Consider the following 112,891-nt stretch of genomic DNA (forward strand, 5'->3'; position numbering starts at 1 on the left):
TAGAGAGTGTAAATTATCCATTATATGGATTTCTTTGTACCCCCTTGATCATCCTTGATCATCTTTATGTTTCTCGGGTATAAGTTTTCTAACTTTTGTACCCTTGTCATCAGACAAAAAAGGAAAAATTGTGACTCTTGTGGTGTTTTTTTTTTGTTTTTTTTTTTTGAAAAATAATAGCATCTTGTTTCATTACATTCATGCATTTATATGGATTTTTTGTACCCCTTGATCATCCTTGATCATCTTTATGTTTCTCGGGTTAAGCTTTCTAACTTCTTGTACCCTTTGTCAATCATGACAAAAAGGGGGAGAGAAATTGTGACTTTGTGGTTTCTTTTTTAAGATTCTACAAGTTAGGGGAGAAATACATTCCTTTGTAAGGGGGAGATGTGTTTCATCTTGTTAGGGGAGTGCTTACTTCCTTCTCTTGTACCTTGGGTCTTGTGACCATATTTACATACATTGTGTTTATCTTCTTTATATGCTGATGTATGTTTCTTTCACCTACCTTACATGTGTTGTTTCTTTTCTTTCTTCATACACATGTTTCTTATACTTTATGCAATCTATTTATTTCTGTTTCACACAAGATGCCTTGATGAGTTTTGTTTAAAGTGTTTCAGAAATACAGGTTGTCAAAGTCTACTTGCCATAAACTCTCTTCTTGCAAAGTTTTTCAAGAGTTTGTGTTAGGATAGATTTTATTGTATTCAACAAGTGAATATGAGTTGAGTGATTTATGACTTCTCTCATATGCTCATTTGTTTGTTGTGGTTTTGTCACGGATTGCCAAAGGGGGAGATTGTTAGGACATATATGTTTTAACCTGTTTAAGAACATATGTCACTTAGTTATGTAAATTGGCTAATCCTTTGACAAAACGCACTTTGCTTGTAATTGGGTAGTTTAGGTGTTTTTAATACTTCAAGAAACAATGTTTCAAGGTCAAGTGTTGAAGTCATCAAGTCTGTCCAAGAGAAAGCAAGTTGAAGTGCAGAATTTTTAAAGCTCGACACCTCTCGATAGCTACCTCGAACCTGGCTATCTGTCGAGATCTTCAGCTGATTCTTATCGCAATCTCGATAGCTTCTCGATAGCTGGTCAATCGATCGAGAAAGTTTCTGTCTCCTCGACACCTTCTCGACACCTCCTCGATAGCTGCTATCTGTTGAAATTCATTAAACCTCGACACCTCTGACACCTCTCGATCGATCGAGATTACGGAAAATCAGAATTTTAGCTTTTTGATTTTTGGGCCAGGCTTATGTATTTGAGTAGGGTTTCTTTTCTCACAACCCTAGACTTATATAAGGCTTATTTTAAAGGCCGTCACATGAGAGAATACAAGGAGAACATATGTAAAAAGGTGATAGATGCCTTATTCTCTCTGAAAGAAGCTACTGGTCTTTGCGCCTTAGGGTTTTGTAACCAAGTCTTCTTGATCTTCATTGTTGATGAAGTGAAGAACTTTGCAGCCAACATTCTTCTTCCTTAAGTTGGTGAGTGAGTCACGTACTAGGATTCGTGCAAAGGAGTTAGTCACGTACTGGGATCCGTGCAAAAACCCAAATTTTTTTTTGTTTTTTTTTTGTTTTTAAAAAAACCTATAGCCGCGTTTTTAAAACGCGGCTATAGGTCCGAACCCTAAGCCGCGGTTAAAACGCAGCTCCAAGCTGGCCTATAGCCGCGGTTAAAAACGTGGCTATAGGCCTGTTGCTGCGGTGTTTAGGCTGTGTTTGCAAACGCGGCTCTAATCCTATAGCCGCGTTTTTGGGGTCTATAGCCGCATTTCTGAAACGCGGCTAGAAACCCATTTTTTTGTAGTGAATACTGATTCCCAAAGCCATAGAGCCTTCAAATTGTGAAACTCAAAATACTGGTTCCCAGCTCCGTGGAACCCTTCTACATGTTTTGCTAAATCCTTTTCCTGTACTACTGCAAATCTATATATTGACATTAAAGCACAAACATTCTCAAGTAAATGTTAATTCCCCAGTTTTGAACACACACACAAACACTTCATAAAGTAGGCCCCAAGGTCTTTGGTCCAAAATCACTTAATGCTTTTATACAAGACTTATGAGATTTGGAACTCAAATCCGAGTGGTTTTGCTTGGACATCTTTTTCCAAGATATTCAAGTGAGGAAGGTTTTGTGGGAGAGAGAAAATTCCTATTGATGCATGCCAAATACTCTATAAGATACTTTTTTTCTTCTCTTTTTCTGTACTTTATCTTTCTTTTACTTTTCTAGGTTTTAGCTTTTTTTGGTTTGTTCTTCCCATGGTTGTATTGTTTTCCCTCTCCTCCTTTGTTGTTGTGTGAATAGGTTTTGCCCCTTTAATAGTTGGATTTGGATTAAGGTTTTTCCCTTTTAATTTGCCCTTCTTTTTCTGGTTCCTCGGTTTTTACTCTAATAATCCAGCCTCCTAACATGTCTTATCACAGCAAACCTGCTTTCTTTATCTTGGGCTTTGTAACCATAAAGTTTTTCTTTAGATTTACTGTATATATCATAGACGGATGGCCATTGGGTGGGTTTTTGATTTTTTTAGAGAGAGTTTCAATTTATAGCGTTTGCTTTTGATGGTAGTTTTATATCATCAAACTAAGACACCAATCAATTTTTGGTGTAGGCAAAAATTGAACCCCAAATCTCTTGGTCTCAAGAAAAGTATTGTATCTTCTTCTTTTGACATACATGTTGAGATATCCATCACTTTCACCCTTTTAGTATGGGCACCTTTCCTAGTAAAAGCATCCTCTAAAGGGCTGTGGTGGATTACCTCAAATAGGAATCTTCCTCCCCTTTCGGTCCAAACCAACACTCCTTGATTCTCACAAAAATGGGTCTCCCCTGTATGTTTGGGATACATATGTATGGTAGAACTCATTTACTTACTCTATTTTATACATTAGTTTGTTTGAGGATTACTTTATGCACGCTTTCTTTTCTCTTCTTTATTCTTGTTCTTTTTACACTGAGTATGACCTAGTTCCTCAGGACGGTTATGCCTTCAGTTTGCGGGGTAAATCATGGCTTCTAGCCATGAATCTGAATGTTCATATTGATTTCCCTAGTGTTAGCCAAAGTTCTCTTCTCAAGGCTAGAAAAGTTAAACTTCAGAGGCTTTTTCAACTTGATAATGACTCCACATAATGGATCCCTTTTTTTTGAAGTCAATGCTCCTTTGAAGTCGATGAACTCCTAAAGTCTCCAAGCATCTTTTTTCTCTTATTATTTCTTTCTGGTCGCGGTGCCTCGAAACGTCATACGTCCCTTTCATGCTCTCCTAATAAAGGAACTTAGTCCTTAGTGCTTGTTTCCTTGGTTGACCCATTGGTCTTGCTCCCTTTTTTGCTAGGCTTTCTGGGGATCCCCTTCGAGGACCATTTTCTTGGGTCATTTATACCTTATTCAAGGTCATTTTTCCTATTTATTTAATGAGATACTTTTACCTAATTTTTCATGGTTCTTCAGCCTCTTTTACAAAAGTGTATTCATAGAACCATGGGTCCTTTGTATTCACATAAGGCCGTTCCTCAAGCTGGGTTTGTTATTGTAACTTTTTGGGTATCAACCGAACTTAGAAGTTAAAGTAATTTATTAGAGTATATGAGAAACTATGAACAAAAATAGTGTAAATGAACTTGGCTTCTTGTTGTTAGAAGGAAGGTATTTTATTCTTGAACGTGATGAATATGTAATCTAAATAATCCTACTAACCTATTACTGATTATTCCAACAATTTAAGTTATTAAGAAATGGTAGATTAAATTATTTATTCTAACCCTCTTCCTTACGTGAGGGCTTGAATATGCCCTTATTAAGTTTGTCCTTATTAAGTTTGACCTTATAATACGTGGAATTTTTTTTTTAAAAAAAGGTAGATTTAATTTCTACACATTGAAGCAGAATTATAAACAACATAAAACAGTGTAATTTATCAAACAATTGGTTATATAGGCAACATAAGCAGAATTCCTATCAAAAACATATTCTTTGTGTTTAGATTATAAAGGTACAATATTGTGCTACAAAAACTAACTTTTTGAAAACCACGACACATAATATGAATGATCATTAAGAGTCTTATTGCACAATGTTGAGGTACAAATTTTCGAGCCTTGATTTTATTAGCCCACTCACAAAAATACTCGCATGATCCCACGCATTATTCCAAACCCACATAAATATTCTCATATACATATTACCAAAATATTCTCTATGCTATTGGGCCTTCACATACCCAACTTAGATTTTTTACAAATAATACTCACCATATTGCTACCAAAATTGGGCCATAAAACTACACCATCTCCACAAAAGCCCAACACCATTCATTAAGCTTGTTGCTACGCGGCACCTCTAAAGTCCTGTACGATCCGGCATCTCTAAAGCCCAGTACGATCCGGCACCTCTAAAGCCTGTTACTACGTGGCACCTCTAAAGTTCGGTACGATCTGACATCTCAAAGCTCGTTGCTACCTCTAAAGCCCAATACGATCTAGCACCTCTAAAGCCCATTGCTGCACGACACCTCTAAAGTCTGGTACGATCCGGCATCTTTAAAGCCCGGTACGATCTAGCACATTTAAAGCCCGTTGCTACACGGCACCTCTAAAGCCCGGTACGATCCGGCACCTCTAAAGTTCGGTACAATCTGGCATTTCTAAAGTCCGGTACGATCCGACACCTCTAAAACTCGGTACGATCCGGCATCTCTAAAACCCGGTACAATTCGGCAGCTCTAAAGCTCGGTACAATTCGGCATTTCTAAAGCTCGGTACCTGACACCTCTAAAGTTCGATACGACTTGACACCTCTAAAGTTCGGTACGATTTAGTACCTCTAAAGTCCGGTACGATCTGGCATTTCTAAAACTCAGTACGATCCGACATCTCTAAAGACCAGTACGATCTGGCATCTCTAAAACCCGGTACGATTCGGCATCTCTAAAGTCCGGTACGACATGGCAATATCTTTTACAAAATCTCAAACCATTTTTACAAAGCCCAAATAATAATTTGGCACTATTTTCACAAAGCCCAAATATTATTTTGGCAACTATCTTATAAAGCCCAAAAATGCTATTTTGGCAAAAACAATTACTTCATGCTCGAAAGCCCAAATACTAATTTGGCATTTATTTTCCAAGAGAAAACATTATGTCCGAAGCTGGCAAAAAATGGGTTATTTACGCCACCAATTAGGAGCTACCATGTCATATATTCAATGAGGCCTCAGTACACTCTATCACACAGGATTGTAGCTCAAATAAAACCAAAATCATCAAACACTTTCTATTCAGAAGCCCTTACTTGGAGAAACAACACCAGCACCAACGCCTCCTCTGCTCTGACCAACGGAGCTCCTCCCCGCTACTAGAGCAACCGTGGCGTCATTCTGAGCCGGTGCCCACGCATTATTTTCAGATGTTAGATTTTGCTATTTTTGTGGGTTGTAGCTAACAACCTCCTTCCTCGCCCAAACAAAAAACCAAAAAAAATAAAAGAACACAAGCACAAATTTAAGAAAAGATAGACAACAATTTTGTTTCATAAGTAGAATTACATATTTACACCAAAAAAAAAAAAGGACACTGGACATCAAATTAAAAGTAAAAACCCCCCATTAAGTAGAATTACATATTTACACCAAAAAAAAAAAAGGACACTGGACATCAAATTAAAAGTAAAAACCCCCCAAAAAAATCCAAAAAGAAAAAACAGAATTTGGAAATGATTGGATTTTAATAATTCTTATGATCTAAGAACAAGCACAAGGGTTATCAACGACAAGCATGGCAACATCCTCATCTCCACTCCTGAAAACCAAGTAACCAACTGTGAGACCAAGCATAATAGCCACGAATAGGGGGCTCTGGCGGACCACTTGGATTCGGTGGCCTTTTCGTTGCCTTGCTACAGCAAAGGGTCCTCAATCTGGGGTTTAGGAGGATTGTAGGCTTTGGCGGTGGAGACGAGCTTGAGTAAAAGGCAGAGACAAGGAAACAAGCAAGAAGGAGTAACTAATCCAAGAACTGGTTGTCCAACTGTCGAACATGATTGTCACCTAGTTGTCCACGCAGTATTTAGGTGTGTGGGCGCTGGCTCATAATGACGCCGCGGCAGCTCCAGCAGCAGGGAGGAGCTCTGTTGGTCAGAGGAAAGGAGGCATTGGTGCTGGTGCTGTTTCTCTAGGTAAGGGCTTTTAAACAGAAAGTGTTTGATGATTTTGGTTTTATTTGAACTAAATCTTGTATGATAGAGTGTACTAAGGTAGCATTGAATATATGACGTGGCAGCTCCTGATTGGTGGCGTAAATAATCCCTTTTTTGCCAGCTCCGGACAAAATGTTTTCTCATTTTCCAAAGCCCAAAATGCTATTTTGGCAAACACGATTACTTTATGCTCAAAGCCCAAATGCTAATTTGGCACCTATTTTCCAAAGCCCAAGATGCTATTTTGGCAAAAACAATTACTTTATGCTCAAAGCCTAAATATTAATATTTGGCACCATTATTAATTTTACAACTATTTCATAAAGCCCAAATACTATTTTGGCATATATTTACAAAGTCAAAGTATTATTTTGACACCTATTTTACATATGCTAAAATCCCACTCATTGGAAATATAAATTACTCATCCCTCAAAAAATATTGTTTTCACAAAATTTATGGGAATTATGTCTATTCTTTCCATAATCAATTAACTACAAAGCCCATGAATATCACCCATGGAAAAACTACTCACTTTGTAGGGTTAACCAAGCCCAAGCAAGCTTATCTCCAAAGCCCGACTGGGTCAGGTCAGCCTACACACAAATCTCAGCAAATGGAAAACACGTGAACTGGTCAACCAAATTTCAGCAACAATTGAACAGCTAGAGCTCCTTCCCATTAGGTCCCAACTTGTCCAATCAGAATAGAAAAGGGACACATGTCCACCAGGGGATGAATCCTTTCTCTACAAGCTGAAATCCCATCATTCCTCAAGTGACATAAAGCTGAAGGTGATGTGATAGAAAGCTGGGAAAGCTTCAGCCAGCTGTCACCTCCTTCTCCTTCAACTCATTCAGTCAAAAACCCAAAGCTGTCATGCCCAAGCCAGTGAAGCTCCTGAAACGACATAAAATCAGCTCATTTTCATACCAAAAATATGTATTCTTTAGTTCATGAACCAAGCACATGAACCCCAAATGGGGAAACTTAGGGAAATGTGATTTGGAGGGCACCAAGGGGATCCTAGCAAGGGCTCCAAGGTTAACACTTGGCTTGGGGTGGTCCAATCTGCCCTAGGGAACTCTGATTCTAGTTATAGCGTAACCAACATCATTAGCCTCAAGCATGCTCTAATCCCATCAGCCAAAGCTAATCAGCATTCAATGCTAAGCCAGAAACCCATTTGTTATTGCCCAAAACAACAAGAACCTTCTAAAAGTTGAGCTTACTACTCTTAGCTAAAAATCCTAAGAACAATTTCCTAAAAATTTTCTAAAGATTGGGAAATATTTAGCAAAGATTATTTACTAATCACCCCCTAAAAATCCAGATATAAATGGAACTCTCCATTCATGTTTCACCAACACACAACCAACTCACTAAGCTACACACCAAGATTTTTTCCTTAACTTCTCTGCAAAAAGTCTTCTTTAAGCTCGAAAAAGTCACTGAGTTCTCAGTCTTAAGCTTAGAAACTGAGTTCCCCAACTCTTAGCTCACAAACACTTCTCATAGCTCTACTCATAAACACTTATTTACCCCAGTAGAAAGCTCCATCAGCTTTACTATACACTCTCACTCATTACTTATACTACTTACTCATTACTTATACTACTCACTACACTCACTCACTCATTACTCATGCTACTTACTATACTCTCTCACTCGTTACTCATACTACTCACAAATGATTATCTCTACTTGCTACATATATTATAACTCATGAGCATGCCATGGCACTATAATGATATTGCTGCGCTAGCTGAGATCTCTCTCTCTCTCCTTTCATTTCATACTAAGTTTTCTCCATTATTTGTTATTATGGAACCCATGATATTTGCTTATTCATTTATTATTAATAGTTATGATGTAATTGTCACTATGAATTTTTCCCTCATATTGTTGTATTAGAAGACCCTTCTTCAGAGCTAACGGATGATGAGTTTGAAAACATAGACATTTCCCTTAATTTGTGAAGTAGCTAACAGTTGGAAGTTTATTCTATTTGTATTACTTTACTGCTGGACCGTTTTCTGCAGAAACACTTTACCGCTAGGCTATCTTCAGTAGAAACATTTTACTGCTGGGCCATATCTTACAGTATGCTTTTTAATCTTGCTGATGTGTCTGCTGAAAGGATTGTTTATGGGCTACTCTTGCCAGTTCTAATCTAGGCCCAAGGCATAAAATATAGTGGATTCCTTGGATCTTCACCGATAGCCTTTGGGCTGCGCATCAAGCCCATCGTTGAGTTTCGGTTTAGACCTCCAACCCATTATAAATCTTATTTGTCGGAAGGAAAACTTTTTCGCCCCCGACACACAACACTGAAAAAACGTGAGAAAAGAAACAGTATAAAGATACCAAAAACTAAACTGGACTGAAGAGATTGAGAGAGATCTTGATAATAACCTTTGCCGCCTCACTAATCACTATCTCCTAATTCAATTCTAATAAGAAAACCTGACGCGATGACTATCTATTTCTTGAACCTCACGTCGTCAAAATTCTTATTAAAGTAGGATATATGTTGATTTAGGAGACTTTCGCAAGTTCACATGGTTTAACATTTAAACTTTAAAATACCACAATCCTTAGTATAGCGTGTTCTAATTTTTTTTTTTTAGCGTGTTTTAAAATAGAAAAATAATAAAGAAAATGATTGATGATGTGGCGAGCTAATCTTAAATTTATTAAGAAAGTACAGCATTGCATGATTTGCTCTTGCAAATTTGGACTTGAGTTTGAGTTTAAGTTAGATTTGTTAAAGAAATAGAGTTTCACTCCTTGTTAAGTTTGGATCAAACAAAAATAATTTTGTTAAAAAGTAATGATGAGTTTGAGTTTAAGTTGGACTTGTTAGAGAGATAGAGTTTCACTTCTTATTAAGTTTGAACTAAACAAAAATAATTTTATTTAAATAAAATAATAATTTTATTTAAATATTATGTTGATGTGGAAAATTGTGAAAGTTTCAGGTTTCGGTTATATATATATATATATATATATAGATTATTAATTGTAGTTAATAGAAGGATTAACATTTTTCATTTTTAAAACTTAAGAGACTAATAGCGCACATTTAAAATTTACGGGACCAATTGTACTCACAGGGCCGGTAAACTTTAGAGACCAATAATATAGTTTTGCCTTAATTAATCATATAACCACCACATGGTTACTAAACAATATCAAAATATTTTGATATTGTTTTCCTAACTTCTACAACGAAAATAATCTAGGAAGTAACAATTTCATTATTCATGTAGAATTGAAAAGAATATTTAGGAACCAAAATTTCATTATTTAAGATATTAATAACTTGTTACAATTTTTGCAGAAAGCAAGTTGGTGTCAAGATTCTTTATCTTAGTGACCTCTTCAAAAGGCATTCTAAGTTAGACCCTGGTATGAATTCTAAAATCTTTCCACAATAATGAAACTATTTGAATAGGAATATTTGAAGCCATATTACAAGTCTCTGCAAGTCAATCCAGTGGTGAAGAAGGAAAAACTCTTCTTGTTGTCACAAATCAGCATGCCTGATCAGTCTTCCAATGAATAGAAAGCAAGTTAGTGTCAAGATTCTTATCTTGATGGCCTCTTCAAATGCCATTCTAAATTAGAACCTAATATGAATTCTAAAATCTTTCCACAACGATCAAACAATTTGAATTGGAATATTTGAAGCCATTTTACGGGGCTATGCAAGTCAATAGAGCGGTGAAGAAGGAATAGGAATATTTTGAACAAGTGACCATGCCTGATCAGTCTTCCAATGAATAGGAATATTTTGAATATACAGAGAGGGCTTTTCACTATCCAATACGTTATAAGTTGAGAAATTAAACTAAATTACTAAACAAAACATAAAAACATTTTAAAAATGTCAAGAACAGAAAAGAAGAAGAAACCCCCACACCTTACAAGCCAGAGCCAACAAAGAGGACGAAATCATAGAAAAATTGAGAGTCAAAAGTTACCCCACAATTTGGCATACTTTCAAATAATGTACAGAAACCAAGTGAAAGTCTGGTTTGCCTTATTGTTTTTTAAAGAAAGAAAGATAAAAGTGCTTGAAGCCTTGTTTTTCACAGTGCTTTTTCGGATCTTCATAATAACTGCTTGTTTTCATTTGTTACTTTTCCTAGTTGTGCATGGCCAGGAATGGTAAGGCACAACTAGTAGAAGGTGTTTGACAAACCACAAAATTGTTTTAGTCCTAATATAATCTGAACCAAAAATAAAATCAATTCAAAATTGATCTAGCTTTATGCATATTTGTTAAAGTTATGTGATTGTGTGTAATGATTTCATGATGAGCAAAAGCATGAAAGAGAAAACACATACAAAGATTTATATAATTCAGCCTAATAGCCTATGTCCACAATAGGAAAGCCCTTAATGACTACATATTAATATTAAGCATTTATGTTACAGTGAACCCAATGTAAGGTTTATATACTAGAGATTATTTGATTAACCCTAAACTAACCATAGACTAACCTTAGGATTTGCTCTACAAACACCGGCCCCACCATCATCATGTCCACTGTGGCCATCAACCTAGTCTCAAACTCATATCAAAGCTACAATCACACAAAACTCACAACCTTCTTATAGCCACCTACTTCTACCACCATTAACAAACCCAAAAAGATGCCATATGGTATTACTAGATGCTGCCACATTAGCCCCAGTTACATAGCTTGTCTTGTCAGTGGCATAATCCTAAGCAAGTTATTGCCATAGGATCCTATCTGTCTTAGCTGTTGTTATGTCATGCCAACTAGATGTCAACTTCGTCATCAGTGTCATGTCAATGACACAAGATCTTGTCATGTTAGTCGAGTAGCATAGGTGCCACACCAAGCTATACATTAAAAACATTCCAAACTCAAGTTTTCACCTTTAGTTTAAGGAGGGGTGTTAGATATATTATGGTCGAATTGGCCCAAACTAGTTGTAGACTCATGTATTTGTAGAACAAGCATATTAAAATTAGGTTAGTCAAATACTCTCTAATGTATAAACTGTACAATTGGTTTGGACCATAATATATTTAACAATTTTAAATTGGTCCCCGGCTAGCATCATCTTTTTACAAAAAGGTGTTTGACATTTGTTGGCTTGGGTTATATTAATGAAGTATAATAGACCTTGTGTTTTTGTTTATTTATTTATATACTATGTGTTAGAGATATATTAGTCCAATAATATAAGCTCATGCTTAATACTATTTGGTGTGTAAGCCAAGTCTTATACTTGTACAACAAATCTATTAACCATAGTTAGTGTATGGTCAGTTTAGGGTTATCCTATTATATATACCCATATTGGACTCATTATAACATAAGATTTGTATTACACTCATATAATAAAAATGTAGTCACGTAGCACTTAAGGGTTTCCTTTGTGGATGTATGCTGTTTAGATTGAACTACGTAACCCTTATATTTTTGTGTTACTCTATTTTATACTTCTGCTTCTATATATATTTTAGCATACTTAACACTAGGTAGTGGGAATTGGGAGCATAGGGTTTGAACCATAGACATAGAGCACTATAAAAGAAACTATTTCTACTATGCTATGATCAGTTGAACCTTGAAAGATTTGATAGCACATACTCAAGTTATTTAAACCCCAATTTTTTATGGCTAATGTTGGTCTTAAGCTAATTGAACAATTTAAAACACAATTGTTTAAGTGATCAACCAATTGATATTAGCATGCATGGATAAACAAATACCAAAGTACAACCTTAGAAACCCACAACACACCAAAATATTTATGAAGAGGAAAACCTAAGTACTAGGTGGAAAATCCTCGTCATGGTGTCTCACCACCAAAAAGATCCACTTTAGAAAATAGTTGCAGTACATTGTATATACTGTTTGTTTTTAGACCCCATAAAACACAACCAGATTAACCTAATAAATTAACCAAGTTATTACTTAGTCCAAATTCCAGATCTAGGTTATCACAATCAAACAATCATATCATGTATAGCAGCGGAAAAATAAATAACACAAAGATATGATCACCCCGAAAAACTAAACCGGTAGAAAACTTGGGGAGGATTTAACTTAGCTATCCTCAAGGTAAACTTGAATCCACTATAGAAATAATTGAATTTTTACAGTAGAATTTAGATCACTAACATTCTATTGTTATCCACCAATAGAAACTTACTGACACGACCACATGCAAGCTCCGAGACCACAGACTCCTTCTTTCTTGGATTCTCCAGCAAGTACAAGCACCCTCACTTGTGTATCTTTAAGCTCTTATGGTAGCAATTGAATAATCATCAAGTTCTTGAAGAAATCTCCTCTTGATAATCCTAAGCCTATGTGAAGGAAAACTCCTCACAGATCTCATAAGAGATTCACATAAACAGTAATATGAGCAACCTTTAAAACGTGACTAGGGTTTGCCTTATATACCTAGGGCAAAAACATAAAACCCTAAACGTTTTAGGAGTTAGGGCTAAGTTGGAATTATGTAGTAAAAACGCATTCTGCCCGAGATTTGATTGATCAAGCCTAAGCTTCGGTCAATCGAGCCAGGCTGAGATGCACAATAACTTCTGCATCTACTCGATTCCAACTTTACATAAAAGAACTAACTTTGAGCAAGTCTATACAAGACTAACCAACTTGTTTTGATCATGGTTTGCCAACAATACACATTAGAGTTCTAAATACATGAAATCCTAAGTTTTTAGAACCTAACAAACTCCCGTTTTGGCAATCTGTGACAAAACACAACTAAAAGCTCAAAGTTTACAAAATAAAGCCCTTTACAAAACAAATCCAATCTTAACTACTATCCATCAGTTGCAAGTGTAGACAGCAGCTCAATTGAATCAACTTGTATTTCCTGAAATACTTAACAAACGCATAAATGCATGTGTGACAGAAAAATAGTAAATCAACAAATATGCAAACTAACTCTCCCCCTAAGTTAGATACATAAAAAACAATGTTAACTCCCCCTAAATAGAACATTCTTGTATTTTCCACACATTCCCATATTTCATCTAAATCTCCTCCTTTTTGTCATGTATTAACAAAGATAACTCAAACAAGAAGTAATAGAGAATAAGAGGAAATAGAGAATGAAGAGAACACAAAACAATCCAAATCTATAGAAAATAGAGATAACTCCCCCTATGAACGACAAAGGTTAAAAACAAGCTTCTCCCCCTATAAAAATAGGAAAAACAAAATAAGTTTTGGGAAAAAAAAATTGGGGAAACTTAGGAGGTGGGGAAAATAAAGACACACAAACCAAAGTTAAAAACTAAGGTGAGGATACACATGGAGAAAAATATTCTCTCTTTCAATAAATTCAAACATGAAACTATGTGACCCATAAATAGTTGCATGAGTTGAGAAAATATGTATGTGAATTCTAAACATACATGATGCATAAAAAAATATGTCATGATGCATGCTCTAATGCAGTGAAACTAAGTTCAATATAAGTTCAAATTCACAAAATTAGCTTGAGCATAGAGTTTCTAACAAAAACCCCAAAGTTTGAAAAACCACTTATTCGTTTTTATAAAAAATTGACCAATTGATCATCACACAAGATACAAGACAGATAATAATGATCAATTACATCAAATCAACAAGCCAATTTATCAATTAAACCCAATTTGAACAAAGTCCCCAATTTGGGTACATTCAAGCTTTAGAATTTCCAATTTCTCAAACTTTGAACACATTTTTTATTAAGATCAAGGAACTTTTAATCTTGGGTGGCCACAACAAGATTACACACAATAAAATGTCCCAAGTTTAGAAAAGAGTAACTTGTGTAGTGTATGCAACTAGCAAAAACTTGAGATACATGTGAGGTGATATGTGAATAGAAATCAAACACAAAGTCTACAAAATTCATCACATAAATTTGAAAGAGACTGTCACTTAAAAAGTTACATCATATAACTCTCACGTCTCCTAGAATAAAAGCTTTCAATCATGTAAGTTTCTTGATTTGCCTCATAATGTACATACCAATTTTAGTTATTTAGAAACTTATTAAAATAGCCGGGATAATGTACACATCAATTTTAATTATTTGATTTAGCTTTAAGTCCAATAATGTACACACCAATTTTAAGCATTTAAACCGAGGCTACACCTTATGTTTTTTTTGTGCATGTGCTATACTTTCTCGAGCACAAAATCTTATGATATGCACTAAGGTGTTCATGATTGACTAGAGAACAGTGATGAGATGGTTATTTATGCATTTCTCAAAAGGTTCAAGTCCGACAGTCAAAGGCGTGACTTCAAAATCAAGACAAAGTGATCAAAAACCATAAACAACTTTCCCATACAACATGCACTACAAAGCTTCAACTAGTAAAGTACAATAAATAAGATTATCCAAGCTAAACAAGGTACAATGACATGTTGTGTGAAAATAAATTAACCAACCTTGTTTTCAAAAACCAAGAAAATAAATACAAAACAAATAAAAGTCTTTTTGATTTAAAACAAATTTATGACCAAAAACAAAAAGCACACACTAAGCTAAATGAACAATGCAAAGCAATGCATGATAGTTCTTGACTAAGCTATAGATGGTACACAAACAAGAAATATCAATTTCTTAATTAATCCTTGAGTACATGTACAAACTAGTACATACTTACACAAAATCAAAAATAGCTTAGTACTTATATAACACATACTATTCAAGTTTCTCTACAATATCAAGCATGTTCTAAATTAAGAGAAATATATCATAATTCATGTAATTCTCAAAATAAAACTAGACACAAAATAAAACATTTTTGTCTTTTTGAAAATATTTCAAAAACAACCAAAAACAGAAACAAAACATGTCCACTAACAATTGAAAGAATTAAATAAGGAACAAGTAAACAACACTCACCTTAGAGAACCTTTTCTCACCCACATAGCACGAGCCTTCGGCTTTGTAGGTGAAAATCCATGAGAAGCAGAGTGTATTTGAGGGATTACACCAATCTTCTAAGAAAGACTAAAATCTTGCAAATTCCTTTCACAAGCCAACAAGTTTAAATTTTTCAAAAGCATATGAAACAATTTATTTGGACTTATGGCAAGAGAAATATCATCACATATCCTAGATTGACATATAGATTGCTTAAATTTCAATTTATGACAATTAAGACAAATGTGACTGGAGACACCACAAAAGTGACAAACATGAACAAATTTAGGAACATTAGTATTCCTGACAGTAAATCTAGTCTCAGATTTTGGTTTTTGCCTCAACAAAGAATAATTTAGTCTAATATGACTAACAACACCACAAAGGTGACAGGTAGACACAAAAACAGATTTATTATGCTCTATAACAGTAGGTTTAGACTTAGATTTAGTCTTAGGTTTAAAAACTTCAACGTCTACATTAGAACTTTTACCTTTGTCTAACCTAGCAAAATAAGTATTTTCTTTATTATTCCTCTTAAAATGAGGGATATAAACTTTCTCAGTTTTAGGCTTAAGAGAAACAGAAACACTTTTGTTATCAACAGCAGGCTTGGTACTAGTCAAATTTTTAATTTTAGCTTTAAATTCAACTAACTCTTGTTCCAAGCTTTTCATCTTCTCATCTTGAAAGGAAATTTGATTTCTCAAAAATTCATTGTTTTTATTAGATTCATCTAATCTAACAACCAATTCCTCTTTTTCAAGATTAGCCAATTTTAACTCTTTCTTGAATTTCTTAGAAATTTTCATAGATTTCAATAATTCCTTACGGAGAGTTTCACAAGCATCAATAAGATCAACTGAAACAACAACATCTTCTTTATTCAAATTATCACAAACATGAGTAAAAAGACACTTCAAATTATCCATGACAACAGGAGTCAAAGATTAACTCTTAGATCAAAAGGTCTAAAACAAAAGAGCTACCTGCTTTAATACCACTTGTTTGTTTTTAGACCCCTTAAAATACAACCAGATTAATCTAGTAAATTAACTAAGTTATTACTTAGTCCAAATTCCAGATCTAGGTTATCACAATCAAACAATCATATCATGTATAGCAGCGGAAAAATAAATAACACAAAGATATGATCATCCAGGAAAACCAAACCGGTAAAAAATCTGAGAAGGATTTAACCAAGTTATCCTCAAGGTAAACTTGAATCCACTATAGAAAGAATTGAAGTTTTACAATAGAATTTAGACCACTAATATTCTATTGCTACCCACTAGTAGAAACTTACTAACACGATCACGTGCTAGCTTCGAGACCACGGACTCCTTCTTTCTTGGATTCTCTAGCAAGTACAAGCAACCTCGCTTATGTATCTTTAAGCTCTTATGGTAGCAATTGAATGATCATCAAGTTCTTGAAGAAATCTCATCTTGATAATCCTAAGCTTGTGTGAAGGAAAGCTTCTCATAGATCTCACAAGAGATTCACACAAACAGCAATATGAGCAACCTCTAAAACGTGGCTAGGGTTGCCTTATATACCTAGGGTAAAAACATAAAACCCTAAAAGTTTTAGGAGTTAAAGCTGAGTTGGAATTATGCAACAAAAACGCATTCTGCCCGAGATTAGATTGATCGAGCCTAAGCTTCGATCAATTGAGCTAGGCCAAGATGCACAATAACTTCTGCATCAGCTCGATTCCAACTTTACATAAAAGAACCAACTTTGAGCAAGTCTATACAAGATTGACCAGCTTGTTTTGATCATGGTTTGCCAACAATACACATTAGAGTTTTAAATACATGAAATCCTAAGTCTTTAGAACCTAACATATACAAACCCCTCCAAGCAATGAAGTAAAAACATACTCAATTTGCAATTGAGCCCCCCCAAGCTCTTGCTCGTAATAGACTCATTGAGTCATTTCTCTTCTCTAGTCACTGGATCCGCAATTGAGCTCCAATTGTAATCTCCAAGTCTCCTTAATAATTCTGACCTGCCCCAATAGTTCCAAGCTCCAATCAACATACAAAACTGTGATGAGTGTGATGGTCTTATCACCTCTCATGATAATTTACCAATTAGAGAGGGAGAAGGTAGAGGGGTTGATGAGGATTTAGGCTCAAGAGTTTATGGGTTTTCTTCTCTTCAGATGAGAATTGGGTGTAGAAATTCATGGGAAATGGGATCATATATATTAAGGCAAAAGATAGGTGTAGACGTATAGTAGAGAATTTTGTAACTAAATTCTCTCGAGTTGTTCCTCAAAAAAAAAAAAAAAAAAAAAAAAAAAATCTCTCGAGTTAAGTGAACTTTCTCCTCCTTGATGCGGAAGTCTTTTCCTTATAGGACTCTTCCCATGGAGTCCAAAACGTGATGAACAAGTCTCCTCCTTACGCGGAAGATTTTTACCAAGTATACCAGATCTCCGAAGTCCTACTAGCGCAAGGACTCTATTTGGGCTCTTACGAGAATGGGCCAAAATATCCCTCCTTAGGGGCTCAACAGGCCCATGGATAATCTAGCCCAGCATAATTCAGCCCGTCCGTGTCCGGCCCGTTCACATCAGGTCCGTCCATATAGGGCCGTGCAAATGGTGGATCCGTCTATTCGGTCTTAAGAGATTTTTTTCCCTTTTCAGGTAGTGTCTCATGTAATGCTGCATTTGAAGACGTTAACCAATAGAGGATTCTTGCTTGAACTTTCTTTCATTTTAGATAGTTGTTGTGTCAAATATAAGGGCTGGATTGTGTACTCATTTGATCATGTATCGTAAACTGTTTTGCACTGAACTTCAAAATGCTACATTATTCAGTTGATTAGCTTTGTGTTTTTCCAAGTTTCCATATACTTTAGTTATATATGATAGAATATCCGTTGGTCACAACATAAAATGACGAATGACAACTCACAAATCAACTTTATTTCACTTTGTGGACAAGCCTGTAATCTTTTATATTTCTATGCTTTGAATTAACAACTATTATACTACTGGCGCATGTTAAGAGTTTCTAATTTCTTCTTTCTTAAAAATATTGTGGTTTCTGGTAGCGATTTGAGCTTTATGGAATATGGTCACAAAATTAAGTCGGACACCTTATTGGTCCCTTAAAAACCGCTCTGATATTTTTCCAAGATGCAAAGCTTATGTGACTGCATTTAGAGCACTATTTCAAGGGTGTCAAATTTTCCTAGGACGGTTGAAACTTGGAAGTGCCATGCTTTTTCGAAGATAGAGGGCTCTGACTTCTGAGTAACTCTTACGATGGAGAAGATAGAATTTGGTAACTCTTTTAAAGATGAGAAAATCAATGTTCTGAGTGCTGTGGGTTTGTGGATTCGTGGGTATGTTTAGTAGTCAATAGATTTGCACACATATGAGGTGTAATTAACAAAATCGTCAATCAACATCACTAAAATGTAATTAATCCACTAAAGGTTCTGATCAAATCCATAAAATTGGTGAGATAATATCCCCAAACTAATTATGTCAAACGGTAAGTGTCAGCTAAGATACAAAAGAACATAAAACCTCAGGAGCACTTTTTGTATTCGATGTATAGAATCGTGGCACTTATTTGATACATTTCCAAATCCCAACGGAACCCAAGCCTGTTCCTAAAATGTTACCTAGAAAAGACACAATTTTGACAACCATAACTTATCAAATTCTGCCTTTTTCTGAAGTAAAAGAAACCAAGCAAACATGTATAGAGATGCAATCAAACATTTTTTTTTGATACACTACCAATTTCCACAAATAATGTTAGCAATTGTCATTAAATCCAACAGTTTGGGGCTCAAGCAGATAATATGATGCTACAGGGAGACCAAAATATAAGATCCGATTGCATCCATATATACATCTGAATAACTAGGTTTCTTTGTCAATTGAAACCTCAATCATTCAAGACAGATAATGCAAATCCTTATACCACCAAACATTTGCTCAAAAAAATCCATCATAACAGAGAAAACATATTAAAATTTTAAAACCGCACAAGGAAAAAGAAAAAAGAAAACACACAGTTTCTGTTTCCTTTAAAGTCTGAAACTGAAATTCTCAGTCTCTCAGAACCCTTCGAGCCCCAATTTTTCTCTCAGAACCAATCACAGATTTCCCGTAAGTCGTAGCCAGAGGGGGTTTCTTATTCTCCTTGCTCATGCTTCTCAGCATATACCTCGGAGTCGGAGCCACAGTCTCGCTCTTCTCCACCGAGTAAGCCGCGGAAACCGATCTCCTCAGACTCTGAATCTTCTTAGAAGTGCTACCCCTTTTGGCAGATTCAACATTGACACCCAGATTGTAAAAACTCCTCCTCTCATCCCTTGCCTCACTCTTCTTCCTCCTCAGCCTCTCATTCCTTCTAGCAGAATACTCCTCGTAAAACCGACCCCTCTCAAACAAAGTGCTTGAATCTGGACACACAGAATTGGACACCCCACCATTAGTGTTGTCCGAATCTCCTTTGCCAAATTCATCGCTGACCATCCTTGCCAAAGCACGTAACTCGCACGAAATGGAACGGTACTCGGGTCGAAGTTCCGATTCCTCCATGTCCCATCTGCGGCTCGGTTTCTCAGATTTTGTCAAAGAGCCTGTAACAATGAATAGAAATAATACATAGCAAAGTTATAAGAGAGAGAGAGACAGAGATTTTGATTCGTGTTTGTACAGACAGACCCACCTGGAGGAGTTTGCATAGGCACAGGGGTTGAGTTCGAGCGAAGAGCACGGCGAGGTCGAAGCCGGGTTGGGGATTTAGCAAGCGGAGGCTTGCGATCGAACTTCATTTTCGATACAGAATACATAGATCAATGGAGTTTTAAAAAGCAAACTGCAAACACAAACAGAGAGAGAGAGATGAAAGGAAATGATGACAGAGAGACTGCTTTCTTTAGCTTTTGACTTGGGAGCGTGTTTTTCTGTTTTTATTGGGAGACAGATCTTGTTGAATTTGCGCCGATTAAAGAGGAGCTATCTACAACGGTCATATTCTTGATCCGACGGTCTGAAATTGTTTTGAAATTTAAATAGTAGGTTGGATTGGATTCCTCTAACGTGTATATTCCATTTATTGCTGGATTTTCTCCTGAGGTGTTCAGCGTATCTGGTTCTTACATGTACGACCGTACCTACCATTTACAATTTTTTTTTAATACTTATTATTATCAACTTTTTCTTCCTTTTGAAATGGAACTTATTTAAATAAGAAAAAAAAAAAGATGAAATTAAATACCATTGATTGAATGATTTAAAATAAAGAAATGAAAAATGAATGAAATTTAATTAATATTATTGGGAAGTAATATAGAGGGAATGAAATGAAATTATTTTATAACAATATTTTTATTAAACCTATATTTTAAAATAAATTACTATTAGAACCATATTCTAAAGTAAATTGTTGAATATATAGGAGTATTTTGAGAATTTTAGTAAAAAAGTTATTAAATTTAATTTCATTCCCTCTCAATCCTCTCAATTTCAGGAGATTAAAATTTTAAAATTTTAAGGGAATAGAGAAGAATGAATATTCTTTCTTATTTATTTTATTCTCTTCCACTTAAACTCTTAAACAAGAAAAAGAACTTTTCATTTATTCCATTAAAACTCCCAAACAAGGAAATAAAATAATATTATAAAATTATTTTTTTCATTAATTTCCATTCCATTCTCTCCTCTCAAACGAAGGCTAAGATTACTAGTCTCTAAAGGTTAATAATTTGCATTTATTATAATTTGAAAATATGTTTTTTTATTTTTCAAAAAAAATAAAATTATAAACTTTAGTGATAAACAGTAACTGTAATTTCTTTTTTAAATATGTGTTTGAAAGTGGTATAATAATATAGAGAAGAGTTTGGGTAGGAAAAACAAGATGAAGGTGAAGGGAAAGAATGCTAAATTTTAGGTGTTCTCTTAGCTTTTTATTTTTTTAAATTGGGGGTGTTTTACTTTTATTCGAATGAAAATGAATTTAAAAAAAAAATGCTAAATTATTTAGGGAATAAAAAGATGAACACAAAGGGGAAAAAAAAATCCAAAATTTTAGGAGTTTTCTTTTTTAGTTCCAAATGAAATTTGTTATTTGACATTTATGACTCTATTTCTAAGAGAAATTACCCTTCATTAATGAGGGTATTTTTGAACCTCATGAATGTCCAATTCAAAGGGGAATTCTTTTATAGATAGTATAGATACTAGTATTAGAATAATATGTCCACAACTTTTTTACAACAAATTCTAAGTGGCAGGATATTACTGATTATTATTGTTAGGCCAAAAAAGTAATCTTAATGTTAGGTTCAAATTTGAACCAATAACAACTAATCACCTATGATTTGTTGTAAAAATATTGTGAATGTAGCACTTCTCTTAATATTAACTTTTTTTTTTTATTGAAAAAAAAGAAAGGAAAAAAAAAAAAAAAACATTGTTTGCTAGAAAACCTTGTGAGAAAATGGCTTTTTGCGTTTTCAAGTATTTGGTAATATAAAAAAAAAAATTATTAAAGAAAAACTATTTTTGATTAACAGAAAAAATATGACTTATTTTTAGAGTTTTTTTTTTTTTTTGGTGAAAAACACCTCTATCTTACAGCAGGCTAAATAAGGGAAGTTAAAAGATTATTTGTCAACTCATTTATGGTTGCTACTAGATAAAGAAAACTAAAATAGTTTTATTAAAAATACTTTTTGGGAAAATAACTCATTTTCCATAAAACATTAGTGCCAAAACAAATAAAACGTACTGCTCATATGTCAACTATGATTTCAGCACTTTCACAGGTATCCAACACATGTACTTTAAGATGTTGAAATCCAATCAGGTGTTACCATAAGTAATGTGTGGATTTGGGTGTAGAAATAGGTGTGTAATCAAGGATTTGGATCCATTACAATTATTACACCATGCAATTCTTGTATTGGTGTGAAATGTAAAAGTTGAAAAGATTACCCAAAAAATTGTTAAAAAATTTTCTAATCCAAAGAGAATGCAATTAAAAAATTAATTTTTTTAACTTTTAATCTCAGCCATTAATTATTCTCTCTCTCTCTCTCTCTCTCTCTCTCTCCTATGTGGTATATCCTTAAAAGTTAAAACATAAAACTAACATGTAGTTTATTTTGCAACACTTCCCTCATTTTTTTTTTTTGAAGTAAACAGTAATACTTATTATAACATATATGAAAATAGTAATANTTGGGTTATGTATACTTATAAGGTGTAAGCTTTAGGCAGAACAATATTTTTCTTTAATTCTTTTCGAATGGTGTTTTCGATTGCCACATCATCAAATTTCATTAAAATTAGTGGAAATTTCATAAAACAAAATAATTCTAAATAGTTAGAGCAATTAGAAATAATAGATAAATATTAATAATAATTTCTTTTTTTTCGGTCATTTTTAGTTATGTTATACAGGTTTGCCTTTAGGAAATGAAAAAAGTAAAGGCTACAAATAAAAAAAAAAATGCGAAGAGAACCATAATCAAATCGTAAATGAAAGATTTTTCTGTTTTCGTTTGGAAAAAAAAAAAAAAAATCGATTGTTCAAAAGTATCTTAAATTACTCGATAAAAATGATAAAAGAAAGGAGGTAAATGTTTCATAAAATAAGCTACAAAGTAGGTAAGTGTTACAATTAAAATACTTGGTATTTCAATATTTTAAGAATACGTGAGTAATATATAGAATTTACTATTAAAAAAGAGTCATTTTTTCTCTAAGAAAGTTTCAAAGACGTTAATAAAGCATTACCATCGTCTTAACTTAATCCCTTAAAGCACTTATTCACAAAATCCTTAAAACATCTTATGAACAAACAATTCATCTTAACTTGACCTTGATAACTATACTGCCGCCACTATCATTTTCCATTAAGCCCTTATTAGGCCCAACACAAAATGGAATCAAGGATAAAGTAATAAACACAATGAAGAGGAATCAGGCTGGACAAGTTCAAATGCTTTAGCCTACTATCAAACATAGGGGGCTGCAATAGGCCCATGGCCTAGGGAACTTAAACCCACAATTGGCCCGAGTCTAGTGGCTTATCACATATAGTTCTAACTCACTGGGATTTCAGAAATCTCAGCATGAAGCGCAATGAATATTCAATGGGCTGAAATCCAAATACATAGACATGGTAGGAAATCAAAGAGGGGGAGAGAGTGAGAGTCACAGTAATCACCTTTGTTGTTGGGGACATGCAAAACACGGAATGAATAGGAGAGAAGTGCAGATGAAGCAAAAGCAAATTTATAGAAAAGAAGACGGGAAAATATGAGTTAAAAATAAAAGATGAAAATGATTAGTTGGAGAAAGAGTAATGGTAAGGAATAATAAAGAGAAAAAGAGTAAAAAAATGGGAGAGGAAGTGTAACAGTATGACGAGGAGGGATGAAGAATAGGATGATATATATATATATATATATTGCAAGGAAACATGTTGCCATTTGCTTTCAATTATTATATATGGCAAGATATTTTGTAACATTTTATAACATAGTGAAATATGCATCAAAACCCAACACAATAAAAAAAAATTGGAGAATGTATACTTTTGATTAGAACATGAAAATGAATCTTGGTTATTTCATATGGAAGCTAACATTATTTTTCATTTTTTGAGATTTTTTTTTTTTGAGGTGGAATTTTTTGAGAAGTTAATGAGCAATTTATACAAACTTTGTTTATTAAACCAAGCTATAACAATTTATATTTTGATATTCACTAAACTCATATATGAAAATCAACTATATTGGGTCCGTTTGGATTGGACTTATTGTTGCTGAAACTGAAAACTGAAAACTGAAAACACTGTAGCAAATAAGTTGTAAAAACGTGGGTGATTAATTCGGCTGAAAGCACTGTAGCTCAGCTGAAACTACTGTAGCATATAAATACTAAAATTTTACACGCTGACCTCTTTTTTTCCACTCCTCACCCTAGCTAAGCCTGTGCCTTCGGAGAGCTCCACGCCCACCAGAGATTGATGAAGGAAGACCTACATCGGTCCGACGCCGGCGAAGAGCCCAGGTGAGAAATCCATCTTTTCGAAGCCAACCCCAGTCCGATGCCGGTGCATTCTCTTCCTTCCAGAAACCCATTTCACCCTCTTCCCCACCGTCCCTCAAGCTTCGACCCATGACTCCTCTCTTCCCATAAATATATGGGAATGTAAATTGATCGATTTTTCTAGTGCTAGTGCTATCTGCAAATGGATGTCATATTACCCAGTAGTCAAGGTATTTTTTCCCCCTTTCCAATCGATTTAATTCCATGAATGTTGCTCGGTTTTTTGTTTTTGTTTTTTTTTTTTTTTTTTTTAATTTGTTTTTTCCCAGTGATAATAAATCCATTGGTTTTGTTTTTTGCAGTGCCCACATTTTTCCAAGTTTCAGTTAGCCATTGAAAGTGTTCACAGGGCTGACAATGGTTGCTCAGAAAATGTAATGTTTCTTTGAATCTCCCTGTTTCCTTTGACAAAAATTATGCATCTTGTAGTTTCAGTTATCCATTTGTCTCACCACTCTCCTACACATGACAAGAGGGATTAGTGTGTACTTGTTAATGATTCGTTGGTGCATAAACACGTCTGAGTTAATATTTTGCTAATATGGGGGGAGTTTTTGTCTTAAGTTGTCCTTGTTTTAGGTGTTTCTTTTAATTTTATTTTTTACATATACTACTGTGATCCCAAATATTCTCAACAAAGATGTTAGAATTGTGAATGCCCTCTCTTTATCTGATTTTCAATTGTGGTGTTCTTCATTCTGTGCTTCAAATGAAGAAGAGTTTTGCACTTTGATAAAAATGCACTTTCCAAGTAACAGAGTATTGCCCAACTTTGTTAAGTGACTTGGCAATGGAAACTGTCATTTTTTATTCCAGTCCTTGAACTACAATGATTTATGTAGTTTCATTGCTTTCTGTCCATGTGTCATTTTCAGGCAGTGATCTCTATTATTGCTGTAATAAGTCAGTTGACTCCTTTAGCGTAGAGATAACCAATTGAACCATTTGTGTTATTTCCTGTGATCCTAGCGTAGAGATAACCAATTGATTTCTTGTTTTTGTCCTGAAATTTGTAGTAGCTGACATTAGTTTCTTTGTGAAGGTTGGACACTATTGGTTCATATATATCTATAGATATGTTCAGGAGATCCTCAGAGAAGGTGGTGTCAACTTTTGGATGTTATATAAGACTAATTGTGCTACTACTGACAGTAATGATATTAAAGTGTTTTATAAATGAAAAGAAAATCAAAAGACTAGAAAGGGGATTTTTCAAATATTGTTTGGGATCTATGTGGGGAAAATAAATAGAAACATTTATGTAATCTATAAATCTTTGTGGTAATCTGTCAAAGTTTCTCATTGTATGCAAATATCCTTAGATTGCCTTGTTTTCAAGGTCTTGTATGGATGCCAGAGAATAATCATATTCCTGTGGTGGGGAATGTGTCCATGACAGAAAATGGTGGCCATCATCGATATCGATGATAGAAAATTAAAGTGGCATCATTTGATCCTGAAAGCATTTTCAATCCTTTTATTATGAGTTCTATTTTTTTGTGATTTATTGCTTTTTATTTATTGGGGGATCTGGATGTGTATAGTAGTGTATACGCTTTTTTTTTAAAGAAGATCATAACTGTTTTTGCATACCTTTGTCCTATGTAAAATTCCAAACATGCCCACTATATGAAATTGTCAATTAAGGGACTCTAATACCTGTTGTTTTTGTAACTTATGTCATGTCTTGTTGCATTTATTCAGTAATTAAATGGTATTCTCTTCATTTTTGGCTGATGAAGTGTATTTTAAATGGGGTCCTTCAGCAGAATGACACCGTGTGCATGAGCCTATTCAAGCGTGCATACCCCAAGTGGCCAAACCATCGCTCTCCGATTCTTGATGCCTGATCAACTGTGGTTGGTGACCAATCCTGTACAGTTGAGTCTGGAATTTGGAAGAAAGCCACGCTAGTGCTGGGAATGAAGCTTCTGTGGTTCAGAATGTTGGTTCCAATTTCATGTTTGCTGGTAACCTTGCGTGCAGTTGGAGTGACATGGGGTTCGTTGCACTTTCTTTATTTTAACTTCAATATTGGTTTCTCTTTAACATCTATTCTTTGAAATGTAGAACTTAAAATTTATAGCAATTAGCAAAAGGCAAGAGAGACTAAGAGATAGGGAATTTCCATGTCTTTTTTGTTAGTGCGTATAGTTGCAAAAACGTTTGTTACCGTAATAGAACGTTCATGCAGCATGTCATTCCTTAAAATGTTCAAGAGAGTGCGAAGTAGCAAGTATGCGTTTTTGCGGATGATTCATACATGCCCCTATATTCTGTTGTGTCATTTACTAATTCCTAAAGGGTGTGACACGTGATGGTTGTGGATATTCATTGATATTGGGAAATCTGCTGTGGCATCGAAATGCGTTTAAAGATTTGAGTTTTAGTTTTTGGTTAGGAATAGTTGCCTTGATACCCCATCTCTTAATTGCTTGCTTTTCATGTAAACCATTGTTCTTTCAGACTGATCTGTTGTCTATAATTGAGGACCTTCACTGTTTCTTTTATCAATTAATACTTGCAATATTACAATCATTCAAGCACCACATGCATTTTAATCATTGATACGAGATCTACTCTACTTAGTCCATGATTATTCGCAGGATGCAAATGCTACAAATGGTGACAAACCTTTAATACTTTAATGCGTTCCTAGTCTATGCCTGCTTAATTGTACCTAACATTGAGTTCTTTTGCACTGTTATATCAGGGCGTGTGGATAATGTGTATGGTGACTGCAACCAACAAGCACAGCAGCAGCCACTGCCTAGTCTCCTCATCATGCAACCTTGTCTGCACCCTTCTCCCAGCATCACATGTTGAACAAGCCCAGCAGCAGCCACTGCCTAGTCTCCTCATCATGCAACCTTGTCTGCACCCTTCTCCCAGCATCACATGTTGAACAAGCATAGCAGCAGCCACTGCCTAGTCTCCTCATCATGCTTCTTGCTGCAAGGTTTCTCTATGAAACCGTTCACATCTCTCTCTCATTGTATATAAATATTTCATTGATTAAGTCTTTCACAGCTGGTGACATTCATTTTCCTAATACCATATTGATAATGATTAGCTGTTTTAATAACAATTGTTGCTGATTGCAACCCAAAATGTTGTAATTATAATTTACTTCATTCTCCCTCCTCTTTTGGGTCTTCGCCAATATTAAACAGAAGCTAAATGCTCAACCTATGTGGGAAAATTTTATATTACTAAAATTATGTAGGGAGTGTCTCTCTCTTCAATTACCACATTACCCCATGCATATTTGAGTCAAACTTCTTCATATTTTAAAATGATCCTTATCTTTTGATATGTTTTATTTTGGTACTTTTAAAGTTATGTCAAAATTCATTCATGAAAAATTAAAAATAAATAAATAAGTTTTGTGTCAAAATTGCAGGTCATTAATTGCTATTTTCATTTTCTCAAACTTTACACATAAATAAAAGAAGTGTGTGTATATATATATACTTGAATATCCAATCTCTTTCCTTCTTTTATTTTTTTTTTAATTTTATTTTTAAAATTTGTTTATTTGTTTTTTTTTCATTTACTTACTTTTTTCTATAAATTTAAAAAAAAAAAAAATGAGGAGGATGCAGGGCAAAGCTTATTAAGGTACAGACTGGAAAATCCAAAACAAAAGACCTCCTCCAAAAAAAAGGAGTGAAAGTATTGTAAATAACAAAGTCCAAAACTTGAATAGCACCAACTTTAGTTAAAGCATTAGCACATCTATTAACTTCCTTATAGCAATGAGTTATCTTCAGGTGGGGAATCTAGATAGCCAACAACCTCTACAATCATCAAGGAGGGAATTAGGAGGACCATTAATGTTCTTCATATTGGAGAAAATATCAATAACAAATTTAGCATCCAATTCAACTTCAATTGAAGAGAGTTAGAGATTTTTATAAAGGAGTAAACCATTCCTTAGAGCCTACAACTCAGCCCAAAAATTGGAAGTAACACCTATATTTCTAGAAAAACCTTCAACCGAATTACTCAACACATCTCTAATTACACCACCACAACCAGCTTGGGTAATGACTTTGCTTAGCATAGGATTAGATTGTTCCTGTGGAGCCAAATACTCCAAACTACAAATAAAAGCAAAAGGTCCCAATTAATTATTAGTAGCCCTTAACCACTCCAAGCTAAGACTTCGTTTATAAAGAAAAAAAAAAAAAAAAACCAACATGTCACTAGTGGGAGAGGGTAACTTGAATCTAAAAATTAATTGTAGGAACTCTTTTTTTACACAAGCTTAAAACATAAGGATTAAAATAAAACATTTTTAAGGATTTTGGAACATTTTGAAATATGGGATAATAGTTGAGGACATAAATAACTCCAAAAAAACTATTTTAAAAAATTATTCGCTTTCGTGGACAAGCATGTTGTAAGAGAAGAAGGCAATACGCTCAACCTATACACAAAAATCAGTCATCAGTGTGAATTTGCTCGATATATGCAATGCTTTTAGCTCTAAAATCTCAAGGGTGAACCAGGGCCATCTCTTGCTTCAGTGTGTGCTGCACAATTTGGATTCCAGCTCTTGAAAGCAGTTTATCAAGGCTCGATCTTCACTTGATGCATGGAGACAGCATATTAGTTCAAAGAATCCTAGAGTTGAAAACTGTTCCACCTATTCATTACTAGCTTGTGGAATCAGTGTCTCACCCCAAGGTTAAGAACTCAGCCAAAGGGAAGGTTTTAATGCGTGCTATGTATGGGGTTAAGGTGGAGACACTATTTATCTGCAGTGTCTTTGCTTCAGCCTTCTCTAATTTTGCTGTGAAGTTGTTTGATTTGAATGTTGATGACAAATATTTATGGGCACAAGCTTTGACCAATTTGCAAACTAGCATTAATAGCGAAATTCGAAATTTATATTCAACTGGAATATTTACAGTTTCGAAAGAGCTCGAGGCAATTGATACAAGTGTAAAGAAATTGTATCCCATGATCCAAGATGGTGTGGACCCTATTGAAGTGTTTGAAAGAGCTCGAGGCAGTTGATACAAGTGTAAAGAAATTGTATCCCATGATCCAAGATGGTGTGGACCCTATTCAAGTGGAAGCATTCTAGTATTCCGTTTCAAATTCGGCAAGGAGAGCATAGGGACTTTCAGAGGGACTAGATCTTCTTACAAACCAATATGATGACTTTTTTGATGTAGTTTTAACTGGGCGTGATGCTTTGCTCTGTAATGTTAGAGAGAGTGGTACTATCTCTGACCCAAAACTAGGTTGCAAAGTAGTAGAAAGAGTACAATCTTAATTATTGGGGGTAGCTAAATTTTTTTCAAGCCTTTGATGTAGATTCTTTTGTATTTGATATTATTCTGTTGATTCTTGTCTATTTGATATTATTCTGGCTTCTCGATCTTCACTTGATGCATGGAGACAGCATATTAGTTCAAAGAACCCTAGAGTTGAAAACCGTTCCACCCATTTCGAACAAGCTTGTGGAATCACTGTCTCACCCCAAGGTTAAGAACTCAGCCAAAGGGAAGGTTTTAATGCGTGCTATGTATGGGGTTAAGGTGGAGACAGTATTTATCTGCAGTGTCTTTGCTTCAGCCTTCTCCGATTTTGCTGTGAAGTTGTTTGATTTGAATGTTGATGACAAATATTTGTGGGCACAAGCTTTGACCGGTTTGCAAACTAGCATTAATAGCAAAATTAGAAATTTATATTCAACTGGAATATTTACAGTTCGAAAGAGCTCGAGGCAGTTGATACAAGTGTAAAGAAATTGTATCCCATGATCCAAGATGGTGTGGACCCTATTGAAGTGGAAGCATTCTAGAATTCCGTTTCAAATTTGGCAAGGAGAGCATAGGGACTTTCAGGGGGACTAGATCTTCTTACAAACCAATATGATGACTTTTTTGATGTAGTTTTAATTGGGCGTGATGCTTTGCTCTGTAATGTTAGAGAGAGTGGTACTATCTCTGACCCAAAGCTAGGTTGCAAAGTAGTAGAAAGAGTACAATCTTAATTATTGGGGGTAGCTAAAATTTGTTTAGGGTTTGATGTAGATTCTTTTGTATTTGATATTATTCTATTGATTCTTTTCTATTTGATATTATTCTGGCTAAATGGCACTTAAATAAATCACATTTGTTAATTATGTCATTTATTTGGATTATTTTACAATCTATTTGGAGACAAACTATTTGTTTTTGCCTTTATTATGCAAATTTATTTTACAAGTCATTGGAAATTTGTTTTGAGTGTTCAATAAATCTCTTAACACTAACGTATCATAAATTTGAGATGCGAGAAGTGTAGTACAAAAGTGATAATTGGCCTTAATTCTACTTGTGAAAATAAACACTCTATGCCAACAACAAAACACTCTTTTGTGTGAATTTGGATAAACAATCAAGTGTCCTGAAAGTTTCTAAGATACATATTTAACACTTCTTATGCTTCACAACAAAATAAATCCACGAAGTTTGTGAACGATCAGTTATGGTCCCCACAAAAATCAGTCATCGTCCGCACATATCGATGTTGTGATATCAATACGAACTTGTTTCATCTCAGGTTCGTCCAAGACTGAGACTGCTTCTGCCAAGGCATCGTAATGACCTCTGTCACTATCAAATGATGTGCCCCCTGTAGATCCTAAACATGAAGATTCATTGTTTATCTCATGTGCTCTAACGATATTGTGAAGAACCATTGTCGCAACAATGATCAAGTTTTGCGTGTGTATCTTAAAGCCTGGAATATGTCTCAAAATTTTCCACTTACTTTTCCAAACTCCAAACGTTCGTTCTATGACCGAACGGAGTGATGAATGGAGATAATTAAACCTCTCTTTTGGATGATGCAGCACTTCAGAAGGCCAAAATTCCCCAATGTGGTACCTTTCACCCTTATATGGTGCCAGGAACCCTCTCCTCATAGGGTATCCTGAATCAACCAGATAATACTTTCCTGCATGTGAACACGTTTATTACATTAACATTTTCACTACATTAATACATACTTTATTATTGTAATTAAACTGCATATTTACAAACCAGGTGGAGCTGTTGGGAAGTTGTAACTCTCATTATTGAGGCAGCTAAAAAAAATCCTCGTGTCATGCGCTGACCCTTCCCATCCAACACATGCGAATGTGAACTTCATGTCAAAGTCACATGCGCACATGCAATTTGTTGTGGTGGTTCCCTTCCTGCCATAGTATGGGAGCTGCTCATCCTCACCAATGACCACCCCCACGTGGACCCCATCAATCGCACCAATGCAACCCTAACAATTGCCACAAAAATACCATGTGAAATAAAATACGTGGTATGACCATAAAGATAATTTAACTTAACTCAAGTCATCATGTCAAATTCACAAAGTACCTCAAAATGTGGCCAATATCGATCTGAATGTTGAATATTTTTTGGCACATCCTGAAATGTACGATTAGCAGGTTGGATAATGTCCGGTGCCATAACGGTGGCTAACAATGTAACTACATTGGCCACATGTCGATGCACTATCTCACCTAAGTGCTGAAATCTTTCCTGCACCATTCTGTTGCCATGAGCATGACCAAGTACCATCAATGTCATTGCCAGAGACTCTTTCATGCAAACACTTCTGGTACCATAATATCCATACTGGCGCAGTGTATTACATAATTGTCTAAACACATAGCTTGACATTCTAAAATTTCTTCGACATTTCTTCTCATGTCCAGTTAAAATATACTATACCCATTCTAAGCCGGTTTGTGTATTCGTATGCAATGGTACTTTGGTCATATAGGTATCCACGTAAGCTAGACATGCACACCCGGCTAGATACGCTGCGAGTAGAAGGTCATCGCTCAGGTCGAAGTTTGCGTCCCTGCATATGTTACCAACTTTAATTGCATGTACATTTATTCATGTGATACTATAATATGTAGTCTAAAAAGAAGTTGTTAAACTGGAACTCAAACTGGTACTAGGCTCAAACTATGGTCGTACCAATAAATAAACAATCCTAAGCATATGCTTTCACGATTTCATCCAATATTTCACAAAATTGTAGATTCACATGTAGAGGGGAAAGTACAGAAACTCACTGGTGTTGGGAATCAGATGAGTTGTTTAACGAATCCATCCTTATGTATTCCTTGAGACTGCTTTATAGCTATTGAACAATGATCTAAAAGATATCGAGCTTAAAATTCGAAGCCTTGAAATGTGGACGATATCTAATGCACACAACCAAGAAAAAATAAAAATCAGAAAATAGTATAAGCAATAACAATTCTGTATTTACATCAAATTAGTCTTAATTTAATTAGTATTATATAATTTTATTTAATTAATGTATACATATAAAAAGGCCCCATATAAAATTTTTGCCTTTGGCCCCAAACTTTGTTGGCCCAGCCCTCTGCTTCTCTTCTCTATTTGCTTTCCCTTCTTTCCTTGGCTAATTGAAACAATAATGTATAATTACTCACAAATAGATGCTGGGTATTGGAGATTTAAATTATGGTGGGCATTCCAATTTCCTATGTATTAGCAAATTTCAATTATGGTGGACCATGCATTCCACTGTCTAGGAGAACTTTACAGGGAGTCCATAAAAGAAAGAACCCACATGCCTCTTTCTAAAACTACTAGTAGTGGAACTGAGCTTCCATATCCATATATACAAATTCAACATAAAAAAAATATTCAGCTCAACCAGTTGAATCTACAGCACCAACAAAAGTGATTACACAACCAGCCAATTAAAGGGCTTGCGTGGTTTAGGAACCACATTTTCAAAATCAGGATTTGTAGAATCCAAAACAATGCAACCAACATGACAGAAAGAACCAAGGCACATAGAAGACCAAGAAATGTTAACATGAAGACTCTTTTGACATTATTGTAATCCAACTTTATATATATAAGCAAACCCTTATCATGTATAACAATGGGTCGAAGTTCAACCGTTTAATCCACAGTGTAGGTAAAGTTACAATTAACTATAAAAGAAGTATGTAGGGGCCTTTGTTTGGATCTGCCTATGGTTAACATGAGCTGCACTATTTACAGATCATAACAAAAGGCTTAATCACCCAATCAAGGGCTGCAGGTTTTAAAACAATGACAAGCAAGGGTGGTTTGAGCAGGCAGGCAGCTTCAGGTTTTGAAAAAAAAAAAAAAAGATGCAGGCAGCTTCGGGTTTTTAAAAGTTTTTTTTTTTTTTTTTTTTTTTTTTTTTTTTGTTATAGTTGCTTCATAATAAAGACTTTTTTGAACGTTATCTGCAGTGTCTTCAGTTCGCTATGCTGTGAAGAAGCTGGCTGCCATCAAAAAAAGTATTATCAAAATTCAAAGATTCTTGCATGTTTGAATTAGCTAACTAGTAAAGTCTATCATCTCAAAGAAAAACTAAAAAAATCTCTGGTCGTCAAACAAGTGACTTGGGTGGTTGGGTTCAAATTCCAACAACACCAAAAACAAAATCAGTCTCTTACTCTAATAATAATGAGCAATCATTATATGATTGCCTAATTAGCAGTCTAATTTGTTATAATACGTTTAATAGCGTTAGCATAGGCCACAAGGATAAACTTATCAACTTATGCCTAACCTATACTTGTCAATCTGTAAAAGTAATTAGTGCAGCAAAACATTTTTTTTTTCCTTGAGCTGCATAGAGAATTTCATTGTGACAATTTAACTATGACAAGATCAGTTTAGCTTCTTTCCTTTAACTATGAAAATTTAAGTATGGAAACACTTTTACAGATCGGTTTTTTAACTATGAAAACACTTTTACAGATCACTTTTACAGGTCAGTGCAGCAAAGTTCTGTGTAGTTTTCCTTTTAGCTTCTTTATTCCCTTCCTCGGCACAGGATCAATTTCAGACTTGTGGCACTTCTTAAGGGCTACCTTAACTGCCTTATGGTTAACATGAGCTACACTATTTACAGATCATAACAAAAGGCTTAATCACCCAATCAAGGGCTGCAGGTTTTAAAACAATGACAAGCAAGGGTGGTTTGAGCAGGCAGGCAGCTTCAGGTTTTGAAAAAAAAAAAAAAAGATGCAGGCAGCTTCGGGTTTTTAAAAGTTGAAGCTTGTTTGAAAAGACCCCACAAACAAAGCTTAAAGGGTCACTACATCACCTGCCAATTCTTGCAATCCAAGAAAATGGACTTCATGAAGTCTTTTTGTAGTATCTCATGTTTGTGGTTTGTCCCACCTCCTCTTTTCCTATCATACCTATCTTAAAATAATAATTTGAAAGTATTAGGTTTAAAGAGAAAACATTTTAAAGTATAATGATGATTTGAAGCAAAAATCAAAGGTTTATGATCGAATATGCAATTTAACCTTAATGCATTTGGCTCCATATTACTATAGCTCGAAGAGTGCTTTAGTGTTTTTTGCATCTTCATGGTTAGGTAGAAATGTAGAATGAAGTAGAAGTTTTAAATTGTTGCATTGCATAGAATAAAAAGAATATTTAAATGGAAATGAAGAATGATAAAGGCTGATGGAGATCAATGTAAAAAGTGTGGCTGAAATAGAAAAATTGGGCTTTTATCTCTGACTTAGCTAAACAATTTATTGGACCAATGAGAATGGTCTAATAGAAAACCACATATCAAAATCAAATTGAATGATTTATAGCATATACATAAAGTCATTTGGAATATCCCTCTAACTGAGAGTGTTTTGTTTCTTTGTATTTGTGCAGGCCAGGTGATCAACTAAAATACTAAACACCGTCAATATTAGTAATTTTATTATATTTATAGTGTGCAGTAAGAAAATTAGTAAAAAATAATGTATCCACTTGGCATTCTCTATTGAGTACAACTCATTTAAATTGTTTTATTATTTTGATAAATACTCAAAAGTCTTAGACGATTTGCATATATTATGAGACTTAACTCTTAAGCTGAATTTTTTTCCTTTTTTTGTTTTTGATAGGAATTTTCCCCTCTCATTTTTGAGTCCATTCTGTTGTTGTTCAATTGTAGTGATAAAATTTATATTTTACTTTTTATTAATTTGTCCATCTCATTATCCTATTATTAATAGGATTTAAAATTTAAAGTAGCCATGGTGTGGCAGGGCTTTTACTCTACCTCGTAAAAATCATAAAACTCATGACCCATGAATTTAGCAGTACATGAGTATGTCAAATGTCAGAAATATAGAGCAAAAAGAAAAAGAGTTGAAAAAAAGAAGTATTATAATAAATTTTCACAAAATAATTTAAGAAGAATATACGTAATTCCAATTACCTCTCTTCTTCATCTTGGAAGGCACTGCTTCAGCTGTTTTATTCCCACCCACAGCCTTGGCTACATTCTGCCACCGGTCAGGGGTCTCCTTATCATACAATGCTAGTGCTTTTTCAAGCCTTTTGTTCTGCTCTAGTGTCGAAGAGGAGCTGGAGTTGAGTGTCAGGGCAGATGGCCCCTCCTTATCAGCTGGAGTTGAGGGTCAGGTCAGGGGTCTCCTTATGAGCTTCTTTTTTTTTTTTTTTTTTTTTTTTTTTTGTTATAGTTGCTTCATAATAAAGACTTTTTTGAACGTTATCTGCAGTGTCTTCAGTTCGCTATGATGTGAAGAAGCTGGCTGCCATCAAAAAGAGTATTATCAAAATTCAAAGATTCTTGCATGTTTGAATTAGCTAACTAGTAAAGTCTATCATCTCAAAGAAAAACTAAAAAATTCTCTGGTCGTCAAACAAGTGACTTGGGTGGTTGGGTTCAAATTCCAACAACACCAAAAACAAAATCAGTCTCTTACTCTAATAATAATGAGCAATCATTATATGATTGCCTAATTAGCAGTCTAATTTGTTATAATACGTTTAATAGCTTTAGCATAGGCCACAAGGATAAACTTATCAACTTATGCCTAATCTATTCTTGTCAATCTGTAAAAGTAATTAGTGCAGCAAAACATTTTTTTTCCTTGAGCTGCATAGAGAATGTCATTGTGAAAATTTAACTATGACAAGATCAGTTTAGCTTCTTTCCTTTAACTATGAAAATTTAAGTATGAAAACACTTTTACAGATCAGTTTTTTAACTATTATGAAAACACTTTTACAGATCACTTTTACAGATCAGTGCAGCAAAGTTCTATGTAGTTTTCCTTTTAGCATCTTTATTCCCTTCCTCGGCACAGGATCAGTTTCAGACTTGTGGCACTTCTTAAGGGCTACCTTAACTGCCTTAGCAGAATAAGAACAATCCTCATCAGCTCATTGTAAGCCATTTGAGGATCCTTATCTGTTCTCCATAATTCCCACCAACAACTTTAGCTATAGCAAACATGTAGCAAATACCAGGGCAGATTGGGATAACCTTAATGAATGTGCACATGCGTTTGGCATGTGTGTATGAGATGGATATACGAAAGGGGAATAGCAATTAAAATTATTGCAGATCGAAATGATTGTTTTGGTCTAGTGAAAGATAACCCTAAAAGTCTTAAAAGTGAAAGCCCTAGAGGCTCACATGCTACTGAACCTTAAAAAAAATTTCTTTCTTTATGGAAGATTACGTAGTTTAAGGTTGCAAAGCTCTTGTGTGCAGCATACAACCTTTTATGCTAGATTAAGCAGACCTTGTCTGCCAAAATATCAGGGCAGATTGGGATTGAGAAAAACTGAAACTCTTTTTTAACCAAACCATGGGAGCTAAACAGTTTTGGCACCTACAACACATACCAAATTCATTACTAGCTAGCAGTGACCCTCATTGTTCAATTGTAAGTTTGTAACTTTGTAAGGTAGCAACCAATGCAACATGGGCTGGAGAAGTATTATGGCATGTATATATATATATATATTTTTTTGGAAACAGTAAATATGGCAAGTATATGATCTGTATTAACATATTCAACTTGGTTAGTTGGAATGGTTCATCAATCCCTCTCAGCCATGATCATTGCAACTTAAACTGGAAATTAAAATATGCCTTTCAAGGTTAGAAGACCAGGTTCTAATGCAACTTGCCCCTTCCATTCCAGGGCAGAGCAATTTTAAAAAGTACCTTCATATTCCAGGGCAGAGCAATTTAACTAGTTAAGAAGACTAGTTACATAACTACAACAATTTAAAAATATAGGAAGATAGTACCTTGATATTAGGCTTCACAGCAACAATGATCCCATCCTTCACATAAACATCATCAACCTCCTCTCTATGAGCATTGACAACAATTCCCCCTTTGATCAATATCTTCAACGATGAAGACGAAACCCCACATGATGATTCACCATACTCAATCCCAGCAGTACAGAACTGAAACTGTTTTCTTTAAATAATAAAAATTACATAAGAAGATAATACTCTAGCTTGGTTAACAAATAAAAACCCAGAAAAAAAAAATTATAAAAAAGTCAAATAAACAACCATCATAACAGTGCATAACCATAAAAAATACAAAAAACTCAGATAAAAGAAGCATTGGACAAACATATATAAATATAGCTCAATCACATAGGAGTGATGAGCATTGTCTTACATACACACCCATAACAACATTAGTTTCTACCAATAAAAAAAGAAAAAGAAAAACAATAGTGCAATAGGTACAACATTGACAGTTTGATTACTACACCAAGGCTACACAACCCTATCGAGACAATCTATTGTTCCTTCACTACATCATTGATATTCAGGGTGCCTATGGTACTCTTTTTCTAGCCACTTCAGCTGGACATCCTTGTCTTCGAGAAGTGCTTCAAACGTGTGCCTAGCCTGCTCTTTTTCCATGAAATAGGTGGCACTGAACATATGAAGGTAATGACCTGAGTACATCCCGGAAAGACTCAACACCATGTCCAGAATTGCTTTAACTTGAGCAGTTGCTGTGGGAGCAGATGGTGTACGGGCACTTAGACTAGATTTTTCAACAATAACATTTGAGATGCTCTTCAAAGAGTCGGACATCTCTTGCGCAACTGAACGTTTTTTTTTTTGGTTTCTTGGAAATTGGCTTGAAAATGTGGACACTGGTTGCCAAGCCTTTCCCCTTATTCACTGCCGGTCCTGCCCTTGACGATGATGGACTTTCAACCTCCATTTCGTCAACATTCACAACGGGTTCACATTGGGGGTCAACAAATTCTGGGTCATCAGCAGAGTCCCCAGACCCTTCGGTGGTTTCCGTTGGTATTGGACCACTCGTGCAGAATGCTTTGTTTCCCGTTGCAACCATGCCTCCGAACATGATGTTCAGGAGCTCTCGATTTGGCAAACCATTCGTTTTAAAGGTTTTTGCATTGAGACATGCCTACATGTGGACAACCAGTAGTTAGAACATAAGAATATAGTGGTAGACAGTAAAGTTGTTGACAATTATGTATTGATCAAAACTAACCGCAATCTTTCGGTTCCACCACTCCTCAGGCGCGTCAAACATCCCAGTTACAGGATCATAACCCAACCCAGTCTCCTTCTCCAAACACTTGTTATAATTCTTCCACCTTTTTCTTAGATGATCCCATTTGTTTTTTACCTGCAGCCAAGTCACTACTTTGTCCATCTCACCCAACTGCCGAATCACTTCAGCAACCCCAATTTTGGACAAAAATCCAGTTTTTACCCTCTGGCCATCCATGACTTGAATAGCACAGAACCGACAAAAGGCTTCTAGTTCCTTAGGGTCTTTCCAGTCAGCTCTCTCATTGTTACTACCACCGTCCAACGATTTCTTTTGCTTAACCATTTTTGCTACAACTTCCGTCTATAAAGTGAAGGCATTTAAACAAACAGTTCGGGTGCATTTTACAATCAGTTAGGCATGCCACATGAAAAATATTAAGTAAACTCACAAATATCCAAATTCAACAGAGGTAGTAAGAGAAACAATGGTATTACACGAAGGCTCAATAAACCCCTATACTAGTGTCATGGAAAACACAACAGAGAGAACCACACTCAGACGTTGAATACAAAAATCACACACAAACAGTAAAACACAAAAAACCACAGATTGATGAAGCTTCATGGAAAACAACTTACCCGTGAATGCAGAGAGCCACAGTGGTAGCAACGATGACCCAAGCAGAGAGAAGGTGAGCTGGAGCGTTTGTTGAACAGAGGGGATCTTTTCTTTTGGTTCTGCGTACTGGGTTTGCGTTCATCAACTAGCCTAATTTGTTTTGATAGCTTTGTGGTTGGTGGGTAGGTGAAAGAAATTGAAGATGATTCGGACACAGCATTGAAGGAGATTGAAAGCATTCTGCCACTGGTAGTTGAGAGAAAAATCTGAAATGGGAAGAGAATGAAAATAGCCGTTTGGATTGAACGCAACGCCCCGTTTTGATGGTCCGTCCCAGTCCAAGCTGCTTCTGCGGTGAACAGCAAGTGCAAGCATTTTAGCAGGAGTTGAGCGCACCGTTTAGCACACAGCTGGAGCTATGAATAGTACGCGCAAGAGCAGTTTAATTCACATGAAACGATGCGTAGAGATAAATGAAACGGTGCGTTTAGATTAAAGGAAGCTATCCATGAACAGTGAAACTACCCTTAAATGAAACGGTGTGTGTAAAGGAGAAAACTTGCGTTTCAGCAAGCCTTGTGTTTCCTGTGCGCGTGCGCGTGGGCCTCTCCTAAACGTGAACGCAGACACTAAACGTGGGAAAACGTTGAATCCAAACGCCCTCTATGAAACAAGGAGAATGGAATTTGAGGCTAGTGGCAGAAAGGGAGTAAACGAGAAGATGACTGATCAAAAAGCGCCACAAACAGCTGTGAAAGGTGGTGCTCACGGTAGTGGAGGGGAGGAGTTTCAATTTCAAAACAACACACCTAATGAAGGAGCTGTTACGGGCGTTACTGAAGTTAATGCAGATAAGACCAATTTGGAAGGACAATCATTCATAGGAGGAATTGCAAATCAAGGAGAGTATTTTGCGGAGAGAATAAATGAGATAGATAAGGAATTAAAGAAGTTTGATTTGGAGAAAGGTAATCAAGGGGAACACGTTATTGAGGAAACGCATACAATCTCGGATTGCCTATTGAATGAGGCAGTGGAAGTATCTGGAATATCACAGAACCTAGGGGATACACGTGAGCTACTAAGTGAGCCCTCTCCTTACGTGCCTCTATTAAGTGAAAACCCTAAAGAAGCTACCCCTCACGAGCCACTTAATCAAGCAAAACCTATTGCAAAATCCTGGTTGCAAGATACGTATGTTACTCCAACATGGAAAAGATCTCTTAGTCATGTTCTTAGCCGAAACACGGCTTGATAAAGCTAGGCTAGAAACAATCAAGGCTCGATATAAATTTGGTGGTTTGGTTGAGATATCCAGAGAAAATAGAGGAGGTGGAGTGGCTATCTTGTGGAAAAAGGAGTGTGATTTTACAGTGAATTCATATTCCCATAATCACATAGACGCCATTGTGAATAAGGGAAAAGATGAGAAATGAAGATTTACAGGATTTTATGGCAAACCAGACACGAATATTCGTCATGAATCATGGGCTAAGCTAAAGACGATTGAAGAATAAGCATTCAGAATAAAACTTTTGGGGTCTAGTAGGAGGAGGTAATATTAACGGTTTAGATGTAGTAGTAAAGGAAATTATATATGGTTAATGGTTAGGATTAGGATAATCTAAACAAATTAATTTTTAAATGGTATGGTCATATAATCATATTGGACACATTAGATACTAGCCTTCCTAAATGCCTTTGGCACCACAATCCACCGATGTTCAAAACAAAATCATGTGTCCTATATTATTAATTAATTATCCATTACATGAACTTCTGTTTGATGAAAACTTGTTTAGATTAGGACACATGAATAAAATAATAAAATTACACAACATGTTTTGAGAGCAACTACACCATATTCGATATATCCGATTGGAAAGCTATCATCACAAAGATATGGTGTTGAGGAAATAAATACTTAAAAAAACAAACTAAGTGAATGGATAGTCAGTAATATTTGTCAACTAATTTAATCAATGCTTAAATCATGTTTAAAGCTTTTCTTACTTTGAGTTTTTTTTTTTTAATAAATAAATAAATAAATTGAGTGTGTATTCGTGTTTCCATGTTGCATGTGAGAGAGAGAATTTTTGTGTTGATAGTAAGGTAACTGCAATTAAATTTTTTTTTTTTCAAAAACTAATTTTAATGTTAGGATTTAGACATAATTGGAAAGACATTACCTGGAGCAACGTAGCCAATAGATCCCTTTATCCCAATTGTACTAGTTTGCTTATGAGAAGACTCATAAGTAGTTGGGAAGAGTCTTGCGAAGCCAAAGTTGCTTACACGAGCAATATTATCATTATCAAGGAGAATATTGCTCGGCTTTAAATCACAATGAATAATTGGTTGTGCCGAATGATTGTGAACATAATCTATTGCAGAATCCACATCAATGGCAACATTAAGTCTTTGAAGAAGGCTTAAGTTCCTTGACTGTTTTTCGTTGTCTATCACCGGATGCAGCCAAATATCTAAGCTCCCATTTGTCATGAATTCATAGACTAGAGCTTTGAATTGATTCCCACTATAGTCCATGTTAGAGCAACATGTTAATATCTTAACAAGATTCCGTTGCCGGATGTTTTGTAAGGCATTGCATTCAGTCATGAAACTTTTGGAAGCTCCCTTGTGTTGAAGGTTAAGGACCTTTATAGCAACTAGTCTTTCTTCTTGATCAAGGGCTCCTTTATATACAAACCCAAAACTGCCAAATCCAATTAAATTATTAGGAGAGAATCCACAAGTTGCATGATAGAGTTCTTTGATTAATCATAATTAATCAAATTCCAATAAAGCAATTTTACTTACTTATCATCATCATCAGTATAAAGTGTTTTTATTTCAACAAAGCAATTCTACTTATAACCATATATATATATATATATATATTCAATGTAAAACTCAATTCGTAGAAAATCGAGTATAGACGATCAAACTTTAAAAAAAAAAAAAAAAAAAAAAATTTGTGGAACTCAAGTTCCATTAAAGGAACTCGAGTTACATGAAATCGAGTTCCTTGAATGGAACTCGAGCTCCATGAACTCTCATTTGGCATAACTTGATTTTAAACCAATCGAGTTTTACATTGAAACTCGATTTTAAGAAAATCGAGTTTCAAAACAGAGAAACGATCCTAAATAGTTTCAAAACAGGGATATATTGCTAGATTTAAAAAAAAAAATAAGGGCAAAAGCCTAGAATTCCATTTAGGAGAAAATATATATATATATATATATCAAATTCCAAAAATGTTTGACATATTAAAACACAACACTAAATAATAAACCCAAAAATATCCATTGGCTACAAGATAGGACAAGGTAACAAAAAGATACTCTAGACCAAAACTAAAGTTGCCAAACACAACAGAAACAGAGAATTAGTAGAGGAATGCTTGCTGTTGAAACCTAGCTCAAGTTACTCTGCTCTACTTTGGGGTAAAAAAAATTTCGACTAAACGAGGGAATGATAGGAATATGATACCTATCACAACCTCCAATCCATGTGGTTGGAAGCTAACATCCGCATTTAGACTTAAAAGTATGCTACTTCCACTTTTTATTTACTTGTATACAGTTTTCATTTATGTATATTTCTATATGTATGTATTGATGTATGCAAATACAGATATACACAAAGTTGCTATAGAATTTAGATGAATGAGGCGGTGGCAGAAGCTTAATGTTGATGGCAGCAAGAACCTAGTCATAGTCAGAATAACTAAACTTGTAGGTAGGTGGCCACCCCTGCTCCCATTCCAACCTTATGTTATTCAAAATTACATAGGGAAAATGCTTTTTCTGACTCCACCAATTTTAGGGGTTCCAATATCACCTAAAATTTCTACCAGTTGCATGTTGTACTTCTAATCATAGCGATCAAATTAATTTATTAAAAATTATTTCTTTTTATATTCCACATTAATATTGATCATGAATCCTTGAAGCCCAAGTGATCAAGTTGAAGGGATAATAAATCCTTACCCTGAAACATGTTATCTTGAGTACAGAGGTCACATGAATGCTATTATGTCCAATTCCACTGAAGCGACAAGAGAGTGGATTGCTTAAAGCCTGCTACTCATATTTTTCATTCGGGATACTAGACAAAAGCATCATTGGATGTGGGTATCTAGGAGGTTGAAATTGGTAGCTGTCTAAACTCTAAAGAGTCCAGGAGGTTGGTGAAGTAGCTCAATGTGCGGCATAGAATCTTCTGCATGAGCTTCCAATCTTAGCTGTCTCTGTGTAAGGCTGATTACATACATTTGTAGTTCCTTTTCTGGGTTACTTTAAAAAATAAAAGGAAAAAAATGAAGATGAAATTTGCTTTGCCTATCAGTTTAAATCAACTAGTGAGAGTTTAGTAGGGGACAAGAGTTATTTTGAACACTGATGATTCACGTTAGTATGATATATCTATTATTTTCAATATCCTATATTAAATGATTTTTTTTCCTGAGCTCTACACAATATATTTCATGTGCTTAGGCAACAAGATGTCTGTTTCAAGCTGGCTTCAAGATGATAAGCATGGAGGAATCATGTTAAGGCACAATGTTGGTAAAAGCGTGATGCACACTTAAGTACAAAGGCCTCCTAGAGCCTAAACACAAAGTGCAAGCGCGCACAATAATAGACAATCAAGCGATCAACTAATCATATAAAATTTTATATAATTCTCTTGTGCTTTACAAAATATACACTATGATATTTGATATCTATGACCAAGATGAAGACAACATGTACATGGTTGAATCAGTATACACCCAAAAGCAAAGGCTAAAAGGCACTACAATGTTAAGTAACGATTTCTATGCCTAACAAAGGCCATGCAATGCAATGCAATACTAAAGTATATAATCATCATCCTCATTAAGAATAGGGCCATTATAATTGTCATCACAATATTTGTAACCCTCATCGTCTTCCTTATCTACTTCATGTAAATTAATAGTCTCCCTCTCATGAGGTTCTAAGTGTAAATTTGATTGTGCAGTGAGGTTCTGTGTTTACTGTTTAGTGACTAATGATTAATTACCATACACCAATTTGTCCCTATTTAGAAAGTTTACTGTAAATTCAAGATCTGAGAAGTGATCATTGATTCATTACCAACCAGAGAGAAACAGAGAAAGTATTCTTACAATTACAATTACAAAGAGCCACCAAACGAAACGATCCGCATAGATATACAAACAAAATATCCGAAAATAAAAAGTACAAAGAAACCGAGCTCACCAATTATCATCATCATCGCTTGCTATCGTAATCGACGATCTCGGAGTCGGTGACTGATCTAGAGTGCTGCACTATGGACCGTCCGATGGAGTTGATCCAATCCTCCTTCTCCTTCTCGGAATCGGCGATGAAGTACATGGTATCGGATCGGGTGGAGAGTTCGAAAGCGTACTGTCTGTTGAGGATGTCTTCGGCGCCCTTGACTGTGAGGCAAGTGGCCACGGGGATGACGCCACGTGGCTTAGAGACGCGGGTGACAGTTGAGTCTTTAAACCAGAACAGCTTGCCTTGCTTCAACACGAACCAGCGGCGACGCCAGGTTTTGATGTACTCGCCTTGCTTGGTTAGCCACCCGGTGCGCTCCGGGTTGGCCCAGTACTCCACGCCGCCGTAGTTGTTGGGCTGCTCCGCCTGGCCCGTCGCGGCCCGCCACAGGCTCGCCATCGGAACTTCTTCTTTTTTGGAGAGCGTTGAGTGGTCGGTGGTGAGAGTGAAACTGAAAGAATATTTTAGGATTTTTTTTTTGGGTCGTCCTTTTATTTTCTTTTGTTGGGAGAATTTGTAAATGTGGCCGTTAAATTTTGTTTATTTATGAACTAACCCAATGATTTCATGATATTTTAATAGACTAATGGATCATGGATTTGTTTGTTTGTTTTTGTTTTTTTGTTTTTTGTTTTTTGTTTTGGGTGCTAAGTAAAATAGGAATGACACATGAGAAATGAGAAGATAAAGTTTTCCTCTCAATCGGTTTAAATGAATCTACTTTTTTAACTTCTTAATGATAATTGATAACTTATAAAACTATTCACTTGCAATTTTTTTAACAACTTGCATAACTTATCAAATAGATTACGTGACTAAAAGTATATAGTGATGACTATAAATCGAGAATCATTCACTTATTCCAAACTTAGAAAACATGTTTCTCTTTATTAACCTTTTCACTTTGTTCTCCACCTTCCATCTTGTTCAAATGCCTTATTAATAATAATGCTCAAATATTCATAGAAAAAAGAACGGAAATTACATGAACCTTCTTGGCAATAAAGAAACTACAATAACCAATAATTTTTTGTAGAAATGACAATATCCTCCTTGAGTTTTGTGATAAATGTTAGATATATGATGAAATCCAATGCTGCTCGAGTTATCATATTTTTGTAGACTAACATATATTGGGTTCAGCAAAATGTTCCTAATTTATTTGTTAGCTTATTGATGAAATCTTCATTTTTCCCTTTACTTTTCCAATTTATATTGTTGTTGTTGAAATAGTTATAATATGCAGCTAATCTTGCAATTCAAATTCTTTACCCTTTAAGTAATTTGAGGGCAAATAAGAGATTTAATAGTATATGTTATTCTTCTCATAAAGTTTAAGGGAGATTATGATTCCCAACAAAGGACCCCTCCCAAAAAAAAAAAAAAAAAAAAAAAAAATCATGATATTTTCATAGAGTAATGGATCATGGATTTGTTTTTTTTTTTTTTTTTTTCGGTGCTAATTAAAATAGGACTGACACATGAAAAATGAGAAGATAAAGTTTTCCTCTAAATCAGTTTAAAGGAATCTACTTTTTTTACTTCTTAATGATAACTTATAAAACTATTTACTTGCATTTTTTTTTACAAGTTGCATAACTTATTAAATAGATTACATGAGTAAAAGTACATAGTGATGATTATAAGTCCAGAGTCTTTCACTTATTCCAAACTTAGAAATCATGATTCTCTTTATTAACCTTTTTACTTTGTTCTTCTCCTTCCATCTTGTTCAAATGCCTTATTAATAATAATGCTCAGATATTCATAGAAAAAAGAATGGAAATTACATGAACCTCCTTGGCAATAAAGAAACTACAATAACCAATAATATTTTGTGGAAATGACAATATCCACCTTGAGTTTTGTGATAAATGTTAGATATATGCAGAAATCCAATGTTGCTTGAGTTATCATATTTTTGTAGACTAACATTTATTGGGTTTAGCAAAATGTTCCTAATTTGTTTGTTAGCTTATTCATGAAATCTTCATTTTTCCCTTTACTTTTCCAATTTATATGATTTAATTTACCCAACAAATTTTTTTGTTGTTGAAATAGTTATAACATGCAGCTAATCTTGTAATTCAAATTCTTTACCCTTTAAGTAATTTAAGGGCAAATAAGAGATTTAATATTATATGTTATTCTTCTCATAAAGTTTAAGGGAGATTATGATTCCCGATAAGGGACCCCTCCAAAAAAAAAAAAAAAAAAAACCCTTATGTTAAGAACTAAGAACCAAAGAAGTCATACATTGATCCTTCAAACAAATGAGATTAAACAAGAATGCCACATACAAATGCCAAATCTTTGCTCAACAAGGGTAGCATGTAGATTCCACTGATCTCTTCAAGTAGCTTATTGCACCTAGAATTTAAGTAAAAAATTAGTTATGTTCTATGATTGTAAATAAATATCATGATACCAAAAACAATAACATGTTTTGCATTTGCTCATTAAAAAATAAAAGAAAATTAAAGTACCCTTATCCATTAAGGTTCTTGGTTTAAATAGTCAAAAATTTCAATGAGAACAACGAAATCAATTAAACAATCATGATTATCAAACAAAAAAGAATTTTTTTTAAATAAAAAAAATATACGCTTGTGTTTATGGAAAATTAATTGGAACAAGGAAAGAAATCATATGTCTAAAAAAACACATAATGGCTTCTAATTATTTTACGAGATAATTGTCATGCGATATTCTACTTAAACAAATTCAAAATTGAAATATAGCATTACCTCAACTTGGATTCTACTAGATAAGTCCACCTCTACGGATCTTGGAACCAAGAAAGGCATTTTTAATTAAATGCATTTCTCTAGTAACTTCCTCCATATTCATTCTTTCTTTTGGCGACTCCATTGAACAGGCAAGTCCAATTTCAAGGACCGAGACTAAGCACTTATTCAAATTGGCATCAATGTGGCAGAGGTTCACAATATCAAGAGTTTCTTCATCTGTTTGAATTTCATTTTCGTTGTTATATTCTCTAGCCAATGTTGTTGTTTGTGTTTCTTCAACTTCTCTTGGTAGAAGGATTGGGTCTACAATTTGAACAAGCCTTTTTGGCAATGCCATTTTAGCAAAATTATGGAGATTGAGACCATCTTTAAACATTTCGTCAGTGGGTCTTTTCCTCAAGAACATCTCCAGTAGAAATATACCATAGCTATACACGTCCCCTTCTGTTGAAGCCTCACCGCCCATGCCATACTCTACACATTATGTTATGTAAGGAGATTTTGCAGTTCTTGTTTATAATGAGATTTGGGATTTAAGGAGAGTGCAAATTCATTTGATTCATATAAAAAAAATGAAGGTAGAAACAAATTGAACCTAAGGAAAAACATGATGATAGATACCATGATTACAAAATTTCAAGTTAAGAAAATGGTAATATGTCCATCAAAATAAAACTTTTGGGGTCTAGTAGAAGGAGGTAATATTAATGGTTTAGATGTAGTAGTAAAGGAAATATGGTTAATGATTAGGATTAGGATAATCTAATCAAGTTAATTTTTAAATGGTATGGTCATACAATCATGTTGGACACATTAGATACTGGCCTTCCTAAATGCCTTGGGCCTTTAGCTCCATGGTCCACCCATATATGTTCAAAAAAAAAAAAAAAAAATCATATGTCCTATATTACTATCCATTACTTGAACATTTGTTCGTTGAAAACTTGTTTATATGAATAAAATACGCAAAATTGTAGCACAGATCTGTTTTGAGGGCAACTACACCATATTTGATATAGCCGATTGGCGAGCTATTATCACAAAGACGTAGTGTTGAGGAAATAAATGCTTAATAAAACAAAGTAAGTGAATGGATAGTCAATGACATTTGTCAATCAATTTAATTCATGTTTAAAGCTTTTCATTCTTTGAGTTTATTTAAAAAATAAATTCAGTGTGTGTATTCATGTTTCCATGTTGCATTTGAGAGAGAGAATCTTGTGTTGATAGTAAGGTAATTGTAAAAGTAAAAATAAAAAATTAATATTTTTCAAACAGTTAATTTAACTATGTCTATTAAGATATTTTAGAATTTACACAAAATTGGAAAGACATTACCTGGAGCAGCATAGCCAATAGATCCCTTTATTCCAATTGTACTAGATTGCTTTTGAGAACAATCATCAGTGGCTGGGAGGAGTCTTGCTAAGCCAAAATCGCTTACATGAGCAACCATATCATTATCAAGAAGATTATTACTTGGCTTTAAATCACAATGAATGATTGGTTGTGCTGAATGATTATGAAGATAATCTATTGCAGAAGCCACATCAATTGCAATATTTAGTCTTTGAAGAAGGCTTAAGTTACTTGATTGATTTTTGTTGTCTCTCTCTGGATGTAGCCAAATATCTAAGCTTCCATTTGTCATGAATTCGAAGACTAGAGCTTTGAATTGATTCCCATTGTAATCCATGCTAGAGCAACATGTTAATATCTTAACAAGATTCCGATGCCGAATGTTTCGTAATGCATTGCATTCAGCCATGAAACTTTTGGAAGCTCTTTTGTGTTGAAGGTTAAGGACCTTGATAGCAACTAGTCTTTCTTCTTGACCAAGAGCTCCTTTATAAACAGCACCAAAACTGCCATATCCAATTAAATTACTTGGAGAGAACCTACTAGTTGCCTGATAAAGTTCTTTGTATGAAACATTCGGAAGGAGGCCTATTGTTGAAACCATAGAAGGCAATTTCTTTTTTGATCTTTTCATCCAAAAAAGAACAAGAAAGGATGAAAACAAAAAGAAAAATATAACAATGGAAACAACTACTACTAGTTTGAAGCCAATGGATTTTCGTGGTTTCATGATGCTTAAAGGGCATTTTGGCAACTGCAATTTTGATATACCACCACAAAGTTTAGTATTTCCAATCAATGATATGATACTTGTATTTTTAAAAACCCCTTCGGTTGGTACCTCACCCTCAAAATTATTGAACGAAATATTCAAATATTCAAGAAAAGGAAGCTTCTCTATACCCTTTGGAATGGATCCTGATAGGTTATTTTGTGAAACATCTAGCTCTTGGAGGCCTTTCAAAGAAGCAATAGATGATGGTAGTGATCCTTCAAAAGAATTCCCTTGCAAGTAAAGGGTTTCCAAGATCAAACAATTTCCTATAGATGTAGGAATTTCACCAGATAAATTATTGTTAGAGACATCCAGTCCGTAAACATTTTTCAGACTACCTACTTTGAATGGTAATTTGCCCGTAAAAGAGTTGTGTGACAAATCGAGGAATATTAGTTGAAGGGAAGAAGGACCAAAAAGCTGTTGGGGTATGGATCCATTTAGGTTATTTTGTGAAATGTTTAAGTATTGCAGATTTTGACAGTTTACAATTGTTGGAGGTATGGTTCCTTCGAATTTGTTTTCACCTAATTCAAGTGCGAACAATTGAGTAAGGTTGCCTATGGAGGCTGGTATTTCTCCTGATAGTTTGTTTCCACCTAAACCCAATACTTGGATCTTTTGAAACTTCCCGAAAGTAGTAGGAATGATGCCCATGAAGTGATTAGAATATAAGCTCAAGACAATTAAGTTGACAAGATTCTCTAATGATGCAGGAATAGTTCCAGATAGTTCATTATCTGTAAAATACAATCCTGTGAGTTGAGTGGACAAGTTAGATATAGAATTAGGCAAAACACCCTCAAATTGGTTTGTATGTAAACCCAATATTTCAAGTCTACTACAGTTTGTTAAAGATGTTAAGAAATGGAGGTCCCTTCCTAGGTAATTACTACTCAACCGTAGCTGGTAAAGAGCCAACAGATTTCCCAAATCAGTTGGAACTGATCCTATAAAATTGTTTTCACCTAAATCAATGATTTGAAGTTGAGTTGCATTGCATAATGAAGCAGGGATTGGCCCAAAGAAATTATTAAAAGCAGCTTCAAGAAGTTGGAGATTAGGAAGATTGAGACCTATGTTAAGTGGAAGTGTGCCATTAAGTTGGTTCTCTGGAACTGACAATATATGGAGAGATGACACATTGTAAAGAGAGGAAGGAATTGTACCTGACAATTTATTGGTCCCAATTACGAATCGTCTTAAGCCTTTTAATTGGCCTATGGCATCTGGAATATTTCCCACCAAATTATTGTACGATGCACTGAAATTTTGGAGTGACGAAATATTTCCAAAAGATGGTGGAATACCTCATGTTAGATTGTTTCCAGAAAGAGAAAGTCTTTCAAGCTTCATCAAAGAGCCTAGCTCAGCTGGAATCTTCCCTTTAAGGTTATTCACAATAAGATTTATGAACATGAGATTAGAGCAGTTGGACAAGCTGGATGGAATTTCCCCTTCCAACGTGTTATTGTTGAGATTGAGCTGTTGTAGTCGATATAAATGGCCGACTTCTTGTGGTATTTCGCCATAGAAGCTATTATTTTGGAGGTTGATCAACCTAAGAAAGGTGAGGTTTCCAATATCAGGGGATATGGATCCACGTAACTTATAGTCCTCTAGGTTCAAGGCCGTGACTCTTTGGTGCCAACGGCTGCATGTGATTCCATGCCAGTTGCAGAAGTTCATAGAATCATTCCATGAACTCAATATGTTAAAGGGATCATGAGGTACAAATTTTTTGAATTTGAGCAAAGCCAAACGATCAGTCTCGTTTGTTGGAGCAATGGTTGTAATGGCAGTCTGCAAGCAGAGTAGGCATGTGGAGAAGAGAAGAATTACATGAAGGTATAGAGAACTTGATGATGCACGCAAATTGGTTTGCTGAAGCGTCATTTGGTATGGAGGAGAAGGAAGCTGGTGACTATGTGAAATGGAGGCTGATGAATCCATTGGGGCTAAGGGCGGAACATGCACTTATATTGAAATTGTACTCCACTAAATACGTTAGCCTATAGTCTCGTACTAAAAAAAAATTTGTATTTGCGGGTCCCGTGAATAGTGCACGGAACCCACAGAAAAAATACAGACACGCATTTAGATTCATTTTCAATGCAATCCAAACTCAACCTATGTGTACTGCTCCTTTTTTTTTTTTTTTTTTTTTTGAGAAGGATGTGTACCGCTCTTGAATTGAAAAAAATAGAGTTGTTTAATACTAACACGACGAAGATTGGAAGAATCATATTATTTTCACATTGGATATTCCACAATTTTCCAATGGGAATGGTTTAATAGTTTCACATGGGTTGCTTGGACGATGTTTAACATTGTCATAAAGTCATTGTCACTCACTGCGGATTCTGATGGAGGCGACCATAATATGGCTTCACACTTGACGTTTGAATCATGATTTTCCACCGTGTTTGACACTTCGCATGGTATTAAATTTGTCCTTGCTGCCTTGCGAAAAACGATGCGAGTAATTTCAAAAAGTCTCAACTTTGAAGTCATGTTTTAATAGATTTGGGTCTAATCAAATAGTGGTACTAGGCGTTTCTTTCAATATAAAGAGAGCCAATGGTAGCTTTTGATTTGGCGCAGATTCTTCTACATTGTCAAGATACCAGATACACGAACCATGTTTGGAGTCTGTTCTTGCTGTAGTGACCACCTAATTTTCATGTCTAGTGTTGGTAGTAAGATATAATTAGCCAACTGAGGCAAGAATCTAGGTATATATTGTGCTCTTCACTTAATCATTCAATCATTGGCAGCCAATGGTACATACATTAAGCTTTTCCATATAGAAAATTTTAAAATCTAGCTAATTAATTTGAGATTTTAGGTTCATATATAAGTTCCTTGCATTCAAACAAGTTTAGGATTTTGTCAAGTGGAAAAGTAAATTGTTATTGTGATAACTGCATTTGGAATGCTTTACAATAGACTTTTTCCCATTTTTCATTTTCAAAATGCTTAAGTCGGTCTGTTCTTCAATTTGGGTTTAATTTTTGAAGAACTTGAGGCTTAATACTTTTTTTTTTTTGGAGAGAAGAGGCTTAATACTTAATCCACTTATATTGAAAAAAAAAATCCCTTATCCCGCTAAGAGTGTTCAACGTTTATGTCAAAATCACTTGTGGCAAATATCAAACATTTATTTAGATAGAATGGAAGTATATGAGGAGACTTGACCTTTAAATCATGGACTAGGAAGCACAGACACGAGTACAAGTACGGGTAAGGATATTAAACATTGATAAAAATTATAACATGACAAACCAAGTATGACATAGGTATGACACAAATACAACATGAGTATGGCGGCCCAAAATGAAGTATTCATGCTTCATAGATTAGGGATATCTTCATTAAAAATACCAAGTGGTACCAAACTACCAACTAATTGAACTACAAAGCCATTGAAGTATTTTAAACATTCAACTCTTGTGTAAATTGGATAACTATATGGCAAAATACGGATTTCAACAATAAGTTAACAAGCAAATTAAGAGCTTTGTGACTTAACCCATGACATGTTAAATTATATATATATATATATATTACATATAGGTAGGTCGGGTCTGGTTTAGTGGATTTGTGAATCTTATGATCTGAACCTAACCCGAACCACAATAAAAAAAATTTCATAACCTAACCAAACCCACTAAAAATTGACCCAACCTAGCGGTTTGTGTTGGATCAGGTCGGTTTTGCAGGTTGCTGCATACCCCTGCCAAGAATTTTTTTTTTTTTTTTTTTTTTAAATGTACACTCCCATTAATATAAGTATAATATCTATATTATTGAAACATGATTTTTAAGATAATCTTTAAAATATTTATCATTTTTTTTTTTTTTTTAGGGTCTATATCTCTAACTTCTAATGCCCATTTTATTTGTATTTTTTAGTCTAAAACTAAAGAGTTTGAACCAAATAAAATAAAATTTCATACCTTTTAACCCAAAAATTAAGGGAAAAAAAAAAAAAAAGAAATTTTGAGGCCAAAAGTCCAAAATGGACCGAAATTGATAGAAAGGACAAAAGTGGACTGAATAAATCATATGGACCGAAGTGGACCAAAGCTGACCGAATGGACCAAATTGGACCGAAGGAGGCCAAATTGGACCAAATGGGCCGAAGTGGTGCTACGCTTTTTTTTTTTTAATCTTTTTTTCCTGTGATAGAATTCTACTTTAGTCTAATTTATGTACATATGTGTAAAACTCACTCTTAGATACTTGAACTCTGAACTCTTACCCCCCAAAGTTGCGCGGTGGTAATACTATGCTAATATGGCTCAAAAAGAACATATTAACAATAATTGTTATGTTTTAACTTTTAAATATTACATAGATAGATTTATAAGATTTATATGTAGTAAATTTACATAATCAAATGGCAATCAACACTATATCGCTAATCATATCAGCATGACAAGTTGGATGGTGGGGTGGGTTTGTTTCCATTTTCTTAGGCTAACATGTCAATATGAAAATATGGATAGTGGGTTGGTGGTCCTCTCTATTTTCTTTTTTTGTGGAGTGGTTTTACTTTCATTTTTACTCGTAAGTTTCCATTTTCTTAGGCTAACATGTCAACATCAAAATATGGAAAGTGGGTTGGTGGTCCTCTCTTTTTTCTTTTTTGTGGAGTGGTTTTACTTTCATTTTTATTCGTAAGTTTCCATTTTCTTAGGCTAACATGTCAACATTAAAATATGGATAGTGGGTTGGTGGTTCTCTCTTTTTTCTTTTTTGTGGACTGGTTTTTCTTCCATTTTTATTTTCTTAGGCTAACATGTCAACATTAAAATATGGAAAGTGGGTTTGGTGGTCCTCTCTTTTTTCTTTTTTGTGGAGTGGTTTTACTTTCATTTTCATTCGTAAGTTTCCATTTTCTTAGGCTAACATGTCAACATTAAAATATGGATAGTGGGTTGGTTGTCCTCTCTTTTTTTCTTTTTTGTGGAGAGGTTTTACTTTCATTTTATATTCATAACTAGTTGCAGACTTATACGAAGTATGAGATTACATAATTATTTTGAGGTATGGTATAATATATAATTTATTATCTAAATTTTATTGATTGTAGATAATCTATTTTCTCTAAAAATTAAACAATTTCTAAAATCAATTTCCATCACTCTTTTTTTACAAGTATAGTATAATTTTATCATTTTTGGTATTTTTGATTGATATAATTCTTTTTTGAAATGATCCATATTTTTCTAACTATTTTTATTATGCATTATATTTTCCTAATCTCTTTTGGTACAACTAAAATTTTTAAGTTTTAAATTTATTATTCAAATTCTCATACTCTTAAGGAGATTATTATTGTGCGCAGCGTAAGCGAGACCACTAGGCTGTGGCTCACTTGGGCTCACAACTTATTTGTTTGGTGGGCTTGAGTTTTCTACTCTGGGTCGTTCTTAGCACAGAGACTCAATGAGATCACTTTTCTCTTCCCCACTACCTAAACCACCTCTTTCTCTTTACCAGCTCTTCCTATCTCCCTCTTTTTCCTTTCTCCCTATTTCTGGTGAACCTTTTTCCCCCCTCCTTTTTTGCTCCAACTCCTCATATTTATAGCTCAAGGCCAGTGAAGAGACCATGATTACTCCCATGGTTAGTGCAATGGGAGGTCCAGTATCATTGATCATAAGTGGGTGGTTAGGTGGGAGTGGGAAGCGGTGAGTGTGGCTTTGGAACTTGATTCCCACTCCAGAAATCATGCCCGGTGGTGGTGCTTCCGGGTGCTTCCAGATATGCAAATGACCATATGTTCGGATGTTATTCCTGTTTCACTGCTCGGCAAAGGTCCCTGAGTAAGGATCAGGTGAAAATGCCAGAACCCGCAGTTCATGTGGGCCTAGACCGAGGTTGTGGGCCGCCCTGTTGTGCCAGAACTTTAGGCCCAAATGTGCTTGGGCTCTACAGGACCGTACCTTACCCCTTTGATTCATGCTCGGCTACTCTGGTGGCTCTTGAGCCTGGCTCTTGAGCCTAGCTCCTAACGAGGGAGTCAGCAACCATGGGCCTATTTGCGTAGTTTGGGCCCAATGTCCAGAGGGGCCTAGGGGGGGCACACCGTACATTAGCCCCCCCTTGATTCGTGCACGGCGACCGAGGACGAATCAAGGAGCCTTGGGCACATTTTCCATCTGGTAAAACCGATCAGCACGCATTGGGAGGTTAAGAGACCAATTAATGCGCCCTTAAAAGACGTGTTGTGCCTGACGGTTGGTTCTATCGTCATTATTTCCTGACAGTTTGCGAACCAAGGCGACGCGCGTGCGACGGTTGTGATGAGATTCATAAGGTTTCCTGCACGATCGGAAGATATTTCGTAAATGTCCACACTAATATGTCCATTAAGTGACACATAAATTTGTCATATATACATGTTGGACTAATCAAATCTTGACACGTTAATCAAACTTTTTTTAAACAATTAATTAAACATGTCAAGGCAAAAAAAATTTCATTAAAAAAAACCTCCAAAAAAAAAATTCTTTAATTTTTTTTTAAAATTAACCTTTATTATAATTAAAAAAAAAAATCATATTTCTCTCTCATCTCTTCATATCTGTTCCTCTCACTCATTTGGGTATAACCATGACATATATAATGGATTTTATAAAGTCTCAATTTCCATAGGTCATGATGACCCAAATATGATCTTAATGGATAATAATATGAACTCTTGGTATTATCGACTGACTGTCAATTTGTGTTTTGAGAGCATCCGCAGCCGGATTCTAAATCCTATCTTATTTTACCATCTTAAAAATCTACTTTATCAATTATACCATATCATTTACAATATACTCAACATCCCAAAATTCTATTTTCCTATTCTACTCATTAAAATAATATATTTACGTAATAAAATATATTTTTTATTTTTTTGTTTTTTCTCAATTTTCTCCCCCACGGGCGTCATCCTCCATTCCTTTCCTTTTCACCTTCTTCCAGCCTCCTTCTCCAAATCCATCATCCATATCAACCCAACTCCTCCACACAACTCCTCAATCATTAACCAGCAAAACAACCCAACTCCTCAACAACCCAGATCGGCGAAACAGAAAAGAAAAGAAAAAAAAAAACCATTAACCAGCAAACCCAAAAATTTATATACCAGAAACCCACAAACCGTTCCACGCCACAAACCCAGAAACCCAGAAAAACCATCCACCGATCTCCGCCACGCCACAGCCACCGCAACGCCGATACCAGCAAACCCACAGAAAAAAAAAAATAAAAAAAAAAAAAAAAAAAAAAAAAAACACACCGGATCACAACGCCACAGCCACTACAGCTCCACCGATCTCGCCACCCACCAATCTCCGCCACGCCACAGCCACCACAACGCTGATACCAGCCACCACAACGCCGATCACATATACCAGCAAACCCACCAATCTCCGATCACATATACCAGCCACCACAACGCCGATCACATATACTGCCACCCACCAATCTCCGCCGTGCCAATCTTGCCACCCACCGATCTCCGCCGTGCCAATCTTGCCACCCAACGATCTCCACTTCGCCGATCTCCACCGCAGGGTGTTGGGTCTGAAGAGAGTAGATGAGAAAGAAAGAAGGAAGAGAGAGAAACGAAAGAAAAAAAAATGAGGGAGGAGAGAGAAATGGCTGAGTTAAAAGGAGAGAGGAGAGAGAAATGACAGCATTAATTTTTTTTTTTTTTTACAATTCAGCTACAGTACCATCTTACATTTGAGATGGTACTGTAGCAATATCTCAAATTTTTTTAGCATTTTAGCATATGCCTTTCCAGTTGCTGGCCTTTTTTTGGGCTTGTATGCCAAATTTGCTTTGCATTTGGCATATAGCCATCCAAATGTGGATGCTCTGAGTGGCAAAGCTTTAGGTCCAACTTGAAAAGAAACTCAACAAATAAAAGTAATTCCACAGCGCAACTCTCTTACACTAACCTTATTTTGAGAAGGAAAAGACATTAAAAACAGCGCCCACACGTTCTATAGAATGACAACTGTAATCTCACCAAAATTTTCTTTTCTTTTTCCTACAAATGTTGATACCAGGTATTATGAAAACGATGTTAGTGGTGGGGTTATAAACAAATAGGAGTGAAGTAAGAGAATGAGAGTGGGAGGCAACAAAGAGTGAAATAAAATTGTTAGGGTTTGCGAGGTAAGGTAAGTTTTGGTAGGTTGGTGGGTTGGCTTCTGTTGAGGACAAATTTTTCATACCACATGGCTTCATTTCATTGGCGACCCGCACCACGTCAACACTATCATAGATTTTGAGAAAATCTCTTCTAAAAGCCCAAAAGAGCTCATATTTACACAAAAAATGCGTCAAAACCCATGGTTCAAGCTTATAGCACTTCATCTCATTTTTTACTAATGATCCAAGCTCATGAGTCTCATCGGGTGAATTTTGGGAGTCGTGGTTTGGAGGGTCAAAAAGTATGTTCAGTAACATGTTGCTTGGCTTATCTTCCCCAATTCCCTGAACTCTGACGCGTCAGTGTGCAATAGGTAACGTTTGGTAAGCCTCTCATATTACATAATACTTAAAATGATAAAACTCCCCATGCTCTTTACATAAAAATTAATGTCCATCATATAATATAAGTTTTAAAATATAATTATATCATATTATTATTTTCATATAAATCAATTCCAAGCACATGGCTAAATATATATATTAGTATCTCATATCTAGCATTAAATGCTCTCTTTACTCTCCAAGATTTGGTTAAAATACAAAAAGACCATAATTACATCTCTAAAACTTCATCAAATACCAACCAACTAGTCTATTACTTACCAAAATTATATATGGACTAAACATATAATTTTTCCAAGAGAGGAAACTTAGCCGAAAATACCAAAAAAGGCTCTAGCGGAAGTTGCAACAGCTTTTGCACAAGCTGTAACAACTCCAGCAGATTGACACATGTCCTAAAATGATGTCATTTGCCCATTAATGCCCAATCTCAGCAGCTTGCTGTCATACCCAAAGAAACAAGAGGATCCCATAAAGATTATCTTGCCATTTTTAGCCAAATCATGAATTTAATGCCAAATATTTTTTCCTCCAAGCAAGATGTCATTTGGATGATATCATTCAGCTGTGACAGCTGTGATTGACAGCTGTTATAGCTATAACATCAGCCTTGAAGTCTCTAGCTTTCTTCTTTTGGCTAAAAAACAAAATCCCATTAATAAAACCACTTACCTTGTCAAAGACTTTTCTTTATTTGCTATTTTTCCCTCCAACTAAGTTTTGATCTAGTTACATAGCTTGGTTCTATATAAAGAGGACCAAGCTACATACTAAAGGGGACCGATCCATCCCTCTCTCACCCCCTTATTCTGAAACTTCATTTGGCTGCCACATACACATTTTCATACTTCTGCATCTCTCTTACAAAATCCCTCCTCATAAATAACAACACAACACACATATTACAACATCATTATCCATTACCCATCTTTCCCACACTCCATCATTCTGAAATATCATAATTTTACTGCTCATAAACACATCTCCATTTCTTTCTCTATTTCCCTTGCAATACCTCACTTCTTAGAAAGCAATATAACCAATGTCATAACACAAAAAACAACTCCAATAGCAGCTTTTGCTACATTTAACCCTCATATTATTTATCTCACACTTCCATATATTTTACAAACACATTCCCCACAAAATACCCATACATACTTCTTATACATCTTTAAATTCCATGTCTCACAAAGTATACATATACAAAATCCATGTCCAACAAAGTATCTACATATAATTTCTATACATATTACAAACATCATATCTCACAAAATATACATATTTCTTACCATCTCCATACATCTTAAAATATATCAAACACCCTTCCAAGAACTTATTACTAAAAGCCATTTTCTCATGGAATACATATATTCATAATGCTAAAAGCCCTTCTTATGAAAGGCAAAAATTTATAATACTAAAAGTCATTCTCATGAAAGGCAACATCACTCATATTTGACTAAAAACTAAAAGAGCATTACATGGGAAAGTCATTTAAGTGCATGATGAAAGAGGATAAACTTAACCAACCTATGCACATGGCTGGACATACTCTTTCTCCCTCCAGTTGCACCCATTTTTCCCTTTCAATCCTGAAGTCACCATAGAAGGACTCATAATATCATATTGTACCGCTGGACTTATTTTATCACGCTGCTGAAATGTCATAAGTCCACTGTTATTCTACGGCTGGAGCCACAAACTATGAAGGCTGCTGAAATGTCTAAGTCCACTACTGCCCTACGGCTGGAGTCCAAACTATGAAGATAAGTCATTATATTTTACTTTCAAACTTATATGATTAAGTATATTTTATTCGTTATCATTATCCCACTTAACTAATGTCATTATATTGCTGGAATGTTATTAGCTCATTAACGCTATAAAGCAAGAGCCACAAACTATGAAGCTCACTAATGTCATACGGCTGGAACCACAAATCACATAAAGAACAAAGTGATGTTGTACAGCTGGAGTCAAAAACATAAAAGATAAGTCAATGTTTTTCTCCATCTTTGAAATTACATTATTAAGTATATGTTAGCTCATTATCGTTTTACCATTATCTCACAATTTAATGAAATATGATCACACTAATACTTTATTAATAGACATGTATATTAATAAATTGATCTACCACAGTTGGATATATTATTTGGATGTATACCTCCCAATGGACATATATTACTTGGACATAAACCATTGTTGGATATATATTATTTGGACATAAACTACCCTTGGACACATATTTTTGGAATGAATTGCCATTGGACATATATCATTTGAACATGGACCATTGCTAGACATACCTTATTATGTTGAACATGAACCATGAACCGCAACTAGACATGGACTATTGGACTCATCCCATTGTTAAACATTTAACACCTAATTAATTATTTTCTAACATTTGGCATCACTTAATATACATAATAATAATGTATCAACTCACCATCTAATCAAAGTTATCATGCTAAGCATATTATTTATATATTAAACCATTATCATAATTCTAAGACTTTGGGCTTTATCTATTTTATAGGCTTAAAAATACATTGGAAGACATTGGTCTATACGGCCCAATGTCGAGTTCCAGGTTGAACTCCCCAAAACAAATTCAAGTTTAGCAAAGTCACACCTCTAGTGAAAGACACGTGGGTATGCACAAAAAACCTCCCCCGACAGCTTCACACCCCTATTCATCCATTCTTTACCATCAGATCAATTCAAACTTCAAAGTTTTGCTCTCTTCTTATTTTCTAGTTTTCTTTTCTTTCCTTTCCTCCACAGTCCACATGGTAAGCTGTAAGAGACATCCTCTCTCTCTCTCTCTCTCTCTCTCTCTCTAAACAAGCTCTTCACTTCTTCCTCAACATCTAATCCCAAGTCAAAGGTTCAATGCTTTTTTTTTCTTCTTTCTTATTCAATTACTAGAACCGGTTTAACCATACCAGTTTTCGATTTTACCAGTTAAATCGGTGGTTTCCGATTATTGTTACTTTGTATTTAATTTCTGGTTTTTTATGATAACCAAACCGGAATAAGGTCCAGTTCACAGTTGAACCAGCTAGTTTGGTCTAGTTTTTAAAATCATTCTATTCCATCTTAGCCAAAAATATTGGCATATGCAGTTTATACCAGCCGTTCCTGTAGAGTTTCGAAATTGTAGTCCAACTATGCATTTCAGACCGAAATTGATTTTGTGGCTTTCTTATGATTTTGCTACGGTCTTAGGACCTACACCCATATGAAAATCAATTTAAATAAACAAAACGAAATACTCCTTCACGAGCAACTTTCTTTTATTTTTGGTTGTGAACCATGCAAATGACAATTAAATGGGCTTGTGGCCATTGTTTTTGAAGAAAGTTATATAGGGTCTCTTTTATGGAAAATGATTCAACAGGCTGAGCCCAGTGAGAGAGGATGGGCTATTTCCTTTTTTGTAAAAAACATGGGCTTTAATTTTATTAGATAGAGCAAATGGGCTTTAACTAAACTAGGCCAGTTCGCGTAGTTGGGTTCTCTCTCTTTTAACAAAGACTCATACTAGCCGTCAAATCCGAGTCACCAAACCTCAATTTTGAGATTGCCGTTAGTAATAACCATTCTTGGCTTTTGTAAATTTAATGTTCGATCGGAATTGTATAAAACCCATCTCATGTTAGGGGTTTTTGAAGGTTTCATAGTTAGAGATGATCACAAAACCTGCAACGGAGTCCGTCACAGAACCAGCAGAGGCCATTTCGAAGTCCTTGTAAAAATGCTAATCCTCAAACTACTTTCACTTCTTTCAAATTAAATTAAAAAGCTAGATCTCATTTGCTGTCATATTGTTTTGTTCTAGAATTATGTTTTCGACATGAACATGAATGAAAACAGTTTCGAAAGATTTAATAGGAGTATTCAACTCTTTATTTTGGTCATATCTCCATGTCACTATCATTCTATGATGTGTAATGATTTTGAGCCCATAGGCTCTCTCTATCATATTCAGACTTTTTTTTTTTACTATTGTCTTTTCAATTTTTGTGTTTTTTGTTTGTCTTTCTAGATACGAGTTGAGAATACAACAACCATCCGATTAATCATCAGATTCATCTTCAACCTCAATAAATTGGAACAGAGGAGGTGTGATATAAGTTTGAGCCAACTGAACTTTAATGATATTTGTCCTAACCCAAATCATCCTTTCTGGATAAATAAATTTGATAATTACATTTGATCTGTGTTTGCAGTGCTTAGAAAGGTTATTCTCTGTTATCCTGAGTGGACCTCCAAAAGAATTTTTATGGGAGATATTCAGCGTAGTGGGCTTGATCTAGTAAAGGTTGCTCGGGATTTTGATAATCTGACTCTACCAGAGCCTTCTACAAACATTGTTTTGAGATTTACCTATTATGATATGAGTTCACCATTTCCCAGTACAATTTTTATATTAATTGTTTGTTCAAAAATATTATATTGCGCTGTTCTTGGCCTTGATGATATAATTCCTTGGTTGATATTTACCTATTAAGAAAAAATGTGTTGCCTAGTATATCAACCCCCTCCGTCCTTTCTTTTATCATTGGCCTCTTTCCTTTTTGAATATAAATGATAGTATTTAGAAAATTAATCTGATTATTCCTGCAATGGATATTGTTGTGTGGTTGATTGACTTGAGTCATTCATTTATTTAAATTTTTGTTTGTACTGGAAATGTACTACAGTGCTAGAAATTAAGAACCCAGATTAGGTTGAAACTTTTCCTATTTTGTTCTTGTGTTTCATGGACCATCTTTGTTCCATATCTATCAAATTTCAAATTTGTACTTCTTCTTTTAGATTGTTAACCTTTAATTATGTTGTCATTTCTTTTCATGGAAGGTAAGAGAAATAAGTGTGTTCAATATGCTTTTGCTTGCTCAAGTCCTTTTAAGATTCTACTCCCATAATATGATGAAATCTAACTGGGCTTTTTTTTTTAGTGGGCTCCAGGATAAAAGTTATGACTTTGCTTGGAAAGAAAAAATCACCGGTATTACTTTTAAGATTTGTGGTTTTTTTTTCCCTACTTTTTTAAGTGTCATTATTTTAACTTCAACTTAAACTGGTTTCCCTTATGATGGTATCATTGCCCTTTCCTACCCTTCTCTTCTTACCCATAGAAAAGTATCGTATGATACTTGACTCTTGTACTTGTGTATATGTTTTCTGCATTGTGTTTTAGGGAGTATTTATTAATCTCACAATAATGGTTACACTCTAAAAAAAAAAACTCAGAATATTGGTTATATATTACTCTTTGAGGGTTTTAATTATTGCCAATATAATTGTGATTATTCTTGACTCTGATGTGCGTTGGATAAATTGTAGATGCGATGAAAGCTAACCCTAAGAATCAGCTTTGGCTGCAAAACGAGTCAAATTGAGAAGATTTAGATTACATACCTGTACCATGCGTAAGATCTACTTATAAATGGCATTGAACAATGCTACTGGTATAGAGTTTTAAGGAGAGTCTTTTACGATAGTGATGAAGATGATGTTGAAGATGTCAAAGAAGATGCTATTGAAGATGTCAATGAAGATGTTGATTAGGAAATGGACTATGAAGATGAAGATGAAGATGAAGATGAAGATGAAGCTGAAGATGAATATGACAAGTTACATGATCCTCACTTTTTTTAGCATTTTAGACGGTGTTGAAGGTTGACTATGTTAGAGTTTCAGCTAGAGTTAAATGTGTCAATGAAGTTTCTGTTGATGATGAAATGAATTGTTAATATGAAAAATGAAGTGGACAATGGTGAGTATGATGCAGATGGGAACTAGAAGTTGCTTAAGATGTATACTTGTCTATTACTTTTTAGGTTGTGTGTTGAAGCCAATTATGCCAGTTAAAGATATTTAACTCAAACCTCTTTAAGTTACTCTTTTGGTTATGTGGTGAAGCCAATTATGCGTATGTAAGAAAATTAACACAAACCACTCTTAAGGGCATATGTTTGATGCATTGTGATAGACACTGTAATGAAATAGTTCTTCCTAAAGAATACTTATTCCGTTGTTTGGTTGTTATTATTATATGGAACAACTATTTCTTATGAATAGTTATTCTTAAAAACGACTATCTTAATGTTTATTCTTTAGCCTAGTAATAACTTTTTTGGAAAAAAAATCCCACACCCGTCCCTTCCCACCTAACTAATTGCCACTTCCACCCCCCCCCCCCCCCCCTCCCCCAAGGACTTTTTTTTGGGGGCCTCTCTCTCTCTCTCTCCCTCTCTCCTATTTTTGCTGCTGCTTAGACCAACAAATAATGGATTGTGAAAGCAAGTATTATGATTAGGTCAGCGCACAAAGACAAGAGTAATAGCAAAAAACGCGAGATATTACTAGCATTTGATAGGCTTCTTTGTCTTTATAATATTTTGATTTATTGCTAATTTTGAACAAAGAATAGTAATCAATTATATATTATTCATTTTATTTATAATAAAAAGTTAATTTAGACCCTTAAAATGTGTAAAAATAATTTTATAAATAAGGGTAAGTTTTGAAATTTTGATCTAAATATCATTTCATTGCACCTTTTTGCACCAAATTGTGGTATCATGTTTCTAGTCTAATGTTATCACTAAATAAATGGAAAGTAATAATTACTCGACTCCCTCTTGTATTCTTTGTAATAATGATTCTTATTCCCATGTATTCACTCTTACAAACTCTTACAATGTACCAAAAGTGTTTTAAGTATTATATGATGATGATGTAATTTATGGTAATGTATGAAATTCATAAAGCCTAATTCATTATGTTTAAAATTCCTACTTAATACGTACATATATTTTAATCAAAAGGATTGCTTGGATAAAAAATCTCAAGAACTGAGAGCCACCTAATCCCTGTACAACTTGAGGGAGTTTGCTTACGGAAATAGTATAGGTTGGTCAAACAAAAACAACGTATTATGAGCTCTCTGCTCCTAGTTATTGAGGGTCTGTTTGGTTGGAGGGATGGAAAAGTTGGAGAATAGAAAAGAGGGAGAGGGTGAAAAATAAGGAGGATAAAAGATATTTTAAATTCTCCTGCTTGGGTTTGGTTGGGAGATGGAAAAGTACCAGGATGGAAAATGTAGTTTCCATAAATTTACTTTCATGCTCCTATTAGAAAAAAAAAAAATTATAATTTTATCTAAAAATTGTGTATGAATGGATACTTCATTAAAAAAAAAAAAAGTATAAGAATCCAAAACAGATGAATGAAAAAAAAGTAAAAACCCCATTTAAAATTGAGGGAAACAAGAAACAAATCAAATAAAATGGATGGAAAAAAGAAAAAGAAAAAAAAAAAAGAGATATCAAAGGTGAATGCTGGTTGGGGAATTATAAGAAAATCAAAGAAGAAAAGGGCAAAAACTTGTATGAAAAAAATGTATAAATATGAGAATGATACAACTGTTCAAGTGAAGTTAGTGAACTTTGCACAGAAAAGAAAACAAAGAAGAAAAAGTGAAAAAAAGAAAAAGAAAAGAAGAATGTTGCAGTACGGGACATTTTTGTCCAAATCATCAGCCCAGTTCTCTGTTTAGTTTTCTCCCCATTTTTGGGAAATTACATTTTGTTGGGCCCAGGGAGAAAAAGTTTGGGCCCACCAAAAATTTTTAACCTTTATCTCCTTACCAAACAACACCAAATCCTATTTTCTCTCATTTCTTTTTTATCCTCCTTTTCCACCTCCAACCAAATGCAGCCTAAAGTAGTGTCAGGATATAAGGGGAGGCGCGTAAAAAGAGACCTTAAGCAAATGGTATTAAAGCCACAGTCTTACTTGTTGCAAGAAAAGGTTGTTAAGTGTGTTGTGTTAGGTGAAAAGAATATAGCATGTAGAAGTTTAAGAGCACTAGCATTAGTCATGCTAAATGCAAAAATTTTAGCATTTAGCATACCAAACATCAAAAATTAGGGGTGAGCAGACTGATATCGAAGCCAACCCAACCGACCGGCGCCGACTCAACCGTACCGCCTCTAGCACCGATTGACTGAGCCGATGCCCGCGATCGGATGGAGAATCCTACTCCGACACTGGTGCGGTGCTGCCATCGGAACTGCAACTCCAAACCGAGTTGATTACCGAACCGATCCGATATTAGTTGTTTCCTTCTGTTTTAATTTTTGTTGAAAAAAACGATTCGTTTCACTTAGTAACTTAAAAAATATATATCAAAACGACATCATTTTTTGAGCTAGGGTTGCTGATTTGAGTGGTTGCTGCCTTAGTATAAATACCCACTTAACTCTCTCAGCTCTCTTAGACGCTCTATCTCAGTATCTTTCTCACAACTGTGTGCTTCAACAGCTCGGTAGCTCCGCAAGCTCACCATTCACGACCAAGCCAGCTACTGCCTAGTCGCCTACCGCCGGTAACTCATTCCCCTCTCTCTCTCTATTTGCGACACAGCAAAGTTAGAACATATGAAACCCAGTTCTTTAATAATGCCTAGGTTTTCTCTTTCTTTCACTCTCAAAGCTAAAATATTTTTGGAGTTGTATCAATACTGGCTAAGATTAGCTACTGCCTAACTACCTAAGTGACTATTGGATATTTGGCTTTTTTCGTTTTGTTTTGTTTTAGTAGTAGCCTAGTGGGTTTTGCGTTGGAGTATGAATTATATGTTGAGGAATTTAAAATTTTAAATAAACCAAGTTATTCTTTGAGGTAGTATAAATTCATTGTAAAGCATTTACTGGGTAAAAAAATTTGTCATGTTATTGTTACTGATTGTCCGATTGAGGAATGTCTAAATAGAAAAACATTTTTAATATTTAAATAGATTAAACCGATAAAACTGACCGCAAAAAACCGCACCGCAATAGGTCGGAAAACCGACCCTAAGCGATGTGCATCGGTTCCAATTATGAAAAAACCGACCTCTATCGGTTCAGTAATAAATTTGAAAAAAAACCGCCCCTATCGAACCGCGCACACCCCTGTCAAAAATACCCCTACAATTGTTTTCTTTTTCATATTAAGAGAACCATGGTATAGTGTCATTCATGAGTTTTTTGGCTAAATATTGGTAAAAATTAAGTTTAGAGCATTTACAGTAAATGTGTTAAAATAGCTAAAAAACTATTTTAACCCCTCAAACACCAAAAAACACCCTTTAATCAATGGTGTTAAAGCTAAAAATTTTTTAGCAACTTGCTACAATGAGTAGTAGCAGGTTCTTGTAGCAAGTTGTGAACTGCCAAGGACGTCATGGCCATCATGGCACCAAGTCCATCTCTCTTCTCTTTGCTATGACAATCAGGATTAAGATCAAAATTTGGGTATATGTTGGTTGTGATTGAGTTTTTGTTTTATGTGTATTCATATGGGTTTTGTGGTGGTGGTGGTTAATTTTGGTAGTGGGTTTCGTGGGTTTAGCTATGACGGTGAGTTGTTGTGGCTAGTGGTAGCAGTGGCTAGTGATGGAGGTGGCTATAGCTGGTTGCTAAAGGTGTTTGTGGTGTGGTTGTTTTTTATTATTTAATGAGTTGTTTATATTATTTTAAATGAAGTGATAAAAAAATTGAGTATTTGATGTTGGTTGTATTGTTTAAGTGAGATGTTAAAATAGATAAAGTACTTTTTTGAGTTGTTAAAAACTAAAATTTTTAGAAGCTTTGATGTGAATGCTCTTGCAGTTGATATGTGAACTATGGAAAGTTATTTTGGAAATTGAGGAGAAAGAAAATTTCTGCAATGTTAGTACCGAATTTACATAGCAATTTGGGGGAAAATGAGGAGAGAGAAATACAAAATTACAAGAAAGAAGGGAGATTTTACATCAATTTTGGTGTTAGAGTTGCCGAATTTCAACTCCCAAAGTGCCACATAAGCTGCCCAAACCTCTGCCCACACTGATATGGGCATTAGTTTTTTCGATTAGGTTCCATTTGGTTGAAGGGGTAGAAAATTGGGAGGATAAAAAATGAAGAAGAGATAGAATGGTGGGAGGATAGAAAAGATTTAGTTTTCTCTCATATGTGTTTGGTTGGGAGGATAGAAAAGTAGAGAGATAGAAAACTCACTTGTTTGGTTGAAAGGAAAAATAAGGAGACGGAAAATAAAGTTGGTATAAATTTACAATTATGTCCATATAAAATAAAACAAAACAAAATGTAACACTTTTTTTACTAAAAAATTGTGTATGGACACTTCAATTTATTCATTTTTAAAAATTTTAAAGTAGCACAAGCCAAAGGATCCAAAACAAATGAGCACAAAAAAAAACTTACCGATAACCACAGAAAAAGACAAAAACCAAAGAATAAAACTTAACAAAGAAAAAAAGAAAATGACAAGACATGTGCTTTGCACATGGGGTTTTTTTTTTGGTCCACCTTTTTCTCTCCAGATTTCTCCCTGATTTGGGAAGAAAATATTTGGTGGGTTAGGGGAGAAAATATCTGTGTCTCAACAATTTTCTTTTCAATCAAACACCCACAAAACCCATTTTCTCTCACATCTTTTCCATCCTAAAATCTCCCCAACCAAATAGACACTTAACAACCAACCACCAGACTGCTCCATTGATTGTTGTTAATTTTGGAAACTAAAATTATTTATTCCTAAAATGATTAGATATTTCAAAACAAAAATGATATGTTTTATTTTATTTTATTAAAATAGATAAATCCAAGGTTTTGAGTCAAATTAAACCTCAACCAAGATGATATCATAATTAATTTAATATTAACTAAATGGAATAATTTTTTTAAAAGTTTATAACCTTGATTAATAAATAGTTAAAGCTAAAATTATTTATCCCTAAAATGATTAGATATTTCAAAACAAAAAGTATTAGTTTTTTGTTTATTTTAGTATAAGAACTTAGACTGTGTTTGTTTCGTGTAAAACGTTTTCCGGAAAATACATATTTTCCGGAAATGTTATTTTCCGGAAAAGGAAAATATTTTTAAGTGTTTGGTTGAATTATGAAAATTGTTGTGGAAAATATTTTCATGTATTTGGTTCTATTAGGAAAATGCTATTTTCCGGCAACAAATTCCGGCAACAACACAACAACAACAACAATAACAACAACAACAAATTCTGGCAACAACAACCACAACAACAATCAGTTCATAAAAAAAAAAACAACAACAACAATCAAATTTAAAAAAAAAAAAAAAAACTGAGAGATCGAGGAAGAGAGAGCTCGAGGTACAACCACAACAACAATCAGTTCATAAAAAAAAAAACAACAACAACAATCAAATTTAAAAAAAAAAAAAAAAACTGAGAGATCGAGGAAGAGAGAGCTCGAGGTGCGATGGCGCGATCAAGGGTCTGGGTCTGGGTTGAGCGGCGTTGGAGCGATGGCGCGATCGAGGAGGCGATGGGTCTGGGTCGACGACAAGGTGCGATGGCGCGATCGAGGAGGCGATGGGTCTGGGTCGAGCGGCGATGGAGCGATCGGCGTGATGCTGCGATTTCCCTTTGATTGATCGGTGCGATGCGACGGCGAGGTGCGAGACCAGTGCGATGGCGAGGTACGATGGGCGCTGGGCTTGGCTCGACGATGGCGCCGTTTCGTGCGTTCGTGCTCTCTGTTTCGTGGGTTCGTGCGACTGGGCTTGGTTCGTGGGTTTGTGCTCTCCGTTTCTCAATTTTCCGGAAAATGCCATTTGAAGTGAAAATAAAAGGTGAAATGCATTTCCGCCTGGGGAGGGGTTATTTTCGGTCAAAGGGGAAATTATTTTCCGTTGACCCAATTTTCCTAAGCAGCCAAACACCCAAATTTTACGGAAATTGATTTCCTGAAATCGTTTTCACCCAATTCAAACGCAGCCTTAATTTTTCTACTTTACATACTTTTTTTTTTTTTTTTTTTTAAACTACTCACGTTAGATTATCTATTTCATGCTACATTTCATTAAAATATCAAATTTTCTTAATTTTTTAATTGTTTTTCTTTCTTCACACACAACAATTACCATCTATTCTCTTTTTTCAATCTAGAGATATGTAGAGAAAAAAAAATAAAAAGTTAAATGCAAAATGAATAGTGCTAATGTAAATTTACACAGTTATTGTAACAACCATGTATTTGTATACGACTTTATATGACCTGATGGGAGAATTTTGAGCTTGGTTGACTAAAATGCCGTACTTTATACCCTTGGACTTTTATTTTAGCTAATTTACTTCATAAACTTCAAATATTTTCCAAATTGATACTTCATTATAGTTCATAATAGTTCTCACATGACATGCACTCTCAGTTTTTTTTAGAGAAATATCAAGATTCCTTTTTTCTTTTTTGCCAAGGCCATGTGGCTATAGTTTACAAAATTTTTTTTTGAGAGATAATTACAACATGCCCCTTAGACCCCTAAGCACTTTGTGCATGAGGAGGTATCAATTCAACTACAAGGCCTTTGGCTTACAATTTTTTGAAAATACGCAGTCTTTTTTTTTTTTTTTTTTGAGAATACTAAATATTTTTAAATACACACACATGGAGAGACGGGAGAAAGTCTTAAAGAAACTTACAGTGGTGTATATCCAAAAGGGCCTAACTCTTGAATATACAGCACAAACTTTAAACCCTTTTAACTCACACTCATTTTCCAATGTGGGATTAACCCACTGTTTTTTCTTTTGAGAGTACTAAATATTTTTAACACACACACACACGGGGAGAGGGGAGAGAAAGTACGTAGTCATGATTTCATTTATTTATCTATTTTGCCTTTTTAAAATTAGATATATAATAATACTACAAGACTTGTGTGACCATTGTGTATCTCGATTGGATAACTTTTAAACTGAAAAGCTTTAGTTTTTGTTATCTCCATTATAGATACTAGTATATAACTCGAGTATATGCACTATACAACTAAAATAATTACAATTATATACATATATGGATTCATATTATACTTTCTATTTTTCTCTCTTATTTTTTTTAATTTCTTTTTGATATACACATGAGTTTACACTTTTTTTTATTTATTGAGTTCTTGATGATTAATTTATATTAGACTATTCGTCTTTTGCACCTCATTAACTCACCTACAACAAAATTTTTTTTTAAAAAAACTTAAATAGGACACGTGGCACAAAATTAGACAACAATTGGAATCCAATTTAGAACCTGTTGAGGAAAGATTTTTCACACCATGGTTTCATTTCATTGGCGACCCACACCACGTCAACACTATCATGGATTTTGGGAAAATCTCTTCTAAAGCCCAAAAGAGCCCATATTTACACAAAAATGCGTCAAAGCCCATGGTTCAAGCTCATAGTACATCATCTCATTTTTTGGCTCATGATCCAAGCTCATGAGTCTCATTTGGGGAATTTTGGGAGTCGTGGTTTGGAGGGCCAAGAAGTATGTTCAGTAAAGCTCCAGTGGTTCAAAGTTGATAAAGGTAACATTTGGTAAGTCTCTCATATCACATAACACTTAAAATGATAAAACTCCCTATGCTCTTTACATAAAAATTAATGTTCAACATATAATATAAGTTTTCCAAACAAATTTTCAATTTGTTTTGATTTATCCACGTCATCAAGAATTAAAAGAATTCTTTTAGTTTGAAGCCTTTCCCTTATCATATTGGTTCCATGGGCTACACTTTCTACCTTCAAATATTTGCCCCTTAAGATATTAAAAAGGAGATTCTCTTGTAGTATCATTATGCCATTATTTGTTCCAAAATTTTCTCTAACATTCTCTAGAAAGCAACTTCCTTCAAAATGCTCAGCAATTCTATTATAAACATCTTTTGCAATAGTTGTCTTACCTATTCCCCCAAGACGAAGAATCCCAACCATTCGAACATCACTTACCTTAATATCTAAAAGCGATCCAATGTCCTTGGCACGAGAATTTACTCCAATAGGGTATTTAGTAACAAATAACTGTTTGCCACTTAATTTGGTAGACAATATCTGTTCAATAATTTGTTCGATGAATTTATATTCAAGGCTGCTGCCAATCACAAAGCATATGAGACATTAAATGAGTTGGACTAGTTGAAATTATGAATATGAAAATATAAGAATCAAGATGTCTAGTTTTATGCATAAAAAACCTACACTTGACACATTATCAATTAAATTAAAGGGTATAATTCAAGAATTTGAAAAGCATCATTAATATTAGTTTTTTTGAGGAAAAAGATTGTGGATTAACATACTTGACCAAAATAATCAAAAAAATTTGGAATTGTAAAAAATTTAGCGGGATAAACTATAATATTAACAAGTCTTCAAAAGGTATATATATATATATATATATTGTGTTTCTTTGCCAAATTGAAATGACATTCTTTATTTTATTCAAAACTTTGATTTTGATTCACTCTCTTTCTTTTTCCCCCTTAATAAAAAATTGATTTAGGCTTTTAGGAAGCAATTACATGGAAACTTCACCTAAAGTGAGGTAACAAGCCTATTGAAAACACATTTATAATATTTTAAACGAAATAATTAGGAAAATTGGAGAAATGTTTTTGAAAGGATTATGTCGATGAGCCTTGATTCAAACAACACTTCCTCTTCTCACAAGTGTGGGTAAAAGATGAGGTCACAAGATTAAAGCTCATTGAATGCATTTGCAACTTACGAAGAGAGGGAGAAAAACTCACAAATATGTTAGCCTAACTGCCTTAGTAATTGAAGAGATAATCATAATAGATTTTTTTTTTTTTTTTTTTTTTTTTCATATTTGGCATTTGTGGTTGTTTAAGATTTTTTTTTTTTTTTTTTTTTTTTTTAACTACTCATATTAGATTATCTATTTTATGCTACATTTCATTAAAATATCAAATTTTCTTGATTTTTTAAGTGTTTTTCTTTCTTCACACACAACAATTACCATCTATTCTCTTTTTTCATTCTCGAGATATGTAGAGAAAAAATAAAAAGTTAAATGCAAAATGAATAGTGCTAATGTAAATTTACACAGTTATTGTAACAACCATGTATTTGTATATGACTTTATATGACCTGATGGGAGAATTTTGAGCTTGGTTGACTAAAATGCTGTACTTTACACCCCTGGACTTTTATTTTAGCTAATTTACTTCATAAACTTCACATATTTGCCAAATTGATACTTCTGTTAGACTATTGTTAATAGTTCTCACATGACACGCACTCTCAGTTTTTTTTAAAGAAATATCAAGATTCCTTTTTTCTTTTTTGCCAAGGCCATGTGGCTGTAGTTTACAATTTTTTTTTTAGAGATAATTACAACATGTTGTTAACCCGCAGCTCGAACCCTTTTCCTCTTAGACCCCCAAGCACTTTGTGCACAAGGAGGTGTCAATTCAGCTACAAGGCCTTTGGCTTACAATTTTTTGAAAGTACGCGGTCATGATTTCATTTATTTATCTATTTTGCCTTTTAAAATTAGATATATGATAATACTACAAGACTTGTGTGACCATTGTGTATCTTGATTGGATAACTTTTAAACTAAAAAGCTTTAGTTTTTGTTATCTCCATTATAGATACTAGTATATAACTCGAGTATATGCACTATACAACTGAAAAAATTACAATTACATACATATATGGATTCAAATTATACTCTCTATTTTTCTCTCTTATTTTTTTTTTTTAATTTCTTTTGGATATACACATGAGTTTACTTTTTTTTTTTAATTGAGTTTTTGATGATTAATTTATATTAGACTATTCGTCTTTTGCACCTCATTAACTCACCTACAACAAAAATTTAAAAAAAAAAAAAAAACTTAAATAGGACACGTGGCACAAAATTAGACAACAATTGGAATCCAATTTAGAACCTGTTGAGGACAAATTTTTCACACCATGGCTTCATTTCATTGGCAACCCGCACCACGTCAACACTATTATGGATTTTGGAAAAATCTCTTCTAAAGCCCAAAAGAGCCCATATTTACACAAAAAGGCGTCAAAGCCTATGGTTCAAGCTCATGAGTATCATCAGGGGAATTTTGGGAGTCGTGGTTTGGAGGGCCAAGAAGTATGCTCAGTAAAGCTCTAGTGGTTCTAAGTTGATAAAGGAAAGCATGTTGCTCGGCATGTCTTCCCCAATTCCCTGAACTCTGACGGGTTAGTGTGCAATAGGTAACATTTGGTAAGTCTCTCATATCACATAACACTTAAAATGATAAAACTACCCATGCTTTTTACATAAAAATTAATGTTCATCATATAATATAAGTTTAAAAATGTAATTATAGTATTTCATATAAATTATATCATTATTATCTAAATCAATTCCAAGCACATGGCTAAATATATATTAATATCTCATATCTAGCATTAAATGCTCTCCTTACTCTCCAAAATTTGGTTAAAATACAAAAAAAAACCATAATTACATCTCTAAAACTTCATCAAATATCAACCAACTAGTCTATTACTTACCAAAATTATATATGGACTAAGCATATAATTTTCCAAAAGAGAAAACTTAGCTGAAAATACCAACAGCAGTTCTAGCAGAAGCTACAAAACAGCTCTAGTAGAAGCAGAAACAGCTTCTGCAGAAGCTGCCACAGCTCCAGCACATTCTGCAGTGGCTCCAGCTGTGGTACCAGAAATAGAAGGATCTCATAAAGATTATCTTACCATCTTTGACTAAATCATGAATTTAATGCCAAGTATTGTCCTCCAAGCAAAAGATGTCATCAGCCAGCTGTGACAGTTATGATTGACAGCTGTAACAGCAGCTCCAGTACCATTGAGTCTCTAATTTTCTTTTTTTGACTAAAAAACAAAAACCCACTAATGAGACCACTTACTTTGTCAAAGATTTTTCCTTATTTGCTAAGTTTCCCTTCAACTAGTTCTAATCTAGTTACATGCTTGGCTCTATATAAAGAGGACCAAGCCACACACCAAAGGGGGATCCCTCTCTCTGAACCCCTTGTTCTGAAACTTCATTTGGCTGCTACATACACATTCTCATACTTTTCCATCTCTCTTACAAAATCCCTCTTCATAGATAACAACACCACACACATATTACAACACCATTACCCATTACCCATCTTTCCCACACTCCATTATTTTGAAGTATCATCATTTTGCTGCCCAAAAACACATCTCCATCTCATTCTTTATTTCTCATACAAAATCTCCCTTCTTAGAAAGCAACATAACCAATGTCATAACACAAAAAACAACTCCAGCAACAACTTTTACTACATATTATCTATCTCATACTTCCATATATTTTACAAATACATTCCTCACAAAATATCCATACATACTTCTCATATATCTTTAAACTCCATGTCTCACAAAGTATACATATACAAGATTCATGTCCAACAAAGTATCTACATATAATTCCTATACATATTACAAACACCATATATCACAATATATATATATATATATATATATATGTATATGTATATGTATATTTCTTACCATCTCCACACATCTTAAAACATATCAAACACTCTTCTAAGAACTTATTGCTAAAAGCCCTTTCTCATGGAAGACATACGTTTATAATGTTAAAAACCCTTCTTATGAAAGACAAAAATTTATAATACTAACAGTCATTCTCATGGAAGGTAGCATCACTCATATTTGACTAAAAAACTAAAAGAGCATCACATGGGGAAAGTCATTTAAGTGCATGATGAAAGAGGATAAACTTAACCAATCTATGCACACGGCTGGACATATTCTTTCTCCCTCCAATTGCACCCATTTTTTCCCTTCAATCATGAAGTCACTATAGAAGGACTCATATATCATATTGTACCGTTGGACTCGTTTTATCGCGCTGCTGAAATGTCATAAATCCACTGCTGTTCTATGGTTAGAGCTCCAAACTGTCAAGATAAGTCAATCTTTCTCTATTTTCAAGATTACATTATTAAGTACATATTAATTCATTATTATTTTACTGCTGGATGCAAGTTATTTTAATATCATCTCACTATTTAACAAATATGATCTCACTAATACTTCATTAATGAATGTACATATTAATAAATCGATCTACCACCATCGCACATATATTATTTGGACATGAACCACCATTGGACACATATTTTTGGAAATGAACTACCATTGCTGGACATACCCTATTATGTTGAACATGAACCATGAACTGCAATTAGACATGGACTATTGGACTCATCCCATTGTTGGACATTTGACACCTAATTAATTATTTTCTAACATTGGACATCACGTAATATACATAATAATAATGTATCAACTCACCATCTAATCAAAGCTATCATGCTAAGCATATCATTTATTTATTTCAACCATTACCATGATTCTAAGACTTTGGGCTTCATCTATTTTGTAGGCTTAAAAATAAACCGGAAGCCATTGGTCTATGCGGCCTGATGTCGAGTTCCGGGTTGAACTCCCTAAAACAAATCCGGGCTTAGCAAAGTCACACTTCCAGTAGGAGATACGTGGCTACGCGCAAAGAAAATCTCCCCCGACAGAACCTAATTGGATTTTCTCATAGCATGGTTAATACCATGGGCAGTGAGATCCACAGTCAGGGACGGACCCAGGTGGGGGCCTGGGTCCCCCTGGCCCATTTTATTAATATTTTAATTTTTTTTTATGCTTATGATATATATATTTTTTTAATTGTATGTAGCTGACCCTCTCCTCCCCAATCAGTGTAGCCAACGTAGTACAACTAGCTATTATCCAACCCAAAAACTTAACCCAAAAAAAAAAAAAAGTATTCACAATGATAATTGTATTTTAGCAACAAAAAAAAAAAAAACTATTTTACCACCAAAGAACCAAAAAAACGATGTGTTATTGGAGAAGTTAAAACTAAATTTTTAGCAACTACAGTAAACTGGTATAAATATCAATTGACTATGGCAAGTTGTCAAAAAAAAATTTATTAAGATTATCTATCTTCCTTCAATTAAAAAACTCAAATTATCTCTCTTCCTTATTATTTTAATGAGTTGTTTATATTATTTTAAATGAAGTAGTAAAAAAAAAATAGAACTTTTGATGTTGGGTGTATTGTAAAGTGAGGAAGTAAAAATAGATAAAACATCTTTTTGAGGTGTTAAAAGCAATTTTTTAGCACCACTATTGTTTTTAGCACCACTATTGTGAATGTTCTAACTTCAAAAAAAAAAAAAAATTTTTTTTTTTTGCTTATACTCTGGCCCCCTCTAACTTAGATTCCTAGGTCTGTCCCTGTCCACAGTGGTTCCATTGAGTGAGATGCTCTCTCTCTCTCTCCATGGTATCTCTCCTCAAAAAAATTAAGACCCAACATTTTTTTTTTCTAATTTTTTGTTTTTGTTTTAAAATATGAACATGACTGGGAGTAAATTTTAACAGTAGACTAACAAAAGTAACAATTTGGCAAACATGTGAAGTTTATAGAGTAAATTGACTTAACTAAAATAAAATTTTAAGAGGTGTAATGGCCACTACCCTAAAATATAGCAAATGTCATGGCGTTTTTTCCCGAATACTTAGAGGTAAGACTTTTATTTAAGAACAAACCACTTGACTACCCCATATTCTGTTGTCCAATGTTGAAAACTTAAATATTTATTAGTATAGATATTGCAACAAATAAAGTATGATTCATTTTAAAAAAATCAATAGATATAACAATTGGGATGGTAGATTTGAATCTTGGCCATCTATGCTTGAAACATCAACAAAGTATCAATTAGCATACAACAATAAAATATATAAAGTTTCATTTTAATTTTTATCATAATTATATATATATATATATAATTTTTCATCGTATGATTTTATTGTAATTATTTTTCACTCAAAATAAATATATATTTTGTTTGAAAAATTTGAAATTATTTTTTTATTCATGCAATCATATCATTTACTTGAAGGATTAACTATAACTTTTACCTCATATTTTGATCGGAAATTCATAGATGATCAAAACATTTTTCAATGGCTTATTCGAGAACAAGATAACGTTTGCCTCATATTTGACACAATTTTAATCATTTGCCAAACATGGCCCAAGTGTTTTGGTGCTAAATCTTTTTGCTCGAAATCTTAATGTTTCATTGATGAAAGTAGTACCTTATAGCTTGTTTGGATGGATGTAGAGTCGAGGCGAGTAGAGTAGAGGGAAGGAGAGTAAGTTAAATTACATTGTTTGGATTTTTTTAAGGGAGGAGGCGAAGGGATTTGGAGGGGTTTGGAGGGGTTCTAACTACTTCTAATCCCTCACTTTTAATTCCCCCAAATTGGAGAGATTTGAGGGAGAGTAGTGCATAGAAATGTTTGACCAAATGAATTACCAAATTTACCAAATTACAAACTATGAAAAGGCTAAATATTTGCCTCCCCCTTACTTAATTTTAAAAACATCCAAATAAGGTGAAGGATAACCATTCCCCTCTACTCTCCTCCTCTCCACTCCCCTCTACTCTCCAATCCCTCCAAACTTCCAAACATAGCATTAGAGTCTTTTAAATCTAAACATCCATATGCAGTTGCCAATGAGCTCTCAAGTGACATCTCCTTCCATTGCAAGAGCAAGATGGAAGGTGAGGTCATGAAATCAAGAACTGGTGGGTGCATGTGTAACATACCATTAGAAAAGAATCCCATTTGTTGTTCATATATTATTTAATTAAATTTGGCTATTATATAATATTCTATTGTAGCTGTAGAGTGTTGAAGACGATGAAGATGTTGGTGATGATGAAATGGACTATGAAGATGAAGATTACAATGGTATAGCATTTTAGGTGGTCTTGAAGGCAAGTATGGTCGATTTTAACAATATTTAAAGAAGTTTGAAGATGTTACTGATGAAATTAATTTTTTTTTTCTTGATACCAAATAAGGATAGTTGATTACATAGATAATGGTTTATATATTTTATTGTGTAGATTTATTATTTTTATGTGTTGTATAGGAATATAAAAGTTGGGATGTTGAGTGTGTTGTAAAATGATATGGTATAATAGATAAAATAGCTTTTGAGATGGTAAAATAGAATAGTTTGAAGATACCGGATACTAATGCTCTAACAGGTGCCTTTAGAGCAATTATTAATAAACCATAATAGAAAAATTTTAACACCCCTTTTATGGAAAATATAAAAAGCTCTTATATTATTTAATTGAGTAGTTTATCTCTATCTCTTATTTCTATATATTAAAAAGATTCAGAAAGTTAATCATGATTTCAAAAAATGTCAAAAATATACCCTTAATATAATTAGATAATTATTATTCTTAAAAAATAAAAAAATGGGATTAAAATTGTAATTCAACAAAATTAAAAAAAAAATACTAAGAGAAACTTTTTCCTAAAAATTAGCACACTCTCTTAAATATAGAGAAGTGCTTACGTCCACAATATTTTATAAACAAATCATAGGTGGTAAGTTTTTTTTTTGTTCTAATTTGAATCTACAATTTAAATTATTTTTTGCCCACCCATAACAACCAATAACTACCTATTACTTAAAATTTGTTGTGAAATGTTGTAAACATAATATTTCTCTTAAATATATCTCTTGCACATTTGATATATAGCACATTCTAAACCCTAACAATATAAATTTTAGTTTTTTAAAATTCTTCGTGTGTAACTTCACTAACAATAAATAATTCAAATTGAAAAATTACATTAAACTCAAAATTAAAAAAAAAAAAAAAAGCTTCATCGCACGTGAGAGCGTGTATGATGAGACTAGTATTATTTTAATGAGTCACGTGTTATAATAAAAACTAGGGGAAATTACAATTTACCCACTTGTGATTTTACCGTTTTAATAGTGCCCACCGTGATTTGAAATTTGTCACTTAACCCACCTGAGGTGGCTTCCGTTAGACCCCTGTTACCCACCTCTCTCTTTTCATCGTTAAAAATAAGGGTAAATGTGTCTTTTTCATTATATTCTATGTCTCTCTCCTCTTTTCTCCCCTTCTTATTCTTCTTCACATAAAACATAAAAAAAAAACCAATACACCTACAGTCACAAACAAAGCCACAAATCCATGTGAACATACACCCACAGATTCACTAGCCTTCCACTGCAAAAATCCAAAAATTGACTACATAATTCTTCATAGAACAATCACAAAATAAAACTCTAACCCTTTTTCTTTTGCTGAGTTCTCTAAAAAAACATCCAGATTTGCAAGTAAAAAAAAAAGATCTGCAAAAAAAAAAAAAAAAAAACCCAGCAATCTGTCTCTTTCAGTTACATCAATTTTTTTCTTTTCCTTTTCTTCAGTTTCTCAGCAAACAAACAGAGAATGAAGAAATAGAATTTCAATAATCTCTTTGAAATTAACTGAAGCAAGTAAACTAATCACATTTAAATTTCACTGACACAGTAACCTTTTATTCATTTTCCTTCATTTTCTCAGGAAACAAACATTTACCACGGTGACTTTGCAAGTAAAAAAAAAAATCTCCAAAAAATGAAGGAGAAGGAATAAAAGGTTACTGTGTTAGTGAAATTTAAAAATTTTAGTTTCTTAAAAATTCCTTCGTGTATAACTTCACTAACAATAAATAAATTCAAATTGAAAAATTATATTAAACTCAAAATTATAAAATAAAAAAATAAAAAATAAAAAAGCCTCATCAGTACACGTGTAGAGGTGTATGATGAGACTAGGATTATTTTAATGAGTCACATGTTATAATAAAAACTAATTGAATCACGTGAATGCATTGAGGAGGCCACTATTATATTGATATCAAATGGCCTCTTTTTTTAAAAAAAAAAAAAAAAATTAACGGACACCTTACGGTATACATCCTAGCTGTCTACTCCAGACGAGAAAACACAACTTGTGGCCCTATTTACCATTAGATTCCATTGATTGAAATAAATTTTATTCGTCCAATCCTCAAGACGCGCACACAAAATCTATATGATTTTAACAACACTTTTCCACAACACTTAAACAGAACAACATTACTAAGGTTACTAGGTGTCATAGGGTCCTCCTAACAGTAGGGGCCGTTTGTTACCATTGTTTTTTTTTGAAAGCGTTTGTTACCATTGTTTAAATAATAGTTTTCAGTATTTAAACAACGTTACACGTATTACACATTTTTTCATTCATGCATATTTTAAAAAGAGAAATGATATGTCTATAACATTTTTACAATATTTTTACAACAAATCCTAAATGGCGGTTGTTACTAATTGTTATTGTTGGGGCAAAAAAGTAATCTTAGTGTTAGTTTCAAATTTGAACCAATAACAACTAACCACATGTGATTTATTGTAAAAATGTTGTAGACTGTAACAATGTTGTAGACGTAGCATCTCTTAAAAAAAAATACAAACCTCAACTTTGTTTTGCTGAGAGAGAGAGACACACACAGAGGCGATGAGAGAGAGAGAGAAAGTGGCGAATGGAGGTAATAATGATTTGTTGCTTTTAGGGCAAAGTACGCTGGTTCGCTGTTATAATTTTCGTATTTTGTTTATATATATATATATAAAAAATGTATTTTGTGGTGTTAGGGTTTTGAAATTTGATGGCTTTAATTGATCTGTTAGGGTTGGTGTGAATGTTTTGTTCTAGGCTTTTAAAACCACGCTAATTTGTTTATTATCCTCTGCAACAACAAATTATTCGATTAATTTTTGAAGTTGGCGTTAGTAATAGCCACTTGCTTTAGTTTAATCCGATATTGGATCGGATTTGTGCAATCCATGTCATATTAGGGTTGTTGATGGTTTCGTAATTAGATATGATCAAGTCCTTACTTTCTTGTAATTAGTGACATAATAATACTTTTTTTTTTTTTTGCATGCCTGATAATTATTGATTTTTCTGACTTTGTGGTACATTAAAGCAGGGATGAAGGTAGAGGATGAAGAAACCATGGAGTTGGAGGTCCAACTTCACAAGCGATTCAAGCACGACCCATCTCTACTGGCAGCAATGGAATCCAGCACAGAGCCTGTCACAGAGTCTGCAATGGAGGCCGTCACAAAACCACCAATTACCATTTGGAAGTCCATGTAAAAATTGCTAATCCTTAAACTACTTTCACTTCCTTTTTAATTTTTAAATTTAGGTCTCATCTCACTGTAACGTTAAATCACCACTTATTTTGGGTTTGTTTGTTTTTTAATTTTTGCAAGACGTGACCGGGTATTGCGAAAATCAGATTTACCACTTGCTTCAGAGGAAGGTGTGAAGCCAAGTTAGCCAACTGAAATTGGATCATATTTATCTCTATCTCATCATCCTTTATTCAATTTTTTCAGGGTATGACAATGTACATATCTTTTATCCTGCCTGGACCAATAGTGACCGTCTTCTAATAAAAATTGGTCAGTCTGGACTTGATCTAAATGAGGTTGATAGGGAGTTTGCTAAACTGGTGCCACCATCACCACCAGAGGAGAAAACCAACCTTGTTCTTAGGATTTGCTTTTTTGACAAACGCCCGGTACGTACTATTTTCCACTTTGTCACATCGCCACTTTCCTTTTTATGAATACATTCAGGAAAGTTAATTTGATTATTCCTGCATTTTGGACATTAATTCTTGTGTATTGACATAGAGGCATTCATTTACATTATTGCTTTGCACAATTCTTCTAAAGATTTTAATGCCATAACATGATGATATCTAACTTCTTTTTTTCTTTTTTTCCATAGGAAAAAGGCTATACCTTTGTCACCACCAGAGGAGAAAACCAACCTTGTTCTTAGGATTTGCTTTTTTGACAAACGCCCGGTACGTACTATTTTCCACTTTGTCACATCGCCACTTTCCTTTTTATGAATACATTCAGGAAAGTTAATTTGATTATTCCTGCATTTTGGACATTAATTCTTGTGTATTGACATAGAGGCATTCATTTACATTATTGCTTTGCACAATTCTTCTAAAGATTTTAATGCCATAACATGATGATATCTAACTTCTTTTTTTCTTTTTTTCCATAGGAAAAAGGCTATACCTTTGCTTGGGTTAGAGATTTCTCAAGTATGATTTAAATATGACTTGTTGGTTTTCCTCACTTTTTAATTATTGTTACCGTAATTTCTAACTTAGCTCATATATTTTTGTTTCTTTGGTTGCCCCTCATTGAATATTTTTACCCTTTAGATTTTGATCTCTTGCATGATGATTATACTCTTCTTGACTTTGACGTGTGTTGGGTTTATTGTAGGTCGTTGGAATGCTGGAGAAGAAAGTTATGATTCTGGTGATGATGATTTGATTGATGATGAGGTTGAGGTTGATAAGGGTGAGGTTGATGAGGTTGATAAGGTTGAGGTTTATGAGGTTGAGGTTGATGAGTTTGATGAGATTGAGGTTGATGAGGATGAGGATGATGATTTTCTATATGCACTTAAATCTGATAGGGATGTTTTTGAGAGGGAAGATTATACTGTTGACAGATATTGCAACTTTCTCCGCACTTATGAGGGACGTTTAGCATTTCGCATCAGAAAAGAGATGTCGATGCGGACAGAGTGTAGGTACGTTTAGCAGAAAAAGTCCAGGAAGCATTAGTGGAGGGCTCTTTTGAAGGCTAAATTGCTAGGTTTACGACGGACAGATCATTGTCTTAGCTAACAGGAGGAGTTTGGAGATTTTATGTATTAAATGGTAGCAGTGCGGATGTTTAATATCTGAACTTGAACATAATCTATGTCTCCCTAAATTTGTTTGCTTTTGTGTTTTGGACTGGGTATCTTTAGCCTCAAAATTTCTGGGTATATACCTTCTCCTGCTTGAACGGTGGCTCTTTCTAGTTTAGTACGTGATAAATTATGAATAGTTTTCTTATCTGTTGTGAACGATGAATTGAGTTCTTTTATTAAGAGGCCATTACTGCCAAATGCATTCTGATTGAGAATATTATAAGGATTGCAACCTTTGTAACCCCACGGAGACAGACATAAGAAACACACACATAGATTATAGCAAATTGGTTTATTCTACTATTGTGGTACTAAAGCAATAATTGAGGGAGAAAGAAACAGTCCCAGAGGACTTGCTTTGAACTTTTTTACACAGTTCTTGCGGCATCTGTAACATGTCATTATGACACTTTAAAAGAGGGGTAAATACGCTGCTTATTGCACACAAAGTTTGTGTATTCGTTTGTCTGCAATAAGCAATATCGTGATTATTGAGTTTACTCAAAACTATAGCGATGATGCCAATTACCACAAATGAAAATTCAAAAAGAAACTTAGTTGAACCTACCGTGGCAGAGATGCGGATTAAGTGGGCATTAGAATGAACTTTTTGTTGATTTGCTAAAAGTCGAAAAAAGTACAATCATGCCTAGAACCAGTAAAGCTTTAAAAAAATAAAAATAAAAAATCACAAAAAATCACCCCAAAAAAAAATCTGAAATAAAATAGTTAATCCAAACACATCGTATAATATGAATTTAAAAGGTACGTACCCATCTCCATATGCATGGAGTCTAGTGTGTTTTTGGCCAAAGGGGAATTTACCTGATTAATGTACCAAAATTCTCAAATGCTTGATCAGGCAACAATACTTTTACAGCTTTTGGGATTTATTTACTAAACAATGCAGTACACATATAATGTCAAACACAAACTTTTTACCTTCTAAACCAGTCTAATTGATAAATGGAAGCTGGCAAAGATCAGAAGACCCTCTTAAAAGAACCATAGATGGTACATCAGCTCCCACTGTTCAGGAGATTTGTAACAAGATCAGGACCTTAGAAATTCTAAACCAAATATATGACACAGAAGGTTAAAATGACCTCATACTATGGTCAATACTACAAAGGGTACGTATGAACTACATGAATTCTTTGATGTCATTGCAAACAATATAACAATTATGAACAGTGTGCCAACAAATGCCTCCATTGCAATTCTGTTTTCCATTGCTGATCTTGAAGCCAGCACGATTGGCATTGGAATGAAGTATGACTAGCACGTGGATTTGAAGAGGAACAAATATATGAATGAAAGAAATGGCTGCAGAAAGAACAAGAAGATGTTAGAAACAGAGGCTTTGTAGCGAAATATAAACAATCGGTTTTTCGGCATACCTCTCTTGACCTAAGCCATCCATTTTCAATTATGTGGTAACATTGATTAATCACTAACGAATTAGTATAGTACCTAAGGAACTATACCTAGGTTTTTCTTTTCTGTTATATCCATTTTGCCCAATAATTCTCCAATATGTGTGGTGCTTAGCTGTGTGGACATCTATGAGCCTTGGTGAGTTTTGTTATCATTCATTAGTCATTGAGGCTGCCTAGACTAGTCCCTTGGGATTATTTGTTTGCTACAGGAAAATATTTTTGGTCACAAGCTATAGAAAAATGGACTGTAGCTATCAGATTCTTCCATAGTCCTCAACTTGCTTGTAATAAAAGTCAGAAATTTACGAGAACTTGTTCATTGTATTTTGTGCTTTTCATAGTTTTTTCTAAACTGGGGTACCATTTCTAGTTCATTGTATTTTGTGCTTTTCATAGTTTTTTGAGTATAAGATACGCATTTGTAGCTCATCTTAAGCCATGACTATTGTGATCGCAGTCGCAGAAACTGCTTGAATTGACAATAGGCTGCCTGGATCTGCGGCTCAAGATACTCTATCCAAAATCTCTGAACAAACATCTTTCTTTGCCACCGATTTGATGTCATTCAAGTAGTACTACACTGCATGTGCAACTGCATCGTTTGTGTAATCTCTTGTTCTACAACGTGCACAGAAATAAATGTGAGGCAAAAAGAAAAAAAAAAATTCATTCATTAGTCATTGAGGCTGCCTAGACTAGTCCCTTGGGATTATTTGTTTGCTACAGGAAAATATTTTTGGTCACAAGCTATAGAAAAATGGACTGTAGCTATCAGATTCTTCCATAGTCCTCAACTTGCTTGTAATAAAAGTCAGAAATTTACGAGAACTTGTTCATTGTATTTTGTGCTTTTCATAGTTTTTTCTAAACTGGGGTACCATTTCTAGTTCATTGTATTTTGTGCTTTTCATAGTTTTTTGAGTATAAGATACGCATTTGTAGCTCATCTTAAGCCATGACTATTGTGATCGCAGTCGCAGAAACTGCTTGAATTGACAATAGGCTGCCTGGATCTGCGGCTCAAGATACTCTATCCAAAATCTCTGAACAAACATCTTTCTTTGCCACCGATTTGATGTCATTCAAGTAGTACTACACTGCATGTGCAACTGCATCGTTTGTGTAATCTCTTGTTCTACAACGTGCACAGAAATAAATGTGAGGCAAAAAGAAAAAAAAAAAGAAAAAAAAAGAGAGGCAGTTCTTGGCTAATTTAGTGATCTAAAATGCTATTAACCAAGACCATCCATAACCATTGGCCATAACTACATGAACTTGAACGGTAATTTGCAAATTCTATATATTAAACTTTGTGCCTCAAGACTTTTCTTAGCATAATTTGCTTAGACAATCTTTTATTAATCAAAAGACAATAAAAAGAAACCAAAAGAACATAACAACTAACAGCAAGCATATATTGCTCACAATTTTTATATGCTCAAGATTTTAAAACTCTGCAATACTTTAAAAAATGACCGCAACTAACAGACCACCCCTTTCTTTGTGTATGTTTGGATTGCGTTTAAGTCTGCATTTGTGCGTTTTGCTGAAAAAATGTGGGTCCCACAGCACTGTTTACGGACCCACAAAAGTCATCCAAACACAAATTTCAATAGAAATTTAGGTCCCACAGCACTATTAACACATTTAAAATTATTTTGCTACAATGTTTTCAGTTTTCAGTTTTCAGCAAATAAACAGTATCCAAATACGCCCTTTCTCTCACACACATTCATTTGGGCTGAATTCATGATGAGACAGCTTGAATGTACAAATACAAGTTCTGTTCAACATGTTTTGGTTTTTGGAACTCAAATAGATAATGTAGGATTAAACAACAACAGAGTTACAAACACCCCTCTCTAAACCTTAATACATCTGTACTAATTGGAGTAAAGATAGAGAAGGGAAAAAACCAAAAAAACCAAAAGAATTACATCGAAGAGATCATTCACGTAGAAGGTGAGCTGCAGTGTTTACTTCCCCATTAGTCCAACATAAGGAAACCTTCTCAAACTTCTTACTTAGTTGCTAGACATTTCTTATTGAGGTCTCGAGCTCCCAAAGCAAGCTTGTTGATCTTCTTATTTCGAGGGACTCTATACACTCTTTAGAGTTAAAACTCCACAATGATCCTTTGGAGTTGATGTTCTGCTAACTCTAGAGCCCACCTGATAGCTATGGCTTTATCAACAGCAGGGGAGCATAAAGGATTTTTTTAGAAGCAGCTTTACAAGGTCTTTCTTCCCAATTTCAAATAACTACCACCACCACAGTGTTGTTATGTTCAACTGCCGCATCACAAATAATCATATTGAGTCCTGGTGGTCTTAACCATAGTAATGGTTGCTTGCTTCACTCCAAGGACAATTGGATCCATATCCCACCTCAGTATGAAGAACATTAAATAGATTGATTTCTAACTATCATCTTTGTTACATTTACTTTCCCTTTTGAAAATAGCACTTTGTTTCTCAACTCCCACATTGATCTCAAATCTATCAGTCATAAGGGAGAATTGATCTTTAGGAATGCTTTCGTCCAACATACCTAGAGGTGCAGTAAAAATCCCTCTAAATAACATGGCAATTGGCAAAATAGCCACATAATTTTGGGAGAAGGGATGCCTCCGCACAAAGGAGTCACAATGACTAGGCTCGGGCAACTGTAATCATCAAAAAGGTTTTAAAAGAATACAATATTAATTCCATATGAGAATCAAAGTGAAAGTCATTCATAGGAAGGCCCCAATCTAAACCAAACAAAACTGCTTCAGCCATAGGACACTAGCGGAACAAGTGCAGAACACATTTCCTCCCTGCACCATGAAAAGGACAGTGGAGAACAAAATCAATACCTCCCTCCTTCAAGTAAGCTCTGGTTGGCAAAATATTCATTACAAATCTCCACAAAAAAAAATTTAAGCCGTTTGTGTAACTTTGATTTCAAAAAGAGTTTCCATACCTGCATATTATTGTAATTGAACCTGTGGCTTTGACTGGCCCCATAAGCTGATTTAACTGAAAAAGGCTCCTTTCTTATTCAGCACCCAAATTAACTTATCTTCCTAGTGGCTCATAGGAAGAGGTATCCTTCTAGTTTGCACAGATTCCAATTCAAAAATTTCATTGAGTTTTTGCACACCCCACTCAGGTGTTTATGGGATAATAAGACTTGCGGTAATAAAAAAAAAAACCCTACTATGAGAAACTTTTTCCTAAAAATTAGCACACTCTCTTAAATATAGAGAATGTTATGTACACAACATTTTCATAACAAATCATAGGTGGTAAGTTTTTATTGGTTTTAATTTGAATCTATAATTTAAATTATTTTTTTGCTCACCCATAACAACCAATAACTACTTATTACTTAAAATTTGTTGTGAAAATGTCGTAAACATAACATTTCTCTTAAATATATCTCTTGCACATTTGATATATAGCACATTCTAAACCCTAACAATAAATAAATTCAAATTGAAAAATTACATTAAACTCAAAATTATAAATAAATAAATAAGCCTCATCACACGTGTAGAGCGTGTATGATGAGACTAGTATTATTTTAATGAGTCACGTGTTATAATAAAAACTAATTGAATCATGTGAATGCATTGAGGAGGCCACTATTATATTGATATCATATGACCTCTTTTTAAAAAAAAAAAAAATTAACGGACACCTTACAGTATACATCCTTGCCGTCTACTCCAGTTGAGAAAACACAACTTGTGACCCTATTTACCGTTAGATTTCGTTGATTGAAATAAATTTTATCCGTCCGATCCTCAAGATGCGCACACAAAATCTATATGATTTTAACAACACTTTTCCACAACACCAGCATTACTAAGGTTACTAGGGGCCGTTTGTTACCGTTGTTTAAATAACAGTTTTCAGTATTTAAACAACATTATACGTATTTTTACACACTTTTTAACCTACACATATTTCCAAAAAATACAAACCTCAACTTTGTTTTCCTGAAAGGGAGAAAGGCAGGAGGTGAAAGAGAGAGAGAAAGTGGCGAATGGAGGTAATGATGATTTGTTGCTTTTAGGGCAAAGTACGCTGGTTCGCTGTTATAATTTTCATATTTTGTTTATATAAATATTAAAAAAATTCGTATTTTGTGGTGTTAGGGTTTTGAAATTTGATGGCTTTAATTGATCCGTTACTGTTAGTGTGATTGTTTTGTTCTAGGCTTTTAAAACCACGCTAATTTGTTTATTATCCTCTGCAACAACAAATTATTCGATTAATTTTTGAAGTTGGCGTTAGTAATAGCCACTTGCTTTAGTTTAATCCGATATTGGATCGGATTTGTGCAAATCCATGTCATATTAGGGTTTGTTGATGGTTTCGTAATTAGATATGATCAAGTCCTTACTTTCTCGTAATTAGTGACATAATAATACTTTTTCTTTTTCTTTTTTGTTTTGTTTTGCATGCCTGATAATTATTGATTTTTCTGACTTTGTGGTACATTAAAGCAGGGATGAAGGTAGAGGATGAAGAAACCACGGAGTTGGAGGTCCAACTTCACAAGCGATTCAAGCACAACCCATCTCTACTGGCAGCAATGGAATCCAGCACAGAGCCTGTCACAGAGTCTGCAATGGAGGCCGTCACAAAATCACCAATGACCATTTGGAAGTCCATGTAAAAATTGCTAATCCTTAAACTACTTTCACTTCCTTTTTAATTTTTAATTTTTGGTCTCATCTCACTGTAACGTTAAATCACCCCTTATTTTTGGTTTGTTTGTTTTTTATTTTTGCAGACGTGACCGGGTATTGCGAAAATCAGATTTACCACTTGCTTCAGAGGAAGGTGTGAAGCCAAGTTAGCCAACTGAAATTGGATCATATTTGTCTATCTCTATCTCAGCATCCCTTATTTAATTTTTTCAGGGTATGACAATGTACATATCTTTTATCCTGCCTGGACCAACAGTGATCGTCTTCTTATAAAAATTGGTCAGACTGGACTTGATCTAAATGAGGTTGATAGGGAGTTTGCTAAACTGGTGCCACCACCACCACCAGAGGAGAAAACCAACCTTGTTCTTAGGATTTGCTTTTTTGACAAACGCCCGGTACGTACTATTTTCCACTTTGTCACATCGCCACTTTCCTTTTTATGAATACATTCAGGAAAGTTAATTTGATTATTCCTGCATTTTGGACATTAATTCTTGTGTATTGACATAGAGGCATTCATTTACATTATTGCTTTGCACAATTCTTCTAAAGATTTTAATGCCATAACATGATGATATCTAACTTCTTTTTTTCTTTTTTTCCATAGGAAAAAGGCTATACCTTTGCTTGGGTTAGAGATTTCTCAAGTATGATTTAAATATCACCACCAGAGGAGAAAACCAACCTTGTTCTTAGGATTTGCTTTTTTGACAAACGCCCGGTACGTACTATTTTCCACTTTGTCACATCGCCACTTTCCTTTTTATGAATACATTCAGGAAAGTTAATTTGATTATTCCTGCATTTTGGACATTAATTCTTGTGTATTGACATAGAGGCATTCATTTACATTATTGCTTTGCACAATTCTTCTAAAGATTTTAATGCCATAACATGATGATATCTAACTTCTTTTTTTCTTTTTTTCCATAGGAAAAAGGCTATACCTTTGCTTGGGTTAGAGATTTCTCAAGTATGATTTAAATAAGACTTGTTGGTTTTCCTCACTTTTTAATTATTGTTACCGTAATTTCTAACTTAGCTCATATATTTTTGTTTCTTTGGTTGCCCCTCATTGAATATTTTTACCCTTTAGATTTTGATCTCTTGCATGATGATTATACTCTTCTTGACTTTGACGTGTGTTGGGTTTATTGTAGGTCGTTGGAATGCTGGAGAAGAAAGTTATGATTCTGGTGATGATGATTTGATTGATGATGAGGTTGAGGTTGATAAGGGTGAGGTTGATGAGGTTGATAAGGTTGAGGTTTATGAGGTTGAGGTTGATGAGTTTGATGAGATTGAGGTTGATGAGGATGAGGATGATGATTTTCTATATGCACTTAAATCTGATAGGGATGTTTTTGAGAGGGAAGATTATACTGTTGACAGATATTGCAACTTTCTCCGCACTTATGAGGGACGTTTAGCATTTCGCATCAGAAAAGAGATGTCGATGCGGACAGAGTGTAGGTACGTTTAGCAGAAAAAGTCCAGGAAGCATTAGTGGAGGGCTCTTTTGAAGGCTAAATTGCTAGGTTTACGACGGACAGATCATTGTCTTAGCTAACAGGAGGAGTTTGGAGATTTTATGTATTAAATGGTAGCAGTGCGGATGTTTAATATCTGAACTTGAACATAATCTATGTCTCCCTAAATTTGTTTGCTTTTGTGTTTTGGACTGGGTATCTTTAGCCTCAAAATTTCTGGGTATATACCTTCTCCTGCTTGAACGGTGGCTCTTTCTAGTTTAGTACGTGATAAATTATGAATAGTTTTCTTATCTGTTGTGAACGATGAATTGAGTTCTTTTATTAAGAGGCCATTACTGCCAAATGCATTCTGATTGAGAATATTATAAGGATTGCAACCTTTGTAACCCCACGGAGACAGACATAAGAAACACACACATAGATTATAGCAAATTGGTTTATTCTACTATTGTGGTACTAAAGCAATAATTGAGGGAGAAAGAAACAGTCCCAGAGGACTTGCTTTGAACTTTTTTACACAGTTCTTGCGGCATCTGTAACATGTCATTATGACACTTTAAAAGAGGGGTAAATATGCTGCTTATTGCACACAAAGTTTGTGTATTCGTTTGTCTGCAATAAGCAATATCGTGATTATTGAGTTTACTCAAAACTATAGCGATGATGCCAATTACCACAAATGAAAATTCAAAAAGAAACTTAGTTGAACCTACCGTGGCAGAGATGCGGATTAAGTGGGCATTAGAATGAACTTTTTGTTGATTTGCTAAAAGTCGAAAAAAGTACAATCATGCCTAGAACCAGTAAAGCTTTAAAAAAATAAAAATAAAAAATCACAAAAAATCACCCCAAAAAAAAATCTGAAATAAAATAGTTAATCCAAACACATCGTATAATATGAATTTAAAAGGTACGTACCCATCTCCATATGCATGGAGTCTAGTGTGTTTTTGGCCAAAGGGGAATTTACCTGATTAATGTACCAAAATTCTCAAATGCTTGATCAGGCAACAATACTTTTACAGCTTTTGGGATTTATTTACTAAACAATGCAGTACACATATAATGTCAAACACAAACTTTTTACCTTCTAAACCAGTCTAATTGATAAATGGAAGCTGGCAAAGATCAGAAGACCCTCTTAAAAGAACCATAGATGGTACATCAGCTCCCACTGTTCAGGAGATTTGTAACAAGATCAGGACCTTAGAAATTCTAAACCAAATATATGACACAGAAGGTTAAAATGACCTCATACTATGGTCAATACTACAAAGGGTACGTATGAACTACATGAATTCTTTGATGTCATTGCAAACAATATAACAATTATGAACAGTGTGCCAACAAATGCCTCCATTGCAATTCTGTTTTCCATTGCTGATCTTGAAGCCAGCACGATTGGCATTGGAATGAAGTATGACTAGCACGTGGATTTGAAGAGGAACAAATATATGAATGAAAGAAATGGCTGCAGAAAGAACAAGAAGATGTTAGAAACAGAGGCTTTGTAGCGAAATATAAACAATCGGTTTTTCGGCATACCTCTCTTGACCTAAGCCATCCATTTTCAATTATGTGGTAACATTGATTAATCACTAACGAATTAGTATAGTACCTAAGGAACTATACCTAGGTTTTTCTTTTCTGTTATATCCATTTTGCCCAATAATTCTCCAATATGTGTGGTGCTTAGCTGTGTGGACATCTATGAGCCTTGGTGAGTTTTGTTATCATTCATTAGTCATTGAGGCTGCCTAGACTAGTCCCTTGGGATTATTTGTTTGCTACAGGAAAATATTTTTGGTCACAAGCTATAGAAAAATGGACTGTAGCTATCAGATTCTTCCATAGTCCTCAACTTGCTTGTAATAAAAGTCAGAAATTTACGAGAACTTGTTCATTGTATTTTGTGCTTTTCATAGTTTTTTCTAAACTGGGGTACCATTTCTAGTTCATTGTATTTTGTGCTTTTCATAGTTTTTTCTAAACTGGGGTACCATTTCTAGTTCATTGTATTTTGTGCCTTTCATAGTTTTTTGAGTATAAGATACGCATTTGTAGCTCATCTTAAGCCATGACTATTGTGATCGCAGTCGCAGAAACTGCTTGAATTGACAATAGGCTGCCTGGATCTGCGGCTCAAGATACTCTATCCAAAATCTCTGAACAAACATCTTTCTTTGCCACCGATTTGATGTCATTCAAGTAGTACTACACTGCATGTGCAACTGCATCGTTTGTGTAATCTCTTGTTCTACAACGTGCACAGAAATAAATGTGAGGCAAAAAGAAAAAAAAAAAGAAAAAAAAAGAGAGGCAGTTCTTGGCTAATTTAGTGATCTAAAATGCTATTAACCAAGACCATCCATAACCATTGGCCATAACTACATGAACTTGAACGGTAATTTGCAAATTCTATATATTAAACTTTGTGCCTCAAGACTTTTCTTAGCATAATTTGCTTAGACAATCTTTTATTAATCAAAAGACAATAAAAAGAAACCAAAAGAACATAACAACTAACAGCAAGCATATATTGCTCACAATTTTTATATGCTCAAGATTTTAAAACTCTGCAATACTTTAAAAAATGACCGCAACTAACAGACCACCCCTTTCTTTGTGTATGTTTGGATTGCGTTTAAGTCTGCATTTGTGCGTTTTGCTGAAAAAATGTGGGTCCCACAGCACTGTTTACGGACCCACAAAAGTCATCCAAACACAAATTTCAATAGAAATTTAGGTCCCACAGCACTATTAACACATTTAAAATTATTTTGCTACAATGTTTTCAGTTTTCAGTTTTCAGCAAATAAACAGTATCCAAATACGCCCTTTCTCTCACACACATTCATTTGGGCTGAATTCATGATGAGACAGCTTGAATGTACAAATACAAGTTCTGTTCAACATGTTTTGGTTTTTGGAACTCAAATAGATAATGTAGGATTAAACAACAACAGAGTTACAAACACCCCTCTCTAAACCTTAATACATCTGTACTAATTGGAGTAAAGATAGAGAAGGGAAAAAACCAAAAAAACCAAAAGAATTACATCGAAGAGATCATTCACGTAGAAGGTGAGCTGCAGTGTTTACTTCCCCATTAGTCCAACATAAGGAAACCTTCTCAAACTTCTTACTTAGTTGCTAGACATTTCTTATTGAGGTCTCGAGCTCCCAAAGCAAGCTTGTTGATCTTCTTATTTCGAGGGACTCTATACACTCTTTAGAGTTAAAACTCCACAATGATCCTTTGGAGTTGTTGATGTTCTGCTAACTCTAGAGCCCACCTGATAGCTATGGCTTTATCAACAGCAGGGGAGCATAAAGGATTTTTTTAGAAGCAGCTTTACAAGGTCTTTCTTCCCAATTTCAAATAACTACCACCACCACAGTGTTGTTATGTTCAACTGCCGCATCACAAATAATCATATTGAGTCCTGGTGGTCTTAACCATAGTAATGGTTGCTTGCTTCACTCCAAGGACAATTGGATCCATATCCCACCTCAGTATGAAGAACATTAAATAGATTGATTTCTAACTATCATCTTTGTTACATTTACTTTCCCTTTTGAAAATAGCACTTTGTTTCTCAACTCCCACATTGATCTCAAATCTATCAGTCATAAGGGAGAATTGATCTTTAGGAATGCTTTCGTCCAACATACCTAGAGGTGCAGTAAAAATCCCTCTAAATAACATGGCAATTGGCAAAATAGCCACATAATTTTGGGAGAAGGGATGCCTCCGCACAAAGGAGTCACAATGACTAGGCTCGGGCAACTGTAATCATCAAAAAGGTTTTAAAAGAATACAATATTAATTCCATATGAGAATCAAAGTGAAAGTCATTCATAGGAAGGCCCCAATCTAAACCAAACAAAACTGCTTCAGCCATAGGACACTAGCGGAACAAGTGCAGAACACATTTCCTCCCTGCGCCATGAAAAGGACAGTGGAGAACAAAATCAATACCTCCCTCCTTCAAGTAAGCTCTGGTTGGCAAAATATTCATTACAAATCTCCACAAAAAAAAAAATTTAAGCCGTTTGTGTAACTTTGATTTCAAAAAGAGTTTCCATACCTGCATATTATTGTAATTGAACCTGTGGCTTTGACTGGCCCCATAAGCTGATTTAACTGAAAAAGGCTCCTTTCTTATTCAGCACCCAAATTAACTTATCTTCCTAGTGGCTCATAGGAAGAGGTATCCTTCTAGTTTGCACAGATTCCAATTCAAAAATTTCATTGAGTTTTTGCACACCCCACTCAGGTGTTTATGGGATAATAAGACTTGCGGTAAGCTATGGATACAAGTTATATCAACAAAGGCCTAGTTGACTTCACACCATACCTCGCAGTCATCCTAATCATTTAACCTAAATTGGGTCACTCAAATCATGATAGAATTGCCAGTGATTACGGGGGAAAAAGTCTCTGTAATTGAAAGATGTGGTTGCATAACTCTAAATTACATTTATAATGGCACAAAGGTAGCTAACATTGTTTACTTTTACAAAGAAGAGAAAATATGGTGATTACACTTTACAAAAACCTATACGCCAAATCTATATATCTATCTATATATTACTAAAAGCTGAAGCGTAGCGTTTAATGTTGCTACGCTACAGTTAAGCCACGTCAGCACCATGTCATCATTTATTTTATTTTCTTTTATTATTTTATTCTTTGTTTTATCGATTGCCATTTATTGAGTCTCTTTTTAAATTCAGGTGTTACTTTATCTTCATATCTATCGTGTGTCTCTCCATTAACCCATAACCCATACTCTTGAGATGTTGCTATTATATGGAATTCTTATAGTCGCCAATACTTTATCTCCATATCTACCGTGTGTCTCTTCATTAACCCAGACTCTTGAAATGCCATTGTTATATGGAATTCTTATAGTCACTAATACTTTATCTCCACATCTATCATCTTTCCATTAACCCAGACTCTTGAGATGCCGCTATTATATGGAATTTTTATAGTCACCGATAGATTGCAACCTCCTCACCTCTCATTTTTTTTCTATAAATTTTCAATTGTTCTCTGTTTACAAATTGATCGGTATGGCCTTCAATGCGATAGTTTCTTGAGTGTTTTTTCCGTTCTTTTGGTCATGGCTCAAGTTCGTCTACCAAAACCCAATCAAGTGAGTGCAAGAGATAGATAATGACTCTAGAGCTTGCAAACGAAACTAAAGCAGATGAGAGGTGAACATTGGTAGCCCAAGTCCAAAGGGTATAAACTGAAAATAAGTTCTGCTATTTGTATTTTTCTTTTTTTATTCCCATCTCATTATTAGGGAAAAAAAAAAAGGGAGTTCAATTTTGAGTTTTCATTATGAACGAGATTGAGTTTTCATGGTCTTAAAACTATTAAAATATATATATATATATATATATATTTTTAAAAAAATTTTTTTTTTTTTTTTTTTTTTTTTTTTTTTTTCTATAATTGTTTTTAACATTTATTTTTTTTAATATTTACACTTCTCCAACCTTTCTCTCTCCCTTACCATTTCATCTTCCCACTACTACTTCAATCTTTCTCTCCCCCTTACCTTTTCACCTCCCCACTACCTTCTACATTAATATCATTCTTCTTCTTTCACTTTATCTTCTTTTATTTTTGTTTCTTCTTATTCACACCCTCTTACTATAAATTTGTCACTATCTCTTCTATTCTATGCATAGTTTTCCCTCACAAAAAAATGGTTTTCTCTCTTTCCCTTTCTCTCTCTCTCTCTCTCTAAATTTTTTGGTGGATTTTTTTTTCTTGCATCTCTACTTTAGGTTGATAATTTTTTATATTCTTTAAAACTCTATTTTGGGTTAATGTGATTTAGTTTTATTTTTTAAATTGTTGTTGTTGTTTTTATTTTTATTTTTTATTCTCTTTGATTGTTAAATGTTATCATATTGTGTTCTATAAAGAATTAAATATAGCATATAAAAATATAATATTATTCTATTACATAGCATGATTTGAATAATTTGGTATTTATTCTGTTACATAGCATGATTTTTTATAGATGATAAACTATGAGACTTTACTAATTTTTGTTTATTTTCTAATCCTTTGTGGTGGACAAAGTACTCTTAATAGTTGTATTAGAAGTACTTTATAATGCCATTCATTTAAAGAAAAGCAAAGGTTAGCCAAACGAAAATAATCGGTGACAAGTTTTAACTTTTGCAATTTTATTTTTATTATTATTATTTTATAACAATACATGTATAGAAATTTAATTCTTAGATTTTACTAATAATTGTTTACTTGATAATATGTTTTGAGTGGCCGAAATTATAATTTCTACAAAGAAAATAGCCTTAATAGATTATCAAATACAAAATTTTATCCTAATATTGGTTCAATTAATCATTGTTAAGTTTTATTAATTTTTTTTAGTTTACATTTTTTTGGTGTTTTGGATTGTTCCTATATTACATTATGATTGTTCCTATAATAAATAGAAATATAATTACGAAATACATTACTCATTATTAGATTAGTTTAAATTGTAAAAAAAAATTTAATAAAACTATCATAAAAATAATTATCACGCGCAACGCGCGGGTTTGCAGCTAGTATATTATAACAATGGATGAGTTTTATTTACCAACATATATGCATAACATATCTTGAAACAGATAAATTTTCTCTTTCGCAAGACCTAGTGTACATAAAAAATCAAGCACTTGCCTTGGTAAATAACATGCAGAATCTTCAAATACAAGACACAGGGTGACACTTGGAAACCTACGCTTAGTTGTGGCTGTGAAGTCTCACTACTAGCATGTCGATGTTGAGGACATATACATAATCCTAAAATGATGGAAAACCTTGTAACTACTAACAGTTTTTGAGAAAGTTCAGCTAGCACTCTATCAATTGAGTCACCCATTGCCTATGCAATAGTTTTTTCAAAAAAGTATAGCTTAGTTATAATTTGATCAATCCACATGCCTGTCAATTTGGTGATGTTCTGGCTTTCAAGTCAAATGCAAGTAGACAAAGACCTGATATTCTCAGGTTTGATATTTGATGTAATACTGTCAACATAGCACATAAAATTAATTTATCTCCATTTCTAATTCTGTCCCATATCAGACTGTGTTGTCCTGGTTTTCTTCATTAGGAATGCGATAGTCTAGCGCTGCCACACAAGATCACCTTTTAGCAAAGCTTAAAAAGTCTCATCCAAAATCATATGGAATCCCATTCAGCAAGCTGATCCCAGGATTTTTTAATAACCCCTTCATCTTCAGACTCAATCTCAATGATTCAGCTTCCTGAAACCTACCCACTGATGCATGCACATCTGAAAGAAGCACAACTTGGTCAGATCCTTCTGGATTTTGCTCAAATATACTGCTTGCTGCAAGTTCTGCAAGCCCTACATTGCCATGAAGAACAAATCCACTAAGCAAAGCTCTCCAAACATCTGGACCTGTTCCTTCCAAAAATTTTCTGGCAAACACAATTGCATCAGGCAAGCAGCCTGCTCTTGAAAGCAAGTCAACTACACACCCATAATGCTCTCGGCTTGGCCTTATTCTATTCTCTTCCCCCATTTGATTGAATATCAGTAAACCATTGTCCACTAAACCTGCATGACTGCAAGCACTCAAAATGCTCTGGTAGGTTGCACTATCAGGACCTTCTCCACAACTCCTCATCTCATAGTAGAGAGCAATTGCAGTATCTCCATCACCATTGATCCCATACCCATTTATAATTGCATTCCCAGAGATCTCGAAGATAACCCATCTCCTTAAAAACAGTGTGAGCAAGTTCCACAGTCCCACACTTTGAGTATGTTGATATGAGACTGTTCTGAACCGGTCTATGCGAGGAGAAACCAAGTGGTTATCATGAATCTCGTTTCAGCCTGTGCAATCATCAGGGATTTGAAGAGAGGCAGAAAAGTCCATGCTCAAGCTGTTGTTTGTGGATTTGGTTCTGAGCTCACTCTTGTGAGCTCTCTAATTGCAATGTATTCCAGTGTGGTGACTTGAATTCTTCTAGAACTGTTTTGATCAAACATCTCAGAAGAGTTTAGTTTCATGACGAGCAATGATTGATTGGGCTATGCACAGAATGGACACCACAAGAGAGGCTTTGAATCTCTTAGTTGAAGTAAGACTAGAGGAAAACTTTCTTCCTTCATCCAACAATGTTGGTTAGTGCTTTAACTGCTTCTGGTGGACTTGCTGCTTTAGGAATCCAGCAGCTCCACTGTTTTGGCTTTGTGAGTNAAGCCATGAACACATTCACAAAGCCTTTGTGACTCCAAACCAATGCAACCCCTCATAAGAGTTAACATCGAAGCGCATTAGGTACCAAACCAAACTTCCGGAACTGGTTAAAAACTACAAGGCCCTCTTCAAAGAGTCCATTACGTACAAACCCGGCTACCACTGCATTGCAGGAAATCAAGCCCGGGTTCTTCATTCCCTCAAATACTTTATATGAATTAATCATACTTCCACACTTAGCATACATATCTAACATAGCTGTACCTACAATCATATCAGACTCTAACCCAGTTTTAACAACCAGTCCATGAATGGATTGTCCAAGCACCAAGCTTTGCAAGCCTTCAGTGCCAACAAGCACACCAACAATGGTGAAAGAATTCGGAGCCAAACCCGAAATTCGCATATGGGAATATAAATCCATGGATTTTTTGTGCAACCCATTTTTATCATAGCCATAAATCATTATAGAATATGAGACAACATCTCTGTCAGGCATATTGTCGAACAGGTTCTCTGCATCTGTAATCCTTCCGAATTTCAGGTAGCTGCTTAAGAGTTTGGAAGAGTCACGTGGGTCAATGCTTGGACAATATCGTTGTGATGTAATGGAAAAGTTTTTGAATTGCAGAATAGCAACTGGGATTCTCGTAATCTGCTTTAAGATCATGAATCACGTAGAGTTGCTTTTGATTTTTAGCATGTTATAAAGAACTGGATGTTAATGTTGCTAATAAAATATAAGTTCAGGCAATGGGCTTATTTGAGACTTCGGCCTAGCCTAGTATTTTGTCCGACATGTGGGGTTGGACCAATTAAGGGCCTCGGTCAGTCCAAATCTCTAAGCCCATTATTATGTAGACTTGAAGTGAATGCTGTATCCCTCGGCCCAATGGAAAAAAAAAATTAGAAAAGGTAGATTAATGGAGCCATAGAAAGAAGGGTTTGAATTTAGTAAAAATGGAGGGTAAAATCTCTGTTTTGCACATCCAATAATAGACACGTCAACATTTTACTTAATGAGAAATACATTCTATCACATCTAATAATATCTCAATTAATACTAGGGATAATACGCAAAGTAATAATGAAAAACAAAATTAAGATCAAAGACAAAACAGAAATAAATAATTTAGAGGTACAAAATTGTTATCCTCCGACAATATTTGTCTCCACACTCTCGTGGCTAGAGTTACTACAAACTTTTTCCCTGGATACAACCAAGTTGTTGGGTTTTATAGATAACAATTCTGGAAAATGATTTCTTGTGTTTCTTTGGAAGAAAAATGATATGTTTCAAGTGAACATAAGCCTCTATTTATACCCATAGGGTCATATTTCACCAAAAGACATGTATGGAGAGTTAAAATGTTTCATAAAACCGTTCACAAAGTTTGAAACTTTTTCAAACGTTCAAAATAATTACAATAAAATTATGCAGAAAATTCAATTTCACGAATCTCAATTGATTGAGAGGAATCGAGCATCGATTGAAAGCTCTTTTTGATAGATTGAATAGGAATTGAGTATCGATCGAACTATACAGTGACTCTAGGATTATTTTCTTCATCACTTCGATCGATCGAGCAAAAGTTTTGACCAATCAAAAATACTAAATTTCGAATTTCACTTAGAAAATTTCAGAACTTAAATTTTCACTTTATGAAACAATATTCTCTAAACTCAAATATGATTATTACAAGTTTACAACCTATCCATGTATATACCTATATATACAACAATTAACTCCCACTTTCATCAACATCTTTAATTTCATAAAAAACTTAGACTCAAATCTCATCCTTTCCAATCCCAAAAAAAAAAAAAAAAATGAAATCTCATCGTTCAGGTTTGCTCAAGTTTTATTCAATGAGACTTCAATGTAAAGGTTCCATGATCCTGCAAAAATAGTAGTTAGTTATGTTTTCCATGTTGAGACAATAAGAATATTTCATGATACAAGAAACTAAAACAACATTAGTACAAAAAAATCCTAAGTCGCTTAGACTTGGTTTAATCTTTCTATCCTAATAAAAGCACCAAAAAATCTACTTGTACTAGCAGATCATAAAAAAAAAAAAAAAAATGAAATCTCATCGTTCAGGTTTGCTCAAGTTTTATTCAATGAGACTTCAATGTAAAGGTTCCATGATCCTGCAAAAATAGTAGTTAGTTATGTTTTCCATGTTGAGACAATAAGAATATTTCATGATACAAGAAACTAAAACAACATTAGTACAAAAAAATCCTAAGTCGCTTAGACTTGGTTTAATCTTTCTATCCTAATAAAAGCACCAAAAAATCTACTTGTACTAGCAGATCAAGTACCTAAGAAAGTTTTGTGTTTGTGGTTTGAAAGATTCATCTGAAAACTAAAATGTGTGAAATTCAAGAAAGCAAGGGTGTGGCTCCAAGGCCGCCGCACCCACATTGGACTTGCCCCGACGCGGTGTTCAATGCGGCGATTCGCCTTTCTTCTTCTTCTTCTTCTTCTTCTTCTTCTTCTTTTTTCGATTCAGCTCAATTCACGTTGATTCAGGCTGAAACCGTCCAATTCGCTCTGATTCGGCCCAATTCCGAAGGAAACGGGAGCCAAAACGTCTGTCGAAACATACCGATATGACCCGATTCCGACCAATACGGCCACCGAAATAGGCCAAAATGTGCCACCAGCCGCCATTCTTCTGCTTCATGTGGCCTTGCGAAAAAAAAAAAAAAATGGTTAGAACTTAAAAGAGGTGAGGAAGAAGAATAAAGGTTTATAACAAAAGAATATAAATTAAGTAGGTGAGAAAGTTAATTGTTTCACGTGGGTGGGCTTGGGAATTGGAAAAAGAGCAAAGGAATCTTCTTGGAAGGTGACTTTTTGTTTACAATTACCAAAAATATTGATTTTATTAAAAACAAATCATAAATAATTGTTTTTTAATAATAAACTCTACCCCTTTATTTGAATTTTTTTATATAAAAAATATTAAATTCACTATATAAAAATATTTTAAATAATTTTTTAATAGCCGCACCCCGCCGCATCTGCACCCTACTTTTTCAAAAATTACCGAGTCCTGCACCCAAATCCGAAAACGCACTGGTGTTTCATTAGTGAAATTTAGTCACTCTATGGGTTATCTGTTATTGGCTAAACTTCTGTATGACTGTATGGAAACATGCTATAGTACCTTGTTCATTATCCATAAATCCCTATACCAAGAAAAGCATTTTTGATATGGTGTAGCTCCCTGGTGACATTCTCCATATTTATTCTTTCTTCTGGTGATTTTAATGAACAAGCAAGGCCGATCTTGAAAACTGAAAAAGTAGCACTTGTGCATATTAGCATTCATCTGGTGTAGGCTCTCAATGTGGTTTCTTCCTTCCTCTGCCTCTGGATCACTGTGATCATAATTGTCAGGGTAGTCTTCTTCTGTTTCATCTACTTCTCTTGTGGAAAGGTTTGGGTCCACAATCTGCACAAGTCTTTCTGGCAATCCCATCCTAACAAAGTTATGGAGGTTGAAAATATCTTTAAACATTTTGTCAGTGGTCTTCGTCCTGTGAACATCTCCAACACTAGTATTCCATAGCTGTAGACATCACCCTGCCTTGATGTCTCACCACCGATTCCGTATTCTGCAATTTATATGATTCACATGCTTAGTTAATGTGAGGGAAATTTCTTATAGCAGCTTAATACTTGCTTTTTGTGATCTGAGATGCAATATTTAGAGGTTAAATGTCTTGTTAATATTTTGAAATATGTGATATAGAATCTGCATTCTAAAGTCGGACTTGTAAAAACTATGACAAATTGCATGAGAGAAGGGAGCAACATTCATAATTGCATCTTACAATGGAAAATATAAGTTAATTATTAGGATCATTTTATCTTCATATTTCCTTTACTTGTAATAAAGTAGTAGATAAAGGCCTCCCAACAAGCCCTGGCTGCATGTATGGCTATAGAAAGTAACAGGCCTGGATATTATTGGATGACAACCAAATAGCCATTTAGGAATCTGTTCAATACCAGCTATACTGTCTATATATCAATAAAGCTTCTTGACATAGATAAATTGAAAATTATGAAATTAAATACAAATTTGAAAAAGTAAAGGCACAAAAGGCTACCAGCGAAAAAGGAAGAACGGGGCAAACTTTTAACTTGCTAAAAAAATAAAATTTTCTTGTTGAACCATGAAGATTCTCAATCGTCAGTCCATCCTGCATTTGGTCAAAAAAGTTTACAACTTCAATGGCTTCGCCTCCAATCTAAGCATTCTTTTATCTTGGGATTATTGGTGTGAATCTTTCTTCATCTCTACTTGTTTGTCTCCTCTTGACCAATATTCATTTTCTTGTGTAACAAAAGGCTATTCTTTGATCTTAAATGCTTTTTTCGGTTTGCATTTTCGGCCTTAGCTTCTAATCTCATGTACTATTCCTAAATGAAAGAGACGTGCCTTGTTTTCTCATGTTTAAGACTCTTTTTTATAGGTTGTAATTTATTAATGATTTGTGAGTTCTTTAATAGTGGTCAATTGCCAATGGCCTGTTGACCTAGTGGCACTGGCACCTCCACCCTAATGTGAGTAAACTACCGATTCAATCCCCTGGTGTCTTCACCTAGGGGGAAAAAAAGTTGTCAAATCCTCCCTTGCAATTCCTACTAATTTGTACCCAAGCCTTAAAATCCTAGCTGGAACCAATATTCCCAGGCTATAGAGAGACCAATTCTCTCTACTAAAAAGTTGCCTGCTTCATTTTTATGCAGGGTCTGCATAATTCTATTTTTTGTTAGTCTACATACTTGATAAACCTGATTGGCATGCTATCAGAATAATCATAGATAATGCTAAATGAATATTTTGGGAGGAACGAATCTTTCCCCAACCAGGTATTGTTCTCTTTGGGAATGGGCCGAGGAGCCGATGCCACCCTCACGAATTTGTTCAATCCCACATCGGGGAGAGACCCCTCCCACCCTTGCCTTATAAACACTTGCCATAAGGAAGGGTGTACCATAGTGTGTGTGATCACACACACTATGGTACACCCTTCCTTAGGCCAAGTGCTTATAAGGCAAGGGTGGGAGGGGTCTTTCCCCGATGTGGGATTAAACAAATTCGTGAGGTCAAAAGACTGTTAGAGATGCTGGTCATCGAACCTTTTAGTCCAAACGTGCTAGTTTGATTTTGAGAAACATCATTGGTTGAGGAAAGGAGCCTTGCCAAGCCAAAGTCATTAATGTGAGCAATCATGTCATTGTCAAGAAGAACATTGCTTAGCTTTAAATCACAATGAATGATTCGTCTTTTACAGTGTTCATGAAGATAATGTAACGCAGAAGCAACATCAATTGCAATATTTAGTCTTTGAAGAAGGTTCAAATTTCTTGATTAATTTTCATTGTCTATATATGGATGCTGCCGCTTCTCTAAGCTTCCATTCGCCATGAACTCAAACACTAGAGCTTTGAATTCATTACCATTGTAGTCCATGCAAGAGCAACAAGTTAAGGTTTTAACAAGATTCTGATGCCAAATATTTCTTAACACATTGCATTCAGCATTGAAACTCTTGGAAGTTCCTTTCCATTGAAGGTTCAAGACCTTTATAGAAACTATCATTTCTTCTTGATCAAGAATTCCTATTCCTCTATATATAGGGCCGAAACTACTAGATCCAATTAGATTGTCAGGAGAGAATCCACCAGTCACCTGATAGAGCCTCTTGTATGAAAATTCTGAAATGAGGTTTGTAACTGAGAGTGTAGAAGATGATTTCTTTTTTTATTTTATCCTCCAATAGAGAACAAGAAAAAGTGAAGAAAAAATGATGAAAAAAAATCCTACAAACAATTATGACTCTAAATTTGAAAGCTTGGGATTTTCCATCTTTCATAAATATAATATCGTATGCTTGCAGCTGCAGTACTGGGATACCCCCACAAAGCTTTTTATTTCCATTCACTGATATGATACTTGCATTTCTGAAGATGCCTTCTGTTAATACCCCCCCCCCTCCTCTCCAAATTATTAAAAGAAAGATTCAAATGTTGTAAAAGGGATAGTTTCTGTAGATCTTTAGGAATTGGCTCTGACAAGTAGTTTTGTGAAAGATCTAAGAACTGAAGGCCTCTCAAAGAAGCCAAAGATGGAGGTAAGGTGCCTTGAAATAAATTACCTTGCAGGTAACGGTACTCCAAGCTCAAGCAATCTGAAATGGCTCTAGGAATCTCACTAGGCCATTTGTTTTCAGAGACGTCCAATTGATTGATATTTTTGAAAATGCCTACTTCCACAGGTAGGGTGCTGGTTAATGAGTTCTATAATAAGTTGAGTACTAGTAATTGGGGAAGACTGATTTTGGGTTTGGCTCCACTAAGGTTATTTTCTGTGATGGGACTAACGAGATGGACCTCCTATGACGAATCCTTTTATACTGACGAAACCGTCTTGATGGACGAAACAACCAAATGTTCCTGACGATATAACCGCACCACTGACGAGGTAGAGAAGCCATTAAATGAAGACAATGAATAATCCGGGCGATTATAGGGCCAGCTATACAGACCGTTGAAGGCCCATTAAAAATCATATTATTGGGGATGAGGCTTTACCCAAAGGAGTATTAAAACTACCATAATAGCCACAATGGATAGGAATGAAGAGAACATATATATATATATATATAACACTCCAAGCACCAGCACAAGGTACATACACACTGAGAGATATCTTTTGCTCTTTTACATTGCACTACTCTTTTCCAAAAAGTTTCTTTGCACTAACTTTAGCATCAAAGACGTTGTGGCAGGCACCACACCAGTGATCACTCTAAGGAGGTTGATCAACTATTTTTGCAATCGCAAGGGGCAACGTCTTGATTCCATCTGGATGCATTTAAAATTGATGAATTTGAACTTCATTAGTTTGGCGCTGTCTATGGGAAACGACGATTTTCGTATTCAGATTTGAAAGCGTAGTTTTCGATCAACTGTAGCATTTAGATGGAGTTCGATCAAGATTCCGCAGCCTTGGCTTAGTAGGTCCAGACCCTAGCGGCCACTGTTGAAGAGCTTACTAGAGAAAATCAAGAAATGAAGCTACAGCTTCAACAAGAGGAGAATCGATCCAAAGGCAACTTGGAAGACGAGGGAAATAGCCATAGAAGAAGCAACCATCAAAGACCTACTACTCCAGATGAACAGAATTTAGATCTTCTTCGAGAAATGAGGAAAGAGATGGACGAATTGAAGAATGCAATCAGGGAGAAAACAGACCGGAGTGTGGATAGAATGGTTAGGGAAACAGATTCACCCTTCACTACGGCAGTTCTTGAGTGTCCAGTGCCGTCGAAATTTTGATTACCCCAACTTGAGCCATTTGATGGGCTTAAAGACCCCTAAGACCACCTCAACACCTTTAAAACGACGCTGGGCCTTCAACAACCCCTTAACGAGATATTGTGTCATTCCTTCCCCACCACTCTTAAAGGAGCTGCAAGGGAATGGTTCACAAAGTTACCAATATCGTCCATTGACAACTTCGAGCAGTTGAGCAACGTCTTCTTGCGTCACTTCATTGGGGGGCAACGTCCTAAGAGGCCAGCAGACCATTTGCTCTCCATTAGGCAGGGAGAGAAGAAAACCCTGAGGTCGTACGTGAAACACTTCACTTAGGAGACCCTAGAGGTAGACGAAGCTAGCGACAAGGTGCAGCTGACGACCTTCAAAGCGGGGCTGAGATCCAGAGAGCTCATAGCTTCACTCGTGAAGAATCCTCCAAAGACGATGGTAGAGATGCTTCTGAAAGCACAGAAGTATATGAATGCTGAAGACGCATTAGCAGCCATAAGGGATGTAGAGAAGCCAGGAGACAAAGGAAGGAAGGAAGGACAAAGAGCGTAGAGGACAAAAGAAGGAGCGTCCGGATCGTCGGACTAGTGATGGGAATAGAAGGAAAGACGATAAAAGTCCTCGAACGGTAAAATTTACCCCTCTAGTTATGCCTAATGACAAAATTTTAACACAGATTAAGGATAAGCACTACCTCAAATGGCCGAGACCACTATATTCATCCCCTAACATCCGTGATAAGAATAAGTACTGTTGGTTCCACAAGGATCATGGCCACTACACAGAAGATTGTCGGGACCTAAAGAAGCAAACAGAAGAGTTGATACGGAAAGGGAAACTGCAGAAATACGTAAAGAAGAGGGAGTATAGTAAGTTCAAAGACGGCAATAAGAGCCAGCATGAGTTCTCTTCTAGGAGTGATGATCATCCATCCCAGCCTCTACAGAATGTGATCGAGGAGATAAAGACAATCACATGGGGGCCCTTCACAGGAGGGTAATTCAGATCCCTTAAGAAAGCATGCCAAAGATAGGTGAACAACGTCCACATGATACCTTTGTTTAAGCAAAGACGGACGGACTAGGACATGTCTTTCAATGAAGCAGATGCTAGGGGATTGAAGTAGCCTCACAATGACCCTTTGGTCATAATGCTGACTATAGAAGGATTCAACACCAAAAGGATCCTCGTGGACAATGGTAGCTCTGCAGACATCATCTACCTTCCTGCTTTTCAGCAGCTAAAGCTAGATCCAGGGAGACTGCGCTTATTTGACTCCCCCCTCGTTAGTTTCAGTGGAGACAGGGTATATCCCAAGGGCATAGTGACATTGACAGTAACAGTAGGGACTGATAGGTCACAATCTGAATAACCCCTTGTGATTAACCCTAATTAATTAATTTAGCCAAGTAATTAATTAATCAATTAATCATGAAATTTTATGGAAGCACAAAAAAATCACCAATCAACTAAAAATGCAGCAAAAAATAAATAACACAGTGATTTGTTTACGAATGAGGAAAACCCTAATGGCAAAAACCCCACCAGGTGATTTTCAGGTCACCACTCCTGAAACTCCACTATTATCAAATCAAGCCATTACAAGTAAAGGAATCCGAAGTACCTTACCAACCTACAGTTGAACCCTTACCCCAATACCCAATTGGACTTGATCTGTAGTGACAGTCTCCACCTTTGATGCACGGCTCCCAAGTACGTGACTAACCAATGCGCGGATCCAAGTACGCGACTTCAAAACACCAACTGAGGAAGAATGGTTGGCTGCAAAGTTCTTCAGATCATCCTTTATGATGAATAGCAGGAAGATGCTTGGTTACAAAACCCTATGGTGCAAATACACAGCAACTTCTTGATGGAAGATGAACTAGGTCAAGAACTTCGTCTGTTGATCACAATTTGCTTAAACAGAGATTGCTCAATGATAATGCAACTTGTGTCACCCAAAACGGCTCTTAAAATAATCCTTTTATATGTTTAGGGTTAGAAGAAAAGAAGGCCCAAAAACATATTCACGGATCCCAAGAAAATCAGATTGGAAATTGACTTTTTAAATCTCGACAGATAGCAGGTGTCGAGGTAGCTGTCGAGAAGGTGTCGAGCTTTAAAAACTGTGCACTTCAGCTTGCTTTCTCTTGGACAGACTTGATGACTTCAACACTTGACCTTGAAACATTGTTTCTTGAAGTATTAAAAACACCTAGAACTACCCAATTACAAGCAGAGTGCGTTTTGTCAAAGGATTAGCCAATTTACATAACTAAGTGACATATGTTCTTAAACAAGTTAAAACATATATGTCCTAACAATCTCCTCCTTTGGCAATCCGTGACAAAACCACAACAAACAAATGAGCATATGAGAGAAGTCATAAATCACTCAACTCATATTCACCTGTTGAATACAATAAAATCTATCCTAACACAAACTCTTGAAAAACTTTGCAAGAAGAGAGCTTATGATAAGTAGACTTTGACAACCTGTATTTCTGAAATACTTTAAACAAAACTCATCAAGGCATCTTGTGTGAAACAGAAATAAATAGATTGCATACAAGAATAAAGAACATGTGTATTAAGATAGAAAAGAAACAACACATGAAGAGAGAGGTGAAAGAAACATACATCAACATATATAAGAGATAAGATAAGTACAATGTTGTAAAAATGGTCAAAGGACCTCATATACAAGACCAATGTATCTAAGAGATAAGAAAAAAATACATATAGCCTCACTACATCCCTCAAAAGATGACAACACTCCCCCTATCAAAAATGTCTTATACTAACTCTCCCCCTAAGATGACTACTCTCATAGCCCAAAACTACTCCCCTTTTTGTCACGATGACAAAGGGTAGAGTGTCATGTAGACATCTCATCGGCAGAGCTAGCATCCCATCATCATCATCCTCAGAATCTGACGCTGCTGGAGTAGATGGTGAAGGAGTAGCCTCTGGAGCAAATCCACCCATGATCGCCTGCCGTCGTGCAATACGACCCACACGAACATTCACCTGATACAACTCAGCAGAGAGTGTATCAAGACGAGTGTCCATGCCTGCACTGGCCATAATATCACCAAGGGATACATCGCTCGAAGAGGAAGAAGAGCAGATGTAGATGGAGCGGATCTGGATGGCGCTGAACGGGAGGGAGGAGTGGCACCTGGTTCTCGACCTGAACTGCGCCTCACTACTTTTTACGGTAGCAGCATCTATGGCAGAGATGTGTGTGAAGTGGTCGGACAAGGAAAGGGAACGAAAAAATGGCGTAAAATCCGCATGATAGCAGAAGGAAAGATGAGCTTATCACGGGACGCCGAATCAAGATAGACCTCTATGATAGATCGGATGAAGTGAGAAGGGAAGTCTATGGTAAGATGCTCAAGCAAAGAAAGCAAAAATGAGCACGAGGCTCTGTGATAGAGTTATAGTGAGAAAGAGGATGGAGAACAAAAGTCATCACTATGTTAATGAATCTAGGACCTTTAGCAAAAGGCCTACATGATGTGAACTGATCTCACCCCAATCAGCAGCGCTCACAAAAAGCAGAAATGAGCTCATCTTTGGACACAGTCCTCAGACGCTCACAAGAGGGGTAATCTGGAAACTCTATCCTAGGTACCCTAAGCACATCCGCAACAAGTTGCGGTGTGAAGGAATGCGCATACCTCGAACGCGAGTAACAAAATGAGGTACTGAAAGATCAATCCCGTGCATGTTGGAGTAGAACTCCTGTATCAGCACGAAAGGGCAAGTGACCGGGATGTCACACAGTGACCCCCATCCCCTACTGTTAATGACAGAGGGAAGGTCAGTATCGGCGAAGTCCGCCAGAATAACTTGGCGTTCTGAATGAACACCTCGTTTAGAAAAGTTCTCCGAAAATGCCTTATGAGCATCTCCATCACGGAACCGAATGTTAAAGGGAGTAGTATCTGAAGAAGTAGAAGCTCCAGAACGCAGAGGGTTCCGAGCAGGAGTAGATTTACGATTGGGTGCCATAGACACTACTAACGTAAAAGAATGAGAAAAAGATAGAGAGGAGACAATCAGAAAAGTCCCAACACAGTTCAAATATAACAAATATGTTGAACAACAAGTACGTATGCATGGAAATGCATGAGCATGTGACATGCAAAGGAAAAAACATCATGGGCTCAGCCCAATCCAATCCTAGCAGCACACAAACATAAAGCACACATCTAAATGCATGTAAATATTGTTATAATGCAAATGAAATGCAATGTATGACATTTTGAAATCATTTAAGTACAAACCCAACCCAAAATTTGAAGAAAAACTCATCAATTTTGAAAAACCCCAAAAATTTTCAAAAAATCCCAAACCTAGGTTTCAAAACATGAAATGCATGAAAAGGAAGGGAAAAGTGATCTTACCAGAGATTGAAGCAAGGAATGAGCAAGATCCAAGTGGGTTGAAGATTTGAGTGAGAAAATCAAGTTTGGGAGATGAAAAGCCATTGGACAGATCGAGAAAGGTCGAGAGAAATGAGTGAAAATCGCGATCAGCTCTTAAATAGGCACCTCAGTAATTCTCGACAGCTGAGGTGTCGAGAGGTATCAAGAAGCTGTCGAGGAAGGTATCGAGGAAAATTGCCTTCGACAGATGCAGGTATTGAGAGGTATCGAGGTACAAGGCCAAATGCAGATTTAAGAAGCTCGATCGATCGACAAGGTATCGAGAAGCTGTCGAGAAGACAGAAGAAATCTCGATCGATCCACAAGGTATCGAGACAGGTGTTGAGAAAGAAGACTCAAATAGCATAAGTAAATCTCGATCGATCCAACAGGTGTCGAGAATCTATCGAGGACAGAGACTTTCTCGATCGATCCATTAGGTGTCGAGAAGAGGTGTCGAGATTGCGATAAGAAACAACTTGAGAAGCTCGACAGATGACAGGTATCGAGAGGTCGAGGAGATGTCGAGCCAGCAGTAAAATGCAGTTTTCGAGAAGGGAAAAACACAGCATGAATGCAATCCAACACACATCTCAACCAAAGATCCACTTACATATAAACCTCTCAAAACATCTCTCAATAAGAAATAAGCACAAGGATCAGGCAAACACACACACACACACTAAACAAGTCTAACCAATTTTATATTTCAAAAACAAGTTATGACAATTAGTGAGCATACATTAGCACATGTAAAACCTTTGTGATGGTCAAATCACATTGTACCTGCACATGTATCAAAAGTAGCAAAGAATATTGCGTGTTGTGTGTGAAAAACATCGCAAGATTGCATATGTGTATAAATGTTATGACGATCTGAGATATGAGAAAATAACTTTTAACTCACACACAATCATAACTGTTTGATGGGGACTATCACCTTCGAGGTACATCCTATAACTCCACATCTCCTAGAATACACGCTTGCAACCATATATAAAGCATTTTTTAATCTTTTTGCTTTTTATTTTCTTTGCATGTTTTCTTTATTTTAGCATATCATACATGGGTATATAAAAAGAGAGAAAGAAATACCCAAGATGTTAAGTATTTGACATCGCACTTTTGCTATGCCGAAGTATACGAATGATATGACACTTACCTGCCACTGTTCCTGTACTTGTCAATGCTTGGGCAGGAATTTATGATGGTTATGTGTGCATTTATTGGCCTCATCCTCAGATGCTTCAAGTATGGCTCTTTTTCCAAGATTGTGCTTATATACAAATAACCACACAAGAGACACATGCTCCTTGGTTTATGCATGGATAGCTTATCTTACTCAGAGGACAAGTTTAGAATCGGTGGAGCCACGTACACATGTACCTTTAAACCACATTTTTGAGTGTGCGAGCACAACAGCCAGTTTTTGAAACTGATTCTGTCATTTCATTTTTTTAAAACAAAATATACAATATATAACAAAACTGAAAGTAAACACACCAAACATTTCAAAATAATGCAAAAACTAGACTGACTCAGCAGAG

At 34.9% G+C, this 112,891-nt stretch overlaps 8 protein-coding genes, 3 long non-coding RNA genes, 1 other non-coding gene and 3 pseudogenes across 17 annotated transcripts; 6 read left to right on the plus strand and 9 right to left on the minus strand.

Moving 5' to 3' along the window:
• Positions 1–18,936: 18,936 nt before the first annotated feature.
• On the minus strand, positions 18,937–20,109 carry LOC136069766 (uncharacterized). The gene is made up of 2 exons (XM_065778649.1): positions 19,874–20,109; positions 18,937–19,784 (listed from the first exon to the last, which is right to left on the minus strand). Exons 1-2 carry the CDS (start codon positions 19,995–19,997, stop codon positions 19,249–19,251), a joined length of 660 nt encoding a protein of 219 aa, XP_065634721.1. The 5' UTR covers positions 19,998–20,109; the 3' UTR covers positions 18,937–19,248.
• Positions 20,110–26,007: 5,898 nt separating this feature from the next.
• LOC111984749 (uncharacterized) lies at positions 26,008–27,413 on the plus strand. Its single transcript, XR_010630975.1, has 2 exons — positions 26,008–26,271; positions 26,984–27,413. It is a non-coding gene; the product is annotated as an uncharacterized LOC111984749 (transcript).
• Positions 27,414–28,472: 1,059 nt separating this feature from the next.
• LOC111987684 (protein BPS1, chloroplastic-like) lies at positions 28,473–29,557 on the plus strand (annotated as a pseudogene).
• An 81-nt stretch (positions 29,558–29,638) lies between these two features.
• Positions 29,639–30,391, plus strand: LOC136069773 (protein BPS1, chloroplastic-like; annotated as a pseudogene).
• A 381-nt stretch (positions 30,392–30,772) lies between these two features.
• On the minus strand, positions 30,773–35,624 carry LOC112006635 (uncharacterized). The gene is made up of 5 exons (XM_065778666.1): positions 35,536–35,624; positions 31,647–32,136; positions 31,314–31,545; positions 31,042–31,227; positions 30,773–30,912 (listed from the first exon to the last, which is right to left on the minus strand). Exons 2-5 carry the CDS (start codon positions 31,950–31,952, stop codon positions 30,773–30,775), a joined length of 864 nt encoding a protein of 287 aa, XP_065634738.1. The 5' UTR covers positions 31,953–32,136; positions 35,536–35,624.
• A 2,080-nt stretch (positions 35,625–37,704) lies between these two features.
• On the minus strand, positions 37,705–41,975 carry LOC112023702 (probable serine/threonine-protein kinase PBL1). Its single transcript, XM_024056326.2, has 4 exons — positions 41,445–41,975; positions 39,276–39,604; positions 38,632–38,997; positions 37,705–38,544 (listed from the first exon to the last, which is right to left on the minus strand). The coding sequence occupies exons 1-4, from the start codon at positions 41,872–41,874 to the stop codon at positions 38,161–38,163; spliced, it is 1,509 nt and encodes a 502-aa protein (XP_023912094.2). The 5' UTR covers positions 41,875–41,975; the 3' UTR covers positions 37,705–38,160.
• Positions 41,976–44,354: 2,379 nt separating this feature from the next.
• Positions 44,355–45,127, minus strand: LOC111984741 (pleckstrin homology domain-containing protein 1). The gene has a single exon (XM_024016357.2). The coding sequence runs from the start codon at positions 44,949–44,951 to the stop codon at positions 44,520–44,522; it is 432 nt and encodes a 143-aa protein (XP_023872125.1). The 5' UTR covers positions 44,952–45,127; the 3' UTR covers positions 44,355–44,519.
• A 1,647-nt stretch (positions 45,128–46,774) lies between these two features.
• LOC112023763 (probable LRR receptor-like serine/threonine-protein kinase At3g47570) lies at positions 46,775–51,355 on the minus strand. Its single transcript, XM_065778650.1, has 3 exons — positions 48,641–51,355; positions 47,300–47,776; positions 46,775–46,922 (listed from the first exon to the last, which is right to left on the minus strand). The coding sequence occupies exons 1-2, from the start codon at positions 50,091–50,093 to the stop codon at positions 47,316–47,318; spliced, it is 1,914 nt and encodes a 637-aa protein (XP_065634722.1). The 5' UTR covers positions 50,094–51,355; the 3' UTR covers positions 46,775–46,922; positions 47,300–47,315.
• A 10,281-nt stretch (positions 51,356–61,636) lies between these two features.
• LOC112023688 (uncharacterized) lies at positions 61,637–62,969 on the plus strand. Its single transcript, XR_002884052.2, has 3 exons — positions 61,637–61,764; positions 62,062–62,138; positions 62,246–62,969. It is a non-coding gene; the product is annotated as an uncharacterized LOC112023688 (long non-coding RNA).
• An 18,312-nt stretch (positions 62,970–81,281) lies between these two features.
• On the plus strand, positions 81,282–83,483 carry LOC112023680 (uncharacterized). The gene is made up of 6 exons (XM_065778667.1): positions 81,282–81,386; positions 81,831–81,996; positions 82,120–82,169; positions 82,246–82,430; positions 82,643–82,688; positions 83,161–83,483. The coding sequence occupies exons 1-6, from the start codon at positions 81,356–81,358 to the stop codon at positions 83,481–83,483; spliced, it is 801 nt and encodes a 266-aa protein (XP_065634739.1). The 5' UTR covers positions 81,282–81,355.
• A 3,361-nt stretch (positions 83,484–86,844) lies between these two features.
• Positions 86,845–88,237, minus strand: LOC136069759 (uncharacterized). The gene is made up of 2 exons (XR_010630976.1): positions 88,042–88,237; positions 86,845–87,895 (listed from the first exon to the last, which is right to left on the minus strand). It is a non-coding gene; the product is annotated as an uncharacterized LOC136069759 (long non-coding RNA).
• A 769-nt stretch (positions 88,238–89,006) lies between these two features.
• Positions 89,007–90,447, plus strand: LOC112023746 (uncharacterized). Of its 5 annotated transcripts, none has more exons than XM_024056375.2 (5): positions 89,007–89,115; positions 89,576–89,741; positions 89,863–89,912; positions 89,993–90,177; positions 90,390–90,447. In XM_024056375.2, the coding sequence occupies exons 2-5, from the start codon at positions 89,578–89,580 to the stop codon at positions 90,438–90,440; spliced, it is 450 nt and encodes a 149-aa protein (XP_023912143.2). In that variant the 5' UTR covers positions 89,007–89,115; positions 89,576–89,577; the 3' UTR covers positions 90,441–90,447. The 5 variants fall into 5 exon arrangements, with proteins under 5 accessions (XP_023912143.2, XP_065634724.1, XP_023912142.2 ...); XM_065778652.1 differs by having other exon boundaries at positions 89,010–89,115; positions 89,573–89,741; XM_024056374.2 differs by lacking the exon at positions 89,007–89,115 and adding an exon at positions 89,267–89,475 and having other exon boundaries at positions 89,573–89,741.
• A 3,717-nt stretch (positions 90,448–94,164) lies between these two features.
• On the minus strand, positions 94,165–95,758 carry LOC136069760 (uncharacterized). 2 transcript variants are annotated; one of them, XR_010630977.1, is made up of 2 exons: positions 95,367–95,758; positions 94,165–95,218 (listed from the first exon to the last, which is right to left on the minus strand). It is a non-coding gene; the product is annotated as an uncharacterized LOC136069760 (long non-coding RNA). The 2 variants fall into 2 exon arrangements; XR_010630978.1 differs by having other exon boundaries at positions 94,165–95,277.
• A 2,218-nt stretch (positions 95,759–97,976) lies between these two features.
• LOC136069767 (pentatricopeptide repeat-containing protein DOT4, chloroplastic-like) lies at positions 97,977–99,299 on the minus strand (annotated as a pseudogene).
• Positions 99,300–99,610: 311 nt separating this feature from the next.
• On the minus strand, positions 99,611–100,219 carry LOC136069774 (pentatricopeptide repeat-containing protein At1g50270-like). Its single transcript, XM_065778668.1, has one exon. It carries the CDS (start codon positions 100,217–100,219, stop codon positions 99,611–99,613), a length of 609 nt encoding a protein of 202 aa, XP_065634740.1.
• Positions 100,220–112,891: the final 12,672 nt, after the last annotated feature.

Source organism: Quercus suber, unplaced genomic scaffold (assembly GCF_002906115.3).
Source record: "Quercus suber isolate HL8 unplaced genomic scaffold, Cork oak 2.0 scaffold_188, whole genome shotgun sequence".
NCBI classification, from domain to species: domain Eukaryota; kingdom Viridiplantae; phylum Streptophyta; class Magnoliopsida; order Fagales; family Fagaceae; genus Quercus; species Quercus suber.

Bases quoted from the DNA above. Each gene is read 5' to 3' on its own strand.
- LOC136069766 (XM_065778649.1), bottom strand. From the start codon at position 19,997: ATGTATTCTGTATCGAAAATGAAGTTCGATCGCAAGCCTCCGCTTGCT. The intron at 19,785-19,873 runs GTGGGTCTGTCT...TCATTGTTACAG, and splicing joins GCCTATGCAAACTCCTCCAG to GCTCTTTGACAAAATCTGAG.
- LOC112006635 (XM_065778666.1), bottom strand. From the start codon at position 31,952: ATGTCAAGCTATGTGTTTAGACAATTATGTAATACACTGCGCCAGTAT. The intron at 31,546-31,646 runs GTACTTTGTGAA...GGCAATTGTTAG, and splicing joins GATATTGGCCACATTTTGAG to GGTTGCATTGGTGCGATTGA. The intron at 30,913-31,041 runs GTAAGTGGAAAA...CTTCATGTTTAG, and splicing joins AACGTTTGGAGTTTGGAAAA to GATCTACAGGGGGCACATCA.
- LOC112023702 (XM_024056326.2), bottom strand. From the start codon at position 41,874: ATGACTGAATGCAATGCCTTACAAAACATCCGGCAACGGAATCTTGTT. The intron at 38,998-39,275 runs GTAAGTTGTTTT...TTCACTTTATAG, and splicing joins GTGGCTCTCTGCATTCACGG to ACGGAAGTTGTAGCAAAAAT. The intron at 38,545-38,631 runs GTTAGTTTTGAT...GTCCACATGTAG, and splicing joins GGTGGAACCGAAAGATTGCG to GCATGTCTCAATGCAAAAAC.
- LOC111984741 (XM_024016357.2), bottom strand. From the start codon at position 44,951: ATGGCGAGCCTGTGGCGGGCCGCGACGGGCCAGGCGGAGCAGCCCAAC.
- LOC112023763 (XM_065778650.1), bottom strand. From the start codon at position 50,093: ATGGGCATCATTCCTACTACTTTCGGGAAGTTTCAAAAGATCCAAGTA. The intron at 47,777-48,640 runs GTAATGTCTTTC...CATAATGTGTAG, and splicing joins TATTGGCTATGCTGCTCCAG to AGTATGGCATGGGCGGTGAG.
- LOC112023680 (XM_065778667.1), top strand. From the start codon at position 81,356: ATGAGAGAGAGAGAGAAAGTGGCGAATGGAG. The intron at 81,387-81,830 runs GTAATAATGATT...ACATTAAAGCAG, and splicing joins AGAGAAAGTGGCGAATGGAG to GGATGAAGGTAGAGGATGAA. The intron at 82,170-82,245 runs GTGTGAAGCCAA...CAATTTTTTCAG, and splicing joins ACCACTTGCTTCAGAGGAAG to GGTATGACAATGTACATATC.
- LOC112023746 (XM_024056374.2), top strand. From the start codon at position 89,454: ATGATCAAGTCCTTACTTTCTC. The intron at 89,476-89,572 runs GTAATTAGTGAC...GGTACATTAAAG, and splicing joins GATCAAGTCCTTACTTTCTC to CAGGGATGAAGGTAGAGGAT. The intron at 90,178-90,389 runs GTACGTACTATT...TTTTTTCCATAG, and splicing joins GCTTTTTTGACAAACGCCCG to GAAAAAGGCTATACCTTTGC.
- LOC136069774 (XM_065778668.1), bottom strand. From the start codon at position 100,219: ATGATCTTAAAGCAGATTACGAGAATCCCAGTTGCTATTCTGCAATTC.